This window comes from Mirounga leonina, unplaced genomic scaffold (assembly GCF_011800145.1).
Source record: "Mirounga leonina isolate KUSES-001 unplaced genomic scaffold, KU_Mleo_1.0 Mir_115, whole genome shotgun sequence".
Classification (NCBI taxonomy): Eukaryota; Metazoa; Chordata; class Mammalia; order Carnivora; family Phocidae; genus Mirounga; species Mirounga leonina.
This window is the reverse complement of record NW_023270268.1, coordinates 43,490,164-43,634,342: the sequence shown is the minus strand read 5'-3', so window position 1 is coordinate 43,634,342 and position 144,179 is coordinate 43,490,164. Positions and strand designations below refer to the sequence as shown.

The following is a 144,179-nucleotide window of genomic DNA, read 5'->3' as shown; positions in this document are numbered from 1 at the left end:
GAGAGTAGCTGTGACCATAAAGATAAATGACTGTTAGGTTTCAGAGATAAAAAGGTTGGTCCTCTGAATCCCTTCCACCTATAGTAATCCAGCTGTTGGCTATTGCTGGAATACTAAGCAGTAGTATAAGAAAAGAATAAAATGAACTGAAATGTGTTGGCATGGGAAGATGTCCAGGATATGCTGCTAAGTGAAGCAGCAAGTTGCTGAACAGTGGACATCATATGATCCACTTCTGTGAAAAACAAATCATAGTAGTAAATGTACTGTTTTTTAAAAAAGTTGGATGAATATACACCAACTGTTTTTTTTTTAAGATTTTATTTATTCATTTTAGAGAGAGAGAGCATGAGCAGGGGGAGCGGCAGACAGAGAGAGAGAAGCAGACTCTCTGGCTGGGATCCCAGAATCCTGGGATCATGACCTGAGCCTAAGGCAGACCCTTAACCGAATGAGTCACCCAGGTGCCCCGAATATACACCAATTGTTGACATGGTTGACTCTGAGGAGTAGGATTATGGGGGGGCTTTCCCATTTACGTATTTCTATAAGGATGACATTTTATATGATTTTATATTGTTCTTAGATTCTTTAAAAATTTTTTTCTATTGCTTTTTTTTAAAAACATACCAGGTTTCAAGAAACTTTTCAAGACAAACTTATGGCCCCCACCTATTTCTAAAACATGTATTTACTGGGTAAAATAATATGTAAAAAGTTCAACAAATATAGGATTTTAAAAATAGGGGTGGGGATCCTTATTAAGAATCTGAATTTACATATAACAACTGCTATTCTAACGTCTAGTGCTTCCACAGTCAAGTTAGTGATGTCAGAATGTATTTTGGTGCTGATATTAAGAAAAACTTCAGTAATTTCTTATCTGGAGACAGGCAAAACCCACACATTTTAAGTCCCTTCAAATTCCCATAACTGTGTTTTCAGGACTCTACATTCCAAACTAATTCATGACATATTTAAGAGAGACACTAAATTCTCAGTGTCCTTTATGCAACCAGATAAAGATTAATAGTCTTTTGCATCAATATTTTGGAACAGAAATTAATATTTTAGGGGCGCCTGGGTGGCTCAGTCATTAAGCGTCTGCCTTTGGTTCAGGTCATGATCCCAGGGTCCTGGGATCGAGCCCTGCATTGGGCTCCCTGATCCGCGGGAAGCCTGCTTCTCCCTCTCCCTCTGCCTGACACTCCCCCTGCTTGTGTTCCCTCTCTCGCTGTGTGTCTCTCTGTCAAATAAATAAATAAAATCTTAAAAAAAAAAAAGAAATTAATATTTTATTCTTTCTCCCTTTAGTTTTTCCTTTGTTTCTTTTTCTTTTTCTTTTTTTTTTTTTTAGACTTTATTTATTTATTTGACAGAGAGAGATAGTAAGAACAGGAACACAAGCAGGGGGAGTGGGAGAGGGAGGAGCAGACTCCCCACTGAGCTGGGAGCCTGGATGCGGGAAGGGACTCGATCCCAGGACCCTGGGATCATGACCTGAACTGAAGGCAGACGCTTAACGACTGAGCCACCCAGGCGCCCCTTTTCCTTGGTTTCTAAGATGCTGTAGTTCCCTAGGTTCTTTCAATTCTTGAAAATCCTTCTGTTCTTTCTCTCCCTTCCTAAACATGACCTTCACCAGAGTTTAGTTTTCCAACTACTTTTCTCTGCTGCACACTCTGGGGGCCATGCTCCCTACTTCGACAGCTCTTTTTTGATAAAAAAAAACATCTACATTTTCCTTTCCTTTCTAATCTTCAGTTCTGTGTCCAAAAGCCTACTTAACATTTCCCCCTGATACTCTCTAAGCGCCTCAAACTCAAGTGCCTAAACCAAACTTCCTTTTTGCCCCACACTTCACCCGCCTCCACTCTTTCGTAAGAGCAGCCTCAACACTCTGGTGAGGTTTTTCATGCCTCCTGCATTCCCACCATCCCAACAGACACCAAGGCTTGTCATTCTCTTGCCAAAGCCTCTCCCATGCATTCTTCCTTGTCCTCTCACTGCTACAGCCCCTGATTATCCTTCCCCGAATCATTTCAGTAGCTTATTTACCTGTGTTCAATCCATCCTGCATAACAGCCACCACTAATTTTCTTAAAGCAGTGCTCTTATCACATCACTTTATTGATCAAAAGCTTAAAGAAGTCCTTAATTTTCAAAGCCCTGAGCTCTCTCTTGACCATTATTTGCACCACTGCATTTCAGCTTCTTCCTGGTTAAAGAACATCACTATGCGCAACACGTTGGAAATTGAGACTAGCTACTTCCACAATGTTCACTTAGGAAACACACAATGGCATTTCTCCTTACACCAGACAATGAGGGGAGAGGGCAGCAACCACACTATGAGTGAGTCGCAGAACCTTCAGTGAGTTCTGTGCTGTCTGAATATACTCCAGCACCTGCTGTAGCTTCTGATACTACCACTCAGTTGAAAAAAATTAAAAATCACTGTCCTATGCAATTAATTATTAGATGCTCCTACAAAACTAGACATAGCCTTTGTTTATAGTCTTCCCCATATCTATAATGCCCTTCTCTTCTAATCTACATCTGTAGATTCTAACTAGCTTTTCTCACTTCAAGCACAAAAAACTTTCCTGTATGACTCAGCCAGAAGTAATTTCCCTCCTCGCAGTACCTACACCACTTTCACAAAATCTAAAGTTATTTTTCACAAATCCCCCGGTGTTTGTGCCCCACGTATGTGTCTCTGGCCTTCTTTCACGCTGTTGCTTTAGAAAGCAGGTGGTGTACCTTATTCATGGTTGCTTGGTCAGAGGGCTCAGTGCAGTGGCTTGCACATAATCTAAGCTCAAAACAACAGGAAATAGAACCAGAAGCATCAGTTACTGCTGAGATAAAAGGAAATGAGATTAAAAGCCTGCTCAGGAACCCAAGTTACATGCTAGCGTATTAGGGTAAGGCAATTCAAAAGGCATCTGCCACCAACCAGGCACATGACCTTGCCAGTGCCAACCTCTGGATTATTTCCCCATTTGTACTAATCAGAGGGTAGTCTTTCTGGCTCCTTCACAGTTCTAAACCATTATGAAATAACTCAACTCATATAGAAAGGATAGGACAGCACAGAAAAAAATTAGGAAATCTAAAAAGAAATCCAGAGATGTCCTGACTGGCCCCACTGACTTTTCATTAAAATTCCCTATGAAAATTTTTCCTCACAAAGACCCCTATCCAATCTAAGAAAATAAAACAAAGGCAAAACCAGAATCTAAATCTTTGACATTGAAAAGGTAGGTATGGGCCATCAAAAGACAAATTTACACCATTAATTTACAATACTATATACTGGTTCACACAATTCTCGCTGATTTTTTTTTAAGATTTTATTTATTTATTTATTTATTTATTTATTTATTTATTTATCTATCTATCTATCAGAGAGAGAGAGAGCACACAAACAGGGGGAGCGGCAGGCAGAGGGAGAAGCAGGCTCCCTGCTGAGCAGGGAGCCCAATGCTGGACTGGATCCCAGGACCCTGGGATCATGACCTGAGCCGAAGGCAGACGCTTAACCAACTGAGCCACCCAGGTGCCCCCACACAATTCTCATTTAAAGATTTAAGAAGCACCCCAAGGATTTGCAGAAGAATAAGTGACTCAAAGTCCAGCAAGTAACACTGTAACATACCTTGCGATGACATGTAAAAATTGTGGTGTGAGCACCGCCTGCTGAGACTTCTCAGGATACTGGTAAACTGACATTAATTCAACAGATTTGACAACCATGTACAGATAGCCCACAAGAGGTAATGAGAAAAAACAGAAGAGACTCAGCAACTCTTTTTCCTGAGACAATTTTTTTCTACCAGAAGTAAGGGAACCTGCATGAAAAAAAAGGGGGGGAAACCCATGAAACCAGTAAAGGAAACTGTTATCTTAACTTTTCTAAGCAAAAAAGTCTCTCAGTGTGGATAACCAAAGTGTTGTTTAGAAAAAGCTGTTCTTTATTTTTTTTAAGATTTTTTATTTATTTATTTGACATAGAGAGCACAAGCAGGCAGAGCAGGCAGAGGGAGAAACAGGCTCCCCACTGAGAAGGGAGCCCGATGTGGGGCTCGATCCCAGGACCCCGGGATCATGACCTGAGCCAAAGGTAGACGCTTAACGACTGAGCCACCCAGGCACCCCATGGAAAAGCTGTTATTTATAGAGGAATGCCAGCAAGATATGAAAAGGGAGTGATATAATTAAAATATCACCATTTTGCACCCCCTAATAAATTAACAGATCTATGTAATAATCATCACAGAGTCAACCAGATTCCATGTACCTTCCAACAGAAGTCAGCATTACTTGTACTACCAAATCATCATCTTCATAATCATCACCACCACCATCATCTAATCAAGATTTAGTCTAGACCAGCATTGTCGATAGAGATATAACATGAGCCACATATGTAATTTAAAGTTTTCTAGTAATAACATTTTAAAAGTAAACAGAAACAGGCAAAATTTTCATAGTATATTATATTAACCCAATATATCCCTATTGCTATTTCAACAAGCAGTCAACAAAAAAATTGAGATATTATATATATATATATATATATGTATTTCAGTAGTAACTCTTCAAGATATGGTGTGACTTTTACATTTAACAGTGTATTTCCATTTAGATTAGTCACATTTCAAGTGCTGAGCAGTAGCAAGTGGCTATTGGCTACCACAGTGAACAGTACAGCTTTAGATCAAACCACCAAATCACAGGGAAATACAGGGGATATAGGAACATGTTAAATGACACTGTGGGGACTCAATTAGCAAAATTCAGATTATGGGAAATTCTACGGTATTAGTCCAGCTTCTTGCTATTGCAAAGAAAAGAGAGAGAAAGGGAGACGCCATTAGATAGTTGTCCCCCTAACATGGCTCTGGGCCCTCTCTGGTCTCCAGCGTTGTCTCACGACCCTCTCTGCCTTGCTCTACCTCTCGGTCTTGCTTCTCTCAGTTCCTCAAATATAAGATTCTCCCTCTACCACAATGCCTTTGCTGCTTCCTCTGCACCAACCATATTTCCAAATCAATCCTGATTCACTCTTCAGATCCTCTTTCCTAGGAAGCCTTTCTTCACCCCTAAATGAGGTTAATATCTTTGTTATAGGCTCTCAAGGTAGGGTTCTTTTCCCACAGAGTGCTCATTTTGGTGTGTAATTGTATACTCCTTGATAATAATCAAGTGATTATTCGGTTAATGTCTGCTTCCCCCCTCAAGACAATAAGCTCCATGAGTGCAAGTACTTTGCCTACTTTTGCTCATTATTGGTTCCCTAGTATTCAGCACAATACCCAACATAGTAGGTAGTCAATAAATGTTCACTAAGAAAGAAAAAAATAAGGGAGGTTTATTAAACACATTTAATTGGAATAATATTTATATTGTCTCTAGGCAACATCTAAAGATGGTAGGCACGCCAGGACTAAGTACAAAACCCAATGGCAAATTCTCAGTCTTGGCTGTCATTTAGGTTCCAGGGGAGCTTTTGAAAAACTACTGATGCCCGGCACCATAGTATGTAGAGCCTGGGCATCAGTATTTTTTAAAGCATCCAAGTAAGCCCAATGTGCAACAAGGTTGAAAACCACTGCTCTGAATGAATTTCCCATTCATTTTCCCACCTTGCTTGCAAGGCCATCATATGAAGCTTTGCCACATACCCAGCTAAAAAAACCCAGCTAGGACAAGTCTCTAATTTCCCTTTTCAGGCCAAGTAATTATTTCGAAAGGGGAAATGTGTTTTGTCTGTCACATCCTCTCCATGGCTTCTCCTAGCAGACACAACTTCTCTTGCGAGTGCTCACAGGAGCACTATTTAGCATTATTTGCTAAGGAAATTGTCCAGGGTCACAGGGAGACTCAGTAGAAGAACCTAAAGTATTACCCACATCGGTCTCCCCTCCCAGCCCAGAGCCTTTTCACCTCTGCACTGTAGCAATACCATACTTTCTTACCTGTTTGGTAAATAGGTAGCAGCTGAAGTGAATGTAACTTGATGTCATCAGAAAAGACACAGAACGAAATATCAGGAGCAAAACGTCTGCGAGTTTAAAAAGAGAAAGAGGAAGAGATCTAATTTCCATGTACTTCTAAGCGGGCAAATATATATTAAATGCTGGTGAATGAAAAGCTTTGTAATACTTATAGAGCAGGTGCTGAACGTGGTAATATTTTGTTTTTTCATCAGCTAATCCCGTTGACTCCAGTGTAACGGATACTCCAGATTGGCTACTTTTTTCACCAAGAAGTTCCATGGGCTTTTGACAGATAACAAAGTCATCTGACTCAAGCTGCAAAGTTTCATGACTGACATCTTAAAAAATAAAATTTGAGAAAAGAGTTTAATAACTCCAAGTACTACTTGAATGAAAATTAAATTTCACAACATCCCAGACCAATTAAATAGACATATAGTAATTTTATTTATTCATACACACAGGCATCTTACATATTTGCAAGGCACTATTTTTTTTTTAAAGATTTTATTTATTTATTTGAGAGAGAGAGAATGAGAGAGAGCACATGAGAGGGGGGAGAGTCAGAGGGAGAAGCAGACTCCCCGCTGAGCAGGGAGCCTGATGCGGGACTCGATCCAGGGATTCCAGGATCATGACCTGAGCCGAAGGCAGTCGCTTAACCAACTGAGCCACCCAGGCGCCCCGGCACTATGGTTTTGAAAAGCCTTAGCACTTCCTCATTTATTCCTCACAACTGATAAAGTACAACAGGATATTATCCCAATTTTACACACGAGGAAATTGAAACTCAGAGATGGTATTCCTAACCCAAGGCCATTCAACTTATGAGAACTGGGGCCAGAAACTCCTCCTAGCTCTCCCATTATTTCTATTGACAAGTATATGCTGAAACACACTGACATGCTACAGAGTAAGATATGGGCAGCCAGATCATAAATCCAAATCCCATGTATCAGGTATAACTGAATCTATAAACAATGTGGCTTGGTGATTGTTTATATATATATATATATACATATATATATGTATATATATATTAGCACCCTTCAGAGATTGCCAGAAGTAAGGGTTTTCTCTACACCTAAGATAAGAAAGCAAGCTAAATTCATTATTTACCTTCTGTCTGTTTCATTGGATTGTCGGTCTTATGTGGCTGGTGGTTGACACTCTCTCCATTTTTAGGGTCTGACTCCAGTTTTAGGATTAAGACTTCTAAGTCTGACATGAGAGCAACATAACCAACGCAAAAAGAAATTTCAACAGGAATGATATTATCTATGTGTATAATTAAAGAACGTTCAAAGTCCAATATTGAGAATTCTTCATTAATGATCTGATACTTCAAACTAAACAAGACTAACTTATTGGTGCAACCAACAAGAAGGTCTCCTTTTACTGGGCAACAGGAGATGCACAAGGGGGCCTCAGAAAGCGGCATTTCAATAATAGACATCTGGTCTTTGTAGGTGTCACTGAAGGGTGCCTCCACATTATGTCCAACCATTCGGATACACACGCGACAGTTTTCAGTCCTTTTACTTCTCCAGTTCACATATGCACGTAAAAACGTAGCTTTGTTTTTCTCTTCAATTGCTGCCAAATAGTCTCCTGAGATGGAAATAAGATTATACTTAGAATTTGTAATTAGAAACAACCACTTACTTTGTGCCATGAAAAGGAACTATTAGTGAACCCTAATGTGAATGGTTGAATTAAAGATTGACGAGAACAAAACCCTAATTAATAGGATCTTAGGTGTATTTTTAACTGACATTATGCATTTAGATTCTGAAATAAATCTCTCGCCATTATGTCTTAAGATAATCCACTAATTATTCATGCAGTTTACACAGAAATTGTACATTTTATTCCTTATATTAGCTGAGTGTTTCATGTAGCTCTGAAATCCCTCTTCCCACAAGTCACACCTTCATGTCAACTCTGAGAAGTAGGATAAAGCTATACATATTAAACAAAACTTAAATCCAAGTTAATTTTCCCTTGTTTATTTTATTATATTGTTTAAATTATAAAGTAATTTTATAGTTACTCTCTGTTGTGAGAAATCAAAGCAGTGAAGAGATGGCAAATAGAAAGCATAATCTTTTCCCTGCAGTCCTAGCCAGTGGTAACACACATAGCTTGGTACGTGTCCTTCTATACTTTTCTCTCATATAAACATAGACCATAGACTAGTGTTTTGTCTTTTTTTTTTTTTTCACCAAAATGGAATCTCACTGAATATATTTAACAATCTACAACTTCTAAAAATTACCAATAAATCTTAACTCGCCACGTCAATACATGGGTATCTAACGTCGTTTTATTGAAAATTATCTGTATATCCTGTGTATACATGTGCCATAATTCATTCAACAGTTCCCCTATTGATATATATTCAAGCTTTTCTGCCACTATACTTCATACTGTAACAAATAGGCCTATACCTATATATTTATTTCCTACGGGTTTGTTTCAATCGCATAGATTCCCAAAAGTAAGAATGTTGGGCCAAAGGACAGATACGTTTTAAATCTTAAGATATTGCCAGATTCTATCACAATTACATAATAGGAACTCGTGTTGCCAGCAGCACTGTTTGAACATGCCCGTTTCCCTATATCCTCACTAGCACTGACTCAGCGTGATGGGGAAACCAGGACTCTTATGGTTATTATAATGTATATTTTCCAGACCATTTCTAAAGCTGGCCATCTTCTGCTATGTTTATCAGTCACGTATGATTTCTCTTCTGCAAGTTACCTACTTTATTAGGATGTTTGATTTGTTTTTCTTACTAAGAAATAGCTGCTCTCTGGGTAAAAGTGATATTGATCTTTGGTTGGTCATGAATAACAAATTGTTTTTGGTAGTCTATTCTTTGACGTTTGATTTCACTTATGGTTCCCTCCGTGTCCAAAATTAGCCAGCCTTCCAGAAAGGCAAGCCTTCTCTTGATGCCGGTCCCTTTGATACCACAGAAACGGAGCTTGCACCTGTTCATTCCCTGGATATCTTCACAGAATGCCTAACCGTACCCTCCAGGCTCCATAAATGTGCTCATCTGTTCCAGAGAAGCAGTTTGGATGGAGTTGCGTCAAAAGATGCCTTGTAGCCTCCATCTTCCTAGAATTTCCTCAGTAAATTATTTTTTTCAAATTTTTATTATGGTAAAATATACATACCGTAAAACTTACCACTTTCATCATTTCTGAGTATACAGTTCAATGGTATGAAGTATATTCACATTGTTGTGCCCCAATCACCATCATCCCTCTCTAGAACTTTTTCATCTTCCTCAAAACCCTTAAACAATAACGCCTCATCTCCCCCACCCCCAGACTCTGGCAATGACCATTCTACTTTCTTTCTGTCTCTATGAATTCGCCCACTCTAGATACCTCATGTAAACTGAATCATACAATATTCGTCCTTTTGTGTCTGCCTTATTTCACTTAGCACAATGTCTTCAAGGTTCATTTGTGTTGTAATGTGTGCCAGAATTCCCTTTCTTTTTAAGACTGAATAATATTCGATTTTATGTAAGTACCACATTTTATTTATTCATCTGTTTAAGGACATTTAGGTTGTTTCCATGTCTTGGCTATTACAAATAATTTTGCAATGAACATGCAGGTACAGATATGCATATGCCACATTTTGTTTATCTTTTCTTCAGTTGATGGACCTTTGGGGTGCTTCCACTTCTTGGCTCTCATTTAAAAATGCTATGAACATTGATGTACAAATATCTACACAAGTCCCTGCTTTCAACTACTTTGTTTATATACTTCCAAGAGTGAAATTGCTGGATCATATGGTAATTAATTTTTTGAGGAACACCATACTGTTTTCCACAGCAGCTCTACCATTTTCCATTCCTGCAGTGTGCAGGAGTTCCAATCTCTCCACATTCTCACCAACATTTGCTATTTTCTTTCTTCTTTAAATAATAGCCATCCTAATAGGTATGAAATGGTATCTCATTATGGGTTTGGTTTGCATTTCCCTGGTCATTAATGATGTTAAGCATCTTTTCATGTGCTTGTTGGCCATGTGAAGAAATGCCTATTTGTCCATTTTTGAAGTGGCTTTTGTTGTTGTTAAGTTATAGGAGTTCTTTATATATTCTGGGTATTAATCCCGTATTGGATATATGCTTTGCAAGTATTTTCTCCCATTCTGTGGATTGCCTTTTCAATCTGTTGTTAGTGTCTTTTATAGATGCATGAAGGTTTTTAATTTTGATGACATCCAATTTACTTTACTCTTTTGTTGCCCATGCTTTGGTGCCATATTCAAATTAGTAAATGAATTTTAAAACTAAGAATATTTGTTTGGTTAAATAAAATTGTTTTATTCAGACGTTTATAAACATATACCTATTTCACCGATAAAGTCTATTTATCATTTATACATAATCTGCAAACTGTAGATAGTGCCCATATTGTCTTGTATGTTTTCAGATTAGTTTTATAATGATGAACTAGAACTTGCTAAGTAAATGTGTTTACCTGACAAGCATTATGATCAGAGATTTAGAGTTCTCTCAGTTAATCCTCTCAACAAACCTTTAAGATATTATCTCATTCTCCATTTTACAGATCAGGAAACAGGCTCAGATAAGCTAGGTAACTTGCCTAAGGCAACACAGCCAACAAGCTAGAGCTGGGACTTAAACCTGGATCTGGTTAGCTCAAAAGTCGATGCTCATTCCCCAATTATGCTATTTCTCAAAATGTTAAAAAGGAGATGTAAGTCTGGAGGATTCTGTGGAGGTTAATAGCTCTTTATGAAAGAAACTAAACTTTTTAAAAAATTTAATTTATTTAAACAAACAAACAACAAAAAAAAACAGTTCACCTATTTCTCCCACTGCCCCCACGCCACCACCAATTAGTTTTGGGGTTTTTTTTGGTTTTTGTTTTGATTTGTTTTGTTTTGTTTTGTTTTAGATTTTACATACAAAAAATCATATGGTATCTGTCTTCCTCTGACTGACTTATAAACTTTTTTAGGCATTATGTATATGGTCAGAGCTTTACTCTACTTACTTTACAACAGCTTCTGTCTTCATTAAGTAAATTAAAAAATCATTCTCATATTTATTCTTAAGCTGAGATTATTGATTGTTTAAAATAATAAACTTCCTTTTATATAAGAAGATCATAAACCTGGTTAATACTAATACATGATTAAGGAAAAGGCTGCTCCTATGACAAAATTGACATCAGAAGGCTGAAATAATATACGATGCATCAAAATATGTTTTATGGCTCTGGAAAAGTGAAGAGATGGTAAGGTTTGGGGGGTATGTAATAGACAGACTCATTTAATACACCTGTGCTAAAGAACAGGCAATGAGAGCCATGTGGTCTTGTCCTCCCTGCCCCACCACTTTCAGACACCCCATAAACAAATGTCCTGCACCAGAGCTCCCCACACAGCACTCAACCCTGGCCACCAGGTCTTTCTCCATTGAGAGCAATAAATTCTCCTGTCTCCTTTTCTTCACTTCACACACAAAGCCTAAATTAAATTTCCATTACCGATGATGATGTTAGGGCCCTCTGTCCTTCAAAATTTCTACCTACTTTCTCCCTAACACCCCCAAATTTTATAAAGGGAGAATAGCATCTTGCTAATTAGAGATTAAAAAAGTGAAAATGTTGGGCACCTGGGTGGCTCAGTTGTTAAGCATCTGCCTTCAGCTCAAGTCATGATCCCAGGGTCCTGGGATTGAATCCAGCATCCGGCTCCCTGCTCTGCAGGGAGTCAGCTTCTCCCTCTGCCCCTCCTCCCACTTGTTCTCTCAATCTCTCTCTCTCAAATAAATAAATAAAATCTTTAAAAAAAAGAAGAAAAGAAAATGTTTTCTACTTGGGTAAGAGACCTGCAAAGCACTTATAATGAATAGAAATGGCTGATACAAGATTCATTTTGTTTCTGACAGGAGGAGATTTGCTACAGAGAAAGACAGGAGGCACTTAGAGCAGGAATCCCCATGTCTAAATTACTGTGAATGGGAGGAAAGAGACCAAAAGGAAAAAGCTGAGAAATGGAAGAGAAGCTATCTGGATATCAGCATAGCTAGGAGTCAACTATGTGTGGGTTAATAGAAGCTGTACCCAGGGATTGTACCCAGTCTTCAAGCTGAGGACTGAAAGTTTCCTTTGAGCTATCTGACCCAGGCTAATGCCATACCACATGACTCCTGAACTTTCTTTAGGAAAGTTGGATTATAAAACTGGGTTATAAAAAGTCTTTGTTTTTCAAGGCCTCATTAATAAGGTTACCATGCTACTCAATGCCTACAGCAGCCAGTATGGCACGAGGTCCAGTAGTTCTGAATCTTGGTTAAATATCAGACTCACCCCAATGCTGGGGCATAGCCCAGGAAACTGACAGTTTCTCTGAGGTTGTGGTCCAGGCATCAGCATATTTTCAAGCTCCCCCAGGTGATTCTGAAGCACAAGTAGTGACATCAAAGATCCCAAGAATCACCACTACTGACAGGGAAGAAAACTAGAGGTTTACATGATGCCTGCCACTTTCAATTCTAGAATAAATGTCCATTTGGAAGAATGGGGGCAGATCACGTAAATATGTCTGTCTCTCTGTCTCTGCCTCTCTCTCTCTCACACACACACACAGACACACACACGCACACACATCACACCTTGAGACTGGTGAGTTTGCCACTCAGTAGAGCTCTTGAAGGTAAGAACTTCCATGTTTAAAAGGGGGGCGAGTGGGATGGGGAAAACCACCAATATTGAAAAATGATTGAGAAGTATTTCTACTAAATTCCAAAATCAGAATCTTCTGCTGAAAGAGAACATATAGATCTAATGAGTGGTTTTCAAATATTATCTGTGAACCAATGCAAGCTTCTGTTGATGTCTTCACGAGTCAAAAAGAAAAAATAACAGCATAGTAAGTTGCTCATAAAGCAAAGATATCCAATGGTCAGGGCTAAGTGCTTTTTTCTCTTATGGTTACAGTAAATAGTAGGGCTTTTCATTTTTAAAAATATATATTTTTACTGGACAAAATGAATAGTCAGATACTAAGTATGATGATAGCCCCATCATGGAGCCACAAAACCCCAGTGCCTGGAAATCACTGATCTAGTAATTTCAACTTAAAAAAAAAAAAGAGAGAGAGAGAGAAAGAGCCTGGGATCCAAAAGTTTCTATAAACTCACACCCAACCAGTAGCAGAAAGAGATCCCCAATCCTCCAAGTTCGGGCTCTCTACTTCATTAGTAAGCCCCTGAGCCATGGGCCTTTCTACCATAAATACTGCAATTTATACCTTTATACCCCTCTTGAGAAGCAGGAATCAAACTTTAAGTGCATTATTAAGCAGTTAAAAGAAGCCTATGGAAAATCCTCCTGTAATCTTAAGTACCATCTATTTTTAAATGTTGGGTTTTTCTAAAATAGAGATACACCCACATAGTAGTACCTCCTTGTACTGCTTCACATTTCTTGGAAAAAGGGTAGTGGATGCTGCTGTGCTGTTTTGGGTGGGAAGGAGGAGTTTCTGACTTGAGTTCCACTTGCATAGATTTAAAAACCAGCATATAATGTGAGCTTTCAAAAACCGGCAAGTGGGTAAATGTATAGATGTAAAAGGACTGGCCATGAGTTGGCGTGATTGTTGAAGCGGGCAGTACCTGGGGTTCAGGATACTATTCTCCCTGCTTTTGCATGTGTTTGAGATTTTCTATGCTTTTGAGTTTGGGTTTTTTGCGGTTGTATTTTTTTTGTTTTTAAGTGTCTGGGCTGAGTGGAACCCAGCCACCCACCCACAGGCCTTTCTGGTGAGCGAACGAGGTAAGCAAGAGCAGACGGCGTCCCCCGCCCCCTTGAAGCAAGCGCGCACCTGCGGTTGCCACGACAACCGCACAGCTCTGCTCTCCCTCAGTAATCAGCAGCCAGACCCCGCGAGGCCATCCAGCAAATTCTGGGAAGTCTCTTCCCCACGCACAGTGCCGCCGGGGACGCTCAGTCCTCTAGGAAGGAGGCCCCACGCCGGGATCCAGGCTCCCCCTGGCCTCGCTGCTACTCACCCGCCTCGCTGTAGGCCAGGCACAGCACCCTGCCTAGCGTGGAGAAGGCGCACCTCGGCTGGCACAGCTCCTGTCCGGTCACGGCGAACGCCTCCACCTTGCAGCCTGCCGCCACGAAGAGCGCGTCGCGTCCTCCGCCGCAGAACCGCTCGGGCTCCAACTTGCAGGGCACCACCTGCTGCGACCCGAACGGGTGCAGGTTGTATAGCTGCACCATCCTGACCACCGGCTCCGGGGCAGCCCGGCGGCGCCCGCTCAGGCCTGCACGCCCCGCGGGGCGCCCAGAGACCCCGCTCGGGTCGCAGAGGCTGGACCACTTCCGCCAGCAGTTGCACAGAGCCGAGTCACGTGAGCGTCACCGGGGCCGCCCGCGGCTCCCCTTCTTAAAGAGGCTGTTACGGGGCGAGGCTGGGGTCCGGGAGCCGTCGCCTCCGCCCCGTGCGCCTGCGCCCCGCGGGCCTCTCGTCTGGGGCCTTGGACCCGGCCGACCCGGGCTGGCCACACCTCCGCGCTCCGCGGTTGACCGGCGCAAAGACCGCTGTGTCCTTTTTTCCCCCGTCATTTCACGTTACTGCTTTGGGCTAGACGAGATGTTTAGGCCCTTGAATACGTCTCAACATTTGATTATCTGCTGTCTTGTACCATTTTGTACTTACTTCAGGGGCATCACTTAGTCTTCCCGATAGCTCTGAGCTTCAGGAGGATAGGGCTGCGAAAGCTGAAGTGCAGTGCACACGGCTCCACACCGGGCTGAACACACTGAAGAGTTGTTCCAAAATATTGGAAATTCTAGAATGATTTCATTGGAAATAACAACACTTAGAATATGCTTAGCAAAAAGGAAGGAGGGAAGGAAGGAAGGAAATTTTATTTATATATATATAATATTATATATATATATAATGCTGAAGAACCGTGGACATAACCTAGTGAACTCCAGGTATTTGACAAAAAATTAGTTTGAGCCCCAGAGGATGGAATGACTAGGGGTGAAATCCACTAGCTCTCAGTCCAGTGCTCCTAAGACTAATCTGCATCCTGTATCTATCTATTCCTGATGTCTCAAGGTGGAGCTCATGGTTACAATCCCAATTTAAAAACAAAACAAAACAAAAAAACCCACATGAGCATTAGAGCTACTCTTTACAATTTATCCAGAAAATAACATGTAAGTATGACTTGTGGCATGTTCTCTTACTTTCGGTGTCCCCTTACTTGTGTAGGGACAAAACTAAAAAGAAAGAGCAAATTTTTTTAAAGATTTTGTTTATTTATTTGACAGAGAGAGCAGAAGCAAGGGGAGCAGCAGCAGAGGAAGAGGGAGAAGCAGGCTTCCCCCTGAGCAGGGAGCCCTACGTGGAGCTTGAGCCCAGGACTCTGGGATCATGACCTCAGCCGAAGGCAGAGGCTTAACGGTCTGAACCACTCAGGCGCCCGGAAAGAGCAAATTTTCCTTTGGTCGGTTTCTAGTTCTCACCCTCATGAATCATTTCTTAGAAGAATTTACAAATTAGGTGAAATTGGTTTGAAGTTAAACCTACCTCCATTTCCTTTGCCATCTAAATGAATAAAGTACCCCTTAAGTAGTATTCTACTGTCCTTCACCTAACCCAACCAATAGGGACTTTTGGGATACAACTATTCACCAAACTAAGTGAGGCCAAGAACTGGACAAAGATGTCAGCAATAGGGTTGAAAACTCATATAAAAAACAAAGAGCCTAACAACTGCTTACAACTAACTCATTCAGATACAACACTCATGAACACCCCTTTCTCCACAAATATATGCCATATGTGTCCTTTTTTTATTTCCTCCCTCAAGACTGAAAATTAAAATTCCAGTATTAAATTAAAATTTCAAGACTAAACTTACAATTTTATTGTAATTTCACCCTACATTGAAAATGTCTATTTTGGAGAAACCAGTGATATTTGTTCACAGCCTGGAACCCCAGTCCCTTGTAGAGATAGGCCACCTCTCCCTTAAATAAGCCTGGCTCCTTTAAGATTCTTTTTTTTTTTTTTTAAGATTTTATTTATTTATTCGACAGAGAGACAGCAAGAGAGAGAGAACATAAGAAGGGGGAGTGGGAGAGGGAGAAGCAGGCTTCCTGCAGAGCAGGGAGCCCGATGCAGGGCTCAACCTCAGGACCCTGGGATCATGACCTGAGCCGAAGGCAGACGCTTAACGACAGAGACACCCAGGCGGCCCTCCTTTAAGATTCTTAGGTAATAGGGCACCTGGGTGGCTCAGATGGTTAAACGTCTGCCTTTGGCTCAGGTCATGATCTCAGGGTCCTGGGATCGAGTCCCACATCAGGCTCCCTGCTCCTTGGGAGCCTGCTTCTCCCTCTGCCTTTCTCTCTCGCTCTGTCTCTCACGAATAAATAAATAAAATCTTTAAAAAAAAAAAAAAAGATTCTTAGGTAATAGACATGCTAACCAAGGGAAGGAGGAGGATGTCCCTGGTTTCCATGTATGTCAGTAGCCATAAAGAGGAGTTGCCTGCTTATATTCCTGTTACAAATGCAGGGCCAGCCGTAGGCACACCCTAATTTCCTTATGGGAGGCTGTGTTAGTCTGCTAGGGTAGCCATAATAAAATAGCGCAGAATGGATTGCTTAAACAGATTTTTTTTTTTTCACAGTTCTGGAGGTCAGAAGTGTGTCTGCAGTTCTGGTTTTTCCTAAGGCCTCTTTCTTTGGCTTGTGGATAGCCACTGTCATAATCCATTTGGGCTGTTATAACAAAATACCACAGACTAGGCAGCTTATAAACAACAGAATGTTTTTTTCTCACAGTTCTGGAATTGGGGAATTCTGAGATCAAGGTGCCAGCATATAGTAGGGTTAGGGTCCTCTTCGAGGTTGAAGACCGCTGATTTCTTACTGTGTTCTCACTTGCTGGAAGGGGCTAGGGAACTCTGTGGGATCTCTTATATAAGAGCACTAATCCCATTCATGAGGGTGACCTAATCACCTCCCAAAGGCCCTACCTTTTAACACCATCACATTGGGCATTAAGATTCCAATAGGTGCTCAGCAGCATAAGTCCTCAGGGAAATGCAAGTCAAAACTACCATTAGAGATCATTATACATTTATTGTATTAATAAAAATTTAAAAGACTGATCATAACAAGTGTTAGGATATGGAGCAACTGATGTGGCTGAACTTTTGAAACAGTTTGGCAGTCTCTTAGAAAGTTAGACATACACCAACCATATGTTCCAACCATTCTACACCTAGGTGTTTACCCAAGAGAACCGAGGCATGTATCCTTAAAAGGACTTGTACATACATTCTCATGGCAGCTTTTTGTGTACCCATCAAAAACCGAAAACAACCCAAATATCCATCAACAGATAAATGGATAAACAAATTTTGTTTTATCCATACAATGAAATACTACTCAGCAATAAAAAGGAATGAAATATTGATACATAAAACGACATGGAACGATCTCAAAATAATTATGCTGAATCAAAGAAGCCAGACAAAAATAGAATGTACTAGTTATATAAATGATTCTATTTATATAAAATTCTAGAAAATACAAACTATAGTAACAGATAATAGTGTTTGCCTGGGTCTGAGTGAGGGGCAGAGATATGACAGATTAAAAAAAAGCACGAGTAAACTTTGGGAATGATGGATATGTCCATTATCTTGATTTTTTTAAAGATTTTATTTATTTATTTGAGAGAGAGAGCGCACTGGGGGGGTGGGTCAGAGGGAGAAGCAGACTCCCTGCTGAGCAGGGAGCCCGATGAGGGACTCGATCCTGGGGCTCCAGGATCATGACCTGAGCCGAAGGCAGTCGCTTAACCAACTGAGCCACCCAGATGCCCATTATCTTGATTTTTGTAATGGGTTTATGGGTGAATACATATGTCATAGCTTATCAGACTCTGTACTTTAAATATGTGGAATTTTTTTTAAAGACTATAAGACTACTTACCCCAAATCATATTGCTAATTAGCTAATTGCAAAGTAAAGCTCATTGTATGAACCTCAATTATACAGAAGTTACTTCATATGTATTTAAGAATTTAAAATAAGAGAATAACTGAACTCTAAATCTGAAACTAATGATACACTATTGTTAACTAATTGAATTTAAGTAAAATAAGCTAAGAAAAAAATAAAATAAAATATGTAATCAAAAAAAAGAATCTAAAATAAGAGTGATGTGGACTGGAGTTCAATGGTAAATAATGTGTTCTAAGATATTTGCTATGTTCAGGAAAATATTTAAAAATTCTAAATGCTTTTTTTTTTTTAAAGATTTTATTTATTTATTTGAGAGAGAGAGAATGAGAGACAGAGAGCAGGAGAGGGAGGAGGGTCAGAGGGAGAAGCAGACTCCCCGCTGAGCAGGGAGCCTGATGCGGGACTCGATCCCGGGACTCCAGGATCATGACCTGAGCCGAAGGCAGTCGCTTAACCAACTGAGCCACCCAGGCGCCCCTAAATGCTTTTTAGTAAGGGAGAGAAAGAGAAGCAGACAGTGTCACTTTCATACTCAAAACATTCCAATGGCTTTCCATGATATTCAGATCAAAACTAAAATTTCCTGGTTTGGCCTGCAAGGCCCTATATTATCTGGTCAACCTCATTATCTCTCTCCAACTTCATTTCCTACCACTCTCTTTCATTGTGCCATAGACACAGAAGCCTTCTGTGTTCTCTAAAAATCCCCTGCTCATTCTCTTAGGATTTTAGCACTTGCTGTTCCCTGTGCCTGGAATTGGTTCCCAGATCTTCCCATAACTTACCATCTTGCTTCTTTTTAGGTCCTCTCTAATATTACTTCCCTGACATTCTGTGTAACGTACCCTCCAGACCATGTAGACTCACTTTTCTTCTTTATGGGTTTGCTTTTGAAAGCAAGAGTAATAATCACAAATGTAACTCTAGAAGACATATTTTGTTTGTTTGTTTGTTTTAGAAGAGAGAGAGAGAGCAGAGGATGAGATCTCCTCTAAGATCTCATCTCTTCTAAGTTCCAATTCCTCACTGAAAAAACGTGTAGGGTCTTTCACATTGTTTTGCTTAAATGGGACATTTTATTTTAATAGTTATTTTATTCCTTCAATTTAAAAATATAGAAGTCAAAAAATACTGTTCATGTTTTAAAAACATGAATGTGCAGTAGAATCTTCACTCAGGAAAACTTATCTAAAGAGACAAAGTATCCCAGCTCAGAATTTCTTACTGATATATCACCTCATGTCTTTTTGTGGGTTTTTACTTAAAGAGCCCAATTCATTAGGGCAAAAGGCAGGGTGGGCAAGCCATTCTAGAAGTGTAAAATACTAAAAGTTATTAAAGCAGAACATGTGGATTTCTACAGCAACCCAAAGTATGCTGGTATCCAGAACTAGTCGTGGGCTTTAAAGAAAGGGTGAATGATACTTAGTTTAGAATGCCAAGGAGCAACTGCTTGTATGTCCAAGTTGCCACCAAAGCCAACCTTTACGCCCATTTTCCTAATGTCATGCACGGCCACAAGAGGACATCCGCATGGGCCCTTTGGTTTGTTCATGCCAATGCCTTCCCTGAGGCCCAGCCAGACCAGTGTTGTCCTACCCTTCCCTTCGGGAGCTCCCATCCCTACCCACTCTAGGCCTGGGGATTCCTTCTCCCACAGGACTACTCCAAAAATCGATCTTCAGGTACTCTGAATTTGGAATATATTTGCTCCAAACTAATGCTAGGAAAACAAAGCAAACAGGCAATAACAGTAAATAACAAAATGGGTAAATGCCAAAGGTTATAGTTTCTCACAAATTTCTCAGAATAGTCCTCTGGGCTACAGAGGACTTAAAGAAAGTAAATTTCTCCTTATACCCAATGCCATACACATGTGCACACATGCACACACAAACACATCTTTCCTTCCCTACCTTTTCACTCAATAAAGCAGGGCTAATGGAATAGATGCCTCCTTTGCTCAAAGGGACAATTTACATTTCTGGTGACTTCCAGGCTGGGTTATGCCTAGCTCACTCAGTTTCTATCTTATTCAAAAGTGTCCCCTTCTGGAATTTCCTTATATAAAATGACTCCTAGCTTGGAAGAATTGGTAGCATCCTCTACTGATCTAGGTTATTGCTGAAATTGTTTTTTGTTTTTTTTTTTTTAAAGATTTTATTTTATTTATTTGACAGAGAGAGAGACACAGCGAGAGAGGGAACACAAGCAGGGGGAGTGGGAGAGGGAGAAGCAGACTTCCCGCGGAGCAGGGAGCCTGATGCAGGGCTCGATCCCAGGACCTGGAATCATGACCTGAGCCGAAGGCAGACGCCCAACGACTGAGCCACCCAGGCGCCCCGGTTATTGCTGAAATTGTATGAAAACTGTTTCCTAAATAATCACAGAGCTCTCAGATTTAAACATTCTAAGTACATATTCCCTTTTTCTCCACACAAGCAAACATATATAAATTAACTATACCTAGTATATATATACCTATTTCATGAGTTAACATTATTTTTCTATGAACTATGAACAGAATTTTCTATGAACTACCTTTATTAATTTTTTAGGAAGATGTACCTGTTAAACACATAAACTTGCAATTACTGGCTTTGCACTGCTTTTGTCACGAGAGTCTAATCCTGTATCTTTTCAGAACAATTTATTCTAGAGAATAATTTTATGGTAAAAACTGGGTTGTTGACAAAATACTTTCAGTGACCATTTTCTTATATCTGGGCCAGACAAGTCCTAATCAAGGTAATATATAAACAGGATATCTGATTAAAAAAAAAAAACCCATTATACAAAATCTTTAGAGACTTTTCATTGGTTATATATTTCTTTTTTTATTTAAATTCAATTAATTAACATAAATGTATTATTTGTTTCAGGGGTATAGGTCTGTGATTCATCAGTCTTACACAATACCCAGTGCTCACCACAACACATACCCTCCCCAATGTCCATCACCCAGCCACCCCATCTCCCAACCCCCTCCCCTCCAGCAACCCTCAGTTTCTTTCCTAAGATTAAGAATCCCTTATGCTTGGGGCGCCTGGGTGGCTCAGATGGTTAAGCGTCTGCCTTCGGCTCAGGTCATGATCCCAGGGTCCTGGGATCAAGCCCCACATCAAGCCCCACATCGAGCCCCACATCGAGCCCCACATCGAGCCCCACATCGAGCCCCACATCGAGCCCCACATTGGGCTCCTAGCTCAGCGGGGAGCCTGCTTCTCCCTCTCCCCCTGCTCATGCTCTCTCTCTCTCTATCTCTGTGTCTCAAATGAATAAATAAAATCTAAAAAAAAAAAAGAATCCCTTATGGTTATATATTTCTTAAACCAAACAGACACTTCACACTACACGAGCGGTTCACAAACCTGACTATGCGTCAGATATTCCTGGAGGGCTTGTGAAAACACTTTTTGCTGTGCTTCACCTCCACTTTCCAATTCAGTAAGTCTATAATAGAGCCAGAGAAACCGCATTTCTAACAAATTCCTAGGCAATGTTAATGCTACTGAACCAAACTTTGAGAACCATTCAGTAAACTATTTTTTTCAGTAAACTATTTTATTCATTCATGGCTGCATGAATCTGAAATCTTATTACAACCAAAAAATTATTTACAGTGGTAACTACCTCATGAAATAGTTCCACGTCTCTACATATATAATGTACCAATCACAATACACGTCATTTTGAAATTAAAATACATCAATTTAAAAATCAAATATTTATTGAGTTTGGAAGAGTGCCAAGAGCATTCAGCTGATAGTCAATGCTAATCCCAACTTTACAACTAACTGTGGTCTTGGTGCCAACACTCAATCTCCCTAGACCTGAGTTTCCACATGTGCAGACTGAGGGGAGTGGGCAAGATGAGGCGTCATCCATATCTAAAAGCACCTGTTGATTCTTTGCTTCTACTACATACGAGCCAATGTGCTGAGTGAAGTGAGGGAGTGTGAAACATAGAGCTTGCTCCTTAGCTAGGAACACAAGATACATACCCAGAAAAAGATACCAGCCCAAGCCAAAGGGAAATCCCACATAATGGTGCTTCAGAATTCTATCCTGGTGGAATGACGTTAGGAAAACCACCTCTTCACTCAAGTTCAGACTAATGGAATTTGGACCTGTTCTATAATATTAATAATATCTCTAATAGAGAAATCTCTTCCCCCTTTTTTCCCTCTTTCCCTCCTTCCTTCTTTCCTTTCTTTCTTCCTTTCCTCCCTTTTTTCCTCTTTTTGATCAATACTTACTGGGACCCTGGGAAGACAGATGGAAATGCCCTGAGTAAAGTCAGGGCAAACATCCTGAAACCAAGCCAAAGAGCTGAACAAGTTATTTTACCTCACCAAGCTGATTTCTTCAACTGCAACACTGTTATTATAAGCCTCATATGAGATAATACATATAAAGTTTTTATTGAAGGGCCTGCCACATAGTGAGAAAATTTTATATCCTAGTATCTCCCCAGAGTACACAGTGTTATGTGGGGCTAGAAACTTGAGTAATTTGAAAATGAACAATGGTCATGTAGGCCTTGGAGATGAGAGTAGAGAATGAAGGAGGAGTGAAAATGGATGTGAACACTAATGGAGGGAATATAGACCAAGTGGGGAGAAAAGGAAAAAATTCACTATTTGTGGATTAGGAAGTAGAATAGCATGGTGGTTAAGAGTTTGTACTCTTGCAGACAGACTATCTGGTTTTGAACCCTGGCTTTTGCAATTTACTAGCTGTATTGTGTGATCCTCGGCAAATTATTTAACCATTCTGTGACTCAGTTTCCCCATGTATAAAATGGAAATAATGATAGCTTCCAGCTTTTTATTCTCAAGATTAAATGAGCTAAAGCCTGTTAAGGGTAAAACATGCTTGGCATATTATAAAAGCTTAGTAAGTGAAAGCTGCTATTATTATCAATTTTCAACTTAATTTCCTGGGTCACTCCAGTAAGGCTCTTGTTCCTGGGAATACTAAATAGCACAGAGAGGCTAGCATTGTTTCCAGTTGGAGCTGCATCAAGTGCATTCCTGGAGTTGCTTCCCTGAGGACTCCTGCTTTTCTCCCTGAAGTTGATAACATATAAAGTTTAGATCAGGCTCACACTCCTTTCTTAAAACTGAGCAGAGAACTTAAGGCCACAGTTCCCAAATTTTACTGCACATTAGAATCACTGGGGAGCTTTTAAAAGTACTGATGCCCATATTGGGCCCCTTATCAGTGAAATTAGAATGTTTGGAGACAGGGACCAGGAATCAGTATTTTTTACTTTTTTTTTTTAAGATTTTATTTACTTATTTATTTGAGAGAGAGAGAGAGACAGAGATAGTGAGAGAGAGCACAAGTGGGGAGGAGAGGGAGAAGCAGGCTCCCTGTTGAGCAAGGAGCCCAACTTGGACTCTGGGATCATGACCTGAGCCAAAGGCAGATGCTTAACAGACTGAGCCACCCAGGCACCCCAGGAATCAGTATCTTTTAAAGACTCCAGTTTGAAACAAAGTTGGCAACCTCTGGCTTAACAGGCTGGTTTTCCTTCTGACTTTGGGGTGCTAAATAAATCAATGCCTTTATCTGGGACCTTGTTTCATTTTTCTAAGTAACGTGTGTAAAAACTATGACAACAGTTAACAGGGCTTTTGAAGTTGTAAACGAAAATGCTCTTCAGACAGTCAATAGTGCCCTCTGGTGGTGTGATTGGAACCTAAATTAATCTACTTGGGATAAAAATGCTTTAAATACAGGGAAACGGTGTCAATGAAGACTATCCCCCACCTCTGTGCCCCTCTACCACATACACATATATCTAGAAAGGGAAATTTGGGTCTAGGGAGTAAGGTAACCAAGAGCACACAAGAATCATTGATAGCTGTGAAATTGAAATGTAATTGGTCCTCCAGCTTCCCCTTCCTCTCAAAGGTATCCTCCCCAGAGTGGCCTCATCTTCACAACTTCCCAGTGTGAGCACCACCGGAAGAGTAATGATCTCTTTCTTCTATGGCCTAGGGTTTTGTTTCTCCTTTGGGGTAGAGGGCAAAGGTTGCACTTCTGGCAACTGACTGAGCCTTCTGCTTAAGGGTAACTACCTCCATTTTACAAATGAGAATAGGGCATAATGTAAAGTTTGCCATCATCAGTAGGAGATGATTCATCTTGATACATCTCTTCTCTCTGTCCTGAATCCAAGGGGCTTCATATCAAGTGGGGAAATTGAAGATCAAGGACAGAACTGTTCTCACCGGGCACGCTTCTGAAAGCCCCTGGCTAACCTAGAGCCTCAGCCTAAGAGGGCACTAGAGATGTACACGCTCAATGTGAGCTAACAATAAATGATGCTACAATACTAGCAAAAAGTATGGGACTGTAGGGTCTGAAAGAAAAGTAGGATATCAGTGTTGGAGGGTAGAGGCTGACGATTTAGGGACTGGGGGTGGGGAGAAGGCGTGGTGTGGATCCTTGCACGTAAACTGGCAGAGTTGAGTCTCTGAAGCAGAAATGGAGTGAAACTGAAGATGAGGAACAGGGGAGAAGGGAGGTCTGGGTCCGTTTAGGTAGTTTCCCTGGAGACGGAGACGGAGACGGAGACGGAGACGGAGACCAGCCAGCGGCTCCACTGCCCCTACCAAGACTTCTGCAGCTGACGCCTGGTGGCCACCACAGTGTGACTCCTAGGACACGGGGTTTCTGGGGACCAAGATACCATCCCGGCCAGTGTGAGTTGGAGAAGACCTAGGGGTCCTAAGCCATCTGCCCTTGCTTGGCACAAAGCGGGGTCGGGCGCAGCTGTCCCCCCGCTCTCTTGCACTCCTTCCAGAATCTCGATTTTTTGGAACTTCTACTGACACCATGGTCTAACAAAATGTGACAAGCCTAAAAGGGTTCGCTGACGCCATCCCCATCCCGGGAAAGCTAGGTATTGCCTCGGCGGCTCCCGCGCCAGAAGAAACATACCGGTTAATCCCGCCCTTTGTATTGTGATGAAAGAAAAGCTTCCGAACACCGACTGAAACCCTGCGGGGCTTTCTGGGAACCTGGATAAGGAGGATGCATTCCCAGAGGATTCTGGGATTAGTAGTTTTTGGTCTCCAAACACGCACGCCCAATTCCGCCTGCGCATTGCGCTCTGGACCTTGGTGCTTGCTCTCGCGCGAAATAGGCACGTGGTGGGTGTTCCCTAGGGGTGGAGCTTGAAGGCGCGCGGGCGCGGCGGCTGTTCGTCCCGCTGCTTCTTTTGATCGAGGTTCTAGCTGACCTTACTACAGGATAAGGTTTTTTCATTCCAGAGCTCACAGTCTGGGAAGGGCTAACCGGCAAACTGACAAAATAGCATGAGTAAAAGCGCGTGTATTTTTAATTGCTGTGTTGAGCAGAAACGAGTGGGTGAGGAAGGTTTCCCAGAGCGACCGAAGTTGGAGATGAAACGGGAAGGACTGACTGTAAGGCAGGGGCCCGGCAAGGAGTACGGTCAGGGCCAAGGCTTCTGGTAGAACATAACGTGATTTTAGTTTTCTGCTCCCACCTGAAATTTTTACCCTATTTTAATAAACTGTTAATTTCTCAAATACTTCCTAAGATGCCCGTCGTTTTACTAAAGTAAATTTTTGTGTCTTTAGCTAAGTTTAACCTGTTAGTGTGATGCTACGTATGGTTTTTTTTGTTTTTGTTTTTTTTTTTTTTGCGTTTTGGTTTTTTTCACTATTGATTTTTGTGTGACTTTTAATGTCTTCGTGTATATTTTCAGTTGTTAGCTTAAATTGTATGATGTGAGGAAGAGCATTACACTTGTCTTGGAATCAGGAAATGAGCATTTAGATGGTAGGCCTTTGGGATAATTAATCCTTAGTAATGAAGGAAAACATGTAATTTTATTGTGTTCGTTTTGGGACTTTGAACTACCTCAGGGATAGAAATCCAAAGCGATAATATTTATAATGATTCCCTAGCTCTCTGAATGAGAATAGTTTGTAAATGTGTAGAAGCAGGAGAACAGCATCTGGTTTTACAGTAGTAGTACGGTAAGATTTTTAGGTTGATGTGGACTTTTAGTGTTTGTGTGTTGTTTATGTGGAGGGGGTTAGGGAGGAAATCTTCTGGGGCACAGGTCAATTATGAGGGGTTAAAGAGACCGGTGATGATCTCTTAGTTTTGTTTTGGATTTGTGTTTGTTTTGTTTTGTACTGTTACAGTTTTATAGACAATCCCTGACTTACAATAGTTTGACATAATGATTTTTTCTCTTTACTGTGGTGCAAAAGCAGTATACATTCAGTAGAAACTGCACTCTAGGGCGCCTGGGTGGCTCAGTTGGTTAAGCGACTGCCTTCGGCTCAGGTCATGATCCTGGAGTCCCTGGATCGAGTCCCACATCCGGCTCCCTGCTCGGCAGGGAGTCTGCTTCTCCCTCTGACCCTCCTCCCTCTCATGCTCTCTGTCTCTCATTCTCTCTCTCTCAAATAAATAAATAAAATCTTTAAAAAATAAATAAATAAAATAAATAAATAAATAAATAAATAAATCTTTAAAAAAAAAATGTAATTGTTTAGGGACGCCTGGGTGGCTCAGTCGGTTGAGCGACTGCTTTCAGCTCAGGTCATGGTCCTGGAGTCCCTGGATCGAGTCCCGCATCGGGCTCCCTGCTCGGCAGGGAGTCTGCTTCTCCCTCTGACCCTCCCCCCTCTCATGCTCCATCTCATTCTCTCTCTCAAATAAATAAATAAAATCTTAAAAAAAAAAAAAAAGAAACTGCACTCTAAATTTTGAATTTGGATCTTTTTCTGGGCTAGTGATACACAGTATGATACTCTCTTCATGATACTGGGCAACAGCAGTGAGTGGCAGTGAGCCACAGTTCCCAATCAGCCACGAGGTCACAAGGGTAATCAACTGATAATGATTTACAGCTGTTCTGTTTCTCACTTTCAGTACAGTATTCTATATATTATATGAGATGATCCACACTTTAGTATAAAATGGGCTTTGTTTTAGATGAGGCAGCCCCACTGTGGACCAACAAATCTTCTGAGCATGTTTAAGGTAGGCTAGGCTAAGTGATGATGTTCTGTAGGTTAAGTGTATTAAATGCATTTTCAACTTAAGATATTTTCAGCATAGGATGGGTTTATCAGGATATAACCCCGTAAGTTGAGAAAGATCTATAGTTTGTTTTGGACAGAGATAATATCCATTAAGGAAGATTCTTGCTGAGTGTGGCACTGATTGCAAGGAATTCTCTGGGTGGGTGGGAGACAACAGGACAATCCCTTGGCTAATTAACATCAATAAAAACATGTGAAGTCTTAGTGTTTAGGAAAATATTTACTCTCTTATTTTTGTAGTCCACACCAAATTCTATATTAAATTGATATTGAGAAATACAGAACAGCATTCTTTGGGGATTTAGTTGGATGAGATATTCATTTCTCTGTTTTATACAGTCTCTTAGACATTCTTTTACCCACAATAAGCACTTCATCATAGTTTAAATGGGTGGCTTCTCTGACTTGGTATTTTGTTGTTGTTGTTGTTTTCTCTAGCTTTAAAGGCTCCTTTGCAACACACCCATTAAAATTGTCATTCCCCAGGGTGCCTGGGTGGCTCAGTTGGTTAAGTGTCTGGCTCAGGTCATGATCCTAGGGTCCTGGGATCGAGCCCTGTGTTGGGCTGTGCACTCAGTGGGGAGCCAGCTTGAGGATTCTCTGTCCCTCTCCCCCTCCCCCCCTGCTCTTGTGCGTGTGCTCTCTCTTGTTAAATAAATCTTTTTTAAAAAATGAAATTTTCATTTTCTTCCAGCTTAGGGGCTTCCTAGTTCATGAAGCCTCTGAACACCCTTTCCTAGTTCCCAGAGCACAGTATTTTTATCTCCATTACTCTGCTTTGTTAATTTCCCTTGCAGTTTAGTATATCTTGTTTACCTTGCTGCTTTAAAAACCATGCAAGACATGCAGTATTTTCTTTTGTGCATTTAGAGACCATATATTAGTTATCTCTTATTCTTTTTTCTTTTTTAAGTAGGCCCACGCCCACTGTGGAATCCAATGCAGGGCTTGAACTCACAACCCTGAGATCAAGACCTGAGCTGAGATCAAGTTGGATGCTTAACCGACTGAGTCATCCAGGTGACCCTTTTATTCTTTTTTATTTTTAATATTTTATTTATTTATTTGAGGTAGAGAGAGAGTGAGAGAGCACGAGCAGGGGGAGCAGCAGAGGGAGAGGGAGAAGCAGGCTCCCCATTGATCAGGGAGCCCAAAGTGGGGCTGGATCCCAGGACCGCAGGATCATGACCAAAGGCAGATGCTTAACTGACTGAGCCACCCAGGCGCCAGCCCCCCATCCCCCGCTCTTTTATTCTTAATAATCATGTAGTATTCATTTTTGCACATGTATATACAAGTGTCTAGCACATAAACCTCTGTAATTCCCAGCTTTTGCCAGGAACCCCTGGCAAAGATAATAATATTTATCCACCTATTTTTGGTGTAAAAAAAAGACTAAACATATCTCCTCAAATAAAAATGTATAGGTTTAAAAAAGCTTTTAAAAATTATTTTTACTCAACATATATAATTTCAAGTTTGTTAAAAGCTAGTTAAAAACTCTTGATTAAAAACCTGAATAAAGTTCTAGGCGATCTTTCAATAACAAAGGGATTCTTGGGAAAAGACTGAGAACTATCCTATTTAATACTTAGTACGAAAAAATTTTTTAAGAAGAACCCAAAAGGGTTTGTGGGAGAAAGGCTCTTTCCTTTCCATCTGGTGGCAGCAATTTAGCTCAAAAGTCAGTGAAGGTGGGCGCTTACAAGTACATCCTGGGGCTATGGAGGAAGAAGCAGTCAGATGTAATGGGCTTTATTCTCAGAGTGCACTGCTTGCAGTACTGCCAACTCTCTGCACTCCCCAGAGTACCCCACCCAACCTAGCCTGATAAAGTGCACAGACTGGGATACAAGACCAAGAAAGGTTATGTCGTATATCAGATTCATGTGCACGGTCGTGACTGCAAACGCCCAATTCCTCAGTGTGCTACCTATTTCAAGCCTGTCCATCATGGTGTTAACCAGCTAAAGTTTGCCCCAAGCCTTCAATCTGTTGCCTAGGAGGGAGCTGGACACCACTGTTGAGCTCTGAAAATCCTGAATTCTTACTGGGTTGGTGAAGATTCCACATACATATTCTTTGAGGTTATCTTCATTGATCCATTACATAAGGCTATCAGAAGAAATCCTGACACCCAGTAGATCACCAAACCAGCCCTCAAGCACAGGGAGATTTGAGAATTGAAATCTGCAGGCCCCAGGAGGCGTGGCCTGGGAAAGGGTCACAAGTTACAGGCCAGTACTCTCCAACTCCACTGTTACTGCTAATAGAAGTAATGTTTGTAAAATTCTTACTTAATAAATAAACAGGGGCGCCTGGATGGCTCAGTCGTTAAGCGACTGCCTTCGGCTCAGGTCATGATCTCAGGGTCCTGGGATCGAGCCCCACATTGGGCTCCCTGCTCGGCGGGAAGCCTGCTTCTCCCTCTCCCACTCCCCCTGCTTGTGTTCCCTCTCTCGCTGTGTCTCTCTCTGTCAAATAAATAACATCTTTAAAATAAATAAATAAACAATTTACAACAGTCAAAAAAAATTTTTTAAATATATGTATCTGTTATTGCTACTTCTTTCCTAAACTCAAATTTTCTTTTAAATAAATAGTAGTTTTAGGGCGCCTGGGTGGCTCAGTCGTTAAGCGTCTGCCTTCGGCTCAGGTCATGATCCCAGGGTCCTGGGATCGAGTCCCATATCGGGCTCCTTGCTCGGCAGGAAGCCTGCTTCTCCCTCTCCCACTCCCCCTGCTTGTGTTCCTGCTCTCGCTATCTCTCTCTCTGTCAAATAAATAAATAAAAATCTTTTAAAAAATAAAATAAATAAATAAATAAATAGTAATTTTAAACAATATAGTGATTTATTTCTTAGCAGAAGTATCTTGAAAAAGCACATCTTAGACACCAGGCTAGCTTTGTGTCTCATCCTTTTTAAAAATCTATATTAATTTTATGGGTAAAAATATGTGTCTTGTCCTTTTAGTTATCTTTTTCACAAATTTATAATGTAGACAACTATTGATGTTTACTGAGAAGCTCAATTTTCTGAATATTTACAGCCATCTGTGTTGACTTTAGTATGCTAACCTAGGTCATCAATGCTTTAATGTTCACCTGGGGGTACATTTGTCTTTCTTTTTGACCCCAACACCTTATCTAAAAATACTTGAGAAATGGAAATTTTATTTGTAAATATTACAAAATTAGCAATTCAAGCAGGATATTAATATATTTTGACCCTAAAATTTCATCTGTTTATGAACTTGAGTCTCTTAGGATTTCTAATTCTATTAGGTCAGGCGATTAAATTCCTCTAAAAATCTATTCAAATACTCTTTTTCTTCAAATTTGAGAAATGTGTTTGACATTTTGCAGTTTTTTTTAACTTTCTAAAGGACTTGGAAATGGTAAGTTAAACCTTAATTCTGGGTTAGCAAACTATAATCCTATGGTTGTAGGATGCAATGGTTTGGTGAATTGTGATAATGACTGATGATTTAAACCGATTTGCTAATACAATAAAGTTTCCCACATTTAAAAAGTGTTTTTGATAATGTCCAAAGTGTATTTAGAGTTGAAGTTTTGGTCTTTTAATTTTTTAGCCATAAAGAAGGCAGAAAAACATTCACCAATCCTTGCAGTATTCATTAAAATAAGAACTTTCACCATGGCCATGACAAGAACCCTAAATAATTCCATGGCTCAGAGTTGTGCTTTCCTGAAGTTAGGAGAAGCATCCTGTGCAGGACACAAAGGAAGGGACAGATCCCAGGCAGGCCTGATTCTTCAGCAATTCTGGTCTTCTGCCGAGTAGGAGCACTTAGTGAGTCAAGGCCTGAAGGAGGAGGAAACTACTATCTCCTGGGAAAGTCCTCTGTAATCTGGAACACCACAGATTTCTCAGAATGGGAGTTGGCATCAGAGTGTCTCCTGATTCTTGATGAAACAATTCAGTATGATCAAGGACACACACCTACGAAAATGGCTTCTGGAAACAGTTATTCTGGTATTTAGGAATAACCCAGCTGCTCAGCACCAGGAAATAAGCTTCAATCAACTATATTTCTTGTTAAGTGCTAGCGGACTCATTGGATAATAATTCTATTATAATAATAGTAATGACAATAAGCATTTATTATTCAAAGGCAGGCATTTGATATTCATTATATTATTAAGACTTTTACTTGGCATTCATTTTATATTACTTCCTCTGCCCTACCAGCTGTTATACCCAGAAATCTGCCCCAGAATCTGTTGGGGTCCTGATTAAGTCTGAGAAAATTCTGTTGTAAATAACTAAGTTACAAAAGATTTTATCTTCCATCATTTCCTCTGCCTTCTTATTTAAAAAAAAAAAAGTTCAGAAAGAGTATTGTGTCAGTGTTAATTTTTTGATTTTGATCATTATACTGTGATTATGTATGTTAAAATGGGATAAGAGATATGAGGGAACTTTCTGTAGTAATTTTTCAACTTTTCTATAAGTCTAACATTAATTAAAAACAAAGTTGAAAAACTTCATAATTTCTTTACTATAATTTGGTTTATATCTTTTATTATTTTCTTGTGGCAGAAAAGCAATACATGTTCAATACAGAGAACATTTTACATGCATGTAAGTAAAAGGAAGAAAATAAAAATCCCTTAATTCAACCAGCTAGTGGTATCTGCTATAAATACATAAGTGTAAATTCACTGAGAGGTATGTGTATATGGATGTGTAGTACGTATTAATTTAAATCACTGACTCCACTGGCAAAGATAAAGCTTGGTATTTTTTTAATTGAACTTAATTTATCTTATACCTTCGGTTTGCCTAATGGGAGGTAACTTAATTTAGTGACTTCCAGGTAGCTCAGGCATTTTAAGATTTAAAGTCAATTAAATACAAGTTTCAGATTCAGTCCCCTTTCTCTTACCCTGTAGGCTATGTTTGGTCTCCGTTCACCTTCAGCAGGCACGACTACTGAGCCTTCCCAGTGCTGGAGGCTCACTGGGAATTATGATAAGATTTTGAAAGGCTGCCCTTGAGCTCCTTAACGGAGCTACCTTATTAGCTTTTACTCTTTTATTGCCCTGGCACATTTCTGATCTCTTAAGACTCTTAAGATCTGCAGAACCTTGAGGCTACACTCTGGAAAATGAAGCATAGCTTTCTTTTTTAATGGGATCCCCAGAAATTACTGGGCTATTATCCTTCCCTTTGTGGTGCTTAGCCTAGGGTGATGGCATTCAGGCCTTTTCCCTGAGATCCACTTAAGAGATTTACTCTGTGAACTCTAATATGTCATTCCTGAAAATTCTCCTCTTCCATTGAACTTTGTCTCTATCTCCTTATGGGTGAATAAAGCAAGCAAACAAGTAAACACACAATATCATACATTCTTCCAGAACCTATTAGTTATGACATAAACTTAGAAGTTTATGTATTACAGTCAGACTTTTGGAAATTCAGATTCTTAAAGTTATTTTCTTTGCCAAGGGTTTCAAAATTCTATATTATTAACAAAGTATAAAAAAACATTTTTTGTAGGCAATTGTAAAAATTTGATTATGTTATTACAAGTTATTAGAAGACACCAAAGATTGATTTATTATTAATTTTGTTGGGTGTGAGAATGGCCTTGTGGTTCTGTATGAAAATATTCCTAATTTTTAGAGAAGTTAGTGAAGGGCATTATAGGCAGGCTGGGTTGGGAAGTGATAGGAGTGGGAGGTAGGGGACAGATTATAAAGAGCCACACCTGCCGTTCTTTGATTTCAAGTTCACAGCATCAAACAGGAGAGTGACATGATTAATGTGCATAAAGGGGGGATGATGAGAAAGCGTGTTTGTGACTGGGAGGTGAGTGGCTGGAGGAATTTTTTATTCCTTCCCCTCTCTCGGCATCCATACCCAAATCCATCAGCACACCCTGTTTGTTCTCTTAGCTTCATCATCTCCCCATTCCAAGCCACCATCATCTCTTAGCTGGACACAATTGTTTCCTAATTATCAACTAAGTAGTCTACTTCTGTTTTTTCTCTAAAAACTCCATAGAGCTGCCAGATGAATTTTTTAAAGCCTAACTCACTTTGTTATTCTCACCCTTAATGAGAGTCTACTGCATTTAAAATAAAACACAAACTCTGCCATAGACCATAAATTTCTATGGAATCTGGCTCTTATCTTCCTCACCGTCCTCTTTGTGCTATGACTAAGTGAAAGAGTGTTCAAGTTCAACTGCTAGATCTGAGATGTAAAATAGTGACAAAGTGGACAAAAAAGTTGACTTTAAATAGCAATTTTTTTACCTTAATCTGCATTCTTTAACAATGGGGCAATCATTACAGATCTTAAGGAGTCAGGCTTACCTGTATTTTCATATTTGCAATTTCATCTTTCAGTCTAACGATCATGGCTTCTTCACTGATTTTACACATACAACATTTTCAGTCTGAGCATTTTCTGGCGTATTTTCCAAGAACTTATTTAGACTCTGGCACACCAAAAATTGAACTATATTGCCATTTGTCTAATACTTCCAGAAGAAAGTAAATTAAAATAATTTGAAATGCCACTGTTTTCATCTTCCTCATCATCTTCTTTCTGTTTAGTGAAATGAAGTAATAAATTGCTGCAAATTCAATTTCTCTTTCCATTGCTGGTTCATGCTTACAGATGATAGCTTAAGAAAATGAGCAAAGGCCTCTTGAAAAAACTGTCTTATTGACTACTCTTCATACTCTGCTGAAGGAAATGTAAAATGGAGCACTCTATGAAGGGCAAGTGTCAATATTGACCACGTTCACAAATACATTTCCTCTTTGATCCTACAATTCTCCTTTGACAGTTACACGGAGACTTAGTGCGGTTCAAAACCACCACCAGCTTCTTTACTCTGGTGCTGCTGCTGCACCAGTTTAAAGGTCAGCTGACTTAATTTCTTCTGGGCTCCCAAGGTGCAGAGCTCAGCCTTGCCAGCCCCTTGGTTGCAGCCAGCCCACTGTACCCAAAGTACAGTTCTCTGATTCTCCTCAGACTCAAAAGCCAACTGTGGAGCTCTGTTCCTCCTATGGTCCCCGAGGAAAACAAGCTTCTTCCCACCTATTCACATGGGCAGCCACATGCCTCAGGTAAAGCTGGTCGTGCTCACTACTCCCAGCAATCACCAACTGCTAGAAATGAAAATTTTCCTTAAAAAAGAAAATGGAGGGGGGAACTCTGTAAACCTAAATTCCAATTAAACACTTCTGAATTCGTTGTGTCTCATAGATTCGCTAGTGACCCTTAAGATGAACAGTTTGAAGGCATCCACCCGAGATTCACCCCAGGAAATGAAAGAAAGTAACTTGTTGGTAGCTCCGGGGCTCGTAATATCGCGGAGCTTATTCAGTGGAAGATCCTGTTACAGGTCACATCAGATGAGGTAGGGATGAGGCAGGATGAAGTAAGGCCTGAAGAATGGGGCTGAGACTTAGGGCCTGGGGCAAACAGTGGAAAAGAGAGTCGTCTCTCTGTTTGAAGCTGGGAATCAAGCCGATAACGCAGACACCACCAGCATGCCACTCGTACTCCTGGGGCCGCGTGGCTTTCCCGCGCGCTCGCCTCGGGGGCGGGGAAGAACCCGGATGGAACCGCCCCTGCAGCCGGGACCCCCTACAGTCTTTGAATCCCTGCGTGGGGCGGAGTTGCCCTCCCTTCCATGCTCTGATTGGTTCGTTTCCGTAGGCTCCTTCCTCGCGATTGGGCTTTGACAGTGTCAGTCACAAAGCGTCACTGGTCTCTCAGATTGTTGCTAGAAGGCGACTGCGTCGACGTCGGATTAGACTCGCGGCGTCTCACTTCCCTCGGAGCGCTTTTCCTCCGGCGCTCGGAACCTACTCTGTGCTTCTCGGCTGTAGGGCCTGGAGGGAGGCGTATTGAGCCGGCTCGAGAGCTATCTGGGGCGCACAAGCGTTCCGTTCGTTACCCGCTCAGCGCCATGTCGTGGATGTTCAAGAGGTGAAGGGGGCGAGGGGGTGGGGCGCAGGGGTAACGGCCTGTCGGCGTCCCCAGATGAACCTGACCTTCCCCGCGTTCCCTTCGAGTTCTCCTCGCGTTCTCGGTGCAGCTTGTATTCGTCCTGCTGGTGGCTCATATCGCCGCGGGAGAAATAAATGCATAGCCTTGGCTGGCGAGGGGAGGCTCCTCAGGCGAGCCTCATGCCGGGGCCTTGGAGAAATCTCTCTCAGGGGCTGTGGGGGGCCTAGGGTTCCAAGCTCCACTCTTTAGCCGGGATCCTGATCTGAGCTTTATTCAACGAACACACGTTAGATGCTCACTGTGCGCTAGACGGTGTGCTCGGAATAAAGGGCCAATTAAGAAAGCCCTTGTCCCCAAGTAGCTCACAGTTTATGTGCATGCACAGACATAGAAATATGTATTTGCAGTGGAGCCAAAGAGGTATGCGCGGCGTACAAGGAAAACGCGGGGAAATAGCTTCCATCTGTTCTTAGGAGAGTGGAAACTTTAGGAAGCCCCTCCGCGAACTTCCCCTTATTTTTCATTTTCCAGATTGGTGTACATGCCTGTTCCTGGAACAGTTATCCATGAAAGGATTGAGGGTACCCTTAAACCAACGGGAATGGGAGACTTGAGGTCAACTTCCCATGATGGCATGATTTAGATGCCTGATAAGGGTTCTGTTTGGAGAGAATTAAAACTGGATGCTGGTTGTATTATCTGTAACCGTATAAATGGCTTCACATATAATAATGGTTCCATATTTGCCAGTCGTTTCTAGTTCAATTCTTATTGAAATTTGGTGTGTAATTAGAGTTACATCATATACATCTCAATTTAAATAGATGATCATCACTAGGGAAAAGATTTGTGAGCCCTTGTTGGAGTTTTCATTTTGAGTACTCGGTAGGTAGAAGAGGCATTACTGAACAGGTTAGGGTTCCTGGAAACCTTCCCCACTCACTCCAATTCCTGCTTTACCCATAGTAACACTCTGTCAATCTTTATACAGCAGTTCCCACTAAAGATTTAACATGTTGAAATAAAATGAGAAAACAGTTGGCCTATAAATATAATATGGTCTTTGGTTAAATATTGTATCATTTTCCTGTGCTTTTTCTTTTTTAATAGAGATCCTGTTTGGAAGTACTTGCAGACTGTCCAATACGGAGCCCATGGAAATTTTCCACGCCTCTCATATCCAACTTTCTTTCCCCGTTTTGAATTCCAAGATATTATACCTCCAGACGACTTCCTAACTAGTGATGAAGAGCTAGATTCAGTTTTATTTGGAACTTTGAGAGGTCATGTAGTTGGACTACGCTATTACACAGGAGTAGTGAGTATAATAATATTAGATATTAAGTTGAAATATATTTATCTTGTTAACCCAGAAAATAAGAATTTGAAGGTGATATGTACAATTAATACTTATTTTACTTTAAGTAGAATGTATCTGGGTAAGATAACAAATATTTAATGGCCAATTTTCTTCTGTATTTATATTCTGCTTGTAATATATAAAGCACTTTTTCCTGTATGGTTTCATTTGATGGCTATAATGACTTGAAGGTAGATAGAACATCTATTATCCCCTTTTTATCACTGAAGAACTGAAGCTTAGGAAGGTTAGATGATTGGCCCAGAAAGCAGATACTAGGGGTGTATTTGTAGAATAACTTCCAAGTCCGTTCTTTTCTTTCTCCTCTTCTGTCCCTTAGCGCATTTCTGTACTGCAATATTTTTAATTTAGGAAGATTAATTCCTACTAGATAAGGGAATTGTCTATTTTTAGGTCCTTTTTTTTTTTCCTTTCTGCAGTAAGACTATCTGTCTACCAATTTTTCTCCCTACATCTGTCTTTCTGTATCTGTTTGCATTGTGTGTATGTGTGAGAGACAGATAATATATGACTTTATATCTGGTGAGAAGTTGTCTTTGTTATGGTTATGTAGTATGTTTCTCTGTTATTTGGCTGATGTGTCACTAGTTTTAGTCTTTATTATGAAATATTTTAAGCATGCATAAAAGTAGAATAATAAAACAAACTCCCATATACCTGTGATTCAGCGGTTAACAAATTTTCTCACATTTTTTTCATCACTTTTCCTTTTGTCCTTTAGAACAAAAAAAACCTCTACTGTTTCAGGTTTTTTTTGTTTTGTTTTGTTTTTTTCCTTAAGATTTTATTTATTTATTTGACAGAGAGAGAGACAGAGCAAGAGAGGGAACACAAGCAGGGGGAGTGGGAGAGAGAGAAGCAGGCTTCCCGCAGAGCAGGGAGCCCGATGTGGGGCTTGATCCCAGGACTCTGGGATCATGGCCTGAGCTGAAGGCAGACTTAACGACTGAGCCACCCAGGCGCCCCTCTACTGTTTCAGTTTACATCCATATAATTCAGTATGTCTCTAAAAAAATTCAGACCTTGTCATTTTCATACTTAAGAAAATTAGTAATTCCTTATTACATCTAATAACTAATCCATAATCAGTTTTCTTAATTGTTTAAAAATGTCTTTTTGGGCACCTGGGTGGCTCAGTTGGTTAAGCGACTGCCTTCAGCTCAGGTCATGATCCCAGGGTCCTGGGATCGAGTCCCGCATCGGGCTCCCTGCTCGGCGGGGAGTCTGCTTCTCCCTCTCCCACTCCCCCTGCTTGTGTTCCCTCTCTCGCTGTGTCTCTCTCTGTCAAATAAATAAATAAAATCTTTAAAAAAAAAAAATGTCTTTTTATAGTTCTTTTTGTTTGGAGAGCAAACCAGAGCATGAGCAGGGAGGGGCAGAAGGAGAGGAAGAGAGAGAATCTTAAGCAGATTCAAGTGTGGAGCCCCACAAAGGGCTGGATCTCACAACCCTGAGACACTTAACTGACAGAGCCACCCCACCTAGGCACCCCTCCTATATTTTCTTTATATTGGAGCTTCTTAGATTATTTTGTAATTGTCTGAAATGTGTTGTCTAGGAGATTTCTTAGGAAAGAGGATTTCCTGAGTTTCTGTATGTTTCTAATTGTGACATTTATATTGAAGGACAGTTTGGCTAAATATAAAGTCCTTAGCCTGTATTTTCTCTCTATATTTTGATGTTGCATAAAATGTTGGTGAGAATTCTGATGACAATATGATTTCTCTCCCATATAAGTGAATTGGGAATTTTTGCCTCCATAACTAAAGGGTATTTTTCCTTATCTTGAAAATCTAGTAGTTTTATTGGGGTATGTCTTATGATTGCCCTGTAACTTCATTTTCTTCTATTTCAGAAAATTTTTCTTTAATTACAGTTTTAAATGCTTGCTTTGTTTTTCAGGGACTCCATTCTACCATCTATCTATTAGATCTCCTCTGCATGTATCTATGCCTGTGTATATGCCTATTATTTTCTCTGAAATCCTTTCTATCATACTTCTTTATTTCTTAATTTTTCATCATTTATTTCCCTTACCATGTTTTCCACAAGGTCTGTGGAACTTTGTGTTCTTTCTGGTTTTTAATTCTGAAATAGTTTTTCATTTCTAATTTTTTCCTGAAATCTATTGGTTCTTATCTCCTATCCATCTCTCTTCTTTAGTTCTTTTATCTGTCTCTGTCTCTGAGCTTGCCTGTTTCTGATTTGTGCTATTTTTTCAAAACTTAGATTGTTTTCTAAATTATTTTAAGCCATTGTGAAATACTAGATTATGGTTTTTGATCTTAGAACATTTACTATTTGTTGAGCTTAGAATAATTTCTATGACACTAGTAAGCTAATAAAAATGTTGAGCCCATTAAAAGTAATCACTTTTTTATTTTTAAAATATGTATTATTTATTTTATAAGTAATACATATTCATTATTTTAAAATGGCTAAAAGAAAAACCATTAAATCTCCCTGTAGTTTATCATCCTGGACCATAAGTTATTCATTTTATTTTTTCACACTTTACTCTGTGGGCATATGCATGTAAATTGAAATCACATTATGTATTAAAAATTGAGATCGTTATTATGTCTATTATAGTGATCACCCTTTTTTCTCCTGGTAAAATATTAGGACTATCTTTTCATGTCAGTACAAATCTATATTGTATTTTTTTTTTTTTAAAGATTTTATTTATTTATTTGAGAGGGAGAGAATGAGAGACAGAGAGCACGAGAGGGAAGAGGGCAGAGGGGGAAGCAGACTCCCTGCTGAGCAGGGAGCCTGATGTGGGACTCGATCCCAGGACTCCAGGATCATGACCTGAGCCGAAGGCAGTCGCTTAACCAACTGAGCCACCCAGGCGCCCTATATTGTATTTTTAATTTCCTTATTGATGGACGTTTTGAGGTTGATCACTATTATGAAAATATAAAAATTGAGGTATTAATCTTTGCATACTTACTATTTTCAACTTTTTCCAGTTTTATTGAGATGTGATTTACATGAGAAAATACACATTTTTTTTTTTTTAAGATTTTATTTATTTATTTGACAGAGACACAGTGAGAGAGGGAACACAAGCAGGGAGCGTGGGAGAGGGAGAAGCAGGCTTCCTACGGAGCAGGGAGCCCGATGCAGGGCTTGATCCCAGGCTTCTGGGATCATGACCCAGCCGAAGGCAGACACTTAATGACTGAGCCACCCAGGCACCCCCCCATGCCTTTTTTTTTTTTTTAGAAAATACACATTTCTAAGTATATGATTCCAAGAGTTTTGATAAAGATAAATACATGATAATCACCATTCTAATCAAGATACTGATTATTTCTATCACCCCTGAAAATTCTGTTGTGTTTCGTTGTAGTCCTTTCTGCTGGACCTGCCCTAACACCTACAACCTAATTTCTCTTGGTATCAGTTTAGCCTGTTCCAGAGCTTTATATGCATTAAGTCATACATTAATGTACTCTTTAATTCTAGCTTCATTCAAACTCAGCATAATTCAAATACTTATTGAGTCAATTTTGGCAATTTATATTTTTAAAGAAAAGCATCTATTTAAATTTTCAAATTTATGCTACAGAGTTGTGCTTAGTAACATTTATACTTGAAAATATTTTAAGTGTTCATTCTCTGTGTTATATATTTGTGTCTAGTTTTTATCAATTAGCCTTGGTAGAGATTTATGTTTCATCTTTTCAAGCAACCTTTCTTGGATTTTTCTTATGGTTATTTTTCTTCATTGTTTTCTGTTTTATGTTCTGTTATCCAAGTTCCCTAAGTTTATTTTATTTTATTTTTAGATTTCTGATTTGAATGCTTAATTTTAATCTTAATAATAATAGCTTTTAATCTTAAACATTCTTCAAAGTACTGTATTCGCTATATCTCCTCTAAGTTTTGATATATAAAGTTGGCATTGCTAAATTTTTTAAAGATTATTTAATTTATTTTTATTTTTTAAAAGATTTTATTTATTTATTTGACAGAGACACAGCGAGAGAGGGAACACAAGCGGGGGAGTGGGAGAGGGAGAAGCAGGCTTCCCACGGAGGAGGGAGCCCGATGTGGGGCTCGATCCCAGGACCCTGGGATCATGACCTGAGCCGAAGGCAGACACTTAGTGACTGAGTCACCCAGGCACCCCTATTTATTTTATTTTTAAAGATTTTATTTATTTGGGGCACCTGGGTGGCTCAGTCATTAAGTGTCTGCCTTCGGCTCAGGTCATGATCCCAGGGTCCTGGGATTGAGCCCCACATCGGGCTCCAGCTCAGCGGGAAGCCTGGTTCTCCCTCTCCCACTGCCCCTGCTTGTGTTCCCTCTCTCGCCGTGTCTCTCTCTGTCAGATAAATAAAATCTTAAAAAAATAGATTGTTATAATTAGTTGTAATTCTCTCTCTTTTTTTTGTTTTTAATATTTTTTAATACATCCTTTTCTGTCTTGGTGTTCAGACCTTGTTTTCTTTGTTTTTATAGTCTCTAGCATTTTGGTCTATATGTATTCTATTTTAACTTCTATCAGTAATTATTATCTACTATCTATTATCAGTAATTAGCTATCATCTGTAGTAAATCACAGTTACCTACTTTTAATAAGTGATGATTTATTACAATAAAAGAAAATTAGCTAATTTTGTTTGAGATGAAATCTAAAAAAAGTAAGTTTTTTTACCTAACTTTTTGGGGTTATGTATTTCTTGGGATTTGCATAATTTAGTTTAAAAAAAGATCATGCTTACAGGCATTGGCAGAAAGGATGGGACTGGGAGAGAACAGAGCTGTGCTTTATGAATATCTCTCCAAGGGGCTAGAGAGGAATATCTGTCTGATAATCTGACTGGTCAGGCTATAGAGAATCTTTTTTTTTTTTTTTTAAAGATTTTATTTATTTATTTATTTAGAGAGAATGAGAGAGACAGAGAGCACATGAGAGGGGGGAGGGTCAGAGGGAGAAGCAGGCTCCCCGCCGAGCAGGGAGCCCGATGCGGGACTCGATCCCGGGACTCCAGGATCATGACCTGAGCCGAAGGCAGTTGCTTAACCAACTGAGCTACCCAGGCGCCCCAGGCTATAGAGAATCCTGAAAAAGTAGACAGATGGTGGTGGTGGTTTGAAGCAGCATTCCTTTGTCTTTTTCAGGCAATTTAAAAAGTGATAATTCACTACCATAAAATTCATTTTTATTTTTTTTATTTTTTTTAATTTTTTTTAAAGATTTTTTTTTATCCATTTGACAGCAAGAGACACAGCGAGAGAGGGAACACAAGCAGGGAGAGTGGGAGAGGGAGAAGCAGGCCTCCTGCAGAGCAGGGAGCCCGATGCGGGGCTCGATCCCAGGACCCTGAGATCATGACCCGAGCCAAAGGCAGACGCCTAACGACTGAGCTACCCAGGCGCCCCACCATTTTTATTTTTTAGAGATTTTTCAAAATTTATTTGTCAGAGAGAGCGAGAGCACGCGAGCGTGCACACACAAGCAGGGGGAGGGGCCGTGAGTGTGCACACACAAGCAGGGGGAGTGGCAGACAGAGGGAGAAGCAGGCTCCCTGCTGAGCCAGGAGCCTGATGCAGGACTCTATACCAGGATGCTGGGATCATGACCTGAGCTGACGGCAGACACTTAACCAACTGAGCGAACCCGGTGTCCCAAAATTCACCATTTTTAAAGTACAGTTGAGTGGTTTTTATTCACAAGGTTGTGCAACCTTCCCCACTGTTTGGTTCCAGAACGTTTCGTCACACCAGAAAGAACCCTGTACGCTTTAGAAATCACTTGCTATTACTCTGTCTCCTCAGTCCCTGATATCTACTCATTTATTTTCTATTTCTGTGGATGTGCCTACTCTACACATTGCATAGAATGGAACCATACAATATGTGGCCCTTGGGTCTAACCTTCATTACTGCCATCTTTTGCGTTAATATTTTCTAGTGTGCCATTTTAATTTCCTCATTTCTTTTACTATATATTTTGAGTTGTTTCCTTAGTTGCTCTGGGGAATTACAATTAATAACTCAATTCATAAGAATCTAGTTTGGATTAGTGCCAACTTAATTTCAATAGCATACAAAAATTTTGCTTGTAGATAGCTCCATTTCCCTCTTCCCCCATTCCTTTGTGCTGTTAACATACAAATTACATCTTTATTTACAGTGTATGCTCATCAACACAGATTTATAATTGTTTTATGCACTTTTATTCAGGTAGAAAAAAGTTACAACCAAAAAAAATTATACTTTTTATATTTACCTATCTAATTACCTTTACCTGTAGTCCTTATTTCTTTGTGTAGATTCACGTTATTGTCTAGTCCTTTGATTTCAGCCTGTAGTTCTCTCTCTAATATAGGACAGGTCTTGGTGGTGATTTCTCATTGTTTAACTGGAATGTCTTAATTTCTCCTATACTTTTGAAGGGTAATTTTATCAGATATAGAGTTCTTGGCTTTAGTTTTGTTTGAAGCACTTTGAAAAGTTATTCCACTACCTTTTGGCCTCTATGCTGTCTAATGAGAAATCATGTTAATCTTATTGAGGATCCTCCTATAAATAAGGAGTTGCTCCTCTTGTTGCTTTCAACATTTTTTTTCCACAGCTTGATTATGATGTGTCTGGGTTTAGATCTCTTTAAGTTTAGTTTATTTGGAGTTTGTTGAGTTTCTAAGATATGTAGATTAATGTTTTTCATCAAATTTGGGGAGTTTTCAGCTATTATTTCTTCAAATATCCTTTCTACCCTTTGTTCTCCTCCCGTTCTGAGACTGATGTGTATCTTAGATATGGTTGCTATCGTCCCACAGATCTCTGACGCCTGTTCATGTTTCTTCATTCTTTTTTCTATATATTTCTCAGACTCTGTAACTGTTCTTAGACTCCCATCTAATGTCTTCATCTTCATTGATAACTTCTGCCTTCACATAATCTGCTGTGGAGCCTCTCTAGTGAATTTTTTTTTTACTTTACTGTACTTTTGACAACAGACTTTGTATTTGGTGAGACATAGTTTTTATGTTTTCCTTTAGTTTTTTAGACATGGTTTGCTTTAGGTTTTTGAACATACTTAAAATTTAAATTTTTTTCCTAGTAGGTCAAACATCTGTGCTTCCTCAGGGACAGTTGATAGTTTTTTTCCTATGAGTGAACCATACTTTCTCATTTCTTTGCATGTCTCTTTTGTTGTTATTGTTGAAAAGTAGACATTTTAAATAATGTGGCAACTGTAAAAATTAGATTCTTCTCCCTCTCCAGGGTTGTTTGTTGTTGCTGATTTTGGAATTGTTGCTTGTTTAGTGATTTTCCTGAATTAACCCTGTAAAATCTACTGATGTCTGTACTTGGTTAGCTTAATGGTCAGCCTATGATTAAACCAGAACCAGTAAATCTATCAGTCTTTACTGTGGGGATCTGTATGCACTTGGGGCACTCCTTCAGTTGACAGTCTTCCTTAACCTTAATGTCCTGCTAGTTCAGAGCCTCAAGTTTAGCCAGAGGTGTGAGCTTACGGTCTTCTTAGGTCTTTTCCTGATCATATGCACAGCCCCGGGCATGCATACAGCCCTCTGCTTGAATATGGCCTTTTACGTTCCCAGAATATATTGGAGCTTTTCAAAGCCTTAGTGGACATCTTAGTCCCCAGCTTTCCTTTTAATCCTTTTGGTTATTGTATTGTTTGCCCCAGCTATTACCCGTTGCCTGTAAAATTGTTTCTAACAAACACCCACCCAAGGAGGGTTTTTTTGTATTGGATGAGCTCAGAGATCAAATAGAAATCACTTTGCAAGTGGGGATATTCTGGAGAACCATCATACAGGTCAAATAATGACAATTCTTTAGGAATGAATCTTTGAAAGATTCTGTTCCATTGCACTCCCTTTGGTGACTACTAGACTGCACCAAGAATTTTAGCAGGTTATTTTTAAAGGCTATCATGCAGCTGAGAGTTGGAGATGGGACTAGGACACTGATGTTTAGCTGTTTTGTTTTGTTTTGTTTGAACTAACACCCTCCAGGTTTCTGCAATTCTTTGGTTGGTTTCCAGATGTCTGGAAAAGTTGATTCTGACAATTTCTGCCATTTTTTTCATTGCCATTATGGAAGAGAGAATTTTCAGAAGTCCTTTAAGTCTTCTATTTTCAGTGACATCACCCTCAGGCAACTTTTAATCTAGTAGAATCAGAATGGCATGAATTGAAGGTTGGATATATTTTCTTAATTTCATTCCATTTTGACTTATAATTAATATCTTTTTCCCCTTTTAGAGCCTGGAGAAATCAGCCTTAGGAACCAGCCTGCCTGGATTTAAATTCTAGTTCTGCTACTTAATAGCTTTATGACCTTGGTCAAGTTACTTAACTTTTCTGTGCTTTAGTGTCTTCATCAGTAAAATGGGGGTAATGATAGTACCTACTGATAGAGTTGTGAATATTTGAAAAGTCAGATCTAGGTAATGTACATAGAACAATGGCACATAATAAGCACTCAATAAAGATCACCTGTTTTCGGAAGTTATGTTGAAAATTTTAGTGTGAAACTTTTATTTAGTTTTGATTGTATCTTTCAGATATCAAGGATTTGTTAACTTCCCAGTGAATGTAAGTTTAAAAAATACTGTAAAAAACATTATAAAATATATTTTTTATATTACTATACAAATATGAGTCTAAGAAAATCTACATTTCTTATATGCTGTTATTAAGTAAGTATTAAAAAAATAAATGGAAAGCCCAGATAAAGTTTAATGAAGAAAGCTCCTATTGTATGTTTATTATTTATAATATTATCTGTTTATTATTTTATTAGGTTAATAATAATGAAATGGTTGCGTTACAACGAGAGCCCAATAACCCCTATGATAAGAATGCAATTAAAGTAAACAATGTGAATGGAAATCAGGTTGGCCATTTAAAGAAAGATCTTGCAGCTGCTTTGGCCTATATCATGGACAACAAATTGGCACAGATTGAAGGGTAATGTACTTTCAGAGTTTAGTTTTAATAATTATAAGTTGTGATCTTTGAATTTGTTAAGAGGCTATATAGTTGCCCTGACAACTTTTATCACTATGCCTTTAGTATGTGTTAATTCTTTTCCCATCTGCCTCTACTACCCCAGCCATGAAACAACTATTCCCTTACTTTCCTACTAAATTATTACCATGGAAAATAATAGATTTTGGCTCAAATATTAGGAAATCCATACCATGTGTCCAAACCTTTTAGTGCATAGATTTGGGAGTTTGGAAGTGTTTGTTTAAATCAAAGGTTGTAAGCTAGTAGCCTGTGATCATATGTAGGTGAGTTTCATTTTGCCTACATAGTGTTTTATAATTTTTCATTTATTTCCAATATTCAAATATCTGGATATTCTGCATTTTATATAGGTTAATTTTTTCCCTAATTGAAAATTATTTATGAATATTTCTCTTGACAAATGGAAGATCTGACCTTCATTTGCACAGAACATCAGTTGACTGGAGCAGAGTAGCAGCTGCTGCTTTAGGCAAGGCCTGTATTCTCCCAGTTCTACCACCTCTTCCTTTTTTTTAAAACTCCCAGTCTCCTTGGTTACCATTTTTTCTCTTTCAGGCGTTTAGTCTGTGATCTGAATTTAAGTATGGGATGTTTAGAATATGAAAAGGTGAGGTTGGATGACAAATGCTCAGTAATGTCTTCTTACTTCACTTGTTTTCTCCGTTCTCAGTTCATTAAAGTTTTTGGATATTGAGAATAAATTTTTAGTGAATCCTGGATCATAAATATAGTTGACCCTTGAACATGGGTTTGACCTGTACGGGTCCACTTAAATGCAGATTTTTTAAAATAAATGCAGTACACTACTGTGAATGTATTCTGTCTTCTTTATGATTTTGTTAATTTTTTTTTAGCTTTAAGAACACAATCTATCATGCATATAACCTACAAAATATGTGTTAATTGACTATGTTATTGGTAAGGCTTCTGGTCAACAACAGGCTATTAGTAGTTAAGTTTTTAGGGTATCAAAAGTTATATGTGGATTTTTAACTGCATAGGGGGTCAGTGTCCCAAAACCCTGTGTTGTTAAGGGTCAGATGTAGTTCTTGCAAATCATTCCCCATTCTCCCAGAATGGGTTGCTACCATCAGTGGTTCTGTTAGTGAAAGCTCTTCCCTTTCAATTAAACTTACTATTTGTACCTATCTTATTAATCTCAGTTATAGGCTACCCGGCTTTATTCCATCTTTTCAGTTTCTTCTGGCTTTCTGTTCCAAAAACAGAGGAACAGAAACTGATTGTTGTTGATCCTATTCCCTGTACTTTTTCTGTTTTTCTAGTTTGCCCAATAGTTCCTTATTTCACTTCCTTGCAAAATTTGAATGTGATGCTTACAATATTTTTTTATTTTATTTTATTTTATTTTTTTAAAGATTTTATTTATTTGGCAGAGACACTGCGAGAGAAGGAACACAAGCAGGGGGAGTGGGAGAGGGGAAGCGTGGAGCAGGGAGCCCGATGTGGGGCTCGATCCCAGGACCCTGGGATCATGACCTGAGCCGAAGGCAGATGCTTAACAACTGAGCCACCCAGGCACCCCAGTGATGCTTACAATATTTAATAGTCGTATTCTTAATGGAAGTAAAAAATAACAGTTCTAATTTTCTTTTTTTTTTTTCCTCAAATATAATAGGGTTGTTCCTTTTGGTGCAAACAATGCTTTTACCATGCCTCTCCATATGACTTTTTGGGGAAAAGAAGAAAATAGAAAAGCGGTTTTAGATCAGTTGAAGAAACATGGATTTAAATTGGGTCCTGCACCAAAAAGTAAGTTTAGAGTTTAAGCTCCTATTATTTTGCTACTGTAAGATGCAGGAATTATAAAACATTTCTTCTCTTGAGAAATAATTTGAGTTTGTTTGGCTAATTTGTGTTGAAGGCTCTGAGTTGTAACTTTTCTTAGGAATCTTTTTAAGGAAATCCCTGATTTTTTTTTCTCTTTATTTTGAAATAATTATAGATTCATAGGAGGGGGCATGTGTTTGTGTGTGAGAGAACATGCACATGCACACATACATACAAAGAGGTCCTGTATTTCCTCCCTAATTTTCCCCAGTGTTAATATCTGGTTTAAAATCCCTGATTTTAAACTTCGTCTGATAAATTATAGACAAAAAGAATCTCCCAATAGGGAATGAAGAAGTATTATTTATTTGGCAAGAGTTTGTTAAAAAATGTGGCATTATTTTAATAATGTATTTTTTTAATGACTATTAGTTTTTAAAAAATTTTTTAAATATATTTAGAACACAACTAAAAGTTACTAAAAGATAATTCATTTGGTGATTTTATTCTTTTCATTTTGTAAATTACAGCTTTAGGATTCAGTTTAGAAAGTAGTTGGGGCTCTGGAAGAGCTGGACCAAGCTATAGTATGCCAGTTCATGCTGCAGTACAGATGACAACTGAGCAGGTATGCTTCTTTTTTATTTTGTAATCTAAAAGTGAATTTTAAATGTTGAAGATTGATGTTTAAAAGAATAAGATAAATATGTATGTGCTAGTACTTGTGATCTTCAGGTATGTTAAGTTATGAAACACACTGTAGAATATATATGAAAAACTTTTTTTTAAAGATTTTGAGAGAGCAAGCGAGAGCAAGCAAGAGCGGGTGGGAGGGGCTGAAGGAGAGAGAGAAGCAGACTCCCTGCTGAGCAGGGAACCCCACATGGGGCTTGATCCCAGGACCCTGAGAATCTCTGTTAGCCTTTTTGTCTTCTAATTGTAGTTACCATATTTTACCTGCTCGTTATTAGTAAGGCTTGAGCCTGTGTTTGGTGGGCAAACCCCAGGTTACCTCTCTAACTTTTTTGATTTAGCCTGATTTCTTCTGAGCTACTGCTTTGTATTCGTGTGCTAATTTATAAAAGTAATTATAACACATACATGTTGCTATAGAATTAGATCAGTTTAAAGAACCAACTAAATTAGCATAAGATTAAAATCATCTATTAATGTTTTGTAGCACCTAACAAGTTGTTTGCAGTAATAGTAAATGAAGTGTCATTGACATTAAAAAAAAGTCAAATAAATGGACCTGGTAGGATCTCACAAAATGTTTTGAATACAACTAATAGAATCATAGAACTTCAATGGTAGAAGGAACCTTAGAGACACTCTAAATTATCCCTTTCATTTTATAAGAATAAGATATAGGCCATAAAGGTTAAGTCTCTTGCCCAGTGTTATATATAGATTTGTGACAGCTGTGACAAACTCTAGATTTAATCTCTTCCGTATTTTGATTGTAACACAACCTCTTACACCTAAAGCACCTATTCATTCTGCCTTCAGTAAGCAATGTAGCAACTCAAAGAATATGTTAGGTAACTTTTGGTATTCAAATCTTTTTGTTAATTAAATGATTTGAAAACCCTGAATTAAGTGAAATTATTTTAATTGGTTTGTTTCATGATGTTTCTTGTTGCTATTTGTTGTAGCTTAAAACAGAATTTGACAAATTGTTTGAAGATTTAAAAGAAGATGATAAAACTCATGAAATGGAACCAGCTGAGGTACTGAGCCAATATTTCCTATTTATTTATTTATTTAATTTTTAAAAATATTTGACTTATTTAGAAAGGGAGAGAGCGAGACGGGGGAAGGGGCAGAGGGAGAGAGAATCTCAAGCCGACTCTGAGTGCGGAGCCCTATGGGGGCTTAAGCCCACGACGCCAGGATCATGACCTGAGCCAAAATCAAGTCAGACACTTAATCAGCTGAGCCACTCAGGCACCCCCAATATTTTTTATTTAAAACAATTTGGAATTTTAAAATACACTGTTAATCTGTACAGTTTTTAGCATAATATGAACTGTTTTCCAGAATCTGCATGGAGAAAAAGGACTGGTTTAATTTCTATTTAAGACATTCCTTTTATTTATAGGCTGTTGAAACACCATTGCTTCCACATCAAAAACAAGCTCTAGCTTGGATGGTTTCACGGGAAAACAGTAAAGACCTTCCACCATTTTGGGAACAGCGAAGTGACTTATACTATAACACAATAACAAATTTTTCTGAGAAGGACCGACCAGAAAATGTCCATGGAGGAATTTTAGCTGATGATATGGGTTTGGTAATTATTTTTTTTCTTGAGTTAATAAAATTTTATTTTGTAATTATAATTTTATAGAAAGTAATTTCGAAGTAGAAAGAGATAGGAATATGTTGGTGCTGGTGTGGAACTAGATTTCACTTTCGGTATAGAACAGTTTTCTCTGTGTCTTGCACTTAAAATGAGGCTATGTTTTTTTTGTTTCGGTTTATTTGGTTAAGGTACAATTAAGTTAATTAGCAATAATGTATAAACGTATTTCTCAGTTTTCTTTTGAAATTCAAGGTAGCTTATCTTTCATGGGTTTTCTTTAAAAAAAGAAGGAAGAGACAACAATGTTACATGAAATTGTATTCTGTCACAGTATTGTGATATACAGAGTATTAAATATACATTTATGATTCCTTATACCAGCAGTTTTTATACTTTTTAGTCTCCATAACCCTTATACTCTTTATAAATTTTTGACAATCCCAAAGAGCTTTTTGTATTTGTGGGTTGTATCAATATTTATAGTATTAGATATTAAAACAAAATTTTTTAAGTTAGTAATTTAAAAATAATAAACTCATTACTTATTAACATACATAGCATATTTTTAAATGAAAAGGGACTATTCCAAAACAAAAGTAATTTTGATAAGACTGGCATTGTTTTACATTTTTGCAAATCTCTATAATGTTTGGCCTAAGAGATGAGTTCTGAGTTCTCATAACTGCTTTTTCATTCAGTGTGTTGTGATAAGGTGTTTTGGTATAGGTACATAAGGATTAGTCCTCACACAGATATGTAGTTGGGAAATGGGAGGAGTATTTTAAAAGTAGTCTTTTTATTTTTTTAATTTTTATTTTTATTTTATTTGCGAGAGAGTGAGAGAGAGCACGAGAGGGAGGAGGGTCAGAGGGAGAAGCAGACTCCCTGCTGAGCAGGGAGCCCGATGTGGGACTCGATCCCGGGACTCCAGGACCATGACCTGAGCCGAAGGCAGTCGCTTAACCAACTGAGCCACCTAGGCGCCTCTAAAAGTAGTCTTTTTAGATAACTGTATAATTCTTTGATACAACAACAAAATTAAGCAAGTACTAGTTTATTAAAGGTTAACAGTTATAATGTCGAACTTAAAAATTGTATCTGAGCTTTTGTACTCTGTTGCATTAAAATCCATTGGTGGGCTTGCACACTGAATGGATATTGCGCTCATGCATGATTTCATAACATCAGGCATTGCTTATTTGGAAAATATTGGTTCATTGAGTTACACAGATCTGCCAGATGTTGATGCATTTCATTATATAGTATCAAAAGTTTATATTCTTTGATATTACTGCTAATTTTAGTAGGCATTTGCATTTTGGGAAGCTGCTGTGCTCATGGTGTCAGATACAAGTTTTCCAACATTCTTAATTTTTGCTTGAAAGTTCAGATTTTATCATTTACAACAAATCTGTCAATTATTTTCCCTTGAAAATAGCTGTACTTTGTTCATTTTTCAAAAAAGTCTGCCACTCAGTCATGAATAACTGGTTGTTGGTCATTCTTTCAAGTAAAAATAGTGATGCATGAAAAAATGATGATGCATGGTGATAGTTGAGCTTGTAACCTCAGTCTCGCAAGTCATTTTTCTCTAGATAACCGTCATATTTTGGTGTGCAACAAAAGTATTTTTATGTGTTCTTCCCTTCTTGTTATACTTAGAATATTTGCGTGTGTACTTGAGGCAAGATTTAATAAAATTCATGTGTCCTGCTTCATCAAGAATATTCTTATAAAATATTCTTAAAACTAGCTTTTTTTTTTTTTAAAGTATTTGGCAGCTAAGAATACAATGACCACTAGTATGATGTACTGCCAGCTGCTTAGTCCTTAGCAGTATTATGAAAATAGGTTTGTACATACTCCTGAGAGGGTCCTGGGAAACTCTAGGACCTGTGGGCTACACTTAGGAAACTGCTGCTTTAACTGTTTTAAAATTGCCAAAGAGTTATTTCTGTGTTGCTAATTATAAATTCGCCTATGGAAAGTAATGAAAAATTACATGCTTCTATTTAAGAAAAATGCACAAGAAATACATCATTTATGCTTTGTTGATAAGTTAAAGCTTTTAAGTTTTACAGTGATATTTAAATGAAATTTAATAAAATAATCGATTATCTCATGTGCATACTGGAATTACTAATCATTTTAAATAAGCTCTGAACTACATGGCAAGCAAGTTGTAGTTTGATGATAAAGTTATTAGTTCAGGGTTAAACATAAAATCTTATAACCAGCAGTCTTCCAGTAGAATCATATTTCTCACGGATGCTTATAGTATTTTATGGAGTAAACCATTTAATAATTCTTAGTAATACAGTGTGCGAAAGCATTTCTTAATCAACAGAATTCTTTTTATTAATACATAGATTATTTAATATAATAGTATGCTTCTGTGGCCTTGAATGCTATATGATATTTGCCCATTTGATTTTACAATTGGTTTTGGAATGTTCTCTGGTCAGTTGAGTTTCGGAGTCTGACCATTTGTCTTTTAAAAACATCTTTAAAGGGCAAAACTCTGACAGCCATTGCAGTAATTCTTACCAACTTCCATGATGGCAAACCTCTTCCTGTTGAAAGAATTAAAAAAAGTCAGCTGAAGAAGGTAAAGTATTAGTGTGTTTTCTCCAAAGTCTCTGGTTCATTTTAATTTTGTCATTGAAAAATAATTTGCCAAAAAATTGATAAAATACATGCAGTGTTTTTAGAGAAATGCTGAATGGCCTCTCTTACGTGTTGCTGAAAGAGTGAAAATTGTGTACTACATTCTTGAGGGTAATTGGGTAATATGTATCAAGAATCTTAAAAGTGTTTATGATCTGTGATTCAGTAATGCCACTTCAGAGAAACTAAAGAAGTTATCAGAGGGGCGCTTGGGTGGCTTAGTTGGTTAAGCATCCGACTCTTGATTTTAGCTCAGGTCTTGATATCAGGGTTGTGAGTATGAGCCCTGTGTTGGGCTCCACACTGGGTGTGGAGTCTACTTAAAAAAATTAATTTGTTTAAAAAAAATAATGGAAGGAAGGAAGTCATCAGAAATCCATTTTTTCCAGAGATAAAAGTACAAACTTTTCCCCCTATGCATTATTTAAAGGCAGAAAAGAAACTCCTCACAGTAAGGTAAGAGTTATGTTATTATGTAGCCTTAAAATTTAATATTTTGCAACTATAAAATCCTATTTTTGAAGAACACTTATTTTTATGATATTTTTTAGTTAAAAAAAAAGGCCAGGGACACATTTTGAATAGAATTAAGTCTCATTTTGGAAAGGCGTATTTATGTATGTCTGAGTCTGAATGTAGTCATACATAGTGATAATTATGTCCTAGTGATGATAACATGGGTGACCTTCTTGATATTTAATTTATATATATTTTTACATATGGCATATAAACATAATATATTTATGTTCCATTTCTAAGAATTAAAAAAAATTAGTTTTATGGGGAAAGTAAATGTTATTAGAATGAAGCAGTTATTTTCCATTTTCAGCTTAAAATTCAAAAAACTTAAATTAGGGAATAACTGAGCAAAAAGTATATGCAAAATACCTCTGGACTTTTCTGTACTGCTGTTCTAATTTTTTTAGTTTTCAAAGAGGCTGCGTATCAGTTTCCTGCCACTGCTTATGAAGAGTCTGTTTTATTAATTTCTGCACCTTCGTTGCATTTCCTTCTTTGTACTTTTGTTGGGAGTTTAACTCTCTTGTCAAATATCTGAGATTCAATTCCTTACCATGAGTAGTTTGATACTTTACATTCTGTGCTTCCTACATTTTGTTACTAAAACAGAACACCACCACCTAAGACTACTTACAGCTTCAGTAGCAATTATCAGCTTAAAAAATTATCTGTTATCAGGAAAGCCTTCCCCCACACTCTGTCCCCCGAAAATCAGCCATGAATTTAAGGTGTTAGGTAGCAGGAAGGTGTTAGTATATCTGGTTTGTCACATTTATTGAAATTGAGGCTGAAAATGTGATTTCCAGCTAAGAATTTATTGCAACAAAAATATTACACGGTTTTAAATAGATTTAGATATTCCAAGCTTACAGAGTGAAATGTCATTGATTTAAGTTCCATTAGATTGGAGTGTAATATGACTTAGGTTGGACTTTGTAGAAGGTTTAATTTTGAACTCTGAAGAAAAAACTTGCTAAGCAAAATCATTTCATAAAAAAGAGTAATGTAATGGACATCATTTGTGGATAAACTATTAGGTTCTTTTTTGCATGTTGTTTAATATAAATGGTTGAACTAATTATTGAAGTAAGGTAGAACATTTGATGGAAAGCATTTTTAATATCAATTTCTTCTGGGTATTGGATATAAGTGATGAATCACTTAAATTCTACATCTGAAACTACTTATTATACTGTTAACTAACTAGAGTTTAAATGAAAACTTGGAGAAAAAAATAAAATCATTTGGCTTGTAAAAAAAAAAAAAAGGAAAGGTGTAATACTGCCATAATAAAAATGGCAACTTTGGACTGCAGTGTATTTAATAATTTTATAATGGCTATGCAGTCTTAAATAATGTAAATATTTGACATTGATTAAAATAAAATATTCTGTACCTCTGAAACAAATAATGCAATATATGTTAAGAAAGAAAAAAAAAAAAGAAGAATGTAGCAGGAGGGGAAGAATGAAGGGGGGGAAATTGGAGGGGTAGACGAACCATGAGAGACAATGGACTCTGAAAAACAAACTGAGGGTTCTAGAGGGGAGGGAGGTGGGAGGATGGGTTAGCCTGGTGATGGGTATTGAGGAGGGCACGTTCTGCATGGAGCACTGGGTGTTATGCACAAACAATGAATCATGGAACACTACATCTAAAACTAATGATGTAATGTATGGGGATTAACATAACAATAAAAAATTTAAAAAAATTTAAAAATAAAATATACTGAGCTCTGAAAATACAAATAAATTACCTAAAATAACTCCTAGTTACATATTTTTAGATACGTTACATTTAAAATTTTCAGCTTAGTTAGACTCATACCTTTAGAAGGGGATGGATCTTTTCACCTACATTTTTAGTAAAACTTAACTGGTGGGATTTTATAAGATGTTTCAAATGTACTTTTTTAATACTAAAATCAAATTATCCTTTCTTATCCCAATCTCAGCAAAAATTACTTTGTACTCCTGCCCCCCAAGTCCTAATCTCTACTCGATATGACTAAATCACCTACTTTTTTTTTTAATGGGAAGAATTAAATTCAGCCCAATTGGCGTTTGTTATTCGTACCTACAGAATGAAGTTAAGAATTAAAGATTAGAGGAACCCTGCCCTATTAGACTCATGTAAACATTTTTTACAAAGAAATGTAAATTTTTACTTTTACAGAAGTTTTGGTATTCACGTGTATATTATTCGTGTGTGTGTGTATATATATAGATAGATATAGATATATAGATTCATTTTGAAACAAAGGGATATACATGAAGGGAAAAAGAAGAAGTCAGGGTTGGCAAGAAAATCCCTAATAGAGTATGATAGGAGGGACTCTGGACCCTGTACTATTGGAGCTACCCATCCTGGGAATTCCAGAGAGCAAGGATGGCAATGGCAGCCTCATTAAAGATAAGTTATTTACTGAGTAGGGACTCTTGGTTAAAAGCTTATAGTTTGAGAATTCCTTTTAATTCTAAAGTAAATTTCTATTTCATGTTCGTTGTTTCTTACAGTAATTATATGCCATTTATAATTGAGTTTTGCCATTTGTATTCCTTTTGAAAAGATAAAGACTGATTAGTTTTCTCTTTTGAGATACCTGTGAAAATTTTTTAATCTGTTTGTTTATTTTTCCTCTTCACTTAATGCACCTCCCCGCATTGCTCCAGAATGGAGTACCAATCTAAGTAATCTTTATTATGTAAAGTAAAGCAGTATAAAGGATGCATTTTAAGTTTATTTAAAACTGACAGCAGTGCTATGTAAGAAATATGCCTTTTCATCCAGGAGTGTAATGTTAACGATCAATCTATGAAACTTGGAGGAAACAATACCAGTGAAAAGGCAGATGGACTAATCAAAGGTAAAGTTTACTTTTGAACATGACCCCATATTTAATTTAAATTTTTCCAGTTTGATGACATAATTCGAGCTCTGGCTTTGTAACATGTAAAAATTTTAAGATCTCTTTTTCTAAGAATCTCATGAGAACTGGTAATCAGGAAAAATTTCATCAAGGAGGTCATGATGGAATTGGGTGGTTGTACACCAGTCAGAGAAGCTGGGCAAGAACATTTTTGTTTGAGAAAAAGTCACATGAAAGGGCAGTAAAAAAACAAAACGATAGCAACATAATGCGTATTTTGTTCTGAGACCTCAGAGTAGTTTATGGTAATTACAATGTAATGTGCATGGACAATAGCAGATAAGGGTAGAAAGATAGGTTAGAGCCAGATTCTGAAGTTAGAGGAGAAACTGTGGATTTAGCAGTTACATAGTTGGGTTAGCAGTTAATGACCTTCACAAAATTAGTTTTTGAAGATTGGTTAGAGCAGAGCAAAACTGAAAATATTTTAAGATAAGAATAGTAGGTGAAGAATTGGAAATAACAGTTGTGTGCTATTATGTATTTTGCTAAGTTTGAAATAGAAATAGAAAAATAGTTGGAAATGAAGGCAGAATTGAAGGGCTTTTTGCACAGGGGAGCATTGAGAAAGAAATCCATGGCTAGGAATAGCTTTTGGGTACCATGGAAAGAATTTGTAGGCCTCTGTGGGGGCAGTGAGAGCAAGAGAATAGATAAGTGAATTAGCATTAGAAGGAAAGGAAGTAAGGTTGATGGAAAATATAGATAATTGAGGGAATGAAAGGTAGGAAAATTAGGAGTTGATAGAAGATAGCATTCGATTTTTTTTGTGAAGTAGATCATCTGGGAGTCAAAGGAGTTAAGAATCTAGGTAAAGGATCCAGTATGGTATAGACCTTTGTGGTGAGTGGGTAGAGAGATGAGCTGGCTGATTGAAAAGAAAAGAATGAAGATATTAAAAAAAGTTGAACTATTGATTTGGAAAACCCAGGTTTTAAGAAGGATACTCTTAGTCAAGGTAATTTACTAATACTCTGTATATTTGTCCTTTTCTTTGAAATGAAAGGATCTAGATGTAGTGGAGAACCCAGTATTTCAGATGTCAAGGGAAAGAATAAATATCCCAAGTCAGAATTGTCTAGCTCTCGCCCCAAAAGGTAAACTCTGTTATGGTTTGATTGTGTGTAATGTTTGTTTAAACTCTTTTTCCATTTTCTTATATGTAGGAGAGAGATATGACCATTTATCTCAGTTATATAGTTCTTTCAAATTCATTCTTTTACTTGAAACTTGCAAAATCACTGATTTAGGCAGGTAGGTGTTCTCATTTTATAGGTGAAGAAAAGTAATACTGATCTATAAAAGGGAATTGGTAGTTTTTAATAATTAATTACCTTTCTACCACTTTTCTATTTCTTTCACATAGGAACTAAGATCTAGCTCCCAAGTTTTTTTTGTTGTTGATTTTAGAAGTTTTCTTTATATTTTGAGGAGATGAAAACTGACAACTATTAGATGATTTGATAGAAGCACTCTTTGCTCATCTCAGTTCTTTGTCATTTCACCTTTAGAAATAAGATATGATGAAGTTATTTTAGAGAGTATTATATTAATGTAGACTAGAGGGAGAATTTGAATAAAATACATAATGCTCCTCTAATTTAACTTGAATCTGTTAACTTCGTAAATTTCATTTGCCCTCAGAAGTAGATCTAAATACTTGACTTTTTGTTGTATTGTCTACCATAATATCTGCAGGTGTGATCACAAATCTGAGTCTCTATTAGCTAGTTCAGTAAAGATCTCAAAACTGGTGCTTTGTTAATTGTTCTCTATCATTAATACCTATCTAAACTGAGCACAAAACCAGGACTCCTGTTTCTCATCTAGATATCAAATCTTACAACTCTTAACTGACCATGAGCGTGAGAACAGCACTGTTAGGTTGACCAGATAAGATTAAAGGACATGGAAATAGTAAGGAGGATGTGGGGGGAAAACTAACACATATATGATAGTTAATACATGTATGTTTACTGTGCAACAGGTACTATTTTAGGGGCATTGAATGTAGTAACACATCTTAGGAAGTGAATTGTATTTTTATTCCTGTTTTCCAAAAGAGGAAACTGAGGCATAGAAGAATATTAAGTGACTTCCCTAAAGTCACATAGCAAATAAGTAGAGGAATGGAAATTTGAATCTAGGTGGTCTGACTCCAAAGTCCATTATTTTTAGGTGCTTAACCACTGTAATGTACTGTTTCTACACAAAATACATAAAATTTTTCATTGTGAGAGAATTATATTTTTGCATCTTAGCTGCTCATTTCATTATATTTTGATAAGAGTTACTTCTTTTTAGTTCTAGTTTTATATAGGTGTTTTGTTTGAATTGCCAGATATTAAGCTCAGTATTAAAAATGATTATTTTAGGATGGTTGACCTTTTCAAATTTAATAATAGTGGTACTGTATTTTGTATAGTAAATGCATCTGCATATGAAAGCAAAATGCTTTTAGCAAATTTACTTTCACTTGTCAAATTTTCCTTGAAATTTTTTCAAAAACCAGGCAACACAGAAGCATATGTAGTGCATGTATTAAACCTGTGTTTTCATATCCCATTTTGTTTTGGTTTGATAAAAAATTTGTGTATATTTTAGAAGGAAAACTGCAGTCCAGTACAATGAAAGCAGTGATTCAGAGGAAAATGAAGCAAGTGAATTGCCACAGAAAATGAAAGGTAATATGAAATGGACTTGATTTGATACTGTGTCTTATATTCTAATTTCCCAGTGTGACCATTTTTGTATTTGGTTTTGTTGTAGGCAAACTGAAAAATGCACAGTCTGAGACTAAAAGAGTAAAAGGTACGTATATAAATCTCAGTATACATAATCTACACTTAAGGATTATTTTAAAGTAAAACTCCAGGGGCGCTTGGGTGGCTCAGTCGGTTAAGCGTCTGCCTTCGGCTCAGGTCATGATCCCAGGGTCCTGGGATCGAGCCCTGCATTGGGCTCCCTGCTCGGCGGGAAGCCTGCTTCTCCCTCTCCTGCTCCCCCTGCTTGTGTTTACTCTCTGGCTGTCTCTCTCTCTGTCAAATAAATAAATAAAATCTTTTAAAAAAATAAAAAAAATAAAGTAAAACTCCATAGGTTTATATCTCTTTAGCTTGGATTCTTTAGTAATAGGTCTTACACTTGACTGCTGTTTACATTTGGAGCTAATTAAGGGTGGTAAATGAATGAGGCAAATTGAAAGATTAGTTTCAAATTAAAATCTAAGAAATATTTAAACTAACTTTAAACAAAGTAATTTTAACTGCTTATTAAAGGACTCCAATAAAATCTTATATGTACAAATTACAATTACAGAAGTTGAGTGGGAGCACCATCTTGGTAATATTACTGTTCGCATTGTCATATAGCTGTAAAAGTAACCAGTCAGTATCATTACTTTTTCCTTATCTTTAAAACATAACTATTTTCTTTTCTTGTAAACTGGATGGTACTGTATTCCTAATTAGTTGAGAAATTGTATTGCATTTGGAAAATTACTCATTACCACCAACTGATAATGAAAATTTGGCAGCCTCATCATTAGAAGTCAAACACCTGTTTCCTTGAGAATACTCTTCCACCTGGAAGCTGAATCACTTTGCATGTGGCTGCTCCTACTTTCACATCTCTTCCTCAAGAGAAGTAACACTTCATGACAAGTGACTATATTCCTTCTTTGAGCTGGAATTATATGCTTAGTGTCAGGCAGTTTTGGTCACCAGATATTTTGTTTTTATTGAATAATATACACTCTTAAGATTTGGAGTATGGAAGTGTTGTATTTATTTCCTATTCTCAGGAGGTACCTGTACCTAAGCATAGGAGAGAATTAGTTTTCAGATATCTTAATGATTCTGTGGTTTTATTTTAGCAGGATCTTCTAAGGTTAAAGAAGATGCAGAGTTTGCATGTGCACTTATTTCATCTACCCCTACAACAAAAAGGAGAATGTTGAAAAAGGGTCAGTAAATCTCATGGTTTTTTAGCTTTTGTTTTTCAGTGTAAAAAATTTTTAATGTTTAAAGTTATGAAAACATGGTGCAAGAAGTTTAGAAAGTAGAGAAAAGAAAAAGATAATCCCATTTTTCTTGGAAGTGCATGTTTATGTGTTCTTCTAGTACCTTTTCTTATTCTGTTTATTTTAGTTAGGTCAAAAATATGGAAAAGAGATCCTTTACTCATCTGAATAGCAGAAATGTTTTCTTCTAGTGAAGGTCCAGAGCAATTGATGGCTCTTTAAAACCTAATTTAATTTGAACTTATTTAAATTATAATAAAGATTCAGTTCTTGGCATGAGTAGAATTTGTTTTTTACTTATGAATGCTAGTGATCTTTATTATAATTTTATATTTTGTAGTTCAGAGGAAAACATTATATAAGAATCTAAATATTTGAGAAGGAAAGAGTTTGAACTCTAAGGTTAAGGAGATCTGGGACAAGTTACTGTATCTCTGTAACTTAGTCTCCTGTATTTTATATGTTGGGGATATACTAGGCAGAAGTCTAATTTCATGGAGCTTATATCTGATGATGGGAAAACATACACAAGTGAACAGGTAATTTTAAATAGTAGACATTGTGAATAAAATAAAGAAGGATAGTGAAATATTGATTGATGAAAGGGACCTGTTTAAGGAGATGAAATTTGACCCAACACAGAATGATGAAAAAAGAGCTAACTTTTGGTCTAAGAATCAGACAATTAATTGAGTTGAAAATAATATGCATTTCAAATACTTCTTGACCCTAATTTTAGAAATTTTAAGAAATGTGGAATTTTCTTTTGAGATAGAATTAGAATTCAGATAGAATTAAGTTCACTCTCAAAAAGTGCCTTGTTGCAGGCACATAGCCATAATAGAAGAGAGAAATTTAAAAAAATCATAGCTGTGAAAAAAAATAAGCACATTTCTGGAAGAAAAGCAGAATAGAAAGAAAAATCAGTGAGTGGAGACAAATCATAGTGCTTTCTTAAATTTGACACAAGAAGTCATAAGGAAAAATTGATGAAATTCTACTACATTTTAAATTCTCATGCATCAAAGTGCAATATAAACAAGGTGAAAAATGATAAGATTGAAGAAGATATTTCTTGTAAGTGTAACTTACAAAGGATTAGTATTTAGAATGTGTAAAAAGGAACCTCTACAAATCAATTGGAAAAAGACAGTCCAGTAGGAGAATAGCCACTAAGAATACAATTATACAGTTTAAGGAAAGAAAACATAACCAATAAACAGGGAAAGCTGTGCAGGTTCAGTCACTGGAAAAATCATATTAAAGGAACAGAGAGATACCATTTCACCTGTTATATTTACAAACATTTAAAAATCTCACAGGGTGCCATGTATAGGCAAGGTTGTACAGCAACAGGAACTCTTTACGCACTATGGATGGGAGTATAAATTACCATGGTGAGCAGCAAGTAGGCCAAATATAATGAAGATAGATATATCACCTAGATATGTAGCTATGAAAAAGTAGTTTTCACTGCTGTGTTATTTTAGAAAAATATTGGAAATAATGTAAATACTGTCCAGTACGGGAATGGAAAATAAAATTATAGCATGTCCTTTCATAGGCCGCTTGAGTATTGTTGCAACATGGCAGCTGGCTTCCTCCAAAGGGAGTGGTCAGAGAGAGGGAGAGAGCACCCAGGACAGAAACTGCATCCTTTATAACTTAATCTTAGAAGTGATACACCACCATTTTTGCCATATCCTATTTGTCACCCTAGTAGATTGTGGGAGGAGACTGTATGACGTTGTGACTGTCAGAAAGTGGATATCTTGGAGTCTGGTTACCATATTAACTATAGTACAGTTTCCAAAAACTGCATAAAACAAATGTTATTTTAATGAGTAACTATGAATAACTTAAATACATATCAGGAGATATTCCAGACTTTTTCTCTGTGTCCCCTCTCAATAACAGTTCTCTCCCTCCCCCCATAAGTAATCACTGTGTGGATTTAAAAGTGACAAGGTAAAAAATAAAGTGACAGGGTAAGCTCTAGTTCCTTTTACTTCATCATGGCTGGAAATAACAGTCTATCTACTTCATTTTAGTTCTTCCTATTTTCTCTTTTCATAAAGGCACATATTGTCATCTCTTTATTGACTTCATATATATGAGAAGAAAACTAAAGCCTCTCAACTGATTCACTCTTTCAGGAGCATCTGCAGTGGAGGGTTCAAAGAAAACTGATGTTGAAGAGAGACCAAGAACAACACTGATCATCTGCCCACTTTCTGTGTTAAGCAACTGGATTGTAAGTCTTCATAGCCTTTTTTTTTTTTTTTTTAAAGATTTTATTTATTTATTTGAGAGAGAGAATGAGATAGAGAGAGCATGAGAGTGGGGAGAGTCAGAGGGAGAAGCAGACTCCCCGCTGAGCAGGGAGCCCAAAGCGGGACTCGATCCCAGGACTCCAGGATCACGACCTGAGCCGAAGGCAGTCGCTTTAACCAACTGAGCCACCCAGGCGCCCCTCTTCATAGCCTTTTAAAAATGTGACATGATTTATATTTTAGTCTTGTATGATAAAAAGTATTATTAGAGTCATCATTGGGAAAGATAATGCTTGGTCAGCACTTTAAGTTAAAATAATTGTTGGGTGAATTGGGATTTTATTTACTCAATTGAAGTAATTTTTTGAAGATTTATAGTAGAGAAAGAAACATCATTAATTGTTATAAGATTAGGTTTGTACTTCTTTCTCTGCCATTTCTGTCCCACAAGGTAGGAAAGATACATAATTTAGGACTGCTACATTTACGAATTACTGAAAACTCTTTTCTAAGAACTACACTAACTTCTGTGTATATTAACAACTTGTAGCATTTAGTGAGCTCCTATGTGCTCAGTTTTTCCCTAGGCTCTTTTCATAGATTTTTCTCATTTAGTTCTCACAACCATTATTCTCACTTTCTTGGTGATCAAATTGAAACACACAGAAATTAAGTAACTTGCTTAAGATCATCCAGCTAATAAATGATGGAGATAGGATATAGTCTCCAACATTCTGATTCTATTGCCTCTGCTTTTAAGGTTACCCACCAAAAAATTTGGTCTTTTTTTTTTCCCCCTTCCAGATTGTTTTTCTATTCTAAAACATTACATTGGAATGGAACCTCTTGATGTATTATTTGTAAGGAGCAGCTTGGTTATGTTTCCTTTCTAGTTTGAGCTTCAAGCTGCATGTTACAATGAAATAACTACTCTATTAGAAGCATTGTGAACATAAAGACCACTGGATGTGAACTTCTGTTCTTGCCACGTCCAAGGTTATTGCATCTCTCCTGACCTTTCCTCCTCTAATCTCCGAGGTGGAAGAGGTCCTAGTCTTTGTAAGACCATTACCTCAGTCTGTACATAGGATTCCATCTCTCCCACCTTTGCATTTTATGTTATTTTTCTCTTTGCCTGGTTAGTCTTTTCCTACTGGCTTTTTCATGAAACATACTTGGATCTTTTTCATTTTTAAATACTTCCTCTTGATTATGTCTCACCTTTAAGTTGGCTACTCTTATCCTTTCCTTTACTGTCATAACTTTTGGGGTTTAATTTTCACTTTGTGATTTTACTTACTAACTACTTGTAATCTGGCTTCTGCCACTTGTTCTCTAAATTGCTTTGGAAAAGATTAGTAGTTATTCTCTAATTGTCAAATTCTATGCTTCTTTACTTCTTGACTTTTATGTACTCTTGCCTTCTTCGATTCTTATCTTTTTAAGTTTTTGGTATATATATTTTTTTAAATTAAACCTTCTGATTAGTGTGTCATTTTTCCTCTTAGGACCAGAGTGAGGGTTAGTTCCTTCTTGCTCTTTTTTTTATTCCAACAAAAGTATTCTCTTTCTTTTGAGATGTAGTGCATTTGGGGAAGGCCAATACATGGGTACTAGAATGAGTTTCAGTCTGAGGTTTACAAGTATTAATGGGGGTATAAACAGTAGAACTGTGATTCTTTAAGAGCTTGGGTTGGGGATATGTATTTTAAAAATGGGTCATCAGTATTTCATTATAATTTTATATATGAAAAACAAAATTTTAGATAATATAAACTTCAGAGAGGAAACCTTGGCAAAGTCTTGCCTAATGAGATTATGGAAAAAACTGATTTTTATTTTTTTTTATTTTTTATTTTTTTATTATTTTTTTTGGAAAAAACTGATTTTTAAAGGAATGAGGAATGGTTGGGCATATATGGATTCCTGGTCAAGAATTAGAATTTTGTGTGGTGACTGGGTAGCTCAGTCGGTTTAACGTCTGCCTTGGGCTCAGGTTATGATCCTAGAGTCCTGGATTGAGCCCCGAGTCGGGCTCCCTGCTCAGCCGGGGAGTCTGCTTTTCCCTCTGCCCCTCCCCCTGCTCATGCATACATGCACACTCTCTCTCAAATAAATGCATAAATAAAATCTTTTAAAAAAAATTAGAGGGGCACCTGGGTGGCTCAGTCGTTAAGTGTCTACCTTCGGCTCAGGCTCCGCATCAGGCTCCCCGCTCTGCGGGAAGCCTGCTTCTCCCTCTCCTGCTCCCCCTGCTTGTGTTCCCTCTCTGGCTGTCTCTCTTTCTGTCAAATAAATAAAAATAAAATCTCTTAAAAAATTTAAAAAAATAGAATTTTTCAATCTCTCAATAACCTACTCTCTTCCTAGCCTCCAAGTAAATGACATAGCACCCTAATGAGCAGGCTAGAACTACCTTATCATCCTTTTTTTGTCTTCAGATAGGGGAGAGTCCAGTTAAAGGTTTAAGATACCAATCCCACTTCCACCACATACTTATTCTGGATATTTGGACAAGTTATCTTCCCAAGAGAAAATGAAATAACACATATTTTATTCACACACACACACAACTGAAGCACAGTGACTAGAAACTCAATACTATCGTTCTTTCTCTAGAAAGTTAATTTTTTTCTATTTCAGGTCTAATCCTGCCACAAATTTGTTCTCTTCCACTTCAGGGCAGCCCATTGATTCAGTTTTCTCATATTGAATTCTTTCGCTTTTCCTTTTCCACCAGATTTCTTAATAAAATTCTCTGTGTTTTCACCTTTACTCTTTCATGTTTTATCCTTTCTTAGTATTTTTGCCTTTACTCTTTCAGGTATCATTCTCTTCTTTAGCCCATACTAGTCTGGTTTTTGCTCCCACCCTCTATAGAAACTGTGAAGGCCTTCAGTGACCCCATTATTGCCATGTCCAGTGAGTTCCCTTTGTCTTTTCCTCTGCCCTGACTTTTATTTTTCTTGTAATGGCATTTTGTTATGTTTTATTTTATAAGCCATCTTGAAAACTTTCTGTAAAGAGTGGGAATGAACATAAATTACAAGTTAAAAAATCAGCCTTTTATTCCTTCTGGAAATTTTGCTATTCTTCCCCTGCCCCCCAATTTTGTTGCTTCCCCAACTTTCTGACCACTATTTTTCTCCCATGGTTTCTATTTAGTCTGCCTCCTCCCCCCTCCAAGGCATGGTATCTTTTTTGAAATATTAGGAAAATTTTTAATGAGATCTGCATTTACTTAACAAGATTCAAGAATTTCAAAAGTCTGCCACATTTTCTTTATTTTTATTTTTCTCTTTGCTGGAATATTTTAAATTACCCCAATAAAAACAGGCCCACTGTTTAAATACTGCCATTCTGTAGGTTCTGCCCCTAACCTCCTTTTCTCATTATGCCTGTTCTTGGAAAATCTTACTCATTCCTATAGCTTCATGTACTATCTGCTGATAACTTTGTAAAGTCCATCTCTGCATTGTATTACAGATCAATATTTAATTTTTCCTAGTAGGGGTGCCTGGGTGACTCATTCCTGTTGAGTGTCCAATTCTTGATTTTGGTCAGGTCATGATCTCCGGGTCCTGGGATTGAGCCGTGTTTGGCTCTGCGCTTGGCGGAGAGCCTGCTTAGGATTCATTCTCTCTCTCTCTCCCTCTCCCTTCCCTCTCCCTCTCTGCCTATCCCCCCACTTGTACATTCCCACTCTCTCAAATCTTTAAAAATAAATAAGTAAATATTCCTAATATATGTGTCCAGTCATTCTGTAGTGTCCAAGAATTTTAAATGTCTAAAATAATAATACTTACGATTTCTTTCTCATTTTAAGATTTTATTTGAGAGAACAAGAGCACGAGCTAGAGGAGGGGGAGGGGGAGAGGGAGAGAGAGAGAATGATTCCCGGTTGAGCACAAACCCCCAACATGGGGCTTGATCCTAGGACCCTGAGATCATGGCCTGAGCCAGCCGAAGTCAAACGTTTAACTGACTGAGCCACCCAGGCACCCCATTTCTTTTCTCATTTTTATACCCACTTTCCCCTTCTTTTTTTAAACTTCCCCCTTCTTTTTTTAAACTTCCTTATATCTTGGGCGCCTGGGTGGCTCAGTCGTTAAGCGTCTGCCTTCGGCTCAGGTCATGATCCCAGGGTCCTGGGATCGAGTCCCACATCGGGCTCCCTGCTTGGCGGGAAGCCTGCTTCTCCCTCTCCCACTCCCCCTGCTTGTGTTCCTGCTCTCGCTGTCTCTCTCTCTCTGTCAAATAAATAAATAAAATCTATAAAAAAAAAAAACAACCAACTGCCTTATATCTTTATCATACAGTTCTTTTAGGCACTCACTTGAAGTATCAGAGGCTTCTTTGTTTCTCCCTTTTTTTTTTTCCATATCCCATATTTAATTAGTCCTCAAGTCCCATCAGTCCCTTTTTCTTGGTATCTTTCTTTTACACCTGTCCTTCCCATTCTGTTCTTACCTTGATACTTTAGCGCTTTATCATCTCTCACCTAATAGATTCTCAGCTTTGTTTTTCTGGTATCCTTTTTTTTTTTTTTCCCCCAATCTAACCATGATTTTTTTTTCCTGCTCAGAATCTCAGATTTGAGAGAAAAAGTCAAGTGTTTTAAACAGATCATGTCCTCAGTGAGGGCTAGGACCCGGTCTTATTTTTCTTTTTAGCTTTACTACATTTCTGGTTGATGAACTGGCAAATAGTAGGTTTATGATAAATGAATGAAAGTGGATACTATGCTTGAATCTCTGCCTACATTCTTGAGAATATTGGTTGTTCTTCTAAGGTTTAATTTTGATATTACAAACTTTACTAACTGGAAGCATTAAAGATCCTTTCTGTTAAAATATTAAATTTTTTAAAAATTACAGTTTTAAAGAAATTTGGTTAATTTTTCCTCCTAAAAGTGAAGTGGCTGCTCATTGGTAGGGCCAAGCAAAATTTATATAATGCATTATTATTGCATATATGTCCATTTTCCTGACAATAAAATAATAGTATTGTTATTATCATTGTTGTTATTTTAGTTTAGATTGCAGGAAATTTGATTTTATGTAATTTTAGTAGTTTGATTTGTGTACAGGACAGTAGTTTATCAAACGTGACACTAATCTGTTCATTATTTTAAATATTTCTAATTTTCTTCTAGGACCAGTTTGGACAACATATAAAATCAGATGTGCATTTGAATTTTTATGTTTATTATGGTCCTGATCGTATAAGAGACCCAACCTTGCTTTCAAAACAGGATATTGTTTTGACTACATACAACATTTTAACTCATGACTATGGAGTAAGTATGCTGACACTCATATTTCAGAAGTTGAATTTAAGAAGTATGCTTCAGGTTTCTAAAGTGTTCTAAAATTCAGACTTTATACTCTTCCTTTCTTTCTAAATACTTAAGAATATGTAGGAAGTAAAATAGGAAATTGTCTTTTAATATTCTGCAAAAAAAAGGTTGAACTTTCTTCAAGCAATTAGGAATATTTTCCATTTAGGACATTTGAAGTTACAGTTTTACATTGGAATTGTAACTAAGTGTATATAGCACTTTATAAGTGAATTTTGTTTTTTCTAGTATTCTAGAATATTATTTTCTTGATCAAATCTTCTAAATCAGATTTTCTAAATCAAATCAAGTATGATTTGATTAATAATTATCTCAGCTTAAAAATAAGCTTTTTTTTTTTTTTTTAAAGATTTTATTTATTTATTTGACAGAGACACAGCGAGAGAGGGTACACAAGCGGGGGAGTGGGAGAGGGAGAAGCAGGCTTCCCGCGGAGCAGGGAGCCCGATGTGGGGCTCGATCCCAGAACCCTGAGATCATGACCTGAGCCACCCAGGCGCCCCAAAAATAAGCATTTTTTAAGTTCATGAGTTTCCCAATTAATTTAGAAGTTTAATTGTTGTTTGTTTGCCTGTAATTCCAATTGTTAAAATGTTTTTCAAAAAACCTTATTGTCAAAATTTCGATCTTCCAGTAAGAACATTAACTTCAACATAAAAGAAACTAATTATATTGTATTCAAATAATTCTTACAACTGAAAATTTTTCTTTCATCACTGTTTTGATCTGAGGCAGAATTAGCTCAGTGTATTGAACCAAAGTCTCAATAGAGAGCTAGACTGCCTAGGTTTAAATGGTAGCTCTGCTATTTCTTAGCTGGGGTACTTTGAGCAACATACTTCCAGTCTTGGTGCTTCAGTTTTCTCATTTGTAAAATGAGTAAATAATAATACTTCATAAGCTTTTGGGCATTCAATAACTTAATGTATATAGTGCTTAAAGCAGTATCTACCACAGAGTAAGTATTGGTATTAAAGAATAATAACTTGTATTTACCAAATTATAGGAAGTACTATTTTACTTTCCTGTGTTTTTAATTCACATGAAACATTTATTTCAGACTAAAGGTGATAGTCCTTTACATAGCATAAGGTGGCTAAGAGTGATCCTGGATGAAGGACATGCCATCCGAAATCCAAATGCTCAGCAGACAAAAGCTGTACTTGATTTAGAAGCAGAAAGAAGATGGGTGTTAACAGGTAAAAAGGTTATATTTTTTAAAAAATTAATTCTCATATATCATTAAGTTTTAGTGAGGTAACTTTGTAAACTTCACAGGGATATAAAATTTGTCCATAATTAATCAAAGAAGTCATTTAATAAAATATTTTGAGTTGTTTTTCACAGTTGCCCATGCTGTGGCAACATTTGAATTATAGTCAATTTGTGGAACAACCACTAGACTTTTTCATTTTTATTTTTATTTATTTTTTTAAAGATTTTATTTATTTGACAGCGAGAGAGGGAATACAAGCAGGGACAGTGGGAGAGGGAGAAGCAGTCTTCCCACCGAGCAGGGAGCCTGATGCGGGGCTCGATCCCAGGACCCTGGATCATGACCTGAGCCGAAGGCAGACACTTAATGACTGAGCCACCCAGGTGCCCCTAGACTTTTTTTTTAAACTTTGGAGATTCATTAGACACTTTAATTCTCCAATCAGAGTCTCGATTTCTCTGTTTCTCATCTTGAAGCCAAGCCTGTTTGCTACTTGTGACACCTCTACTAGAATACAGGCAAGAGAATGAGAATACAGGCAGTTTCATTTTTCCTTCTTGCTAATACTGCTGATTTAAAATCAAATAAATGTTCTTGGATAAGGAGAAAGTTGAATTTACTGGACCTGTGGTCTTTTTCTTTGTTAGTATGGCAAGTGAGAGCTAAAATTAGAGCAAAACTGTATTTTAAAGTTGCGTATATGTTTAACAATGGATTATAGTTATACCTTGATAGTTAGTGGGTGTGCCTGGTGCAGAATGCCCATTTTCAACGGTTGTTTCCTCTGATTGGGTCACATGGATATACTATAGAGTTACAACAGTTTTCTGTTATTTTTAGGTACTCCGATTCAAAATTCTTTAAAGGACTTGTGGTCTCTTCTTTCCTTTTTAAAACTTAAACCATTTCTTGATAGAGAATGGTGGCATAGAACAATACAGCGTCCTGTCACAATGGGAGATGAAGGAGGACTTAGGTAAGTAATTTCATGAAAACTGATTAAAATTAGCAACAAATAACTGTAAGCAGCTTGAACCAGTTATCACTTTGATTACTATTTTAACTTCACTGTTGTCTTTCTTCTCCCAAGAGCGTTTATAGCTTAATGCCTTTGGCTCTTAGAACCTAGTGATTCTTGTTTGGGGAGACACTGCAAGTAAAACATAAGCCTTCCCTTTCTTTGATTTTAGTCAAACTGAAAGGAAAGGCAGAGCTTTATGGTCTTTGTGTGTTGCTATTGCCCTCAAAATCACCATTAATTGATTAAACAATGACAGGAAAAACTGTATGCCCTGAGGATCTAATATGCATTAAATTTTCACAACTTACCTTATGTAGCTTTATATAGTGATACTTGAATGGTATGACATACACTGGCATCAGCAAAAGTTTAAGAAAGCAAGTTCTTTCTCATGGAGACAGATAAGTGAAATTCAGCTTAGTGATAGCCATTTCACAGGGTACTAGGCTAATATGTGGCTTAAGGTTTTTGCCTAGAGCAGTGGTTTTTCAGAGTTTGGGATCCATTAGGTTGTGAAATCCTTATAAAGATGGCATCTAGCATTATAAAAGAAAATGAAATAGAGTTGAAGATTTAAAGAAATTTAAATCTTCACACATAGTAAGTACTGTTTTGTGAAAGGTTTCTGTTATATGTGTATGTGTTTTGATAATATACGTTTGCTGGATGGAATAAAATGTGTTTCTTACTGTGGTTACAGTGAAAAAGGTTCAAAAGCCACCAACCTAGTTTGTAAAACTGCTTGATTCTCAGAACCAACTATGTAAATTCTAATTTAAGAAAAATTGTATTTATATTTCAGTGTCAGGAAAAATCTTTCCTTAAAAACCTTTCTTTCCTTAAAGAATTGATGTGCCTCCTTTTTTTCTGATACTGAGAAGGGAGTGTGAAGGTTGTAGAACCTAGACGGCATATTTCCCTCTTCTGAATAGTCACATCATGTTTTCATTTTTTTTGGCATCTTTACTTTGTAAAAATTACTTATTTTTGTACCTTGATTTTCATATTACTGAAAAATCTTTTTGAAGGTAAGATCTTTCCTCACATTTATAGTTTTATGTTAGTATAATGCCTTTTACTTTGTGTAGATACTTAATGTGAATGTTGAATATTGGGTGATGTAGTTGACAGAAGTGAGAAGTAAAAAAATTAGTGAATAGAAGAAAAATGGGGAGAAGTTAAGAAAAAGACAGGATAAAAGAAGATTAAACTGTGACAGGTAATGAATTGAGGGCAATGAATGCATTATTATAATTTTCTATTGGTAGAATATGTCTGATTATCAGATTGGATAGAACTCAAAACAGATTTTTTTAAAGAAAAACCTTTACTTTGATTCTAAAATAGTAATATATTAAAATACTCTTTTTTTGTTCTTGTTGAATCAACTTATATAGAAATAAAAAGTTATGTAATTCTTTGTTTTGTTTTGACTTAGGCGTTTACAATCCCTAATTAAAAATATTACCCTAAGAAGAACAAAGACAAGCAAAATTAAAGGAAAACCTGTTTTGGAGTTACCAGAACGTAAAGTATTTATTCAGCACATTACACTTTCAGATGAAGAGAGAAAAATTTATCAGTCTGTGAAAAATGAAGGCAGAGCTACTATTGGAAGGTATGGAAAAAAGAAAGCCATTTTAGGAAATAATTTTTATTTTCTTTCCTGTTTAAATAGTATTTCTTAGAAATGTGAGGAAAGTCGGAAGTATACTGAAAGATAACTTGCTTCTTTATTTAAATTCCTTTTTACAAATTAGTTGAAGTAAATGAAATAGTATTATAATTTACAGGTAAGTTATTCCTTAAGTTAGGAAATAAAAGTTTACATGAAATGGCAAGTTCTGAGTGGCTAGTCAGAAGACCTTGCTTGCTTCTATTCCAGGCTCTTTATCATGGGAGTAGATAAAAACATTGAGAGAAGTGTATATATATATATATAGTGAGAGATAATAAACCTATTTAAGGAACAAAACTTTGGGGAATGTCCGTATTTAAGAAATAGGGAAATAAAGAGAAATTACTGTAGAAGATTCTGTCAAGGACAGAATTAGGAAAAAAAATGTAAAGAAAACTGTTGGAGAATCCCATGAAAGCATAATCATGAAAGAGGGAATGGTCAGTAGTTTCATGTGATGCAGAGACTTAGAAAAGCTGTTTAATTTGGTGATTCAGAAGTTACCAGTCTAAACTCTTAGCATAGTTTCACCAGAATACTGAGGTGTGTACCAAATTGTAGGAGTAAGGGAATTTCAAAGAAGTAGCAGCTGTAGGTAGGGGTAGACCCTTTTTCATGATGTTTGCAAAAGGAAGAAGAAAGTGAGACTGGTACATAGGATTGATAGTTGTTGCTCTGTCAATTTTTTGCATTTTCTTTGGGTTAACTGCCTTGAGAAGAGAGCATAGAAGAGACTACAGATAGAGAAGAGAATAAAGCCAGTTGGTGGAGAAAATGAAGCCTAGTGGGGGGTAAAGAGTAGTCAGTGAAAAATGAGGCAAGGGTATCTGCAGGGAAAGGTGTAGTGTGAGAAATTGAGGAAGATAGCAGGATTAACAGCTGTTCTAAAAAGTTGTGAGGTTCTTAGTGTGGTAGATAGGCTTGATGTAGAATTGGATACATGTAGAAGTCAATATGACTTTCCAAACAACACATGAAATCTGGGAATAGGAACTAATGAAGCAGATAATAAAGGGATCGGGGATTGGTAGAAGGTGAGAAATTCTAGTCCAAGCGAGAACATATTTGATGTGAGTGCCCATGGGACCAGAATGAGTAGGAGACAGTGAAGGCAGAACTGTGCTGAGAAAATAGGGGTATCTTCAAATTCAAGCACTTCATTGAAATACAGAGCAGGTTTAACAGAAATTAGAGAGATTGAAAAAGATTGTTCTTACTAAGCAAGTGATTTCTTAGTTCAAAATCTTGCAGTGGTGATTGAAATTTCTTTCATATTCATTCTCTGAACCAAAATTTAGTATGTGCCTGTGTAACACATACTGGGATATAGCATAATAAAATAGATAAAAATCTCCACCCTCAAGGAGTTTATATTTTAATGCAGGGAACAATTTTAAAAAATTAAATTTGGTGGAAAAAAAAATTAAAGCCGAGAAAGGGGATAGGGAGTGCTGAAACTGTTTTAATAGGGTATTCACTGAAGACCTTACTGAGAAGGTTCTATGTGGGAAAAGATCTAAAAGAGAATGGAGTTAGGAGATATTTCAGGCAGAGGGAACAGCAAATGTAAACCCCTGAGTTGAAAGAATATTTGGTGAGCTTGAAGAACACAAAGAGTTAAGTGTGGCTGGATAATATGAGCGAGATTTCATGATGGAGTGCGATCAGTATCCTTGCTCCTAATTTTTATTTGCTCTATGGCAACACTTTTTGGTGAGTTTTCTTTCACTGCCATTTATTCCTCCCTTGCTCTTTGCTGATTATTACTTATATTTGAATGTCTTGAGTTCTTTCTGGCCTAGCTATTTGCAGGAGGTTAATATGAACGGGGGGAGGGGGCATTCTGTGTCCCAGACTGGTAGGAAGTATCCCTATTTAATTATGACTCAGGGTTATATCTGAGTTGTTTTAAGTTTTATTTGTGCTTACACAACAAAGATCAGAAGCTGTAGGGTTCCTTATAATGTGGAATCTTGTGCCCATAATCTTTTCTGAAAACACAGTAGGTCTATTGTGTTTCCTTATTTAGCTTGCCTTCTTTCCTTGGTATAAAACTTGTCCATGCAAGTTCAGATCACAGCCATGCACCCTGTTTTTGTTTTTGCACAAGAAAGAACTTGATTTTCCCCTCAGGGCTTGCTATGTATTTTGAAGAATTGTGCTCTGGCAGGTCTGTTTGAGATCTGTAGTCCTATCTCTCAGCATCTTCCTATTCGACTTCTATTGCAATTGGCAGCCATTTCTCATATATTTTGCTTTATGGTTACAAATCTCTTATGGTTTCACATTAAAGGTAGTTTTGAAGTGATTTTCAGAGAAGAAAAGAACAATGCCATTTTTATTCCACTGTTTCAGAATCGGGAATAATATTGTTTAGAGGTCTTCATAATACTTAGCATTTTTTACCACTAGGTATTTTAATGAAGGGACTGTCCTTGCGCACTATGCAGATGTCCTGGGTCTTTTGCTTAGATTGCGGCAGATTTGTTGTCATACTCACCTTCTTACAAACACAGTGTCTTCCAGTGGTCCCTCAGGTAAGTAGATGTGATTTGTTTACTGTTATATTTGTTAGGGATATTTAAATCAGAATGAAATTTTTCATATGGCCTATAGTGTCTTATTTGTCAAATGGACATTGTTTTTAGAATGGGACACCAGTGGAATATACTTAGAAATTCTTACCAATGAAATGGAATAATAGTGATGTCTTCCAGTATTTCCAGTGATAGATACTCTTAGATGGTCATTTCAAATTGGATCTGCCTTTTATTCTGTGGTAGTATGTGCAGATTGTGATGATGCTTTTGTGTAAGGTATATTATGTGGGTTAGCTACTATTTTAGCTCTGAATCTTCTTTAAATTAATTTTTTTTTTAAGCTTTTATTTGTTTGACAGAGAGACACAGCGAGAGAGGGAACACAAACAGGGGGAGTGAGGGAGGGAGAAGCAGGCTTCCCGCCGAGCAGGGAGCCTGATGTGGGGCTCGATCCCAGGACCCCGGGATCATGACCTGAGCTGAAGGCAGACGCCCAACGACTGAGCCACCCAGGCCCCCCTGAATTTTCTTTAAATTTAAATCATGCTTGTTTCCTGTGATAGAAAAAGCCTAAATAAAGACTGCCCAAGCAAAACTTTTCCCTATATAAGAAGATTAACTTGTCTAGTCATATTACAGATCTTGCTGTGAAATTAATTTTTCAGCCTTTTCTCTAGGAAATGATACACCTGAAGAACTACGAAAGAAGTTAATAAGGAAGATGAAGTTAATTCTGAGCTCAGGTTCTGATGAAGAATGTGCAATTTGCTTGGATTCTTTAACAGTTCCTGTCATAACACATTGTGCACATGTCTTTTGTAAACCCTGTATTTGCCAAGTCATTCAGAATGAGCAGGTTAGTTTCGTGCTAGGTACAGATTCAGTGTTTGATGGAGTGGTACACTAGTCAGTCTTGAGTGTAATGAAACCCAAGTCCAACAGACTATTAAGAGTTTTGCACTTGGATTTACTAGTGCACGTTTTATGGTCAGTTATGTATGTCAGTGTTTCATAGTGATATATTTCTTACAATTAAGCCCTTTTAAACATAAGAAGACAGTACGCTTTTAGAGGCGTGATCAGTCAATATCCTAGTTCTTTTGTTGAGATCATTGCTGTCTAGTAGATAAAAAAATGTGAGACACAAAGGTAATTTTAAATTTTCTAGTAGAAATAGACGGAGTTAATGAATATTTATCCAATATATCTAAAATATAAAAGTTATTGAGATAATTTACATGATTTTTTAACTTCTGTAGTTCTGTAGTTTAACCTCTGTAGTTCAGACCCATGTTCAAGGGCAAATTGTTCAAAGTCTGGTGGTATTGTACACATACAGCACATCTCACTTTGGCTTCGCCACAGTTCATGGGCTTAATTGCCATGTTTGTTTATTGGCTGTTAGATAAGGTAAGCCTGGATTCTTATGTATGGTAGAATTTTTTGAAGTGGAATAATCCTTTAAGCAGTTCTTCAGCTGAGGTAGAGTTTTGTTTTGTTTTGTTTACATTTTCATTGGTATAATATAGAAAAAAATGCACGTCATGGTTGTACAGTTGAGTGAATTATGAAGTAAACACAATCATGTAACTATTACCCTGGTCTTTTTGTGTCCCCTTCCAATCAGTTACCTTCTCCCTCCTCCCTAAAGGTAACCCCACCATACTGACTTTAAACATTCTTTCAGTTTCAGAATTTTTTTTTTGTAATGGTATTTGGTATATAGTTATTTAGGAGAGATTTTATTAGCATGTCTTGGTATGAATGGACACAACAAATATTGCTTTGAATGAGCCTGATAGGATTTAACAGGTCAAGACTAGCTTTATAAGCCATTCAGATGGAAATTTTTTTTCTTCTAAAGGACAGTTCCAACTAGTGTGCTGTATTGTAGTTAGGTTCAAGATACTGTTATTCATGGTTTCTTTACTTGTCTGCAAATAGTACAGTTCACCCTGAACAGTTGCAGGGGCTAGGGGTGCTGACCCCCCTGTGCAGTTGAAAATCTGCATATCACTTTTGACTCCTATAAACTTAACTACTAATCACCTACTGTTGACCAGAGCCTTACCGATAACATAAACAGTTAACACATATTTTTGTTACATATTATATGTGGTATTCTTTTTAAAGTTTTTATTTAAGTAATCTCTACACCTAATGTGGGGCTCACAGTCATGACCCCAAGATCAAGAATTGCATGCTCCTACAACTAAGCCAGCCCGGCGCCCCTATATGTGGTATTCTTTCAGTAAAGTAAGCTAGAGAAAATAACAAAATCATAAGAGAATATCCATTTATAGTTCTGTACTGTATTTATTGGAAAAAAAAATCCTCAAATAAGTGGACCTCTGTAGTTCAGACCCATGTTCAAGGGCAAATTGTATTATACTTGTTTCAAGCTCCTGCTGTTAGTCAAGATCACATACCATACTTTTGCTCCCTTTTTTACCCAGTCCCACTTAACAAGCTGGAGTTCAGCTTATACAGATTTATCTCAAGTGGATGACTCTAATAAGTCTAATAAAATGCTAGCTATTAAGGATTTAGAATTTTACCATACTTTTTAAAAATTTTAGGTAAATTTATATTTTTTCCTCATAAACTTCACTTATTCTTTCTTATATAGCCACATGCTAAATGTCCTTTATGCAGAAATGATATACATGGAGACAATTTATTAGAATGTCCTCCAGAAGAATTGGAGTGTGACACTGAGAAAAAGTCTACTATGGAATGGACATCCAGTTCAAAGGTAAAATACACATGGGCAAATATTTGAGTATTTGTTTTACATTTATATATGGATACCATGTCTTAAAATAATTCTGCTTTTAATCCTATCATTTGAATATTTTTATTTCTAGCGGTGAATTTGAGAGGAAAGGAGCTTCAGTTTATGAGTGCATTCTTTCAATCTTAATTTTTAAAAACATTAGTTGTCTTTTACTTTTCATTTTAGGGAAGTAATGGGCAGGAACATTCTTTTCCTAATTAAAAAAAGTTGTATATATTTTGCCCATTCAAAATGGAAGCTAATGGGTGTCCTGATTTTTTTTTTTTTTTTCAGATTAATGCTCTAATGCATGCACTGATTGACTTAAGAAAGAAGAACCCCAACATAAAAAGTTTAGTTGTTTCTCAGTTTACAACATTCCTGTCTTTAATAGAAACACCACTCAGGTAAATTTAGTATTGATTCTCACTTTGAGTAAAAGGATTTTATGTAAGTGTTTTGATTTGGATGGCAAAAAATAATATGTTTTACCAGTTATATTCATTTCATCTACCTAAAATGAGAGTCACAATACAGAATATTTCCTGGGAGCATAGGATTTAAAGATTTAGTCCTGAATTTATCAGAAAAAAAGTTGACTGCAGAGCATGACACGTTAGTAGATGGTTAGATTTGTGAAAATAAATGAGTAGAAGAATTGGTTGAATGAAGAGATTTGTAATTACTTAACATGTTTTTAAATTGTATGGAAAGTGTTACTTATCTTTTTTGTCCCTCCATTAGAGCCTCTGGATTTGTGTTTACTCGTTTGGATGGTTCCATGGCACAGAAGAAAAGAGTTGAATCAATTCAGTGTTTTCAAAACACTGAAGCAGGATCTCCAACTATAATGCTTCTATCCTTAAAAGCAGGTGGAGTTGGTTTGAATCTTTCTGCAGCTTCTCGAGTGTTTTTAATGGATCCAGTAAGTAGTTCTGTAGACTTTTTGGTATGTTATTAAACTTAAAAAAAAAAACAAAAAACAAAAACTATTTGGTAAATACCTTCCTAGTTATAACTGATTGTGAAAATTCTTAGGCAAACTTTAAAATTAGTTAATAACTCAGTAAATGTGTATCGAGGGCTTTCTTTTAAGTGCTTTATATGTATCAACAAATTCTCACGGTATCCCTAGGATATCCCTATGATGGATCCTTATGAGGTTTTATTACCGTCCTTATTTTACAGGTGAGGAAACTGAAGCACAGACAAGTAAAATAACTTGCCCAACATCATGCAATAATACGCAGACCAGGATTCCATGTTCTTAATTTCTGTGCTGTGGTTTTCTACTTCTATATATAAAATTAGTTTCTGTTAACTGTAATGCTTTAGTGTAGTGGTTTGGCCAACAAATGATCCTACATTGTGTCAGGGAGTCTTACATGCACCCGGGATCTGGCTATAAACATAGGTAGACAAAGTAGCTACCATCGTGATGTTAATGGTCTCAAGTTTTAATGTGCAAAGAATTAGGTAAAATGTAATTTCTCACCTCTCCTCAGAGATTAAGGAGTTCTTGGAGACCCAGGAGGCTGCATTTTTATATAGATCATAGGTGACTCAGGTACAGGTGGTCCATCATCACAGTTTTAGAAATTAATACCGTATCGCTTCTCGGCCTTTTGGCTAAGATCAAGTGTAGAAACTAATACCGTTAATGGAATATTTTGGATAAATTTTAGCATCTAATACAGTACAGTCACTTGTAGTTGTACAGTATAGACCTAGCTGTAGAGTTGGAGCTAAAATTCACTCTGAACTTTACTCACCAAACTGTGACCTAAGAGAAGCATGCATAGAGGAGCGGCACCTTTTTCTAATTGCACAAAGAGCTGTAGGCACTCTGGACTAATTCAGTTTCTAATTTGCACTGGGTTACCGTCAGGGCTAGAGGCAACCCTATTTGCTATTTCTGTGATTCATAGATTGAAGATTTGTAGTTTTAGCTTGTTACCTGAAATTCAGAAAATTTCATAACAAAAGTTCACTGAGATACAAATTTGAGTTATTCTGGTTAGGCTATCTAGTTTATAGATATATCTGTTACCAAGGCTTTTTCGTCACCTGAGGGTAACCTCCACAGTAAAATACCAACCAGAACCATATTTTGACATTCACAGATTTCACATTAATGTTATGGATGGCAGTGGTCTGTTGTATTTTCTTGCCTTAGTTCTGTGGATGAAGTTTGAAATCTTTGCTAGAGTTTTAATATTTTATGGTTATTATAAAAACAGTCATTGTAACCGCATATTGTTATATTAACTAACATGATAATCTTAGATGATGATTTTTTGACAAATTCCCAAATTATTTGCTGCTTTTGTTGTAATCTTAGTATCTGATAAAGAGAAGGTTGTTGATACGAAATATAGTATTATAAAGCTGATCACAGACTATACTCTTTAGTAATAAAAAAAAACTTTAGTAATTTAAAAAAACTTCTAGAATGTTTTAGCAGTTCATAGTAAATTGTTTTTCATTGAACATTTCAAATATTTCTAACTTTAAAATGAAAGCCAGGTCCCAGGAAAATCAGATTGAATCAAAAAATGTTTACTCATGAAAATATTTTACGTTTTCATGGAATGCTGCATTAGAGTTAAGATGTATTTTAAATGTTCGATTTTGGGCTTTTGATAAAGCTAATTACCTTCCTTCATCAGTACTGGTGAAATGGAAGCTATCAGTTTTATATTATCATGAGATAAATTTGATCCCAGGTAGGGGTGCCTAGGTAGCTCAGTTGGTTAAGCATCCTACTCGATCTCAGCTCAGGTCTTGATCTCGGGGTTGTGAGTTCAATCAAGCCCTGTGTTGGATTCCACGCTGGCCATGGAGCCTACTTTAAAAAAAAAAAAAAAAATGACTCTTGGTAGTCATACTAGATGTATACTGTCAGCTCACTAGAAGGTTCCTAGATAAAACAGAGACAACAGAAAGGAACATTTATTTACGTGGGCTCTTGGTATAATGGTTTCAAAATGTATCCAATTGTGAAATTCAGAATATGCATAAAATGTGATTATCAGTTTTAGAAAATCATAAGCTAAGTATATTCTTAAAATCTGACTTCTATATGAAATATCACCCAATACTCAAATTACAACAATAGTAAAATCTCCTTTTCCCTAGAGCTCATGGGAACTTTATTTTTTAATTTATTTTTAATTATTATTTTTTTTTTGAAAGAGAGTATAAGCCAGGGGTTGGGGGAGGCTCTATGCCCAACACAGAGCCGGATGTGGGGCCCAATTTCACGACCCTGAGATCATGACCCAAGTCAAAATCAAGAGTCAGACGCCTAACCAACTGAGCCACCCAGGTGCCCCATCAAAGGAACTTTAAATAGAAAATAACAGCCTGAGGATGAGTCATACTATAAACTTGTCATTTACATATGCATTTGCTATTTTGTTTCACTTTCAGGTAGTTGTGCCGTATAGTTTCTTTTGCCCTAAACACCCTTTAAGAATCATCCCATAGTTTAAAATTTAATGTTCCCTACTCTGATAGTTCATGATAGTATTTCCCAACCACTTGACTCCTATCTTTCTTTCTTTCTTTTTTTTTTTTTAAAGATTTTATTTATTTATTTGAGACAGAGAGAATGAGAGAGAGAGAGAGCACATGAGAGGGGGGAGGGTCAGAGGGAGAAGCAGACTCCCCGCAAAGCAGGGAGCCCGATGCAGGACTCGATCCAGGGACTCCAGGATCATGACCTGAGCTGAAGGCAGTCGCTTAACCAACTGAGCCACCCAGGCGCCCGGCTCTTACCTTTCTAGACTAAAGAATCTGTATCATTTTGCTTTTTTTCTTTGCTTCATTGTTTTATTCTTCACTTTAAAACAGTCCCCATAATGCCTGTATTTAATGAGTTAATGTTATTTTAGTTCAGTTTTGAAGTAAAACATTCAAATACAGATAGAGAAAATTGCATCAACAAAGCCTTTAATTTTTAGGACTTTTGATTATTCCTGAAATCTTTTCTTGTGCTTTTACTTAACAAATGGAAGAAAGTGAAAGAAAAAGAATCAAAAGACCATGAAAAGGGGAGAAAACTTTCTCATAGACTCAATTACATCTTTTCTGATATAAATTGTCATTTAAGAGGATGTGTAACCTTTTTTTTTTTCCTTTGTTAACAGACATAGATCAATTTTAAAATAGAAAAAGATACTATTTGATTACTTAATCGCTCATGCTGTGTGCTTTCTATGTATCAGGCACTGTATTAGATACTAGAAGCAGTGCAGTGAACTGATGGGGGAGAATACCTGCCTGTCATAGTTGAGGGTGGGGTGTATTTTTTTTCCCAGAGCATTTATGTCAGTATCTGAATTCAGTCAAAAAATTTGTGTCAGTAAAAGGTTAATGAGTAATACTGAAATGAAAGGATTTGTGCAGAACACTTACAGATCAGGGTGGTAATAAAGCAATTCATATTCTTGTTAGGCCTGGAATCCAGCTGCTGAAGATCAGTGCTTTGACAGATGCCATAGACTTGGCCAGAAGCAAGAAGTTATCATCACAAAAGTGAGTTTTTAAGCCATCTATTTTAAAATTAGGTTGACGAGATTTTTAAGATTATACAAATAATGTATGAATATATTATGAAAGATTACAGTAGAATTGGGCAGAACAAAATATGAAGGTTAGCTTTAATCTCTAGAGGAAACCACCATCAATAGTTTTACATGTTATTCAAAGTCTCTTTCTCAATGTTTATGTAGATTCACTTGTATGTATCTCTCCTTTAAAAAATTTAAGGTAAATGGGATCATACTTTATTATTCTGCAACATACTTTGTCCCCTTAACAGTATATATTGGGGACTGTCCATATAAGTATACGACCATGTAAGTACATATAAAACCTATTCTTTTTTTTTTCCATATAGTGGTAAAACACATACACATAATAATATCATTTTATCTATTTTTAAGTGTACACTTAAGTGGCATTACATACTTTCACATTGTTGTGTAATTTTCAACATCATCCATCTCCAGAACTTTTTCATCTCAAATCGAAACTCAGCCCTCAGCAACCACCCTTCTATTTTCTGTGAGTTTGATGACTCTACAAAACCCATTCTTTTTAACATCCATATATAGATACATCATAATTTAGCCAGTCTAATATTTTGCTAATAAAAACAGTGCCGTAATGAGCATTATTGTATTATATACTTGTATTATATACAAGTACTTCTTCAGGATTGATTAAGAAAACGAGAATTCTGGGGGTGCCTGGGTAGCTCAATTAGTTAAGCGTCTGCCTTCGGCTCAGGTCATAATCTCAGGGTCCTGGGATTGAGCCCCACATTGGGCTTCCTGCTCAGTGGGTTGTCTGCTTCTCTCTTCCCCTCCCCCCCCCCCCCCCCCATCCCACCAGGCTCTCTTTCTCACAAAAAATTTAAAAAAAAAAAAAAAGAATTCTGGATTTAGGATTCTTTTGTTTTCAAAACAGGCTTAATGACACATGAGAATGATGTAAATTTTTGTTTATGTGATGGTCAGGAAAGTGCTCTTTTAATTTACGTATACCTAAGACCTTGAGCATATTCATTTTTCACTTATCTGTTGTCAGTTAATATTTTTTTCTGTGCATTGCTTTTTTGCCCAGTTTTCATAAAGTACAAAATATAGTTTTTTGTTTTTTTAAAGATTTTATTTATTTATTTGAGAGAGAGAGAATGAGAGAGAGCACATGAGAGGGGGGAGGGTCAGAGGGAGAAGCAGACTCCCTGCCGAGCAGAGAGCCCGATGCGGGACTCGATCCCGGGACTCCAGGATCGTCACCTGAGCCGAAGGCAGTCACTTAACCAACTGAGCCACCCAGGTGCCCCCAAAATATAGTTTTATAATATAAAGGACTCATACATTCTGATTTAAAATTTTTTGTTATGTATATTGGAAATGGTTTATTTCAAACTCTTATCTTTGAACTGGATGGGTTTTTGTTTTTTTTTTTCATGAAAAAGCTTTAAAATTTTTAAGTATATCATTTTTTCCTACTGATTTGAAATGTCACTTTTATTATAAACTAATTCACATATATTAATGTGAGTCTTTTTCCGGACTTTGTTTCTGTGTTTCTATTTCATTGATTTCTTTTCCTATTCCCAGGACAATATTACTCTTACAATTACTATGGTTTTTTAAAGTATGCTTTGATATCTAGCAGGGCAGAGTGCTCTCATTACCCCTCTTTTTAGAAATTCGTTAATACAAGTATTTACTCTTGAATTGAACTTTGGATTTAGGTTACCAGATCCCATTTAAGAAATCTTGTTTGGGATTTATTGATGTTATGATTAATTTGAGAATGGTCTTCTTTATAAATATATAAATACTCCTTATAAATAAGGAGTGTTCCCATATAAGAATTTAGTATCTCTCTTCATTTATTTAGGTCTTTTATGTATTTCAGTAATGTTGTATAGTTATTACAGTTACTGAACCTCTACACAATGTTGACTGTCAGTAGTGATAGTAATCATTCTTGAACTGTTCTTTTATTGTTTTACATTGTGACTACATTGTTCTTGGTAAGTTTCTAGAGGATACACTTAAGACTGAGGGACATTTATTTATAGGTTAATGAAGACTTTTTTATCAAGGTTTTTATCAGAAATGCTTCTTAAGCATCTATTGATGCTTTTTTTCCTAACTTTTTTCTATTCTTAACTTTTCCACATTGTAAGTTAAACCAGATAAAGGTGTATTCTTGCATTTCTGGGAAGATCTCATTTGGCTATTTAAATATAATGCTGAATTTATTTTGCAAGTATTCCAGTTACAGAGTTGTCTGTAAAGTTTGCTGGTTTTGGTGCTATTCTCAAGATGTAACTTATGGCCTTACAACCATATTCTTTATACAAGAAAACCATATTGAGTGATGAGGGAAAGCAATGCTCAGCTCTGGTTATTCTATCATATTCTAAATATGCTCACTGCATATTGAGAAAAAAAGGAGAGCTAAACAGTTTCTAACAGATTATTGACCAATTCTGAAAGCTATATAATACTGTAAGAAAGCAAATTTCTTTATAGTGGACCAACATTTCAACATATCTTAAATTTTCATTTTTTTTAATTGAAGATTTTAAATATTGTGACAAAAAGTTTTTTTTTTTTTTTTTTTTTTAAGTTCATTGTGAAGGATTCTGTTGAAGAAAATATGCTGAAAATACAAAACACAAAGAGAGAACTTGCTGCTGGAGCCTTTGGAACTAAAAAAACAAATGCTAATGAAATGAAACAAGCTAAAATTAATGAAATCAGAACTTTAATTGATTTATAATTTGTGGGATTTGGTAAGGTCAGTTTGATTAGATATATATGGAAATTTTGGAAATCAGAAAATAGAGTTTTAGAAATGAGATCTAGAGTATGTCTTTAAAAAGAGCATATCATTTTATATTAGTAAAGTATTACTGATATATAGTCTCTTCTATATATGAACCTATTTTTAATGATATTTCAAATAGCAATAAGTTCTGTTATATACTGTGGCCTAAAATAATTTTTTGAGAAAGTTACTTTGTTATTCAGCTTTTCATATTGTCTTTGCTGAGTATTTTCATATATCTTTCAAGTACTCAGCTTTTTCATATTTCAAATAAGGTCAAACCTTTTATACTTTTGACCAAATAAAAGAGTTATTTTCTGTGTTGGACACATTTGGTTAATCACTAGAGCCTTCCATTTGTGATGTGATGGATTCACAGTCCTTGTAAGCGATTAATACATAGATTATATACAAGAGATTTTATTACTTTGAAAAACCATATTTGCATTCCAGAATCAAACCTTAAATGAGAGACTGAAGTCCAGGTTAGCAGGTTAACTTACAATTTTTTTTTTTTTTTAACAGTTTGAGATCTAATTCACATATGTGATTTGCAGTTTTATGTTTATGAAAAGATAGGGACTGTGTTAGAATACTATTTTTCTCCATTTTAGTCAAGTAGTACTATTGTTTAAATGTCATTCAATGTGTTAGTGTGTAAATACAGTCTGGGGGTGAGAAGGAACCAGTTCTACCCAGTTTAATTTGAATATTTAAATTATGGAATTGCTGAATAGATATTTCTATATAGAGAGATAATTTTTATTTATGTAGCTTTTTTTTTTTAAAAAAAATAACTTTATAAATTTTTATAATTCAGAAGACTACTATATGTGAGAGGCGTGATATCTGGATGGAAGTTGGGCTGGATGACCTCCAAAATCGTTCAACTCTTAAAGACATCTTAATCCTGAATGGAAAAATTTCTTTGTTATTGTGTTTAGAATCAGACATTGATTTTGGAACTTCAGTAATTCACCCTACATTTATCTATAAAATTAGTCCTCTTTTTTTTACTTTTTGGTTAATCAGACTCACGGTAGTTGTCATGGCATTCCAGATGACTCTTTGAGTCACATTTAAATAAGCTCTGCATTTGCCAATCACGTTAGTTAGTGGTGTCCTTCCTTAAGGGGAACTTTTTAATCCAAAGAAAGATTACTGTACAGGAGAAGCTTCCTGTTTGACCATGCAGACTTGAGAACACCTTTCATTTTACTTACAGTGTTAAGAAATGACTTAAAGATAAGCTTGGAGGCAGTGTTGTGTTCTAGGGCATACATCGAGCTATGTGCTGAATCTATCAACAGCTAAATTCTCCCCTCCCTGTGCCCGGTCTCCTGCTCCAAGGGAACAGTGTATTAGGCAGCAAGAATCTTCCCAGCCCCTTTTCTCTTTGGCTGCAGGTAAGGCAGAGGGCTGGGTAAAAGGATCAACAGACCTTTCTGTACAGATAAGAGTGGAATAATAACCTGGGGTTGGTCCACTAGCATTAGGAGCAATTGGGAATTTCTTTACCTTGTAGAACTAGCATTACACAAAAAAAATCAGGTTGATGAAAATCTCATGAAATATACTATGTGGATTTCTATATACCAGTACTCCTGTGAGATTAAGTACAAAAAGAATGTTCAGCAAAAAAAGATGAGATATATACTCTTCTTGCTTACAAAGGCAAAGCCTTGCAAACTCACTGTAAAAGACTTTGCTTGCCTCTTTACCTAACATTTATAGACTTGTGTTTTTAAACATAATGATAAATTTGGCAAGTCATTTAAAAAATACCTGTTTTTGTATAGTCCTATTAAATGGTGTTAAACAAATTTAATTCATCCTAAGGAAATACATATATAAACCACCAGAATGAAAAGTTCGTATTATGCTCTGCTGTTAATTCTGTTTCATCATTATGTAGAAAAATAGCTTTAGAAGTATCTTGAAGACACTGTATCCCACTTGTGGTTCAAACTGAATTTTGTGGTTCAAACTGGATTTTGTTTTAAAATAAATAAAAGTTTTAAAAATCCACTTCTGTGCTATAATTTTTGTGACTTTTTCTTTGAAAGTTTTTTATAAATCTCACACTTCTGTGAAGATACCTATATTACACAATTGTTTTTCACTGACAGTACATAAAAAGTACTATGAGTAACAAGTTTATTCTTACCACCTATTTTGCTCAATTTGGCTGAATTTGTTTAGAAATCAGAGTGTATATATTTTTAAAGTTAAGTGCCTTGATCTTCTAAAACATTGGTTCCAATTATTTTCCGCATCTACCAGGAAAAAAGTTGATGCAATAATAGTTACGTGTAGTGATATTTATTACTAGATAGCACTCTGCATTGTAGATTTTGCCCTAAACTAGGATTAAAATAATAAATCAAGAAAATATCTTGTGCTTATTACTAGTGAGTAACAATGAAATTATCATCTTCAGGCAGTGTATGTTTTCTATTGGGGGAAGTCAAAGGCATTGGTGTATTTTTTTCATTATAGTACTTGCCAAAATTCTATTCATTAGGATTTGGAAGATTCATTAAACACACGCGGACAGATATGTTTGGCTTAACAACTCAGATGTTTAACTCTAAGTTTTTAGCTATATTAACTTTAAAATACTTATAAAAGGTGTAATACTGTTTTCCCTCATTCATCAGTAAGTATGTAGTAACCAAGTTCTACATTCTGGAATTGGATACCTTATTTGTGTGGTACTTCTGAGTAAGAAGAGCCAGAAACTGGTAGCTGTGAATAATGACTGGGATGCTTCCCTGCAGTATTGCCTACTTCAAAGGGGAAACTGTTGATTAGAAACCTTATAAGCAGATGTTTTCTTTCCTGTTAATATATTCATATTTCTTGAATGTAATAAGGGAGAGTAGTCTTCTATATGAACCCATAATTACTCCATTTGAAAGAGCAAATGAGTTACCAGTTTTTGATTAAAATGTGGGATGTTTAAATCTTCCAATTCCCTATTCAACCTTCCTGATCAAGAGTTTTCTGACAAATTTAAACCCATTGCTACTTTTTATGAAAACTGATTTCTAGATGAAAGGAACACCATTTTAATAATGTTTATAATTTAGTGTGTATGGCACAGACCACCTCCATTAACCTCAGCCAGGTGTCCAAAACTTTATAATAACTAAGGCTGCGGACCTTTATTTAAAAGGCTACCAAATGTCAAAATGATTTCTTAGGTTGGTGGATAAAAGAAATTCTAGGACATGTGTTTGCATATTTGAAACAGTCTAGACTACTACAAGGGGATATTTAATGTGATCAGAAGGGATATTAAGAGTCCTCAAAGTATATATTGTTAAGTATGTGCTGCACTTACTAAAGAAGAGATAGGAACACTTTCAGAAGGTTTTCAGTAAGTTTGCAGTCTTTTAGCAATCTAGTTAAGAATAAAGGCGGATAAAATTCACCAGGATACAACTTCCAGAATGCTTAATTTACCTTTTTTGTTAGGAGAGGGAAGGGCTATTCCCTAGTACACTGTAGGTTTTTAAAGAAAACTTGCCCTGGTATCAATATGTTGGTAAAGAAAAGGTAAATTAAGTATTTCATGAGAAATGTTCCAGTGAAGGAGATGTAATAGGCTTCTTGCAGGTGTGTAAGTAAGGAGATTTAAGATAAACAGTCATTTCAGGCATGAATTATAGACCTTGAGCAAACATGGAGTTAACCTCCAAAGGTGTGGATCTGACCGTTGTGTAGGCAAATTTGTCATAGAGCAAAAGGCTATTCTTATCCACCACTGTTCACAAGATTTTTTAAAAAATGGTAAGAACATTTGATCCTCTACAAATGTTCTTATAATCTGAGTTATTGCTGCCATTTTACACATCTTACTAGGTGATCCGTGGTAGTTTAGGCTCCCTGGAGAAGATTTTGAAGTGTAGTTGGAAAAGTAGTACTTCACCTTAATTAAGGCATATCCTTGAAAAGATCAAGGAAAGGGCTCAGTTGGTTAAGCGACTGCCTTCGGCTCAGGTCATGATCCTGGAGTCCCGGGATCGAGTCCCGCATCGGGCTCCCTGCTTGGCGGGGAGTCTGCTTCTCCCTCTGACCCTCCCCCCTCTCATGTGCTCTCTCTCATTCTCTCTCAAATAAATAAATAAAATCTTTAAAAAAAAAAAAGAAAAGATCAAGGAAAGAAACCTGTTAGCCTAGTTCAATGATTTCTCAGCCTCTTAACTGCATAATTCTATGCACGTTACATGCTGTTTTCTATGGTATACTTGTCATTCTTTTTTATTCCAAAAGTTAATAGCCTTCAATAAATATTTACTTAAATTATGTAAGCTTTTTCACTTTAGAGCTTTATTGCTTATACAATGTTAAAAAAAAAAAAGGGAACAAAAAGTATTAAGACAAAAAAAACAAGTGATAGGTTTGCTTCCTCCATACACCAAATTTGATGCTTTGATAACCTTTTCTCAATTACAAAAAGAAAAGGCTTTGAGTCTTGTGATCTCTTTTGATACAGAAAGTTCCAAAATACACTTTCTCAGATTATATACTGCATGGCAGTATTAGTTGTCTGAAGACTGGATTTCTGTTAATCTCAACCAGGGACCCAGGAGCCAAAAAGACTTCGATCACCTAAAATAGTAGCCTTCAGTAAATCCCTATACAGTTGACCCTTGAATAACATGGCGGTTAGGGGTGCTGATCCCCCTGTGCTGTTGAAAATCCACATAGAACTTTTGACTCCCCCAAAACTTACCTACTAATTAACCAGAAGCCTTACTGATAACACTCAACACATATATGTATATATATATAATTATATACTGTATTTTTATAATGAAGCTGGAGAAAAGAATTACTAAAATCCTAAGGACAAGAAAATACAGTACTGTACTATATTAAAAAATAAATCCATGTGTAAGTGTACCCTCGCAGTTCAACCTGTGTTGTTCAAGGTCAACTGTACTTGACTCAGTGGAAAAGGACTAGCATTCAAAAGCCCTTTCCTGAACATTTGACTCTCTTCCTATTTTTATTCTAGGCAAACAGGAGTGAGAAATGGTAGCTGATAGACTGGACATCAAGAAACAAGTGAATACAGAATAAGTAGATCACAAGAACTGAACTGCTTTGTGTAAGGTGTAAGGAGCCTTTGCCCATATAGGTCTGTGTTGACCCTGATTACATCACAGTATCGCAGAATAGTCTCCTATAATAGAAGTTGTGCCTCTTCTAGGCCACTAAAACCACTGAAAACAAGATAATAGAGGCTTCTTGTAAGATACGTGTGTACAGAAGTTGAATCAAGTCCCAGCCAAAACACAATAAATTCTATTCTGGGATTTTATCCATTTATTTTTATATTGTAATTTCAGGCAGCCTTTTTTTTTTTTTTTTAAAGATTTTATTTATTTATTAGAGAGAGAGAGAATGAGAGACAGACAGCATGAGAGGGAAGAGGGCAGAGGGAGAAGCAGACCCCCTGCTGAGCAGGGAGCCCGATGTGGGACTCAATTGCGGGACTCCAGGATCATGACCTGAGCCGAAGGCAGTCGCTTAACCAACTGAGCCACCCAGGCGCCCTTTCAGGCAGCCTTCTTAATGAAAGCCTTTGTAAAAGGTATTTCCCAAGTCCTATTTCAAACCACAGTCCTTATCTTCATAGCAGAATGAAAGCTCTTACACTACTACACATTGTATTACTCCCCAGATTTCTGGCATTTGTATTTCTGGTTATATAGAGAGGTTTCTCTGATTTCATTGTCTGTTTTGACCATACATTTTTTTAATGCAGAGCATAGCTTTGAAGTTTGGAGTACAAAAATTTGAATCAAAATCTGCAAATTTTTAAACCTTATTCTCTGATTATCTGCAAAATGTGTATACCATATATACATCATAGGATTGATAGAACTGAGATGTAAATGTCCAGTAAACTTTCTTTCCTCTTTTTGCTTTCTTACATAGTTTTATTTAAAGGATGTCGAATTTCAGCATCTGAACCCCAGAGAAATAAGTTAATCAAGTAACTTAACCTAAGTATAAAAAGACTATAATCCATTTGTGTATTTGTAATAATAAAGAAAAAAGCAAACCACAGCAGACTATTTTAAGGACAAGTCAAATCTTACTTTAGCTTAATGCTCCAAGTCTCAGTGACATTAAAAAGGTAAACACTATACATTTATACATGTTATTTATGGTAATGTTTTCTGTATGACTCAGAGCTGAGATTGTCTTTTGGAAAGGCTTTAACTTTAATTAGAAGTTGAGCCCCCTGCTATGCAACAACCACCTTACCTCTTCATGCATCTTCAGCCAAAAATCTCATTGCCTGTTGCATTTAGTGTAAATACCTCCTTAATGTATCAAGCGGTTCTCAAATGTTATTTGGGTCAGTCTTTTGCATTGCCTGGTAGTTACTTGCAGCAGAGACACTATGGCCTCAACCAAGACCTACTGAATCAGAATTTGTAAGTGATGAGGTGTAAGAAACTACTTACAGTTAAGTCTCCAGTTTTTAGGGAGCAGCAAGGTTGGGAGACTCAGTTGCTCAAGCCCCTCATCTTCAGTTATTCCTTTTTCCTCACTCTTCACATGCAATCCATCAGCAACTTCACTGCCTTCATCCTGGTGAAAGGTATGCTAGATTACCACGGTCTCTTCTCCAGGACCACTAGTGTAAACTAACTGTCCTTCCCATTAACTCTTTTGTCCTCAATTCAAGCTATTTTCCACCAGCTGCAAAAGCAGCGTTCTTAAAATGTAAATCATAGGGGCGCCTGGGTGGCTCAGTTGGTTGGACGACTGCCTTCGGCTCAGGTCATGATCCTGGAGTCCCGGGATCGAGTCCCGCATCGGGCTCCCTGCTTGGCAGGGAGTCTGCTTCTCCCTCTGACCCTCCCGACCCTCCCCTCTCTCATGCTCTCAAATAAATAAAATCTTTAAAAAAAAAATGTAAATCATAAAGGTAAAACAATTACATCTTTTTTTTTTTAAGATTTTATTTGACACAGAAAGAGTGAGCCAGAGAGACAAGTGGGGGAAACAGCAGAGGGAGAGGGAGAAGCAGACTCCCCACTGAGCAAGGAGCCTGATGCGGGGCTCGGTCCCAGGACCCTGAGATCGTGACCTGAGCTGAAGGCAGCTGCTTAACTGACTGAGCCACCCAGGTGCCCCAACAATTAGATCATCTTTAAGAGTAACTGCAATGGTTTGAAACAAACTACGTTAAAATTCACTAATTCATAATTACGGCTTAGAACACAACCCCCCCCCCCCCACCAAATCACCTTGGTTACCTTTGGAGGATGCCAGGAAACCAGTTCCTTATTTTATATACACATCTCTCTCGACTTATAATGGGGTTGCATCCTGATAATCCCCCCAACGCGGAGATCCTTGGATTTAGGAGTATTTTGAGAAGAGGCACCACAGCACCTGACACATGGAGGCACTTAAATCTCCAGTAGTGCTTAGTGTACTTGACGATTATAGCAACTCCTCCACCAGTCCAAATAATTGTAGTTTATCTTCAGAAATCACTTACTTGATACCTCCAAGGTGGCCCTTAACCATTCTTGCCTCCAGGATTCCGTATCCCTGTGTATTCATTCACACCCATATTGAATAGGGCTGACTTGTGTAACCAGGAGGATATTGTGGAAATAAAGAAGGGTGACCTTGAAGGTTAGTTGGGTCATAAAAGCCATTGCAGCTACTGCCCAATTAAACCTCTCAAGTTTCTGGTCATGGTCTTCTCTCCTGGTTGGTTGGTTGGTTGGTTTTCTTCCCCCCAATAGAAAGATTACTCACATTGGTTTTAAAAGGTCACTCTGGATCCTGCCTTTCGCTGGCTTGCCATCCTTGCAACCTAGAATCATCTATACATTTGATAAATATCCTTTACACTTAACATCACTTTAATTCATGGATAAAAACACTAGAAGTCACTGGTTCCAGTACTGATTCTAACAGTCTTGAAAGATTATCAAGTATGACCAGAGACTAACAATGAACCTATGATGATTTTAACATTGTATTTTCTAAAGTCTGAATACTCACTTGATACGGAGATACAATGTGAGAGATTAGATAAATTGGATCTCACTTTCCTCCATCGATCACATCCAACACTGTCACTGGAGAACACTAGACTGAAATACTTCTAGATACCTAGAAACCCATTCCAAGTGTCAAGTTTTACACTGGTTTTTAAAACACTGACATATTCTACAAATTAGGAATAACTGCCTAGTACATTTTTTTCAAGGGGAGTGGGAATCCCTTAATTAGACAACCAAGATATGGCAAGAAGTCTTTATTTTCATACAAGGTGCCACCAGAGAACACGCTGCTGTTTACAGATGCACAGAACCGAACAAAAGCATTTTAGCATGCTGCCTTACTGTACATAGAAAACGGGCGAACAATTTCAGACACTACAATCAGGAAATAAAATGGGTTAACACCGTTTGTTGATAGGTCTATGAATCACTCAGCAGGGTTACAGGCTGTCTTCACCTGAAAGCAGAATTACAATCACTCCGGCAGTCTCTGGGCAATTCTAAATAAAAGGCAGGTCTGGTGAAAGGTACAACGTGCAAGCGAGAGAGAGAGATACCTTGTCCCGTTCTGAAGGGAGACTGGTTCAGAGCCCGCACTGGCACGTGCTTACAGTCGATACGTATAGCCATCTTAATTAGCTTGAGCTTCCCTTACCACCGCATATGTTGGCCTTCAGCAAAATTAAGAACTTCCAACACATGAGCTGAATAATGAATAAGCCTGGGGTTAAAAAGCAGAATGCTGCCCACATGACAGAACGGCTACTTCACAACTTTTGCCCAGTTCTCCCCTGTTGTCCTGCATAATCCCCTCATCTGATGAATTCTAGCAAAGCTTCTAGCAAGTGTAACAGGCCTTTCCTAACCCAGATCTAGACACTAAGTATCTGAAACAAGGGCCTGGGAAGTTGATGTGTCCGTGGGAAAATGGCAGTGTTTCTACTGGAGGTAAGTGTCAAGTTTCCTCTTGATGTTGTCAAAGGAATCTGCGCCCATGTAATCAGCCTGGCCCTGTTCCCACCGCTCCTTCCGTTCTTCTGAGGACACAAAAGGCTGTGCTGCAGCCGGGGTCTCCCCGAGGGACAGGTGTGATACGGCTCCTGAGACTCCTTCCTAAAAAGGAGAGCATAATCAGAGACTCCTTGAGAGCTGAAAATCAGACTGTTTTTAAGGAATGCAATAAGTTGAAGGTGAGAAAAGCCAGGATGAATTATCATGCAAAGTAGCAAAAACTGAAAAGTATTACATGAAACAAACAAACAAAAGACACAGAAATACAAGGGTCATATGATTTATTCCTAACGAAATGAAGACTTCTTGACTCAGTGAAAACATCGGGAGAACAAAGTAATTAGGGTTAATGTTTAAGTTCTGCATACCTTTCTACAGAAGCCACAAGAGAAAGCCAGTGTATAGACCAAGTCTGAAAGCTGCAAACAGTTCATTAGAAAGTGTAAGATGGATGGACAAGGGAACAGAGTCTCACGATCCATTCTCGATCTGTGTGGGCTCTGAAAGGTTGAGAACTTAAACAAAATGATACTTCAGAGGCTAAACTTCAGAAAGCACCTAATCAGAGAGCCACACCACATACACAAGTTGTCATGTTATAAAAGCGAGAGCTAAATGGTTTGAGACTATGCACCGAACTTATCTGCCCGTTCAAGCTTATTATCAAGTAGTATCTATTCTCGTAGCTCGTGTTAATTGGCTTAGTCTTGAACAACTGTTTAAATTCCCATCACCTTTCCTTGGTTCATAATTCTCACTCCTTGGGTTGTGGAAGGAACAAGGGAAACGTGCAGGAAATAGAGCAAACCCACTCCACATTAAATTAGAAGCTCATTACTTATAGAAAGGCCATTAACTTCAATTGTACCATAAAAGAATATCAAAGCTATTCTTCAAAAAGCTCTGAGGTGAGAAGGTACTGGAAATAGTAGAAAAAAAGGAAGGCTAGTGAATGCATACAGATATGCTTTTAACAGAGAAAATGGGAGAACAAAATTTTTTGATTACCAGTTTTTGTTGCTAAATGAGTATATGTGTCTATGTAGGTGTTTAAATATACTGGCACTCCAAGGTATCTGGGCAGATTCCATGGGGTGGTTTCATAGCTGAAGTCCTTACCCTGGATTAGCCCTGCCTTTGCTTCCACTTGCAACAGTAATGATATTGGGATGTTCTTCCAGAATTCTCTGTTTCATGATACTGTTCAGAAGGTAACAGTCTTGCAGACCTAGATTTGAGTCCCAGTTCTGCTTTTGATGAGTATGTTATATAACTAAGAGAAGTTATTTAACTTCTTTAAGCCTCACTTAATTTTAATATATAAAAGGGCATATTAACAATAACACTGACTTGACAAAGTAGTTGTAAGGGTTACATAATAACAAGTAGCTTTCCTTACGCACTATGTGCCAGGCAATGTTCCGAGTACTGTACAAGTATTATTTCATGGTTCATGTAAAGCAATTAAAGTGAGAATGTTAGTGTTATTTTTCCCTTTCTCCATTTTATATATTGGTACAAGTGCTACTAAGTGAAATGGCTAAAGTCTCTACCATGGCAAAGAAAAGGATAACCTTATAGCCTCTTTTAATTATAGCAAGGTAATTAACTGATCAGTTAGACTTGATTGTAATTCACCCACTCAGTTTGATTCTTTATATCTTAATATGTAGCACAGAAGTGTAACTTCTCATCCTCTTTCCAATTCTTCCAAAAGAACCAACCTCAGAGGAAGACATTTAAAGTCAGAAAAGAGGCTAAGCAAGTTGCTGTTGTAAATGTTAATGTCATCTTCCTCTTACAAGGAGATTTCTTTTTTCAAGATTCTATGTAACCATAAGAGCACGAGCATGGCGAACCAAAATAATCCTAGAAAAGTATCTGTTTTTACAAGTGTTTGTTTTCACATGTTATTAAAATGTTCACTGAAAATACATTCTTCTAAGCAGATGGAAAAAATAAATATGTATATTTAAATGTTTGTAGTTTCTAACACATGAAATAAGTCATTCTTTATACTTTAGGAATAATCTCAGAATCTTAGGACAATGGGCTAAGAATACTATACATACTAGATATGGACATATATGCATGTGTGTGCCCTACACACACACACCTCTAAAGTCCTTTCTTATGCTCCCAGATCGAATGAAATCTGCCACAGAATCTACTGCTTTTAGCCTTTGCTGGCACTATTCCTTCCCTGTACGATGGGCATTTTTTTTTTCTACAAATCTGACTGATCTCTGTTTAAAGTACCACTAAACACTACCTCTACCAGTATACCAAGGTTTTAAAAAATACAGCATTAAATTACCTGAAAGAAAAAACAGAACCTACCACATTCAGGCATGAGTGGGTGTCTTTGACAAGGCCAAATTGTTGAAGCAGAGGTAACACGTTGGTGGTGAAGATGTCCCACCACAGGTTGAGAAACTCTGGATGAGTCATGGTGGGATCATGGGACTCACTTTTGACACTTTTTGTGTTAGGATCATAAGTATAATTCCATGGTTTGATTCGTCCCAGGAAATGCACAACTTTGGCATTTGCCCCAAATCTGCCAAGAGAACACAAAGTTGAAACCATTAGTGGATTCTGAGCACTTTGTTCGGTAGCCTTAACGATGCACCTTCCACTGGAAGTAGTGGTTGGAAAAGAACTTGAGCTCACTGAAAAAAGTTTTGCATAGATTTTTGAAATTATTCAGTTGTATGTTAAATACATACAAAAATCCAAAAGTAGCAGTGGGTCAGGGCAACAAACAAAACACCAATCCACTGTGGTTGGAAAGGTACAACCACTTGGAAAACCATTCGGTATTACCTAGTGACACTGAAAATGCTCACACCTCTGACCTGGAAGCTCAGCTCCTCGGCACAGACCCGAGAGAAGCTCTTACCTACATGCAGATGTCATCAAAATGTTCATAGCAGCGGTGCTGTTTGAAACAGTCATAACTAAAAACCACCCATATGACCATATGTTAGTAGGTTAAGCCTGTTCAGCAAGTGTTCACTCCTTTTCCCAATCTCCACAGGGGGAATACACTTTCCTACCTCACTGATAATTGGGCATGCTCACAGAACTGGCCTTTGCAAGGAAATGTGGGAGGAAGTAACAGCGTGTCAGAAAGAAAGAAGGGAAAGGGAAGGAAGGAAGGAAGGAAAAAGAAAAGAAAGAGAAAGAAAGAAAGAAAGAAAGAAAGAAAGAAAGAAAGAAAGAGAGAGAGAGAGAGAGAGAGAGAGAGAGAGAGAGAAAGAAAGAAAGAAAGAAAGAAAGAAAGAAAGAAAGAAGGAAAGAAAGAAAGAAAGAAAGAAAGGAAAAGAAAGAAAGAAAGAAAGAAGGAAAGAAAGAAAGAAAGAAGGGAAAAAAAGAAGAAAGGAAAGAAGGGAAAGAAAACGAAAGAAAAGAAAAAGAAGGAAAAATAAAGGAAAGAAAGAAGGGAAAGAAAGAAAGGGAAAGAAGGAAAAAGAAGAGAAGGAAAAAAGGGAGAGAGAGAGAAAGAGAAAGAAAGAAAAGAGAAAGAAAGAAAGAAGGAAAGAAAGAAAGAAAGAAAGAAAGAAAGAAAGAAAGAAAGAAAAAGAAAGAAGGGAAAAAAGGAAAGAAAGGAAAGAAAATGAAAGAAAAGAAAAAGAAGGAAAAATAAAGGAAAGAAAGAAAGGGAAAGAAGGAAAAAGAAGAGAAGGAAAAAAGTGAGGGAGAGAGAGAGAAAGAAAGAGAAAGAAAGAAAGAAAGAAAGAAAAAGCAAGCAGGCCTGCTTGTTTCTGGTCCCTCTCTCTGAGAGACCTGTCAGCAGAAGGATGGATGAGACCCACAGAGCAGATGTGGATCAAAGCTGTAGCTCCAAACCCTGCTGAGATTATCAGAGCTGCTCCAGCCTAGCCACCAACATATGAACAAGAAATATATACTGACTATTGAATGTCACTGAGATTTTATAGTTATTTGTCCATTTTATCATTTTTAAAGGACAACTTCTGGTATATTCAGATCATGTAATACAATATAGCAGTGAAAATAAAATGATAGCTACACACACAACATGCAGCAAATGGATGACTTTTTTAAACATGCTGAAAATTTTCAAATAGAAATTCATACATAAGAATCCATTTACATGGGGCAAAACAAAAAAAAAGTACTATTTAAAGAGTAGAAAACTGGGGATGCCTGGGTGGTTCAGTGGGTTGGACCCAGGTGGTTCAGGGCCCTGGGATCAAGCCCCACATTGGGCTCCCTGCTCAGTGGGGAGTCTGCTTCTCCCTTTCTCTCCCTCTGCTTCTCCCTCTGCTCATGCTCTAATACATAAATAAAATCTTAAAAAAAATAAAGAGTAGAAAACTATAATCAATGTCAGTGTCATGATGTTGGTTATCTCTGGAGGAAAGGGGAAGCCGTGATGGGGAAGGGACAGACAGCTTGTAAGGTACTGGTTGTGTTCCATTTCTTGGATTTAAAAAAAAAAAAAAAAGCACATTTTTTATATCTACCCTTTTGTATATATACTATATTTCATAATAATTTCTTAAAAAAAAAGAATTAATAAGAGTGGTCATTTTCTGGCTGGAAGGAAATCTATGTACATAAAACCAAAAAATAAAGGTGAATAATACAACAAGTGCCAAAAGAAATATGGGAACAGCGGGGGCTCCGGGAATGCAGAGGCAGGGTGGTCATGAAAGGTAGGTTTCGTGGAGCAGAGACTTAAAGCTTGTGCAACAGACAGGAGCTGGGAAGCTGGTGATACAGAGAATTCTAGGCAGGGGAGAGCAAGTATCAGGTGAGTGTGAGTTAGACCGAGGGTACTCCCACTGCAGCCAAAGAGGAAACTCTGATAGGGAAAGGAAAAATGGGATGGTTCCTTGGGTGTTGGGTTCAAGTGTTAGATTTTAGTGGATTTATCCTATAGGCAACCAAAGTTGCTGAGCATGATGTGCAGACTGAAATAATGCAAACTCCATTCATGTAAGCTTTCCAATCTTGTGAAGTTTTTCGTTTTTTTTTTGTTTTTAAATGCCAGAGACCTATTACATAGCTGTCATTGTCTAAGGGTTTCCCATGTTTGGGGCCTAAACTTTTTTTTTTTTTTAAGGTTTTTTTTTTTTTTTTTTTTTTCATTTGTCAGCGAGAAAGAGCGAGTGAGAGAGCATGCACAAGCCGGGGGAGAGGGAGAGGGAAAGGGAGAAGCAGACTTCCCGCTGAGTAGGGAGCCCGATGCGGGACTTGATCATGACCTGAGAAGAAGGCAGATGCTTAACTGACTGAGCCACCCAGGCATCCTGGGCCCAAACTTTTTATTTAAAGGACATGACTGGGAATAATAACACTCTGGCAAAGGTAGATCTTACTAACATGTTAATGGAGGCTCCTAGAGGTCAGGGAGTCAGCCAGAGCCATATAGCTATTAGGTGGCAGAAAAGGGATTTGGCACAGTTCTGCCTCTCTCTTAAGCCTGCACTCTTACCAATCCTACCATGCTGCCACTCCAAAACTATGCAAGAAAAATAGAGCCTACTGTAAATGTCCTCCTAAGAGTAATGGACTATACCACAGCGCCTTTCTTCTGAAAATGAGACGGATACTGGAAATCCCCAAGCTGACTCTTCATTTCATATTTTGCACTCACGCACATGTGCGCACACACACATGCACACAAGTACTCTCAATTTTATCCTTAAAAGGATAATGCTCAAAACTTGTGCAGACATGGCTATTAATTAAATAAGCAACTGTTACATAGGGTCAGTGCAGGACCCCAAAAGGTTTTCACCCAAACAGGGAAAGGAGTCCTCTAACATAAAAATAAGGAAGAGCAGCACAAACAAGGCAACGAGTCAGGGCTACCAGGGCAATGCGGACACGAGGGGCTACGGAAACACCAAAGCGATCAGTGCAGGCGCGGATTTTCAGAAGGGGCTTTGTGTGGGAAGGGGGCCCAGAGAAGACCTGGGAAAGATGGCGGGGTGAAGGTAATAGCCTTCAACAAACGTCCTCGTGGTGACGGGGGGCGGGGGGGACCTGTACCAGAGACCAGACACTTGTGTGTGTTTTGGGGGGCAGCAGGCACTACCTCGCCTGTGATACAAACACGCCCGCGACCAGAAGACAGCACTGGCTTCCCACGTTCTCAGACCTCCTCCTCCTGACTCATCTTGCCTGGAGCAAGACTCCTTGTTTGCTCCTCCTAGAATAAAACTGGCCGGTAAGTTTCAGTCTGTGATTTGGCCTAGACCTAATATGAATGTCCTACAGTCATTATAGGAGAGGTAACAGTACTAATTAAAATAAAGTAAAACGTGAATTCCTTTCGAACCTGCTTCCCGACAGTTTGCACACGATTAAACAGGAGTCGCAGGAGTAGCTACCATCTATTGAGTACTTACATGTACCAGACACTGGCTAACAATTGCATGGTTTATATACCAGTTAATCTCCAAAACAAGTACGTGAGGAAACCAAGGCATGAAGTAGTTCAGTAACTTGTCTAGGACCACGGCTGGTGAGTGACAGGGCTGGGATTCCACGGAGGCAGTCTGGTTCCAGAGCCAAGGTTCTTAACCCCAACTAGGCTGTTCCTGAAAGACACTCCCAGAATTAGAAGGACATCATCTGAGAGTGACATCTGTTACTTCAGAGATGGATGCCCTGCCTACAGAGGGTCAATCTGAAAAGTGGAAAGGATGTGTCTAAGGAGCCCTGGAAATACTCCAAATATAGTCAAGGACAGAGCAAGAAAGTAACCAATAGGAAAGAAAGCTACAAAGCAAGCAATTTAGCACTGCCTAAGAAAGACTGTTCTCAGAAGGGTTCAGTTTGCACAAAGGTAGGGGAAAGGTGGGGAGAAGAAGAAATGGATGGTGGTGCGTAGGACCGGCAGCTGACCCCTACGTGGACCGCGCTCGACCGTGTCTAAGGGCCACCCCAGCTCCTCTCCAGCACCCCACTCCGTGAATTGGGACTTTAGAGCTCGGGGAAGCAGAGGAAGGGCACGATGGTCCAGCGCACTGCAGAGCTGCTAACACGGCCCAGCGAGACAGAGCGCTCTGCCTCTGCTGGCGGCAGGAGTACACACTCCGGCCTCTGGGTCTGGCTGTGCCCCACGGCGGTCAGGGGTCTCTGCAACCTCCGGTCAGAGGCCACCCCACGTGGCTCAGTGCCTTCCCCTCGCACGTCAACAGAAACACCATCTGGGGACAGTCCACCGCCTGCACTGCACTGTGGCTCAGGCCTGGGCTGCACCTTCGGGAAGCCACGATCCCTGAGTGTCTCCGTATCTACATCACTGATGATGCCCTCTGTGGCTACAGGAAGGATCCTTCCTCCTCAAGATTACCTTCTTGACCTATTCCAACGTAACACCAAGAAAAACTGTATCCACTGGATAGTCCTTTCATAGACAGGGCAGTCCTAGTTTGAAGAAAGTCCTTGATAAGCCTGTCTGAGGCAGAAATGGAGCTCATAAGGGGTCCTAAATGTGGATGGAACTGCCCTTTGTGCCTGAAGTCGAGAAATTCCTTGGTGCCAGTAAGGGGCGGTGGGGGACGAGAGTGAGCGGGATTGTAGAGATGTGACGTAACCACCCAACAGCTACCCAAGTTTCAGCAAAAACAAAACAAATCAAAAACAAAAACAAATCATAAAATGCATAATGTGACTAGGTTTCTCTTGCAGCTGGGGGTACCAAGGGGCCGACTAGAAAGAGCTCATGAGGATTCAGGAGTGTGACGGCAGAGAGATGCAGGAGAGAAGTAGTAAGAAAGATGCTGGGGCATACAGCAGTCATGCGCAGGCTTCAGAGGTCATGGGTTCAAGGCCATGGTTAGCCCTACTTCTGTACAGTCAAGAACGGGAATTATTTATTTATTTATTTATTTATTTTAGGTATCAAGGTATTCCTCTAACCTAACTGCCACACACCAAACCGATCTATGGAAATGAGTCGGGGTAGGAGAAAACCAAGTTTTAGAGCAAGAATTCTTTATGAGAAGCACAAGCCTGGGTGAGTCACTGAACGTGGAAGATTCTGGCCAACCCACAGGCCCTCTGAGGGTGGGAGGATGGGGGCAGGGTGCAAAGTAAGGCAGCTGCTAATGGGAGACATGGGGCTCTGATAGGAAGCGGGGAGGGGAAGAGAAGACAGACTTGCAGTTTTGCATAAAGTAGTCACACACAACGATGTTCTGGAAATCACCTAGGGCTGCTCCAGGGGCACTGGTAGGCCTAACATTGGCCACCTTCTACGAAGGTCTGTGAGTTATATGGGTAAAACTATACAACTACGCTCTAACTGTACAAACAGAACAGTATTTAATTACACAGCAAAGTAGCCTGAAGGGCTTGCTCTATTAGCTTTCATAATAAAACAGTTGGCAAAAAAGATGAGCAAAAGGTCTCAAACAGTTTTTGTATCTAGACTTTCAATTAATCTAGGTATGAATTTCATGTAATTATTTTTATGTCTTAATCCTGCCCTCTGAGGAATTTTTTAAAAATCATTTTCTATCATTTTAATCAATTCTACTCTTCAATTTTTTTAAAATTAAATTTTATCTTTTTTATTAAGTAGGCTCCAAGCCCAGCATGGAGCCCAACACAGGGCTTGAACTCATGACCCCAAGATTCAGACCTGAGCAGAGATCAAGAGGTGGACACTTAACTGACTGAGCCATTCCCAGGCGCCCCAACTACTCTCCAATTATTGATGAAATCCAAAATAACCATATCAAAATGAAATAAGAGAACAGGTCATAAGTGAAAAGGGAAATTACTTTTTTGCTTAAAAGAATATTTTAGCCTAAATGCAAATTCAGGGATATTCCTCATAAGAAGGTAAACTCAGGATACCAGACAGAATTTATGTTGCCTGGCTGAAGGCAAATGGTTAGCTGACAAATAAGAAGGGGAAATATTGATGTCAAAAGAATTAAAGTTCCACTGACCTCAACCCAGAACAAGGATAATGAGAAGATTCACTGACTCACTGCCTGATTTATCCACCAAATTACCGGCCAGGAATAAAGAAAACAAAAAACAAAACAACATTGGGTACATATTACAATTGTCTCTATATTACTAAGAACCATTCATTCTGACCCAGTAATGGGGATTTGTCTCAGCTTGCATACATCTCTTAAAATAAGTGTTCTAATTTTAACTTGATAGAATCTCAAAAGAGACATCCAGATCACAAGACATAGTTTGAACCTGAGCCAGCAATAATACTGCTTATGTTAGCCATTAAAATAATCCCTGTGACCTGATGTTACCAAAAGATCAGATAGGATTTTCATGACTAGTTCAGCAGCTGTAACGTGTGGATGAGACTACAGAGGTTCAGAACGGAAAAGGAACTACCCTGTGACAGTGCACACAGGAGCCATTTTACGTCTCACAAAGCAACGTATTTGTGATGTTCAGTGAGGCACCAAGAAGAAGAAACACAGCACGGCTTGTGAGCCTTTCTCTGGGGAACGTGGCAGCACTGGCCAGCCATCCTCCACCCACCTCAATGACTCATGTCCTCTGGCACATGGCCACTCACTCCTGCACCATCCCTTCCCTACCACCAGTCAGCCACCTTTCCCCTCTCACCCCCCAAATTCCTCCTCTTATCCACTCACTCACGGTCTACACACACCAAGGATTGTGAGCACAAGTGCCCAAGGTGGGGAGGGGGTGCTGGCCACGCAGAGGAGGAGTAGATCTGCTGAGGGTCGGGACCATGGAGCACAAGCGAGTACATCACCAGAAGACAGCTGCTACCCAGCAGCTAAGAACTGTGGCCACCAGGGACGCCCCTGATTTTTCCTTGCCTTTCAAGCTAAATAACCCTCCCGACCATGCCTCAGAAATCAGAATAACATCAGTACTCAAACGTGGACTTTAATCACCTAGACGAGGACCTAGTCAACTACTTCCCCTACCAGGGTGGCCTGTCCTCACAGAGTAGGCCAAGGAAACCCCACGACTCCAGACCACCATGGAGACTTTCCTGGGGATATCCTGTGAATCTCAGTCCTTCCTGGCTGACTGCTAGCTCATTCATTCACTCAACCAAAAAATATGCCCACCTACCTTCATCTGTGTCTACACACTCTGCCTTCCTTCACGTTACAAGAACGAACTGTCCTGGTTCTTACCTGACACCAACCTCTCTGCCTTACTCCCTTGCCTTACTCTTCTCTATCTCAGGGCCCTGCCTCTCCACATTTTCCTGTTTTAGGGCTCAGTTGCTCAGCACTCTTCTATCACAGTCACTCTCTGGGTGACATCATCCTGTCTCATGGCTATAAACAGCACTTCTGTGCTGACACTCCCATAGGTCGTCTCACCTGGACCTCTATCCTCAACTCCCCACTCTTACAGCAACTTCCCTAGTCCCCATTTTCCCTAGGATGCTTCACAGGTACCTCAAGCTTAATGCATCCCAAACTGGATACATTCAATCCATCTCTGGTCAAACCCTGCCTCCACAAACCTGCTTGCCCCCATCTTTCCAATTGCTTAAGGCCCCAAACCTGTAACAGTCACTGGACATCTTTCTCCAAATATATATATATATATATATATTTTTAAAGAAGTTGAAAATCTGGGTTTCATGTGAAATTCCCTGATTTTTAAGCATTGGCACCTGAGTTAAAAAAAAAAACAAACAACTATGTAAGGGAGACAAAACGTATCTGTGGGACAAAGGGAGTCTGTAGCCCACCAGTCTGAGACCCGGAGGATGGTCTTCCACTCAATCCACATGCTTTTCCCCTCCCACGAGCTCCATCTCCTCCTGAAGGCATTTCTCACTCAGACCTCTGCCGCGGGGATACCACTCCTCGTGCCCTTTGGGCCCATTGCCAGGGTGGCCTCTGATGTCTGGGCTCGGTCTCATGGGGAAGCTTTCCCCTGGGCGCTAAGGGCTGAGGTAGGGGAGGGGAAAAGGCAGCAGGAAGAACGGAGGACAGACCCATCGCCTGATAAACAGAGAGGAGGTCGGAATGACCAGGAGGCCATCCCGGACACGGGGACCCTGGGGCTCAACAGGCATTTCTGACACCCATGAAGGAGGAACAAGACAGCCGGGCAACCACGGCTGGATCCTTCTCCCACGCGCAAATCACAAAACCCCTGCATGCCACATCCGGCAACTCTGCACACGCAGGAAGTCGCAGGCTGATTAGATGAGAGCTCCCTCGTCCAGCTGTGCGCCCTCTGCGAGCTGCGGGCCCGCCAGCCAACCAAACAGGTGAGTGGACAGACAGCTGAAGAAATAAGACGGAGCCAAACTACGAGGCCTCAGGGTTTTAGGTGAAGATGTTAAGAATGTGACAGTAACGAACACAGAAAGGCTACGGCTTCAGTGACAATAGTCACGGTGGGGAGCTGGACCCAAGGGTGTCTCAGGGGTCAAGGAAAAAAAAAAATCAAATCAGAAATACACAAGAACAACAGAATTCAGGACGCCGAAGGTTCATTTCATTTTTGGAAAATATGGATTTTAAAGAGGTTTGATAAGACCTTAGTGAATAAGCCACATTCCTGAAAAAGAAACAGTGGATACAAATATCCTCAGAAGAATTTAAAGCAAATGGAGAGAAATCTTTTAGGTTTTTAGACCCACTATCTGAGACTAGGCCAGGCCAGGTCTCAGATCATATCTGAACTCAAGTAAAAATTTTAGATAAAGTTATTTTTGAAATTATTTGGTAAAACAAGCTCTGGAGTCATCAATAGCACTAATTAATTTGGCAATTTGAAGCAATACCAGAGAACTCGTTCTCTTGGCTTTGGGCCCCTCTTATATGGCACAAAATGCCACCCCCAGCTTTTACTCAGTAGATAGATTATAAAGCTAAAATGGAGCTAAATGACTGATTTTTAAAAAGGCTGATGAGATTTTGCCTAGCGCTATGCACAAGCCAGATTCTAAACTACGTGAATAAAATAGGCCCTCTAGGTGAAGAAAACGGAAAAGAAACTAGTATTGACTAACAGCCTACTATGTCCTAAACATTATGCTAGGCACTTGCAGAAATATTATTTCATTAAGAAATGCATTTTTGAACTTGTTTCTCAATTCATATATTACAAATTACCTTAAAAGTTCCTAAATCAAGCATTTTAGCTCTCAAATTATGCTGTGTTAAAGAGGATCTTCTATTACAGAAAATAGGACTAATTTTGTTTTTCAGAAGCTATGTCTGAGTATTCATTCAAAGTGATAGAACTATTAAGTGTTTCCTTTAGGTTTTGTTCTATCCAAATGGTATGTCGAGTAAGGCATTAGAAATGTTGCCTTCATGGCTCAAATTCATGCCAAATAAGATTCATATTAGGCCATCCTTTAGCAAAAACTTCACATAAAACAGCAAGACCACACTGTTCTAAGTGCAGCATGTGTTTTAAGATGTCTACGGTTCTAAGATTCTGGGGCTTCTAAATACTGCCTTGGTGACCTCATGGCACAGGGTTGCTTGGAGCTGGTAAGACAAATTCTCACTTGTTCTACCAAGCCCAAGTTGTTCTGAACCACTCCCCAGTTTCTCACTCTACCTGCCACCACCCACATGCTGTCCTAGGGAAGACCAGCATGCCACAGGGCCACTAAGTCCTGGAGACCCATAAGGTGATTCTGAGCCCAGCAATGGAGCCTCACATTCATGATGAGCTCCCAGAGGTCCACAGGGCAATCTGTGGAGTAGGTATTGCAACCCAAACGTTCATGATCATCTACTTCAGCTTAAGAGATCTGGGTCATAATTTTACATTCGCTTGAAACAAAAAAAAGGAATAGAACTGTCTTTTGAGCCCTTCCCAGTGGTATGAAAAATGTCTCCGGAGATGGATCTCTGCAAGAAAAACAAAGGCATTTTCTGGCAGAGGGAAGGGAAAAAGGAGTTCTTTGATGGAGTTTCAACATTCCCAAATAGGCAGCAATGGGGTGAGACAAAGCAGCACTCTGAAAAGTCTTATCACAGAGTGCAGAGTGGACACCCCCAAGGGCAGGCTGCACAGGGGCGGCAGGAGCTCCTGTGGGGCCATGGGCCAGCCAATGGCAAGCTAGTGGAGGGAGCTGCTCCCAACCTCCCCAGTGTGTCATATGCTCTATGGTTATGGCAATAAACCAAGAAGATTTCCAAAATTAGCACTAATTTGTTGAGCCGGGAAGAAGAAACCATCCTAACCATTCTGGTCATTTAGATCTCAAGCTATTTTTCTGGGAAATTCATTCAGAGGATATAAAAACAACTGGGATCTGGAGAGAGGGGGCCCTGGTTCTGACAAATAAGTCTATCTCCCTCCCCCCACCCCCCGTCCCGCCAAAAGAAAACCATAACTCTGCTCTACCTGCTTCTTGTTCTTGTCAAAACAAAATAAATGCAGAGTCTGCGCAAACCAGGTGATCACTGAAAGGTGCAGTGTGTTCAATTTTGGTGTTATGGTGAAAATCAGATGGAGTCCAAATGAACCATAGAGGAGAGAGTTGCTAGGCACCGGGGGCCACATTACATGAAAAACACAATCTCTAAACACTAGAGTTGACTCTGTTTGGGAACTGAGACCAACTGGAAGGAGATCAGATTCACGTCTCCCCAACATATTCATCCCAGGACACGTGTTCACTGGGCAGAATTAACTGGAATGGTGGGTAGAATTGCTCAGACTGGTAATGATTCTTTCTCCTTCGCCCTCATCTTTTTGCTTGCTCAATGGAGTCTAGTCAGTTACGTTAACCAACTTCCCTATTATCACAAATTCAGTTCTGGGGGATCATGGTCTGCGGGAGCACTGTTCAAAGTTGCAGGGTTCGTTATGAGGCAATAAGAATGAAAGAATCAGGCCCACATTTCCAAGCAAGACAGGCTGGTACTTGACAAGACCAAGGACAGAGAGGCTAAAAAAAAATGCTTCTCCAAATCCACCCCTTGATAGTGAATCTTTCTCTATTTGTGTTACTTGGACAGTTGGTATATTTGAGAGTTTGCCTGCTTCATTCTAGAGAGGGAGGACTATCAAGAGGCTATAATACGTCAGACACATATGTCAAGAGAACAGTTAGGGAGGAAAGAACACAAGACACTTATAATCCTTATCTGGGGGAATGTTGACAGAGTTTGCCCAGAAAAGAACAGAAAAGGAAACACTTCTCCCACAAAAAGCCAGATGTGCTCATTACTGTGGTGAGAGACGTAAAGAGAGGACTCTGGATAATGAAATATGAGGAGTGAAAGGCCCTTTGTGTTCTGTGTGCCCAGGAATGCCCATGCGGGACAGAGACTGCAGAGCCGAGCCCAACTCAGTGAAGAGCTTGGCTGCTCACGCCTGTGTCTCAGGATCAACCTGACAGCTTGGCCTCCGTTCAAGAAACCTGAATCATCATCTTCATTCAACACAAATGAGTCAGAGGCTAAAGAACAGGGCCCGGGCCCTGCTCAGTGAGACCAGCCCTGCAAGTAGGTTGTATTAACTGCTGAGTTAGAACCACCCCAGGGTGACTGCCAAACAAGCAATGTTGCCAAAAACAAGCTGTCTGCTGAGCGCTTTATGCCTGTGTGAATTCACTTCATCCTCATGACAACTCTGCGGGGTAGGTCTGATTCCCCTTGTCATTCTGCATATGGATAAACTGAGGCACAGAGGCTAAGCCATAGCGTAGGTAAATGGCAGAGTGAGAAGACACACCCTGCCTTTCTGGCTTCAGAGATCACGCCTACTGCCAGACCACCTCTCCAACAAAAAGGACTAATAATCTGACGTTTACTGGTGCTAAGGGTAGGCCAGGCCCTCTTCTACCCACTTCATAGGACCACCTCCCTTAATGATCACAGTTAGTTTTGGAGGACACCGAGGCAGAGAAGTTCAGTAATGAGTAACCAGCCAGGAAGAAGCTACTCCAGAGTGTGAACTGAGCAGTTGGACTCCATAGCCCCTGCTCTGCACTGGGACCGTACCCTGCTGCTGGCAGCTTGCTTCAGCTCCACAATAACCACAGAGAAAGCCGTTAAGATCCTCATTTTAGGGGGATGCGAACTGAAGCCTAGCAGCCACTAGGAACCACAAGTTGGGTTTGTGCCCACTATGGATTCATGACCATGACACAGGGATGATTTAACAGAGGGCCTGGCACCCAGGAGCGAATGGGAACCTTTTCCTGTAAGGTGGTTAAGTGCTCTCTGGGTTACTCCAAAGTAACTGATAACATCAAGGCCCTTCCCCACTACAGCCATGTTTCTCATGAGAGAAAGACTTCCCTCAAAGTTCCCACCTGTTATTGACCTCAGAATGACCATAAGGAACCCTCCAAATTTTAAATCCCACTCCGCTGCCCTGCCCTGCCCACCTCCAACAAGTTAAACCTTTGCACTTACGCTTTAAATGCTGGGAGGTAGGAGTATATAGAAACGCTGCTTAGGTTATAAATAAATGGCAGGTGTTTTCTGATATCTGTTGTTGCCCAGCTGTTAAAAAATGTGTTCAGTAAACCCTGGTCCCCACCTGAAAGAAAAAAAAAGCGAATTATAGTCATAAACTTCAAAGACAGGTCAATAATTTTACAGGAACACATAACCGGATCTTTAAAAAATAGGTACAGATTCCATCCTTAAAATAAGACATTCTGTGTTAAACCTACCAAGGGCATTTTAGGGGGTGGCCATTTTCCTGAGTTAATTAACGAATTCAACAAATATTTACTGAGCAGATGCTATGGCCAGACACTGTGCCAGGCACTGAAGAGTCAACAGGGAACAGAGAGACGGTCATCATCTTCATGAGGGGCAGGGCAGGAGGGGGGGGGGGATACACTGGTACCAGGAATTATAATTCCGTAAGCATCATCACAGACGGGGAGGGGAACGGCAAAGGGCTGGCTGCTACGAGGCATGTGGTGGAAGTGGCTCAAGAACATGGGATGTGTCAGGAAGGCTTCCATGAGGAAGCTGTACTGAAGCCAAGATCTGAGGGGTACACAGGACTGCTTGACAAATACAGGGGGAGAGGAGGAGGGCAGATGGTGTTTCAGGCAGAACAAACAGCAGGTACCACAGAAGGGAGGTGGGCAGGAACATGAAGCCATGGAAAGACCTGGAAGGTGGCCTGTATACATGGACTGTGGCATGGGGGAAGGCGTTGCATGGCACCAGGTGGGTCTCAGAGAGGTAGGCAAGCACCAGACCACACAGAACTCAGACTATAGACTTTATCCCCAGATTTTTGACTTTATGTTAAGAGCTATGGGGGCACAGGTGGGGGTGGTAAAAAGCAAAAGAGAGCAAACTGGGATAATGGAATGGTCTTCCAGAGCCCCAACTGTTGGCTCATTGACAGAGGCCCAGAAAGACACATCATCCTGGTGCATTCTCCTACCACTGACCAAGCCTCTGGACAGGTCCAGGTCAGTCATCACTGGGACCAAGGTCAGCCACAACCACACAGCATAGTGTTTGCTGAGCCCCTGGGGGTTGCTGATCTTTATGCCTTCCTTGGAAAGTGACAATCATGGCCATTCATTCAAAAGAAATTAAAAAAAAAATCTAAACAGCTAAGTGTCTAACCTAAATCATAAACACACAAGTAACCAAAGAGGTCACTAAGCCACCTCAAAACATATTCTGCTCCATAACCCATGTCCTTTCTGTTTTAGGCTCATAAGATTTCAGAAAACATGCACAGAACCAGAGTCTTCCATAAGGCAAAACAGCAGCTTAGGTGGGTGGGGTGTGTGCATGTGCAGACAAGTGTGCGAGCACAGTGTATGGGAGACGGCAGGCAGGGAGAATCCTTCTCTTTTGAAGTGCAAGTCTCCTATACTGAGCAGTTACCTCCCTCCTTAGTCTGCTTTGCCCCAAGACCCAGTTTTCTTCCTAAATACACAACAGACCCAACTGGCTATCATTATTATTTGGTTTTCATTGGTTTGTTTGTTTTTTTTAAAGATTTTATTTATTTATTTGAGAGAGAGAGTATGAGAGAGAGCAACCACATGAGAGGGGTGGGTCAGAGGGAGAAGCAGACCCCCTGCCAAGCAGGGAGCCCGATGCGGGACTCGATCCTAGGACCCTGGGATCATGACCTGAGCCGAAGGCAGATGCTTAACCATCTGAGCCACCCAGGCGCCCTGGTTTTCATTGGTTTTGAAAGAGACTTTAAAAATCTGGAGATCATTTAATATTTGGAACTAAGGAGTAAGATCAAAGCATTCGGTTTGAAGCCCAAGTGTACCTTATCTATCCTCTGTGTATCTCATCCTTTCTAAATATCCTCAGTCAACTCTATGGATCAAAGGCATTCATTGAACAAATGTCTACGGAGCAACTTCTTTGTATTATGAGACTCAGATGGGTCCTCATTCCTCAAGGGGCAAACAGCTCAACAGAAAATCAAGATTTTACCCTCATAAATTCTAAAGGATAATAAAGATGGTGGTAGGATGTGCTTCACTATTACATAAACAAAAACAGTTTAGCTATATTAACATATTTTCAGACACAAAATATTAAATATTAAAGCCAGAACACCATAGCATTAATCAGTGGCTTACTTTGGATTCTACAAAGACACCCCAAATGTGGGCATACACACTGGTGGCTGAGGTACAGAGGCCTGAAGTCTTACTAATTTCCTTTTATGTATAATCATCAAAATAAAGGTTGAGGAAATGTTCATAGCAGCTTTATTCATAATAGCACAAAACTGGAAACAGTCCAAATGTCCTTCAACAGGTGTAGGAACATGATACCTCCATACAATGAAGCATTACTCAACAATATAAAGGAAAAAACTATGCATACCCACAGCAACTTGGATGGATCTCAAGAGAATTATGCTGTGTGAAAAAAATCCAGTCCTACTGTACCATTTATATAACATCCTTTACACCACAAAATTATAAAGATAGAGAACAGCTTTGTGGTTGTCAGGGGTCAAGGAGGGGGAGAGAGTGGGGGAGAAGTGGCCATGACTACAAGAGTAGCATGATGGGTCCCTGTGACGAAAATGTTCCGTCTCGACTGTGGTGGTGGTCACACCAAACTACACACGTAATAAAACTGCACAGCGCACAGAAAACCCATATGCATAGACAAACACACAACACATAAAACTCTTAAAACTGTTGAAATCTGAATAAAGCTGGTGGATTGTATCAATGTCCATTTCCTGTCTGTGGAATTATGTGAGATGTTACCATTGGGGAAACTGGGTGAAGGATACATGGGAACTTTCCATATTGTTTCTTACAACTGCATGTGAATCTACTATTCTCTCAAAAATAAAAAAAAAATTTTTGAAATTCTGAGGATTAATGTGCTTAAAATGCAAAGATATAATCAAGAACTGTTAGCCATTAGATTCTAAATTCCGCAAGGACAGAGACTATGGCTTTTTGCTTATTACTATAATTCTAGCACATAGCAGAATGCCTTACACATACATAAATTACTTGTGGAACGAATGCAAGAAACTTGAAGATGTTCTGTAATAGCAGAAAAATTGAAAAAAGTTGAATATTCCACCAAAGAGGAATGGTTAGTACATTATGCTACTAACCACTTGTGGGAATATTATTCAGCCATTAAAACAAAGGGCTATAAAGACCATCAGTCCAGCAAGCAATATAGATACACAGTGACAGATGCCATTACCAAAACTGAGAACATAAACATTCCGATTGGAAGAAAATAAATGAAACAACAGTAATTGTATAAGGGGACTGGTGTTACAGATATGCTCTCCCTTACTTTTCCTTAGTACAGTTGTATTATTTTTATAATTTTAAAATAATACGATGACGGGCAAGAGCGAGATTGTGCCAAGACCTTTTCTAAATATCCCTTACCTGTTAATTTATCTTCATTATGAAATATACTATCAAAAGAAAAAATATATGTGTGGTTTATAAAGCATATAATTATAAAACTCTACCCAATACCCAATTTAAGAACTCAAACGTTACCAATGCTGTTTAAGTTCTATGTGGGCTCCCTAATCCAATCCCACTGTTCCTCCCCCAGAACTACTAATGGTTAATTTTGTTTGTAATGGTCTTGATTTCCTTGGTTTTACATGTATAAGTATCCCCAGACAACATAGGGAGTTTCACTTGTTTCTGAACTTTGGAAAATTGGGCATCATGCTATATACATTTTTCTACTAGTTTTTTCAGAAACAGAAAAAAAAATTAATTCTACTGAAAAGGACTACTGACTACATGTAGGACAATGAAGAAATCTAATTCCATGAAGGTCAGAATAGTAGTTGTAAAGAAGGACTTCCCAATCGGACAGGATGATCCCGGGAAACAGGAGTCAGAGCTGCTGATCCCTCAAAGCCCCTGGCTAGCTCCCCTTGGCCACCAAAGGCTGTTTCCGTTTACCCGCAGGTACCCTACAAACCTCATCAGTCCCTCAGCCGTGTGCCACATCAGGGCCGAGCAGCACCGGTGGGACAGGAAACAAGCAAGAGGTGAAACGGGCAGGGAAGACCTGTCAGTCAGTCGTCCCATTCAACTGGCAAATCCTTAAACAGTCAACAAGGACCTTGCCTCTGGAGGGGACAGCACAGAGCATAAAAGTTCCATGGCCGCTGACCTCATTATGTGACTACAGAGGGTCAACTTCGAGCCCAAAATTGTGGATTAAAAATAGAATTAAACATCACCTGAAAGTCTGTAGCTTTTTACACAATTTTTAAGTTTAGTATTTCAAACATCTTTTTCCAAATGCACAATTCCACGTTTCAAGGTCAGGCAAATGTTTTAACTTCATGAGAAAAATCTATATGTAGCATTATCAATACCGTCTTTTTAGAAGTCCCTAAATTAGAGCACAATTCAAAGCTGAGCATGTCTGCGCTTCATGCTATGAAGACTGCTGAATTTTCACTATAAAACCCCCAGGACTTTTTAGTCCAGTACATTTCAGCCAGACTTCTGGAGGCAGTTTTATTTATTCTGACAGGTTAAGACACTTCTAATTTCAATCATCTCTGAACCGACAAACAGGATTAGGAGACCTTGCCAGCAGCTGTGATCCATCGGGCCAGGGCGTGGTAACACAGGTGAGAGACAGAAAGGAAATGGGACAAGGGACACATGGCACCTGTTTTGCCAACAAAAGCAAATATCAGATTCTGCCTCATCCTTCCACCTGGCTGCCCAAGTATAGTAATAACCTTACAACCACCCGGTCTTTTCCAGGTCTTTTGAGCAGGGTCATGAAACTGGTAACCATAGACACATAGCAGCATTCATCAGAAACTCTATTTTATAAGACAGCAATGGAGGGGAGTGCTGTCTTTCGTATGAGTGCATTTCTTTTGTGCCCTTCCACAGTTGGCTGGCAGTTGGCCTACCTCCTGTGGATAGCAGGGAGGGTGGGTCAATTCTGGTTTAAACATGAACCCTAGGAGCTCAGTCACAGGAATGTTGCCTCCAGACTCGTCCTACTTGTCCTACTCGAAGTGGTCCAGGTTTTAGCACCACAGGGATCACCTGGGAGCTTGACAGAAATGCAGAATGCTAAGCCCCAACCCAGTCCTACAGAATCAGAATCCACATTTTAATCCCTAGGTGATTTCTTTGCATATTAGAATATGTGAAGCACTGGTTTAGAGTCAGAACTAGGGAATGACTTTTTTTTCCAATCGGAGAATGCAACTTGCACCATCATTTCTATAGAAAACATCTGAAGTGACATAAATTAGGTACAGGCATTATGGCTAGGATGATTAATAAGATAGGTTTCGGCTCTCAAACTGTTCTCTAATAAAGAGGCAGAGGAGCAGATACCAAGCAAATAATTTAACGTAAAATATGCTTAATATTATATAGCGATATAGGCAAGCACTGAAATGAAAATGTGACTCGCTTTGTTAACACTGACTTCCACAGTATACTAATATCATCGCTTCTGCCTACAGCAAACATGCCAAGGATTACAGTTTATGAATGGCTCAGATCTTGGGGATATTTCTATGAGGTTTGCCATGGATCATCGGATGAACCCCAGGTAGCTCATAGAAATCTAGGCACCTGGATTGAGCTTGAGTCTATCATTGCATATCAACACCCCTCCCCCCAAGTAGGGCTCCCAGCTCAGCAGGGAGCCTGCTTCTCCCTCTCCCCCCCAACTCGTGCACACCCACTTGCACATGCTCTCTAATAAACAGGTAAGAATCTCTCTTTTTAAAAAAGATTTTAATAATCAAGATGTTAATTAAATAATGTATAAATGCAAGGAAACATTTATTCTTGGCCTAAATTTCACTTTCTCAATTTAAGGCAGGTCCTCCTAGTCTAGATTCTCTTAGCACTCTGAATTTATCAGAATCACAATTACATGATTAGTTATATAATTATTATTAAATTTCTGTAAGGTCTCATAAGCTTTATAGAGGCAGGTATGAAAATCTGAATTATTTACCAGTCTATTGCTGGCCATTAAACTTAGCATCCTACCAGTTTAGTACCTAAAATTATATAAATGCTAAATGGACTACAGAAATGTAGAGAGTAATATCTCCAAGAATGTTTCCAGACTCAGAAAGGAATGCAAGACTTAACTGTGCAGCTGATTTAGAAAGACAAAGTACTTCTAGATATCGTGGTTCACGGGGGAAGAGCAATAAGCTGCAGAGATAGGAGACTTGAGCCTCCGTTTCTTTATCTGTAGGATGAGGAATGTATCAGCTGTTCTCTACTCAGAGGAATGAATTTTAAGTAATTAATCTGTAATAAGGGCCATGACCTAGAGATTCTCCTCCATCCTGTATTGCTATCAGGATTCATTTTCGTGAATGCTGCAGAATGGACTAATTGGGAGGGAAGGAAAAAACCACATACACAACCCAGCCAGAGAGTCAAGAAACACTGTCTGGTTCAGCCCTGGCTCTGCCACTGGCTAAGGAACGCTGGCCAGGCTGCCCTCCCAGGACTAGTTATACGGCAAGCCCTCAAGAACGACTTGCTACATGAACACATGAACGAGTGAACGAGCAAGTGAATGACGACCTCACAGGACGGCTGGGAAAGTGAAGGAGGAGTCGGACCAGTTTAAGAGCCTGTACACAGGTAACACGTTGGTCCTTTCCCCCTTCTCCATTTCTCACGGGGTTCATGATCTCTGCTGGTTACAAGGCTAGAGGCAAACAGATGGCTAGCTTAAAAGAAATACTCATGGGTATAAGGAGGTAAAAATAGCTCTTGAGAAAAAACCTGGTGCTCATTTGTCTTGCTGTTATATGTTATGACTTTTGCTTTTCATTTTTACTTATTCAAGATACTTATTACTCCAACGATCAGTTACATGATACAAATGCAAGAAAGCGGAGTAATTTTCAAAGCAGCTGATGAAGTGCTCTCCGGGCTGCGAGCAGCCTCCTACTGGGGCAGCTGGGGCAAGCCCACCACAGGCAGCCGCCAAGGGAGAAGCCACCAAGTCCACGCGAACCCAGGGAGGCGCACTGGGATTTCTGACCGGTGTGGGTTGGACAAGACAAGTGTTAGCTGGAAATACCTCTCACCTTCATTCCTTTTTTGGGCAGGTCCAATCTGAAGCCTAACCAACTACAAAGATTAAAGGAGGTAGCCGTGGGGTCAATTTTACACTTTATAAGAATTTAAAGCCAAATCTTTTCTGTTAAAAATCATTTTAAAAACGTATACTCTCCTGGTTTACTACATCTGCAAGCACAGAAAAAACATCTTACAGTTTAAGGGGCTCAGTGACCACTTGGAATATGGAACACGTCGGTATAAGAATCTCACAGCAGGTCTTGGATTCTGCCTAAAGTAAAATCATACCTAATATTCGCTCACCAATTTATTGTCTCCTATTTTTTCTGAAAATTCAACTATAGACCAAAATTTCATTACTCCAGTAAGTAGCTTAGGGTATTTTGGTTACAGTAAAGTAAGTCCCCAATTAAAAAACAAACAAACAAACAAATAAAAACCCAACAACAAAAACAACACTCCAGGGGCGCCTGGGTGGCTGAGTTGGTTAAGCGTCTGCCTTCAGCTCAGGTCATGATCCTGGGGTCCTGGGATCGAGCCCCATGTAGGACTCCCTGCTCAGCGGGGAACCTGCTTCTCCCTCTCCCTCTGCCTGCCACTCCCCCTGCTTGTGCTCTCTCTGATAAATACTTAAAAAGAAAAAAACACTCCAAACTGGAAAATATGAATTCCTCTTTTTGACTTAGGTTTTTGAAACTAACACATATAGATAAAATTAACATACAGCAATTCCCAAGCACTAAACTCAACTGTACCCTTAATTTAGGATACTTTAGAGTAACAGGGGGAAAAGAAAGTAAACCTAAGCTTGCTTTCAGATAGATTTCCTCAAGGGCCAAGTGCATCACCTTTGTTGCACATGAATACGTGGAGACAAAACCGATGATCAGTATCTAATATGACCTCTCTTCCTCTCACTGCTAACAAACCCCGAATTAACCCGATCTTGTCACATCCTATAAAATGTTAGTGTGCAGATATTTCACAACAGCTATTGTTCAACTTTCAGGAAACATGTAACTTCAGTTATGAAGTAAGTGCCAAGACAGTTTGCAAACACAAACAACAGTATAGGAACTTAGACACTTTGCTATGGAACATTAGAATTCAGCCACGAATGAGGTGCACAGTCACCAGCTCTAAATTCTAATACTCGATATATTTGGAAGGAAGAGAGAAGTCAAGGTACCCAGCATGACTGGCCATGGTACGGTTATTCTCTTGGCCAGAGGCATGGGGAGGAGTAGTAATTAGAGGGCTGGTGATTAGAGGCATGCCAGTCACATTCCTCCGCAGCAGAAGGGCTGCAAACACTCAACCCCAGCAGCCTGCGTGGCTTGTCAGTGGACACCCGGCCCCATAGTGTTTGTTGAACGTATGCAAGAGATTAAGCAGGACTTGTGAGATATTCAGACTGAGATACAATCATCTACAAATGGGTTTCCCTTAATACCGATCTAAAAATACTGGGACCTAAGCTCCCTGTTCAGGAAAACTGGGGGATGAAGGGGGATGGCGAATATCTGTGGATAGTAGAAAATGTGAAACATCAAAATGTTCATATCTCAGTGTCTATGACAGGACATCTAAACAAAATTGCTCACTGCACTGAAAACTTCAAGTAAAGCAAGGTTACTACTGCCATTAGAAAAAAAGATGTAGCTCACGACGAAATGTTGTGTCAGTCCAGTAAGTCTTTATGTCACACAGGTATTAATTCAACAGGACAGTAAACTTTTCCTGAGTGGAACAGGCTCTCCCGGTATATTGTGAGCTTTCTTTGGTAAGTAAAGCTTATCAATACAAAGGGAAAACTACCTTTCATTTAAGAGCTGCTAATCTATTCTGTTGAATTTCAACAACATATTGAGAATAACTATAAGTTCCCATCTGCATAACTGAATTTTCAACTCCTTCAATTAAGCATTTCTATTAACAGAAAATTCAATCCTTCACCACCACCAAGCCAGTTAAATGGAACACCTTACAGAAAGACCAGCTCCTGGAAACCCTGTTGCTGAATAATGAAATGTGCTACCAGGCACAGAGAGAATCTCTCAGTGGTTTCAGATTCTGGCTAAAAAAGCAGAAAGTGCTTTCTAGCTGGGCACTTTTCACACACCCTGGCTTCTTAACAATGAATTCATCAACTCCTCTAGTACCTCTTAATTCTGAAACAAGGTAGATGATCCAGATCGGTCTCTACCAGTTAATCATTTAGTTTTATATTCTAAAATTGGAACCTGGATAATTTGCCATGGCATACTACCATTTGGTATCTCAACTCTTAACTCTCAACAGCAAAATCTAGTACTCTTCTAGATTCGAAATTGGATTGATTCTCTTTACGCTATTATAGTAATTTGGATTTCACGTTGCTGGGTCTATTTCAGAATGTGAATTTGTTTACTGGAGTTGACAATTTACACTGAGTTTCTGGCAGATTACAATTACTTCCTTCAAATATGATCGGAGGAGGTGAAGAAAGCTATATTTTGACGGGAAGGCTAAGACAAACAGTGGACTTCGGCTAAAAATACTCTCACCTTCCTTTTATGCAAAGGTCATGGTTTTAGTAAAAGCAGTAGAAATAAGGAATATGTGTTTTGAATGCAAATACTAATACATCTTTCATTTCTTCTATGGAGCTAAAAAAAAATGTCAGTGAAGAAGTTGCATTTGGTGCTGACCACAGTGAACAGTCAACACGTTATTTCCAACTTAAAGTAATTCTGTACTTCTTATCAGATGCCATCATTCATTATGGTGCAGATATTCCTGCTTACTGTTTTAGAACATAAAAGGTCTTGGCATAGAGCAAAGTTTCTCAACCTTGACACCACTGACAACTGGGGCCTGGTAATCCCTTGCTGTGGGGCTGTCCCCGTGCACTGTAGGATGTTTTCGGCAGCAACCCAAGCCTCTAGATGCCAGTAGCACCCTTCTGGTCAACTGTGACAACCCAATAGGTCTCCAGATGTTTCCAAATGTCCCCCAGGAAGCCAAATCAACCTCATGTTGAGAGCTCCTGGCACAGAGTTTAAACTAGCCAACTAGTGACACAAGAAGGAGACTTAAACTTTCTTATTCTTTTCAATGACACTTCCGTAGTTGCAGATCCCAAATCCTTTGTCAAATGACCAGAGTTTATTTTCTGTGAGTAGCAACAACAAAAATCCAATTTCAGTTTTATGTATAACTGAAAATGTTTTAACTTCAGCAATCTGACAAACTTTTAATCTTTTTGTTTAAAACGTTTAAATTTGAAGTTATGACTTTTAACTTTATAACTAGTTAATGGAAATGAATCTTCATATCTTTACCGAGGGCCAAACCTATGTCAACTGAGGAAAGCCGTTTCTGCTAGTTTCAAAAGATCTACTCCCTGCAATCTCAGATCTGCCCTTGGAGAGGAGAGGAGGAAGAAAGCAGCCCCTGGTGCGGAGGATCTACTTCAGAGCTCAGGGCTCTTTGCCACAATGTCAAGTATCTGATAGTAAGTCCCTGCTGAGAGCGCCACTTCTTAGAAAAGATCCTCCTTCTCTGATATAACTGGCTTTCTTCTTTATTCAAAAGATCCATTAACATTGGGCGCCTGGGTGGCTCAGTCATTGGGTGTCTGCCTTCGGCTCAGGTCATGATCCCAGGGTCCTGGGATCCAGCCTCACATCGGGCTCCCTGCTCCGCGGGAAGCCTGCTTCTCCTTCTCCCACTCCCCCTGCTTGTGTTCCTGCTCTCGCTCTCTCTCTCTCTGTCAAATAAATAAATAAAATCTTAAAAAAAAAAAAAAGATCCATTAACATTAATTTTAGAAAAAGCTGCTTTTGCACATTAACTACTAGTTCTGTCTTGGGATAGTTTGTTGTTAAAAAAAAAAAAAAAGCGGATTATTTATTGTTTCAGAGACTGACCTGAAATGGAAACATACCTCCTAATTCATTTGATCAAATTTCTCCAAAGGATGTGGGGCCCTAAATCCACGAATAGTCAGAACATTTCTATATATACATGTAGCTACAGATATGCTTCTACGTTATGGAAAATGGATGCTCACTTTGCCAATTTTCTACTCTTTGGCCTTGCAAATGCCACTCTGATGTGCAGCCTTATAGGGAATGAGAATTTGGAGACAGAGATTGATCATTTAATTTTCTTTTTTTTAAAATGCTTCCCAAGAGAATGAGAGCCAAATTATTAGGTTTATTCCTCCAATTTCTATGGAAACAATGCTTGGTCCTCCTGTTAACTCTTGCAGTTGAGTTTACTTAGATTTAAAGATAGTTGTTAAAGTTTGTGATTTGTTTAATAATAGTCTTTTGAATTCTTGAATAATCATGGCTCATTTATCATACTCTAATTTAGACACAAGAAAGCCAGTTAAAGGCAGGTGTATGAAAATGCCTCCTAGCTCAGTCTTATGCACCTACAGAAGAAAAATGCATGTGCACACACAGACACACAACAGTCTTTCCAACAAGAGCACAAATGAAAATGTTTGGTACGTCTCATGCACTGCTGTCCTCCAGGCAAAAGGAATGAAAGCAACTAGAACCCTGAGAAGAACAGCCCCTGGAAGTTACTAACAGCTTATCAAATATAAAGATAACAGATACCTACCATCAAAACTGCCTTGCTCAGAAGCAAGGTGCAACAGCTGATTGTATGTTTCAACTGAAGGCTGATAAACAAAGACTCCAGAATTGAAGCAGTCAGGCCACCCTGGGTCTGGTGCCGCCGACAATTCTTCTCTCTCAAAAAGATCATCAATATTTGCTAGGACCTAATTTAAAGGGGGGGAGGTAGGTGGGAGGGAAAGCATTACAAAAATGTTCTGCCCCAGCATACTCCTCCTAGGTTCTAAGTTATCCCACACAAACGATGCAGTCTGCTGCTGATCTTAACCATTCAGATGACAGCTGTAAAGTAGCCTGGGCTTACTCTCCTTCATCACCTGATGCTTTCAATAAGTGGTTTTATCTGAACTGTACCGTCAAGTCTTGAGAGCATTCCTCAAATGCCTAACTGGCCTCAGTTACTATCTACATCTTTCCAGTCATCAAAGCCACACTCACCAGAGTATCTGCATCCATGAACACACATTTTGAATACTGTGTAAGTGACCAGCAATGGAGTTTAGTTAGTGTGACACCCAACTCAGGCCTTTTCATTAAGGTTAGGTGCGCAGAATCACCACTGTCCAAGACGTCTACTGTGATGACTTCATCAAAGACTGTCTCTAAAACTTTTCTGCCAAAATAAAATCCAGAAAACAGCATTTAGTGTCTTTTCAGATAAGTAACAAGTAACCCATCTAATATAAAATTGTATTCTTATTAGTCTACCCACCAATTACTAGAGCAATCTGTTACTTTGATACAGTACAATCTCTTAAATAGGTGGTCTTAATTTACTTCAGGCCAAACTGTATCAATTTGTATGTGCAGCTAACTTCACTAATAAAAATTGCTTTGGTGAGGATGAAATACTTGTACTAAACATTATTATAGCAGAACTCTTCTATTTTTATTTATTTTATCACTGGATACCAGGCAAATTACAGAAACCACCTGTCAAAATGTGACTCCCATTTTGAAAGAGCACATCTTTACAACAACCTATGTATTTAACAATGATATTTCATTAGAACTGAGTCTTGCTGATTACTGCATGTTTTTACAAATGATGCTAAGTGCATATAATACCTGCAACGAAGCCTATAACTAATCATTTTTGATAAAGCAGTTTACATAGAGCTATGCATCCCAAAGGATGTTCAAAGACTCAGTTATTTGGTTGCCAATTTTTAGAATCGAATATAACCAACACTTACAGTATGCTTAGCACTTCTGACATGATGATTCACTTTGGTTTGTGAGGTGCAACACTTCTCCAGGCCCAAAATTAAGTCAAGATTTATTTTAGAAAGCAATCTTGAGGTGGGTTAAGTGGGGGTATACTTAGGTAAAACACTAAGCTCAGCACAGCATGTGATAAAGACATCATCATTGAAAGTTTATAACAAAATGAAACATGCAGAACAAAACTGGCATTGTATTATCTGTCCCCAAGCTGTAGAAAAAGATGTTCCAATTCACACAGTAAATATGATCTTTTTGAAAATAAATGGTCACTGGAGTCATTTACCACAGTAAAAGGGGATCTAAGACTACATCTGTTTTCTTGCACACATCCTCACTAAACAGACTACAAATTAGGATGTACACATTAGGAAAGTCTTTTTAGCATTTTCCTAAATTACCCTTTATAAATAAGGTTATTAGCATGTGAGAAATATCTAGCTATATATAGAGGTTCTTGGCATGTGCTTATATTTCTTATAAAAAGTCACAAAAAAGGGCACTTTCAATTTCTAAGATGGATAGAAAACAAAAATAAACACCATACAGAGCTGCTAATGTGCCCAGATATTTTTGTAGTATTAGGATCTAGGTGGTTCAATCAAATACTTCCAAGTTTAATACCAACAAATCAAAGTGAACTAACACAATCAACAAGCAGTGTGTGTCCCCCCTGCCCCATCTCTACCCCGGGGTGCTCTCTTACACAATCCCTAGTTCAGAAAGCCCTGGCAAATATTCTAGCCTATTAAATGATAAATAAAGAACTTTAGGTTACAAGTGCCAACTGACAGTGGAGAAAACTGCTACTTACTTTCAGTCACCTGAAGTTTCCCTGGTTGGAAACAGGAAAAAAAGTAGCCCCTGCTGCATTTTGGGAAAGGAATACAAGTGAAGTGTGACCACATAAAATGAATGCCTGGACTAAAACATTCACTCAGGTCATCCTAGAGGACCTGCTTACAGGAGAGTCCTTCTCACAGCTGGAACCAATAAGAGCATGGGTCAGAACAGCACCTTCCAGAAGGGAGCTCAGCTGGAATAGCTCCTAAGAGCTAGAAGAGGTTGATCCAGAAATCCTTCATCCAGCAATTCTAATCTTTCTCCACCTAGTGCTCAACCCCTGGAAAGGGGATGGCCTCAACACCCAGTGATACCAGAAATGGGATAAAGATGTCAGAGCCCACCAACAGACAGGCAGGAGGTCCTCACCTCATGGAGTCTGAGACCTGCGGAGTGGCAAGCACGGCCAGCTTCCTGGTGGTCCTGTGCTGTTTCAGAGACGAGCCCAGGACCAGAGCTCCTTTGGCGTAGGCATCGTTTGTGGTCAGTGTCACGAAGGCCTGATCTTAATACAAAGAGAAAGAAAAAAAACCACACTCATTACAATATCCTACCCGGAAAAAAGCTACCTCAGGACCCTTTTCAACCACTAATTTGGCAAAAACAGCTCCTCTGAGATCAACTTGCTCTATTAATAAAGGAGCAGCCTCTTTGGGAGTGGGGCAAGAACCCAAGTGCCCACTTTAAGAATGATTCAAGACCATTCTTTAGCAGAAACATCTCTGGCAATCTCCAACAGGCTGATTAAGCTTTAAAAATTAAATCCAATTTAGGCTCTCTCTTTGCTTAGAGGACCCCTTTCAAGATTTCTTATAGGGCTGGTTTCGTGTTTGCAAATTCCTTTAGTTTTTGTTTGTCCTGGAAGCTTTTTATCTCTCCTTCAATTTTCAATGATAGCCTAGCTGGATATAGTATTCTTGGCTGCATATTTTTCTCATTTAGTGCTCTGAATATATCCTGCCAGTCCTTTCTGGCCTGCCAGGTGTCTGTTTATAGCAGCAATGTCCACAATAGCCAAACTGTGGAAAGAGCCAAGATGTCCATCGACAGATGAATGGATAAAGAAGATGTGGCATATATATATACAATGGAATATTATGCAGCCATCAAAAGGAATGAGATCTTGCCATTTGCAATGACGTGGATGGAACTGGAGGGTATTATGCTGAGCGAAATAAGTCAAACAGAGAAAGACATGTATCATATGGCCTCACTGATATGAGGAATTCTTAATCTCAGGAAACAAACTGAGGGTTGCTGGAGTGGAGGGTGGCGTGGAAGGGATGGGGTGACTGGGTGATAGACACTGGGGAGGGTACGTGCTCTGGTAAGCGCTGTGAATTGTGCAAGACTTTTGAATCTCAGATCTGTACCTCTGAAACAAATAATGCAATATATGTTAAGAAAAAAAAAAAGAAGAAGGTAGCAGGAGGGGAAGAATGAAGGGGGGGAAATCGGAGGGGTAGATGAACCATGAGAGACAATGGACTCTGAAAAACAAACTGAGGGTTCTAGAGGGGAGGGAGGTGGGAGGATGGGTTAGCCTGGTGATGGGTATTGAGGAGGGCACGTTCTGCATGGAGCACTGGGTGTTATGCACAAACAATGAATCATGGAACACTACATCTAAAACTAATGATGTAATGTATGGGGATTAACATAACAATAAAAAATTAAAAAAAAATTAAATCCAATTTAGAGTCTGAACACGCAAAATTCTCAGATTAAATAGCAGCTTAACACCAGAAGGTGAACCTCAGGTAATTAACAGGTGGTAATGAACTCAAGAAGTACATTTTTTGTTTCCTACAAGTATTTTCAGGCAAGCACAAATCCAACGAATGACCTCAACGGAGAGCATCTGAAAGCTGAGGCCATATTCTTCATTCTGATGCTTAGGCTTCTGCCAAGCCTCAGGCTTCCTATATTGTTTCCTCAACCTGCAGCAAAGGCACCCACACCACCCACCACATCTCAACAGTCACTTGGAGTGTCTGCTCAAATATCACCTCCATGGACAGGCCTTCCCTCCTTACTGCTTCTATCTAAACAGCAGCCAATCAGTGTTAATCGGATCTTAGGGAGCACCTCAAAAGTGCTAACAAACCCGCCTCCTTTTTCTTGGAGAAGCAAGCAGCATCCCCTACCCTGTACCCTGGGTCCCCCAACACACACACACACACACACACACACACACTCAATAATCCCTCCGTTGCCAGAAGGGAAGGCAAACACATGGATTATTCTTCCTACTGAACAAGCCCCACCCTCCCAAGACCACCAGCCCTGCCTTTAGGATTTCTCCAGTTCTTCCCCGGAACGAGTCTGAGGTCCACTCTATCTCTGAGGGGATTTTAGCAAGGCAGTGGGCATCCAAATGTACAAGATACTTAGGATCAAACACTGGCAGGGGTCACTTGGGGGCACTGTTGCCCAACCAAGGAGCTGGGACATTTTGTCATGAAGTCACGCTCTTTCTCATTTTCCCTTTGCCTGTTTTCCGATGTGGAGGCTGGAGGCAGAGTGAATTCCATTGAGAAGCCAGAGAAAGTTGTAGGCTGTCAGGGAGGCTACTGCATGTGCTGGACCCTCTTCCTGAACAGGATCGCTATTAAGCTGTAGAAACACTGGTGTTCCCCACCCTTCAAGGGCCACCGGCTTCCCAGCTAGTCACAATCTAGGAAAGCTCAGAACAATGACACCTGTCATTTGACATGCCCATCAATCTCTGCCTTTACTTGTTTCTTCAACCCATCACAAGATGGCAACATTTCAGACAGTCTGCCCCAAGAGTATTTAATCTGGGGGATAAGGACTAATGTTTTAACTCAAGGGGAACCTGGATAAAAGTTTAACAAGATAAACAGGACTCAAGGATTTCAGGAAGCAAGGTTATGGATGCTATCCGAGATGGAAGTAGGGGACAGGACAGATGCTTAGGAACATACGCTGGAACACCCAGCAAACATTACAAAAGAACGGGAAAGACCAATGACAGCTGGGTAAAATACAGCAACTCCGGGTGCATCTGCAATCTTTCGGCAGTTCAGTTGCTCTCATAACCGCGCTATCGGCCTCAACAACCTCGGAAGGACCAGGTATCTCCGAGCTGCCCCTTCTCGGGGCAGATTCGACCCCTGCAACAAGTGGGCCGGCGCACGCCCACCGCATGCGGCCCGCTCCCCTGGGGCGCTCGCCCGGCTCTGGCTTTCAGCAACCCGGCCCCAAAGGCCTAAAAATAGGCTCGGCGTGGCGGCCAGCGCCCCGGCGGCCGGTAAAGGGGCCGGGCCGGGGCCGCCGGCGTCCCCACCTCGAGGCCGGCCCTTCCCGGCGATCCTGCTTGCGGGGGGCGGGGGCGGCCGCCGAGCGATCCCGCCGCGCCCCAGGGCTCGGGACAGGCGCCCCCGGGGGCCGGCTCCCCACCCCCACCCGGCCCCGCCGCAGCCGCCCCGCCCGCCCTTCACGGTGAGAGCAGGAGGAAGGGCACGGAGACGGAAGCAGGAACGGGGGCTTGGGCAGAGGGCCCAGGTGCCGCCAGGCTGCCCCCCACGACAGCGTCCCGGGTTCCCGGCCGCAGCTCCGGCCTCGGGGGCGGCGGGGCAGCGGCTGACGCAGGAAGCTGCACGCCCGACTGCAGCCAGCCCGTAACTTTGCGGCGGTCTCCGTCCTGCCAGGAACTCCCCCGGGGCTGCGGGGCGGGAGGAGGCGCGGGGAGGCAGCGCGGGGCGCGGAGCCGGAGGTCCGGGGCGGGGGGGCGGCGCGTACCTGTCATGCTGCTGCCGGGAGGGGCGGGCGGCCGCCGCTGCCGCAGGTTGGGGCTGGGAGAAGCCGGGCGCCGGGAAGGAGCGCGTCCCGGGAGGAGGCGCGGCGGGAGCGGAGCGTGGGCCCGGAGCGCTCTTATAGCGGCCGTCACGTGGCCGCGCACGCTCCCGGCGCCCGCCGGCATCCTCCCCGCTGAGCGGCGGCGGGGCGGCCGCGCCGGGTCTGTCCCAAGCCCTCCGCCCGCGAGGCTGGGCTCGGGTCCAGCTGCCGAGGGGCGCCTGCCCGGGGCCTCGCGCTTCCGCATCCCCCCAAACCGGGGATTTGGAACGGAACTTTGGGGGCAGAGCGTGGCACCAGCAGGACAAACTCCTGAAGGGGCCAAGGGTTAGAGAACCCTAAAAAACAAAACCCCAGATCGTTTTAGTGACGGTAATTCACTTGAACTGTTTGAAATAAACAAAGCTTAAATTTCACTCCTTGCACCTGGAATTACAAATCAGCCTCTGGAAACAGTTTTTAGTATTCTCACAATGGTCTTGTGGCTTTGACTGACAAATCTTCGCTATATTATCTAGATTCTTGGAACCCTCTGCATCCGTGAGATAGGGTTTCATTTACTCCTTATACCAACTCCATGAAGTAGGTGTTATAGCCTCATTTTACAGATGAAGAAACTGACTTACAGAAAGGTTAAATTACTTGCCTGTGGTCATATCATCAAGTGGAGAAGGTAGGCAGTTTGGTTTACAGAACTGACCTTCCTACCCGTAAGGCCATGGCATCCCTGGTACGTTGGTGCCCTAAAAAGGTTAGCAAATTATGGTAACTGTGGTTGGGTAATATAGTTGTTTGGGTTAATCTGTTTCACAAATCATGAAAAAGTGAATTTGTCATTTTGCTAGGAAGTTGAGAAATAGTTCTCTCTTGTGATCACACCCTTCTCCTCTCCCCATCCCCTCCACCCAGCCCAAACATACCAGGAAAGGAACAGGTAGTACAATTCTCTGCGAACAACAGTTGCTCAGTAAATGCTGAATGGAAACCAAATAGGAAATTGACAACATCAGTTCAAAAAATGAAATAGATGCATAAGAATAAGTGTTTTATTGCAAAGGTGGTATTGCTATTCTTAAACCCAAACCCATTATCTCAGTTTCCTCAAGTGTAGACCTGGACTGCCTACTTTAGAATTGCTTAAGGCACTTGTTAAAATGTTAACTTTTGGTCCTGAGTCCAGACCTCCTGAATCAGAATCTTAAGGGTGGAACCCAAGAATCAGCAACTTAATTATCATTCTCCAGAAAACTCTCTTGATCCCTTCCCCTTCCCCCCAATCCCATCTTGGCATGGAGACCACCCATTCACTTGGGAAGACCTCCTGGTTACTTGGCTTTATAAACTTCCTATGTAGGAAGTGGAAATGTCAGAGCAAAGGTACAATGGAGGGGTTTTCATGTATTCAAACCCTGTGGGGTTAGAAGAGTTGACACTCTTTAAGGAAAATGAAGGCTGTGCTTGAATTGTACCTCCTTGGGAAAGGGAAAACAGTGGTGCTCCAGGTCTAAATTGCTTCTTTCCATACTGATAAGTGGACCTGAATGAGTAAAGTTTCTTTCACTCAGGAACCCTCCTGCCCTTGATGGTTTTATTACCACCTGTTGCTTCAGAGCAAAGTGTCCGTCCAGGCTGGGTTTTCACAAAGGGTGATGCTGGACTCAAAAGGTCAAAGCCAGGAGGAAGATCTGGGGACAACTAGAACAGTAGGGAAAATTTCCTTAGGAACAAGCTCCTCTCTGCTCCATCCTCCAGGATGATTAAGTAAGAGTGGTCACCACAGCCTTCTTTCCTGTGTTTCGTGCACATTGATAGCTATAAGAGAACATTGATAGCTTTTACCACCTTAATCAAAAAGGGACATTTTGAGGTTGCTACAACGTTGTCTCAATTGAGATTACTAATAGTGACGCACTGCCCAGTTTTCCTGAGGCTGTTTTACACTGAGTTTTGGTTAGGTATGAGAGCAAGGCCTCTCAAACTTTAATGTGCACACAGATTGGGGATCTTGTTAAAATGCAGATTCTGACTCAGTAGTTTGGAATGGATCTCCCTGGCAATGTCCAGGTGGCAGACCAATTTTGCATAGCAAGGTGATTGAACATTCTGGATTGTAAGGATTTAGATGTAGTGGAAAGACATACAATGTTGTAATAGGACAAATGTTTGAGAATTTAATTTATTAACTTTTTTCCTGTGAAATTTGTGTAGCAGAATTTCTAAATCCTAAAAGGAAGATTTAAATAAGTTTAAAAAGAAAAGCTACATGGGTACTACCAACTTAGTATTATCATTAACTATTAACCATTTAAATCTATGCTAAATGTGTATATTTAGCGTGGTTGGTCCAAAATTCATTTTTAGTTGGCTTTGGAATGCATGATGTAATTTTTTGGCAGGATCCTTACCTTCCCAATTATGTTTTGTTTAAGATAATGCTGAAATCAGTTTGCATTCCCTTGAGCACACACACTAATTGATGGTGGGAGCCACTGACCTAGAAATATATTCCAGAGCAGAGGGCAACCTGCTGGCCTAAGACAAACAGTTCCCACAGACAGTCCATGAAATAGATATACCACATCTGCCCAGACACAGTAACTAACTTGTTAACTAACTACATAAAATTTTGCCCTTAATTGGTAACACACAGAATCTGTACCTGGAATTGTTGCCAGCAATCACATCCCTGTCTAATTCCAAGTGAAAGCTTATTCAAGAAATATTATCCTTGGAGGCCCAAAGTTGTTCATACTTCACTTGAAAGCTGGAGTCTCCAACTCCCCTAAGTTGTAAGGGCCTATTGACTAGTTACAATGACTTAAAAAAAGCAACAACAACTTTATTACGATATAATTCACATATCATAAAATTCAGCCATTTAAAGTATACAATTAGATGGTTTTGCGGATATTCACAGAATTGTGCAAATATCATCACAATCTAACTTTAGAACATTTCATCACACAAAAAGAAAACTATACCCATAAGCAGTCCTCCTCAGTTTCTCTTTCCCTCATCCCTCAGCAACTACTAATCTTTCTGTCTCTATGGATTTGTCTAGAAAGATTTGCCTATATGTAGTCTTTTGTAACTGGCTTCTTTCATTTACTATCATAATGTTTTCATGGTTCTTCCATGTTAGGGCATGTATTGGTGTTTCATTCCTTTTTATTGCCAAATAATATTTCATTATATGGATATATGACATTTTAGTTACCATTTCATGAATAAACATGTGGATGAATATTTGGGTAGTTTCCACTTTTTAGCTATTGCGAATAATGCTGCTATGAACATTTGTGTCCAAGTTTTTGCTTGACACACATGTATATATTTTTTTAAATAGATAGATAGATAGATAGATAGATAGATAGATAGATCGATCGATCGATCTCCTCCTGGATATATACCAACCATAGAATTGCTGGATCATATGGTAACTCTATGTTTAACATTTTAAGATGGCTAGATTGTTTTCCAAAGTGTCTGCCCCATTTTGCATTCCCACTAGTATGAGAATTTCTTAGCCAATGTTGTTGTCTTTTATTATAGCTATCCTAATGGGTTTGGAGTCACATCTCATTGTGGATTTGATTCGTATTTCCCTAATGACTTGTGATGTTGAGCATTTTTTCATGCGCTTATTGTCCATTTGCATATCTTCTTTGGAGAAATGACTATTAAAACACTTTACCCACTTTTAAATTGAGTTGGTTTTTTATTATTGAGTTGTAAGAGTTCTTTATATATTCTGTATACAAGCCCTTATCAGATATATATTATATGATTTATGATTTTATTTATTTTTTAAAAAATTTTTAAAGATTTTATTTATTTGAGAGAGAGAGAGAGAGCACGAGTAGGGGGAGGGGCAAAGGGAGAGGGAGACGCAGACTTCCTGCTGAGCAGGGAGCCTGAGGACCCTGGGATCATGACCTGAGCCCAAGGCAGACATTTAACCAACTGAGCCACGCCGGCAGGCACCCCTGCTTATGGGTATAGTTTTCTTTTTGGGTGATGAAATCTGAAGTTAGATTGTGATGATATTTGCACAATTCTGTGAATATACTCAAAACCATCTAATTGTATACCTTAAATGGCTGAATTTTATGGTATATGAATTATGCAGGCACCCCTGCATATATATATAAAATTTGTAATATATTCTCCTATTCTGTGGGTTGACTTTTTGCTTTTTTGATAGTATTTTTTGTAGCATAAAATTTTAAATTTCTACACAGCCCAATTTATTTATTTTTCTTTTTTGCTTGTGCTTTTGGTATCATGTCTAGGAAACCATCGCCTAACCCGCAGTCATGAAGATTTGCTCTTATGTTTTCTTCTAAGAGATTTGTAGTTTTAGCTCTTAAATTTAGGCCTATAATCCACTTTGTGTTAATTTTTGTGTGTCATGTGAAGTGGAAGTCTAGCTTCTTTCTTTGGCATGTGGATATTGAATCGTCCCAGCACCATTTCTTGGCACCTTTGATGAAAATCAGTTGACCATCAGTATGACAATTCTAGTTCTGGACTCATTCTATTCCATTGATCTTTATGTCTATCCTAATGCTAATTCTACATTGCCTTGATTTCTGCAGCTTTGTAGTAAGTTTGGAATTAAGAAGAGTGAGTCCTTCATTTTTGTTCTTTTTTCAAAATTGTTTTGGCTGTTCTGGGTCCCTTGCATTTCCATATGAATTTTAGGATCAGTTTATTAATTTCTGCAATAAAGAAAGATGGGATTTTGATTGAGATTGCATTGAATTTTTAGATCAATTTGGGGAGAATTGACAACTTAAAAACTTAAACCTGATCCATGAACATGAGATGTCTTCTCATTTACTTAGATCTTCCTTAATTTCTTTCAACAATGCCTAGTAGTACATTACCTTTTAAAACACATAACAAAATTCAAACAAACTAGGTCTGTTAGCTGCATAACCCCAAAGACATGACACCTGATTTTCTTCTTTTTCCCCTGTAATTTTGATCTTTAATTATTTTTAAAAATTTTTATTTAAATTCAATTTAATTAACATATACTGTATATTAGTTTCAAAGGTAGAATTCAGTGATTTCGTCAGTTGCATACAACACCCAGTGCTCATTACATCAAGTGCCCTCCTTAATGCCCATCCCCTAGTTACCCCATCCCACCACCCCTCTCCCCTCCAGTAACCCTCAGTTTGTTCCCTATAGTTAAGAGTCTTTTATCATTTGCCTCCCTTTCTGTTTTCCTCTTATTTTATTGTTCCTTCCCTTCCCCTATGTTCATCTGTTTTGTTTCTTAAATTCCACATATGAGTGAAATCATATGGTATTTGTCTTTCTCTGACTGACTTATTTCACTTAGCATAATACCCTCTAGTTCCATCCACATCGTTGCAAATGGTAAGATTTCATTCTTTTTGATGGCTGAGTAGTATTCCATTGTATATATATACCACATCTTCTTTATCCATTCATCTGTCGATGGACATCTGGACTCTTTCCACAGTTTGGCTATTGTGGACATTGCTGATATAAACATCGGGGTGCACATACCCCTTCAGATCCCTACATTTTTATCTTTGGGGTAAATACCCAGTAGTGCAATTGCTGGATTGTATGGTAGCTCTATTTTCAACTTTTTGAGGAACCTCCATACTCTTATCCAGAGTGGCTGTACCAGTTTGCATTCCCACCAACAGACACCTGATTTTCATATCTAGTAGATACTCTAGATTTATATTCTTGACTAAAATGGGATTATCATTGACCTCTATACAAGGAACAACACTGTTTTGCTCCATCACAAGACAACCTTTACAAACTTCACTTTGGCATTATCATTAGTAATAGCTATCACTTACCTGATGCTAGGCTTCTTATACATATTAAATCATTTAGCCTTCCCAACAATCAAATGAGGTGGATAGTCTCTAATCCCCACTATCAAAGGGAGACACAGAGCTTACCCAATGTTATACAGCTAGTAATTTGTGGAGGTGCTTCCGCAGTCTGTACAATAACCAGTGCTTGGTTATATGTACAGGTTGTGTACTCTCCAAAAGCTATGAAAGGAGATGTGTGCAATGAAAAGTCGCTTCCCTGCCACCTTTTCCCTCCAGCCACCATGTTTCCCTGCATAGAGTGGCATTATGTTCCTGGCTTTTTCTGTGGATCTAAGGATGCCACAGAAAACTCACTGTGTTGTAGATGATATTTGCTGTGTCACACAATTTCTTTTTGCAGAGGATCCACGTGAAAATTTTCACCCTAATTTTAGTTCAGAAAGAATGTTGCATCTCCTTAATACTTAGTTTTTTCTTTATCTTATAGGCATTTTGAATCTTATATCAATACATGCTTCCCCCTTTTTTTGCTCCACTTAGAAGCTTATGGCAAAATCTGCAGCTACTTCTAGTCGTTATTTAGCCTCTCTACCCTGCATTTACTTGCATTACTTGCTCTCATAATTACGCTTGCCTTATTTATGAAGTTGCATGAGATCCTTTGGAAGTAGGGGAGGCATGTGGAATTAATTAGTAAATAATTAAATTATCAGAGGTTTCTAGTGGGAGTAGAGCACAGAAAATGAAATTTCAGTTCAATTTGGGTGACTCTGTAGGTTTTTTGTAGTGGTTTGTCAGTAAAATGAAGATTCCATAAATTAGAGAGGAAGGGTTACAGATCCAGACATGGGAATAACCTTCTGTAATTAGTTTAAGATTAGTTAAAAAGACAACACATTGCCTGATCTTTCAATCTTACTTTTATTATTTATTCTACCAGTAACATGATAACAACATGATAGTGGTCAAAAAGCATCAGGTCATCTAGCCTATCAGGTCACCTACATGATATTTTCACAAGGCCACTGGGATTCAAGCAATAATTTTATTCTTTTTTTAAAAAAGCATTCAACTTCCAGGTTAAACAACAAACAACAACAGCAACAACAAAACTAAAGGCTGTCACAGGTGTCCCTGCACAGCCCTGAGCCCTCTTACATTACTGAACTACAGCCAGTCCCTCAGGATCATCACATCTCTGAGGCCGATCCCAGCCCTGAACCTCCAAAGTGAGTGGAGTTTGGGGGATGTCTATTGAACCCAATGTTTGGAAACAAAAAAGTGTTTTTATTTTTCTTTTCCACCAGGTGAAAAGGCTTTCTTTGGTTCATGCAGAATTACTTTCCCTGTATTACAGATGATATAACTGAAACTCAGAGAAGTTAGAAAATTGTTCAAGGTCATTTGACTAGAGAGTGGCATGTCTGGGTCTTCTTAAACTGCGCTGCCTCCCTGGAATTTGAGTGGGAATCGGAGCATTTCTCAGGATTCGGGACCTCAGGGACACTCATTGCCAATTCTGGTAGTCAGTATGTCAATAATCTCTCCCCATCTGCTTCTCCTTTTGACACAGAGGAGATGGAGGAATGAATGAGGCATTGGATTTTTGAAGAAGAATCTCTAAGAATGTTGGAAGCAGCCTGAGAGAGGTTCTAGCCCACAAGCAGGCCGAGAAAGAGTCAGAGTTCAAGTGGAAAAGAGCCAAGAAGTCTCCAAGGTCCTAAAAAAGCTGTCAAAGGACATACATACTTCACTCCTGGTAATTCCTAAGCAGCTTCTAGAATAGATCCTACCGCTTACCCTCATTCCAGGGAGGGGTCATTGGAGCAAAGGCTTAATGATTTCTTGGAGTGTCCTAAACACCTAAAATATCTTTGCCTGCCTGAAATTCCTTTTACAGAGGACAAGATATTTCACCCATAATTAGAGAGAAAAAATAAGTTCTGGTTGAAGAAGAGACATTATTTGAAGAGCTAATTTTATGAGGCACAGTAAGAATAGATAGTACATATATAATCTCATTTAATCTTTTCGACAGCCCTGTGCAGGAGATATTATTAGCTCCATTTTGCACACAAAATGATGAGACTGAGAGGTTAAGAAACCATTTACCTTCGATGTGTGAATATGCCTTTTATGAGCCAGTAAATAGATTCTGTGTCCGGGGATATTTTTGTCATACCTGAATACGGTTTGTGGGTACAGCTTTGCTTGAAATGATTACTGAAGATTTTTGAAAACAAACTTTTTAAAAAAAAATAACCAAACTTTAGGGCGCCTGGGTGGCTCAGTTGGTTAAGCGACTGCCTTCGGCTCAGGTCATGATCCTGGAGTCCCGGGATCGAGTCCCGCATCGGGCTCCCTGCTCGGCAGGGAGTCTGCTTCTCCCTCTGATCCTCCCCCTTCTCATGTGCTCTCTCTCTCATTCTCTCTCTCTCAAATAAATAAATAAAAAATCTTTAAAAAAAAAAAAAAAAAAAAAAAAAAAAATAACCAAACTTTATTAAGATAAAGCAACATGCTTTCAGAAGATCCATTCATTGACATATGGGGCTATTTTGCACACAGAGCAATTATAGTAACATATAATTCTTAGAACCATGAATACTTAGTGCTTTTGTGGTCATTTATAAATTAAAGAGGTGTTTATGTAGAAATAGAAATTTACTCAGTCCTGGTACTTAAATTTTTTAAGGGATATTTAAGGGTTTTTTTTCCAAATATATATTTTAAGCATTTTTTTATTTTATTATTTTTAAAGATTTTGTTTATTTGAGAGAGACAGAGAGAGTGACAAAGATAGTGAGAGAGAGCATGAGCAGGGAGGAGAGGGAGAAGCAGGCTCTCCGCTGAGTAGGGAGCCCCACAAGGGGCTGGATCCCAGGACCCTGGGATCCTGACCTGAGCTGAAGGCAGATGCTTAACCGACTGAGCCACACAGGCGCCCCTTAAGCATTTTTTTTTTAAAGTAAGGCGAGAACAAGAGACTTTTTATCATTTCACACGAATCAATATAGCCCTCGAGCTTTAAAATACTTCCTCAACTTCTGTTTTGTGTTACATAGCTCTTGAACATATGCTTCTGGCGGCTTTCACTTTTGCTTCTGATGAACTTTGAACTTCTTTATTTTTGGTTGTTTTTTGTTTTTTGGTTTTTTTTGCAGTGTTTTGTTTTGTTTTGGTGTGATAACTAGATAAATCTTTGGTTCCCAAAGTATTTCAGGTTTTGTTCTGTTGGATGATTGAGATAATTTTTGATTTGGACTTAAAACAGCTTAAAAATGTACTGAAGTACCCACCACGTTAAATTTCACTGGCAAGTATGTAGGAATGATTGTCTGCTAACCTCTATATTCCAGAAACAGATTTGCAATCAATAGCTCAAGGGCTGGTGGGTAAGCCAAATCTGTGCAGTGTGGACTGACCTTGAGCTGAAGATTTTTCACTGCCAGTTTGCATCAGGAAAACCCCCTCCAGGAGCCCAGGATCTTCCTTGAATACTACAGAGTTGAAAGCTGTTGCCAGAATTTGATACTCCGCCATTCTATGCCAAACAGGGTGCTACAGCCCAAACAGTTTGGTCATGGTACGTCATTGGGACACACCCAGCTTCTGGCCTGGCCAAAAGCTTAAGAGCGGATAGCATCTAACCTTGCTAGGCCTATCAAAAAATCAGCATGTGAGCTCTTTGGCAGGTTCTGCTGGTGTCAGCTGAGGGCAGCCCTTTCCGGAGGCAAGTGGGTTATCCCAAAGGAAGGAGAGGTGGAGCTGCCCTGCCACCTGCTAGAATCAAATTCAAGAAAGTCTGTGACCACTGTATGGGACTCTCGTAAAGGCAAGTCTATAAGAAAGGTACTAACCACCTGAGGGATAAGCACAACAGTTTGTACCAAAACATATCAGTAGCAGGAATTTGACAGATCTCCTGGACAAATTGATTCTGAAAGAAATAGCATTTGTCCAGAAAAGGTGCTTGGATGTTTTTGGTTTTTTGTTTTTGTTTTGTTTTGTTTTGTTTTGAGGTCAGGAGAAAAATTCCTTAAAGGTCCAGAAGCCCTGCCACTAGCAGTTCCCAAAGAATATGCTCAGCTGGTGAGGACCGCTGGGTGTTTCCAGCACACTCACAACAAAGCACCATATGTTCCTGCCCGCAGAAACTTTTGGATTGGAGGCTTAAAAGTTAAGACCTTAAACAGTAGATAAATAATTAAGACTGATAGCTGATGTTTAAGGTAAAGTTTAAATAAGAGAAAAAATGGTGGAGGTTCATTTAGGAATCCACATTCTTTTAAGATTTGATTCTTCTCTTTTGGAGATTTCATAAGGTCTTCCTTGTACTTTTTTTTTTTATTGGTTTCAAGAAGATTGAAAATTGGGTCCAAATTTTTAGGGTTAGAATAAATAGGCCATTGTGTGATGGTCTCAGTTTAAAAAAATATAAAAAGAGTTAACTGTTTGAGGCAGTATTTCAATACTAAGTTGTTGTTTTTTTTTAACTGTTAGAAAGGGATAGAATAGACCATTTTCATATATTTTAAATTATGTCATTTAATTTTTTGAATAAGTAACTTTTTAATGGTTCAAAAATAAGTATAAAAAGGTCTATGGTGAAAAGTCTTCTTCCAACTCCTGTCCTACTCTCCACAAGTAACATTTTTGTGCATAAGAAATGAATATATAGGGCGCCTGGGTGGCTCAGTTGGTTAAGCAACTGCCTTCGGCTCAGGTCATGATCCTGGAGTCCCAGGATCAAGTCCCGCATCCGGCTCCCTGCTCGGCAGGGAGTCTGCTTCTCCCTCTGACCCTCCTCCCTCTCATGCTCTCTGTCTCTCATTCTCTCTCTCTCAAATAAATAAATAAATCTTTAAAAAAAAAGAAAAAGAAATGAATATATATGGGGCGCCTGGGTGGCTCAGTCGGTTAAGCGTCTGCCTTCGGCTCAGGTCATGATCCCAGGGTCCTGGGATCGAGCCCCGCATCGGGCTCCCTGCTCCGCGGGAAGCCTGCTTCTCCCTCTCCCACTCCCCCGGCTTGTGTTCCCTCTCTCGCTGTGTCTCTCTCTGTCAAATAAATAAATAAGATATTTTAAAAAAAGAAATGAATATATAGGTAATCCTATATATTTTATGTAAAGGGAACATCCTATACATCTTGTTATGTAGTATCTTGTTTTTTTTTTTAATTAACAAACTTTATTTTTTAGAGTGGTTTTAGGGTCATAGCAAAACTGAACAGAAAATACAGAGTTCCCATATACCCGTGTCCTCACACACCCACAACCTTCCCCCAACAACATCCCACACCACGGTGCCACAATTGTTACGATCAGGAAACCTGCACTGACACATCATTATCATCCAAAGTCCACAGTTTCCCTTAGGCTTCAGTGTTGGTGTGTTGTACATTCTATGGGTTTGGACATACGTGTGACAACAAGTATCCAGTATGGCAGTATTGTACAGAATAGTTTCAGTGCTCTGAAGTTCCTCTGGGTCTGCCTATTCATCCCTCCTTTCTCCTAACCCTGGCAACCTCTAATCTTTCAGATTGGCTTCTTTCACTCAGGGGTATGCTTTTAAGGCTCCTTCACGTCATTTCATGGCTTCATAGCTCATTTCTTTTTAGCGCTGACTAATATTCCATTGTATACCACAGATTATTTGTCCATTCATCTCCTGAAGGACATGTTGGCTGCTCCCAAGTTTCGGCAATGATGAATAAAGCTGCTGTAAACATCCATGTGCTAGATTTTGTGTAGACATAAGTTTTCAGTTCTGTTGGGTAAATGCCAAAGAGCATTACTGCTGGGTCATATGGTAAGAATATGTTTAGTATTGTAGAATTTGCCAAACTGTCTTCCAAAGTGTATGTACCATTTTGCATCTCCACTACGAATGTTGTTGACATGCTCACCAGCATTTGCTGTGGTCGGTGTTCTAAATTTTCGTCATTCTAATAGATGTGTAATGGTATCTCATTATTGTTTTAATTTGCATTTCCCTGATGACCTATGATGTGGAACATCTTTCTGTATGCTTTCCATCTGTATATCTTCTTTGGTGAGGGATCTGTTAAGGCCTTTGTCCTATTTATTAATTGGATTGTTTGTTTTCTTATTGTTTACTTTCAAGCGTTCTTTGTATATTTTGGATAACAGTCCTTTATCAAATATGTCTTTCCCAAATACTTTCTTCCAGTCTGCGGCTTATCTTTTCGTTCTCTTGACAGTGTCTTTCACTGAGTGGAAAATTTTAATTTTAATGAAGTCCAGTTTATCAATTCTTTCTTTCACAAACTGTGCTTTGGTGTTGTATTTAAAAAGTTATTGCCAAACCCAAGGTCATCCAAATTTCCTCCTATGTTATTATCTTCTAGAAGTTTTATAGTTTCGTGTTTTATATTTAGGTCCATGTGATCCATTTTGAGTTAATGTTTGAGAAAAGTGTAAATAAAGTCTGTGTCTAGAATAATTGTTTTGCATGTGGATGTTCTGTTGATGTGGCACCAATTGCAGCAAAGACGAATTTTTTCCATTGTAGGACCTTTGTCCCTTTGTCAAAGATAAATTGATTATATTTGTGTGGGTCTATTTCTGGACTTTTCTATTCCATTTATCTAATAGTCTATTCTTTTGCAATACCACACTGCCTTGAATACTGTAACTTAATAGTAAGTCTTAAAGCCAGGTAGTGTCAGTTCTGCAACTCTGTTCTTCTTTAATCTTGAGTTTGTTATCTGGATCTTTTGCCTTTCCATGTAAACTTTATAGCCAGTTTGCCAACATCCACAAAATAGCTTTCTGGGATTTTGACTGGATCGTGTTGAATCTATAAATCAGGTTGGGAAGAACTGACATCTTGACAATACTGAGTCTTCTTACCCATGAACATGGAATATCTCTCCATTTATGTAGTTCTTCTTTGATATCTTTCACCAGAATTTTGTAGTTTGCCCCATAAATCTTGTACATCTTTGTTAGATTTATTTCATTTGGGGGGTTAGAGGTAAATAGCTATGTGTTTTAAGCAAATTCTACTTGTTAATTGATGGTATATAGGAATGTGATTAACTTTTATATATTAACCTTGTATCCTGCAGCTTTGTTATGATTGCTTATTAGTTCCAGGAATATTTTTTTTTGTCAATTGTTTCAAATTTTCTATATAGATGATCATGTCACCTGTGAACAAAGATAGTTTTATTTCTTTCTTCTCAATCTGTATGCCTATTTCCTTTTACTGTTTTTTTTGCATTAGCTAGGATTTCCAGTGCAATGTTGAAAAGCAGTGGTAAGAGGGGACATCTTTGTCTTCTTCCTGATTTTAGTGGGAAAGCTTCAAGTTTCTCATGACTAAGTATGATGTTACGTGGTGGTGGGTTTTTTTTTTATAGTGGTTTGTTATCAAGTTGAGGAAGTTCTCTATTCCTGGTTTGCTGAGGGTACCTTGCTTTCTTTTTTTAACAATAAAGTTTGGAGAACTTTCTAGTATGAACATTAAGAGCTGCCTTATTACCATCAATATTACCTACAGCTGCGCAGTACTCCAGTGCATGGATGTACCATTTAGCTGGATCTTTGTTAATGGGAATGAGGTTATTTCCACATCTTTTGTTAGCACCGGTGATGCCGCAGTGGCCGCCTTCATAAGTATACCGTTTTGCGTGTCGAAAAGTGCCTAAAAGTTGAAATGTGAATAAAAGCATATATATGCATCTCTTACTTTAATTGCTAAATTTTACTCTATAGAGATTGTATAAATTTATACTCATGTCAGGAATATAGGAAATATTTGAAAAGTTGTATTTCAGTGTGGTTTTGATTTGCGTTTTTCTTACTATGAGTGAAGTTTACCATATCTTCTCTTTTTACAAAAAATTACTTTTTATTTTTTTAAAGATTTTATTTATTTATTTGACAGAGAGAGAGAGACAGTGAGAGAGGGAACACAAGCAGGGGGAGTGGGAGAGGGAGAAGCAGGCTTCCTGCTCGATCCCAGGACCCTGGGATCATGACCTGAGCCGAAGGCAGATGCCTAACGACTGAGCTACCCAGGCGCCCCTTAAAAAAATTATTTTTAAGATTTTATTTATTTATTTGAGAGAGAGAGCATGAGCAAGAGTGGGGGGGTGGGAGGGACAGAGGGAGAGGGAGAAGCAGACTCCCTGCTGAGCAGGGAGCCCCGAGTGGGGCTTGATCCCAGGACCCTAAGATCACAATTAAAGCCAAAGGCAGACACTTAACCAACTGTTTCTTTTTAAATTTATAATCATTTCTATTTCTTTTTCTTTCCATATCCTTTGCCTTCTTTTTTTAATTGGACTATTGGCCTTTTTCTTAGTGAAGTGTAGTAGCTTTTTATGTATTATGGAGATTATCCATTTGTCTGATATGAATTATAATTGTGTGTATGTATGTAGACTATTTTAACACAGAGTGGATTCTCTGCTCTAGAGGTGTTCAAACATATGATCACTTGGTAGGATTACATAGCAGGTATTCTTGGATTAGATCTCTGGACCATATGATTAAAAAAAAAGATTATTTATTTTAGAGAGAGAGAGAGAGCACACGCACATGAGCAAGCATGAGTGGGGGAGGGGCAGAGGGACGAGAGAATCCTCAAGCAGATTCCCCTCTAAGCGTAGAGCCCAATGTGGGGCTTGATCCCAGGACCCTGGATTCATGACCTGAGCTAAAATCCAGAGTCAACCACTTAATTGACTGAGCCACCCACCACCCCAGTACCATGTGATTTTTAAAGTACAGTCCTATTCTCAGCTTTTATGATTCACTGGTCACACATTGCCTTATTTAGACTAAAAAACCTAGGTTTGATTAACTATGTACTCTCCACATAAAGCAGTTTGCTTTCACATGGTCTACTCAGCATCTCCTTAGAAGACAGGGCCTGAACGCTTGGCAATCACACATTTGTCAAGTACCCAGTGACCCACATCTCTGCACCATTTTCCTTAGGAAGAAGGAAGCAGCTGTAGCCTATCACCTTTAAGTACTTTGGCTAGCAACCTGGCATCTTGGGAATTTATCCAGCATGCATTTCAGAGGTATTCAGACACTTTTAGAAGAAAGCAAAGTCACTGAAGGCAACCGAGAACATTAAAGATTTATGCATCTTGTGTAATTTTACTGTAAGAAACAAAGCCAGTTTCTGCTCAGCACTTAATATAAGATGACCTGAAAGCTGCAAAGAAACATGTTTAAAGATAATTAATAAATTTGTGTAATATTTTTGTCAAATCACTCACAGCACATATTTTACAGGCAGCTTGAAAACATTTTGCATACTAGAAAGATGAAAGCATTTGATATTTGTTTCCTGGAGGTGGAGGGACAAGAAGAGTCCTAGCTCTTTGGAGTCCCCAGAAGATGATTCTGCATATATTGCACATAGTTACCAAATGCTTGAAATCAGCAAGGCCTCATTTGGGACTTTGGACATGTCAAGAAACAGTATGGGGCTGATTGAAGTGAATTGCAATGAGAGGTCAGCAATTGTTGAAGTTTTTTGTTCAAGTGCTATTTTTTTACTTTTCAAGTTTAACAGCAAGACCTCACTAACTTAGAGAATTTAAAGGCAGACATTTTTGTAAAAGGGATGAAGTTAGTTTAGGTCATATCAGTTTGGTACTTCATTTTTTTCCCCCTTTTTTTGAAAAGTTTTCCTTTTCTCAACTCTTTCCTAATTAGCTTCTGATCCCAATAACTCTGTCCTTCACTTTTTCCCCTTTATATTTTATTCTTCCCTATCTCTGGCAGGTCTAATCAAAGGAATATGTTCTTTACTTTCTTTTTGCTATCTTTCCTTGAGGGCACATCCCTTGTGTTTATGGACGACTTGACATTGTTCAATAAGGATGAGGTCTGGATTTAAAAATGGTGCTAGATGCAGCAAAGTGCACAATTTTGACCACGATCCTTGACTGGGAGGTGGTGTTAGGAGAGGCCAAGAATGAACTTGGTTATTCTGGGCATTTGTCATGGCGTATCTGAAGGCTGATCAGGTCATAGATAGAAGCTGATGCTCTGGGAAACTGTGGACAAGCCAGGCCCTGCTAGGATTCGTGCAAATCAAGTAACTGTTGGACCCACTATATTTGGCCAGCCACGAAGAACACCCCAAGACATCCCACCTGTTAGGCACCAGGTAGAAAACAGTCAATCTTCTCTGTCGGTGACAAAATGAGGAGAGTGGATGAGAGGGAAGGGGGAGGGATACAGAGAGAGAGAGAGAAAGAAAGAGAGAGAGCTTAAAAAGCAGAAGCATTCCTTTTGTCACCAAAGTTATAAGACCCCCAGGTTGAATTCACAATAATAACAGGGAGCAGAAAGTTCAAATAGATAGATCCCATGCACGGCATTAAAAATGGAGCTTGAGCATATGCAAGCAGCATGTCGACTGCAGATCTGAGGTGATGGTGAAGCCACACGCTCTGGGGTGAGAAATAAGCTTGTGCTGAGAAACCATCTGGGAAAACTCTTAGACTAATTTGAATTGAACCAAGCTGAGACCTTAAGCATTTCTTTCCAATGAGATCCAAGCCAGACAATGACACGGACTGATGTTCAGTTGTGAAGATGCCCATGTGTCCTCGCCTAACAGCTGTCTGGGTAAGTCCACGCTGCTCCTGAAAGCTGGATAATTAACTGCCGTTTGCTTTGAAGTCCATGGGAAGCTGCTTCCTACTGTGGTACATTTACAAGTCCTACAACTGCCATGTCGAATGTTCAGTGCCTCAACTGCCTCAGTCCCACTAACTCCTTTAGATGTTCAGGTTTCTCAAAGGTATTCAAATCCCTGAAGCTGCTATGTGAGGTCTTTCAAGACAGATGTTTGAAAAAAATATATGATTTATTTTTAAATCATTAGATTATTAAATAAGTTTGCCAAAAACATGACTCTAAGTCATGGATACTTATAGTTTATTGTATTTTATTGTTTTAACTGAGGGAGAGCCGTTTTCAAAGTGGTCAGATTTGGAGGAGTGGATATAGAATTGTTAAATCTATAGAATTGTCCAGATAGTAGCATCATGCTAAGAAACATGAAGAAGAACATGCTAATGATTTTTTTTTTAAAAAAGTTTAACAAGCTCTCTACTTTAGAAGTTTCAAAATAGGCGTTGGGGGGGGGGCATACTTATAAAAATATCCAGACTTAGGTTCAGAACAAGCATAAGTTTAAATAGCATAGGTATGTGTCGAAGGTAACAGGGAAAAAAACCACAACCGACTGAACAATTTGAGTTCCCTGTGTCCCACATATATCTTTGTGTCAACGGGACAGTGGATCTCTGTAAAGGACTTTGGTTTCTAGAACTTTCTTCATCATTCAAGCCAAAGTGAATATAGTTTTATTTTGAGCCTGCTGTAAAGGGAAAATCATTAACATGATATTTTTAAAGATAATGTTTCATAGCATAGATTTGAAATGGATTACTAAGACTCTTGGTGAAATTACTTTAGTTAATTCTCCATACATTGCATTGTAGTAAGAAAAATGCCAGCACTTTCATGCTGAGGTTATTTGGTAGGGTTAGCAAAGGGTAATTGCCAGTTTGAGTTTATCTTTGTAGTAAAAATCAAATGTGGACTGCACTGAGACAGAAATTCAGGACTTAACCTGTCCTATGGAAATCATCTGCACTTAGCAAAGCTTCATGGTTATTTTTCTTTCAAATTTATGTTGTTTTGCCTTTAGGGAGTTGATGGAAAGGCATTGTGAGTGTTTTTGTGGATAAAGTTAAAATTGTTTCATTAAATGTTAATGGACTTAATAGTCCAGTTAAAAAGAGCCTATATATTAGCCTGTATTCAGCGCTTAATGCTGACATGGCTTATGTTCAGGAATTGCATTTGAGCCCACAGAGCTGAACATCGTATGTGAGCATAGGTTAGTAACGGGTTTTGTTCTTTTGCTATAAGGAAATCACCATTCTGTTTATAAATCACTCTGGTTTTTAACAAAACAGCTATTTCAGATGCAACCAATTGGTTTATTTTGGCCCAAAGAAAGATTTGGACATCTATTTGAGTATTAGGAACACAGCATGGCTCACTGGGTTCAATTGAATAGAATGTGAGTTATATAAAATTCCATAATACGTCTCAAACTTTCTTTAGCACCTTCACTATAAAGTAAGCTAACAATACTATTGGGAGGAATTAATGATTTTCAAGTATTTTGCAAATGTGCAAGAGGTTTTTG

The 144,179-nt window shown here is 38.8% G+C and overlaps 3 protein-coding genes and 2 pseudogenes across 18 annotated transcripts in view; 3 read left to right on the top strand and 2 right to left on the bottom strand.

The window, feature by feature from the left end:
* The window catches only part of HPS3 (HPS3 biogenesis of lysosomal organelles complex 2 subunit 1), a 38,421-nt gene extending 23,776 nt beyond the window's left edge, over nt 1–14,645 (bottom strand). For 8 of the 9 annotated variants that reach the window (XR_004677758.1, XR_004677759.1, XR_004677760.1 and 5 more), the window contains exons 1-5: nt 14,086–14,645; nt 7,125–7,616; nt 6,172–6,343; nt 5,985–6,070; nt 3,662–3,854 (exon numbers count right to left, since the gene is read on the bottom strand). Coding sequence is in view for 6 of the 9 variants with exons in the window: in XM_034996675.1 (XP_034852566.1) it covers nt 3,662–3,854; nt 5,985–6,070; nt 6,172–6,343; nt 7,125–7,616; nt 14,086–14,302 (1,160 nt within the window). In the remaining 3 variants the exon portion in view is untranslated. The remainder of the gene's footprint in view (nt 1–3,661; nt 3,855–5,984; nt 6,071–6,171; nt 6,344–7,124; nt 7,617–14,085) is intronic. The other variant, XM_034996724.1, reaches the window with a different exon arrangement.
* Nucleotides 14,646–25,410: 10,765 nt separating this feature from the next.
* LOC117999419 lies at nt 25,411–29,447 on the top strand (annotated as a pseudogene).
* A 5,468-nt stretch (nt 29,448–34,915) lies between these two features.
* HLTF (helicase like transcription factor) lies at nt 34,916–86,060 on the top strand. Of its 8 annotated transcripts, none has more exons than XM_034996546.1 (26): nt 34,916–35,153; nt 36,285–36,492; nt 45,352–45,518; nt 47,218–47,351; nt 47,900–47,997; nt 49,025–49,099; nt 49,471–49,662; nt 52,187–52,282; nt 55,651–55,726; nt 56,796–56,886; nt 58,394–58,473; nt 58,559–58,600; nt 59,664–59,753; nt 61,967–62,064; nt 67,239–67,382; nt 68,503–68,641; nt 69,499–69,634; nt 71,118–71,297; nt 73,770–73,894; nt 74,563–74,753; nt 76,527–76,652; nt 76,968–77,080; nt 77,418–77,598; nt 81,132–81,212; nt 83,832–83,997; nt 84,853–86,060. In XM_034996546.1, the coding sequence occupies exons 1-25, from the start codon at nt 35,134–35,136 to the stop codon at nt 83,982–83,984; spliced, it is 3,036 nt and encodes a 1,011-aa protein (XP_034852437.1). In that variant the 5' UTR covers nt 34,916–35,133; the 3' UTR covers nt 83,985–83,997; nt 84,853–86,060. The 8 variants fall into 8 exon arrangements, with proteins under 8 accessions (XP_034852437.1, XP_034852428.1, XP_034852472.1 ...); XM_034996537.1 differs by having other exon boundaries at nt 83,832–84,002; XM_034996581.1 differs by having other exon boundaries at nt 34,917–35,153; nt 74,575–74,753.
* LOC118007227 lies at nt 78,283–78,441 on the top strand (annotated as a pseudogene).
* A 6,262-nt stretch (nt 86,061–92,322) lies between the features above and the next one.
* On the bottom strand, nt 92,323–126,189 carry GYG1 (glycogenin 1). Its single transcript, XM_034996504.1, has 7 exons — nt 126,065–126,189; nt 122,669–122,804; nt 120,671–120,845; nt 120,216–120,378; nt 108,457–108,583; nt 95,435–95,654; nt 92,323–93,196 (listed from the first exon to the last, which is right to left on the bottom strand). The coding sequence occupies exons 1-7, from the start codon at nt 126,069–126,071 to the stop codon at nt 93,023–93,025; spliced, it is 1,002 nt and encodes a 333-aa protein (XP_034852395.1). The 5' UTR covers nt 126,072–126,189; the 3' UTR covers nt 92,323–93,022.
* Nucleotides 126,190–144,179: the final 17,990 nt, after the last annotated feature.

Coding starts and splice junctions, on each gene's coding strand:
- HLTF (XM_034996546.1), top strand. CDS start 35,134: ATGTCGTGGATGTTCAAGAG. Junction 49,100..49,470: donor ATGAAATGGAACCAGCTGAG/GTACTGAGCCAA, acceptor TTTTATTTATAG/GCTGTTGAAACACCATTGCT. Junction 69,635..71,117: donor GGAGATGAAGGAGGACTTAG/GTAAGTAATTTC, acceptor GTTTTGACTTAG/GCGTTTACAATCCCTAATTA.
- GYG1 (XM_034996504.1), bottom strand. Junction 120,379..120,670: donor TCATGGATGCAGATACTCTG/GTGAGTGTGGCT, acceptor CCTTTAAATTAG/GTCCTAGCAAATATTGATGA. Junction 95,655..108,456: donor TACCTCCCAGCATTTAAAGC/GTAAGTGCAAAG, acceptor TTCTCTTGGCAG/ATTTGGGGCAAATGCCAAAG.